Source organism: Peromyscus leucopus, chromosome 14 (assembly GCF_004664715.2).
Source record: "Peromyscus leucopus breed LL Stock chromosome 14, UCI_PerLeu_2.1, whole genome shotgun sequence".
Lineage (NCBI taxonomy): Eukaryota > Metazoa > Chordata > Mammalia > Rodentia > Cricetidae > Peromyscus > Peromyscus leucopus.
Window position 1 is genome coordinate 17,601,332 of NC_051075.1, and position 144,179 is coordinate 17,745,510.

Sequence of the window (144,179 nt, forward strand, 5' to 3'; positions counted from 1 at the left end):
AACCATTTAGTTACTTGGTAAATGTATTCTCTAGAGCCTCTTTAAGAAAAAGTGAGCACAAATATGTATTTCTGTGGCTCTCCTTCTTCCTCAGGATCGTTGGTGCAATGGTCCATGATGGTTGAGAGAGCAGAAGCTGGGAACAGGCTTCAGATGGCTGGAGATACTATGGAGATTGTCCTCCAGGAGATGGCTTCGGTGAATTAGCTCAGCTTCATTCCAGAGTATAGGGAATATATAGGATTGGGAAGCCGGGGGACAAACTTTAATTTGTATTAAGTGGCATGTTCCTATCATAAGGCTTCATTTGTAGCAGCAGGGTCTTATAGTAAAGCTTCTAGTATAAGTCTTACTTACAGTATGTACAGCAGGGTTAAGGCTTCTAGAAGAAAACTGTGCCAAGGGTCATGCTAAAGAGAAATCAGGCATTCAGACTTAGAAACAGCTTTCAGATAAGGTCAGTCCTCTGGGCCTGGAGACATTCTCCAGATAAGGGCAGATAGAAAGCAGGAAGTCTCACTGGGGAGGGAGTCCTCCATGTTGCCAAGCTTAGAGAAAACTTCCAGGCTATGGTAGACTGCACCCTTTGGCCAGTAGGACTTTATAATATATTTCTAGTCCTTTTTCTAATAGAAAAGTAACATTTTTTGCATGAATATACACAAAGAATTCCAAAACTATCTTTTTATTTCATCATACATGTTAGATGATATCTCATTCCCTGCATATGCAATTTTTTTCCACACTCTAAATTATTTTTCCACTTATAAACAGATAGATTCATGGGCAGATAGTAGAGTTATTTCCAGTTTCTTGCTATTATAAAAAATGTAGCAATGAATAATGTCACAGATAAATATTTTCAACCCTAATTGGTTATTTGTAAGAAAAAAAATCTTTCCTGTACTTTTAGAGTCTATCTTCCTTCATGTAACTTTTAGTTTAGAGATAATTCATCAAATAGTTTTGCTCTTGTAGTTTCAATTATTTTCCAAAAGCATTGTTTCCTTCTTTTGCTAGCTAACTGCATCTCCTTTGAATACTTATTATTCATTTGATAACTGAAGTTTTGTTGACAATTCTCCAATGTCAACCAGGAACCAGCTAGCATGAACTGTGCAAGGGACTCTGAATTTTAAAATCCAAGCTTTCTTTGTTACATGAGTTCACTAATTGAGGGATCTAGAACAGTGGTTCTCAACTTTCTTAATGCTGCGGCCCTTTAATATAGTTCCACATGACCCCCAACCATAAAATTATTTTTGTTACTACTTCATAACTGTAATTTTTCTACTGTTATGAATTATAATGTGAAGTCTGTGTTTTCCAATAGTCTTGGGTGACCCCTGTGAAAAGGTCATTTGACCCAAAAGGGGTGTCAACCCACAGATTGAGAATCACTTTTCTAGAATAAGCAACTTTTGGAACAATAAGAAACAGAAGTTGCATTTTATGTGATGTCTTATGAAGATCATGCATAATTCAAAGATGTTAAATAGAAAAATCCATAGTTTAACTATTTCAATAGACTGTTAAATGACTTCAGAGTCACAGGCCAAAACTGAAGTCAGCATACGTTCCAACAACTATACCCTTCTTCTACAAGGAGCTTCATCATTTTATCAACTTTCAAAAAAGGAAATTAGGATGCTATCTCTCATCTGAGACTCTGTTTTGACTTCTTTAGTAGATAGTCAAGCCAGTCATCTCTCTTGATCACTCTTCTGAAGCATTATTTTAGACAGCCACCACCAGCTTACTACAGCAACATTACAGATGTCTCTGTAATACCTGTGTCCTGTACTTGGCACAGCCAAATCAGTGTCCTACATAATTCCGTAATACTAGACATATCATGCCCTATCCCAGTTTCAAATATGAAATCCAAATGTTTTAAATGACAAAATGGTTACATATTTCCCATTCTCAATTGCAGAAAGAAAAGTAAATCTAATGTAAAGTGACTGGAGATAAGCAGTTCTTAATTTCAGGTTTAAAGATCTCCATCTTGTATTTGTGTGTGACTTCATGCACACACACACACAAACACACACACACACACACACATACACACACCACATACTCATGCACTCTCACATCGTCGGTGATATTTCTTTGCAAACAAGAAAGATACCAAACATATTTATTCCCAGGGAAATATTAGTAACACTGTTCGTAGGCATTTCTGGAGCATTTTTTCTTATTTTTACCAATTTGTAGAAAACATTAATTCATACACAAAAAGTCATTTCAAAACATAAACCCTCAAGCATCATGGAATTGAGTTGGATAGATATTTTAAAGGTTGAGGCTTGGCCCTTCAGAGAATGCTGCTTTTATATTTTGTACGTGCTGTGAGAGGCACTGGTTTCAGAGAAGCTGCTATAAAATTCACCGTGGCTGAAACATGCAAATCAGCACAGAATGTTTGCTGGAGGGTAAGTCATAGCAATGCCATTGAAATAGCCTGGGTATGCATATCTCATCAGTGACATCTTGAGCTCTGTTAATCAATTCCTATTTGAGATAAATGCATCTGCTTGTATCTTAAAAAGCTGGATTCACAGAACCGTGACTAAGATATTTCATAGATGCTCCCCTAGGACTTTAAAAGACAAAACGATAGGAAATTTACTAAAACCATACTGCTAACCTGAAGAACGGTAAAGCAAAACTCAGAGGCTTCTTGATTCTCCTGTGTAGTCTGCAAATTTTAGCAAGCAATATTCTAAATGTGTACACTAATTCCTGAAGATGTGATTCATTGCTGTGGTGTCTCTGTTAGAGCCATAAGTAGTGATAATCTCAGTCTTTGAAAAGTAATATATCTCAGAATTGCAACCCTGCTGAACAGTTCCTTCTAAATATTTTAGAAGCAGAGATTCTCTGCTAAAGAAAAAGCTGAACAAAAACTATCTAACAAACAATGGAGAATGTGAGTATTTTTTATTTAGAAGGAGCCACAATGGAATGTGGATCACAATTACACACAGAACTCCTAAGGGCTACTGATGACATCTTTACTTCAGATCCTTTCTCTCCTAAATCATCGATAATGGGAGGCCGCAGGCATTGTTGAGTAAACCCTGAAGCTCACTGCACATAGACTCTAAGGGGTATCATTTTTATGGTTCCGTTAACAAGAGAAATGAAACCCACACCATTATTTGACTTGCTTAAAAAGTACTTTTTCATGTTTTAAATTCTCCTGTCCCGCATATTTGCAATTATTTGGCCCTTAGCATTCTCCTTGAAACTGTCCTCCTCTTCCTATTTCTCCTCTTGTTCCGTTGACATTTTTTTTAACTCTATAGCTTCTAGCTATCCCTCAACCACAAAGATAGTTGAAGCAACATCCAAAAATACCAGCTCCCAGGAGCTGTTAGTTCTGTGCTTAGAGTATAAAAACGGGTCTCAAGCCTGGGTAATAACTGAATTCATGAATCTCAATTCCCAGATGACATTAATAGCAGCACAGAGCAGGAAGCAGAGTTATGTTAATTTCTGCAGGTAATGCGTGAAAGCAGATAGGGAATGCTTGAAAGGTCAACATCTGCTGTCATGCACGAGTGTCGCAAAATGTGATTGGCCAGTAAATGTCAACACCATGTTCTAAAATCTACATGCCACCCTTTCAATTTAATCTTAGCTTGCAGCCTAGCTAACAATCATGCAGCATGTTTCAAAAGCCCTTGAATTCTAAAATGGAATTGTATGATTGCATTCCCATGGCAATAAGACACCTGTAAATTACAAACGTGTCATTTAATCAGCATAAATGTAGGGAGTTTGTGCAGCCACTGTGAATTTTTTTCGTATCTATTTTCAAGGGAGGCTGAAGACCTCTTAATGATTATATACCATACTGCAGGTCGAACTGTTGCCATGGTATTATGTTCTTTTCTTTTACAGAGTGACTAGAATGCAGAGCAGATAATGAATCTAATTGATTGTCCCCTGCACCACACAGATATGCTTTATTTTTCTCCCTTTTGTTTTCCTCCTCCTTTCTTACCAGATTGGATTCAAAGGTATATATTAGTACAGTGACAAGAATGACTGTCATATAGAACAACCTCTACCTCATATATGAATACATATAAATGATCTGCTTTGAAAAATGTCTGTAACAAAAAGGATATGCATAAAAATCAGAGGGAAAAAGTCACATTCACCACACAGACTGTCAGATGTATCTACGAAGAGGGAAACAAAAGGTTATTCCTAAAAAAGCGGGGCTGGGGACAGTCTATAGAGTCATAGCATCCTAAGGTATGCAAAATACTATTTCATTAACTATGAACTAAATTAGTGAATCTCAGATATTCACAAATATTTGCATCCCATTTCTCAGTCTCATATTTGATAAGTAACTGGGTTCAACATCATTTTTAACTATTATGAACATGCCTTTGCCAACTGAAAAACAGTTGTAGTTCAAACCATACAGTTTAGGTGCTGGAAGGATGGCTCAACAGTTAATAGTGAAACTATTTTGCCGAGAACCAAAGTTCAGCTCCCAACACCTAGGTCAACTTGTAACTACAGCTCCAGGTGGGATTCCAGATCAGTGAAGGTACCTGTACTCATGGATACATAGCCACATACAGACATATAATTAAAAAAGATAAAATAAAAATTCCCATACAATTTAATATAAGTGACTTTTATTTTGATACTCTGCCTAAATTGACCAAAAATAGAATTTTAGCAGAAACGTTTTAGCTTTCATCATTATTTTAGCCAGACTCATAGTTATCTTTAGATTACTTTAGATGGGTTTTCCCTTATGGATCATTTACATTTGTTGGATTAAAGTATTGGCGACACAGCCCTGAAGAATTTGCTACTGAAGGATTTCTGAGATAAAAGTCTTTAAATGAATGTACGTAGTCATTTTTCTGAGTCACACAGCTGGAAAAGGAGCCTGGCTGGAGCCCACCTTACCTGACCCTTTCTTCCCTGTTCATTCTTTTACTCAATTTTTGAGTGATGTTTTTCATAACACAAATGACAGTAAATGCATAAACTTAAAAAAATTAGAGTCTGTCCTTTTCTCTAAAGAGGAATAGGTACAGAAAAATCCGTTTAGTTTCTACTTAGAATCTATTCTTTACATAAGAACAACAACAATGTGCTCACAGTTAATTTGTTAAATACACCTGTCTTCAAAACTTTGTATTTAAAATACACCTATCCTATTGCCCCCATAGGCAAGTGGACCTCACAGATTGCTATCATTTTATGTTTAGTTAAAGACAACCACGGCTTCACCTCACCTTCACACTCAGCTATCACACAAATTCTTTTACACCCAAACTATGAAAGCATATGAGTTTCAAATGATCCCCAATAAAACATAATGGCAAGAATGACCACTCTCCAAATGAAAAGCAAGTCCCAAGTTATGCTAGTTACCAGAGCCCTCTCATAACATATTCCAGCAATTCTACCTGGGGGGTATAAAGGGACATTGAAAGGAATCCATTAATGTTTTCTTTTAAGATGTTTGGCATATTACTGAACTCATGTTGTTTTTGGAGGTTTGAAGAAGTGTTATTTTAAGACAGGGAAAACTGCCAAACATTGAAATTGTCAAGTACAGCTTCCATATGTTACTGTCTCAGTGTTTACTACTCATTATATTAACACACTGTGAAACTTCATCTGTAATATTTTCAGCGTGGTACTTGTTACAGACAACTTTATAGACAATCTTTCCTGTATCATCTTACACGAAGAAACCCCCGAAATAGACAGCAGCAGCAACAAGAGTTGCTTCACACCCATGATGGCTTCTCTCAGGAATCTGTGTCTAGATTTCCCAGGAACCTCACACTCACCATATGCAGGATGAATTTAAGCATGCTTTGCCTTTTCTACTTTGTAATTTGTTTAATCATTTATTGATTTCTCCTAAGCCAAAACCTGAAACGATCTTTTCTTCCATCTTCTATATCACTCTTCAAATAAAACAGGAGCAAACGTGACATCAGAAATATACTCATAAACTTCACTCTCTCTTTGCTTTAGACAATGACAAATTCAGACACAAAATTGGTCACAGGTGTGACAATGAAGATGGCAGAAAATTGGCTCCTTAACAATGAGATGACATTTCAACGCTGCCATAGTCGCCTCATGTGCATGAAAGTAAAAAGGAGTTTCAGTTGAGAGCCAAAGCTGCTAAAACAATAAACTAAATGGCATAGACTAGAAGCGCATTACAAAATTCATGCAAGAGAATACAGAGCTGGATGTGATTGATGACCCTTGCCTAAATCCCAGTACTCAGTCAGCAGAGGCAAGAAGATCTCAAGTTCAAGCATGAAGAGCTCTGTCAAAAGAAAGAAAAGAGAGAATGAGGGGCTGATGTAAGCAAAATGCAAAGAGAAGAAAAGGAAAGAGAACTGGCATTCCTTTGAAGTCACTTTTGAATTTTTTAGAGTCTTTGTGGCATATGTCCTGACCATGTCATCCTCCTGGCTGTGTTTTCCTCCCACCTGCCTGCCTTTCTTCCCATAGCTCATGTATCTGAAACTCACCTGAAGTATGATTTTTTCCAAAGACTCTTAGGTCCTTCATTGTTCTCCTGTCCCAACTTCCTTTGTGGCTTCTGGGGCATTTGTCCCTACAAATGGCAAAACATCTCTGCCTCAGAAGAAAACAAGCTGTCATCTGCATCCATTAAAAAAAAAAACAAAACAGTATTTCAAATTGTTGGAGAAATAGCAGTAGTTAAAAAGTAGGCAGTAGAAAATTTAAAACAAATATTGTTTTTAGGAGTTCATGTGATACATGGAAATTACTTTTTCTGTTACATAGACTATTGACTACTGTATTGAAAAACTGTCAAAATAGCAGTGTACAGAAGCTAGGATTAGACAGTTGACAATAAGAGTAGTCTTTCTAGTCACAGGGTAGAGAAACTAATTCCACCTATTTTTATATAAGGGTATGGGCACTTAAAGTAATATCAGTTGAAAGAATCATAGCAAAGTGAGTTCTTTTTTTTTAAAGATTTATTTATTTATTATGTAGACAGGAGAGGGTGCCAGATCTCATTACATATGGTTGTGAGCCACCATGTGGGTGCTGGGAATTGAACTCAGGACCTCTGGAAGAGCAGTCAGTGCTCTTAACCTCTGAGCATCTCTCCAGCCCCGCAAAGTGAGTTCTTATTAAATCTTTAAATATAAAATTACCCCCCTAAAATATGCATTTAGGATAAAGACAGAGGCACCAAATGGGTTACTTATTTTAAATGATTAAAATTATGGTTAAAAATCACAATGTGACAGGGAGACTTTCTTATTTAAATATGTCATATGCACACTCTCATAGGCACCAAAACAACATATAGCACATACTCAACTATAAGAGAACTATGATCCCACACAATTAAGCATTCACTCCATGATTTGCTATATTTTTTAATATTAGGCCCTTGAGAAACAGTTTCTGGAATCTGGCCCCATTTCTTCTCCTGAAAAGAAGATAGACTGGGTCTCCTAAGCACAAGTGATAAGAAGGAGAAGATAAACCAGAGAAGTCATTCTCGCCTTTAGGGATTCACCTGGCAAATTGCTGCTTAAAGAGTCCTGTCAATAAGTTAACTTCTTTACTGTCAGAAGCAATTCTCTCCCGCAGGGAAGATGGACAAGATGACCTGATAGATCTTTTCTCATCTTAAGATCCAAAGTTTCTTGTAAAGAAGTGAGCTGGAGCACAGAAACGGTGTTTAAGGCTTGTTAAGCATTTTTAATGATTGTATCTTTATATTTCAGTGAACTGGAAAAAAAAAGCATTTCCTTTTTTATGCTTTCCTGTGTACTGATTTGTTTAAATGATGACAGTGATTAAAATGTAGTTTTGGACTTAATAATAAAAGGTAGCCACTTCCTCTGGTTATTTTTCCTTCCCATCGTCTGTGTTATTTCAAACAGAAGCTTCCTATCCTTCCATGCCCACATCTGTCAGTCATCGGATAGTTATGGCAGAACAGATAAAACTGTTTTGCAATCAAACATGTTGCAATCAAATTGAGTTTTGTGCATCTCCTCTTACTACTTGTGTTATCTTAGAGACAACACTGCCCTCTTTTTTGTGTTAGTATTATCTTAGTATTGGGGCGACTAATGGTACACACATAATGGTACACACATCATGGGGTTACAGTGAATTCACATACATATGCATATATATATATATATATATTAATATATATATATATATATAGAGAGAGAGAGAGAGAGAGAGAGAGAGAGAGAGAGAGAGAGAACTCTACCCATGCCAATTATTGTGTCTGCTACTGTTGCCGCAATGGTGGAAGCAGGTTTTGTGGTAGTGCTTTTAAAACGTTTTGTTTGTAAGAATACCAAGTTCTCTGACTATATACATTGAAAAAGAATGCTTATATCCACAGATAAATGCTGCTTCTAATCTTCATGAAAGAAGACTCTCTTTATAGCTAATGGAGACCATCACCAAAACAAACAAACAACAAACAAACAAAAAACTAGACTGAATGTAGAGATCAAGGAAACCTAGAAAGTCCACTCCTAGTGTGTATATCTACATCACAGCCTCTTTATCTATGGCTCTGGGAACATTCTGGAAGACAGAGTAGAACAATTGTAAGAGTCAGAATACTAGGAAGTCTTCTGTCAAACAACAGTCTTTCTTAGAAATGGCTGCATAAATAGTACCAGAACAATGACAATCTCAATAAACATACTGAGAAAGAAAAAGGGGAGAATTTTGCAAGATTCCACCTTAAAAATTACAGTCAATCAATGACTGCTGGGGAAGGAAGATTATTTTGTCCCAGGAAAAAGTCCCCTTACTGTTTGTCCTATAGAGTGGTAAGTCTTGAGACTATAAAAACACAAAGAACAATGACAGGCTCAGCAGAGAGAGTGTGTGTGTGTGTGTGTGTGTGTGTGTGTGTGTGTGTGTGTGAGTGTGTGAACAGTAAGACTAAAAGAAAAGGAGGCTGTCAAAGAGAATTGGGACTATGGGAGTGGTTTGAGGAATGGTAGCTGGGAGGGGTTAGAAGGAGGAAAGTAAGAGAGGAAAAGGATGTAATTCTATTTCAATTAAAAGCATATTAATAATTAAAAAGAAAAAGAACACTTTAAGAAGCTGCAAGTTACTGCATTTAGTATTCTGTTATCCTTGAAAAGTTAGAACAGTATTGATTGAAATAGGAAAGTTACCAAGTCATAAACATTTGGACGCTTAAAACAACGAAGTTATCTTGCATGTATGAAGGAAGTGCTTGCAGTGATTTTTTTCTTTTTGCTCCTTATTTATTTTTGTTATTATTATTATTTTAAGAGATATTCTATTCATTCTACATACCAACCACAGATTCCCCTCACCTCACTCCTCCCGTCCTCCAGCCTTTCCCCCCAACCCCACCCATTTCCACCTCCTCCAAGTCAAGGTCTCCCATGGGGAGTCAGCAGAACCTGCCACACTCAGCTGAGGCAGGTTCAATCTCAGATGGCTGAGAGACATTTGAGGAATTTCTCAAAATCCTTAGTCATCAGGAAAATGCAAATCAAAATGACTCTTAGATACCATCTTACACCTGTCGGATTGGCTAAGATCAATCCACTAAGGATGGCTTATGTTGGAGAGGATGTGAAGCAAGGGGAACACTCCTCCACTGTTGGTGGGAGTACAAATTTGTACACCCACTTGGAAATCAATATGGCAGTTTCTTAGAAAATTGGAAATCAATCTTCCTCAAGACCCAGCTATACCACTCTTGGGGATATACCCAAGGAACGCTCAATCTTACCACAAGGACACATGCTCAACTATGTTCATAGTAGTAATTTCTAAAAGGTCATAATTACAGGAGATTCTAGGATTTAGTTTTGTTCTATTGATATGTTATCTGAAATGAATTACAAACCCTTACATACTTCAAGTAACTTAGATTGTGTTGACCACCATCACTAAACTCTTACTTTCTTTTTGCAGTCCCCTCAGTGGCTCTAATGAGAATGTGACTTTCATGGCTCAGAGTTCACACATCTCCAATACACAAATTATTCATTCTTTTCTTAGGATCTGAAAGCTCATGATCTAGACTATGAATTGCTTATGTGTAGAAATAGCAGTTTCTTATTCTTGGAAATTCTCTCCTTCTAGCAAAATGCTACTAAACATTTGTTGAGTGAAGAAACAAATGCTGTACTTTAAAATTGATTTTCAAAACTGTTTCATCCCAAATCTTCAAATGACAACAATGAAATACTTTGTTGTACTTAAACTGGTAGCATATGACTTACCAAGACTTTTTTTTTTGACTTTCAAGTTTTCCAATTTCAGAGATTCAACATAAAACCATATTTTCAGCATGTGAAACAGTGTCAGTTTGTTGCCATATAATTTGGTGTTATAAAATCTGTTGTTTAAATGACTGAATCAGAGATTTGGGTACATAAGGACAAATTCCAAATGCTTACTAAGTGTGTTTTATCATGTGTAACATGTAGCAGATGCATAATCTATATTTCCATTGCATTGCCTGTACTTTTTTTTTTTTTTTTTTTGGTTTGGTTTTTCAAGACAGGTTTTTCTGTGTAGCTTTTGTGCCTTTCCTGGAACTCACTCTGTAGCCCAGACTGGCCTCGAACTCACAGAAATCAGCCTGCCTCTGGCTCCCATGTGATTAAAGGTGTGTGCCACCACCTCCCAGCTGCCTGTACTATTAATAACAAAGCGTTTTACTAGAGCCATTGTTTATTCTTTTGAATGCTAAGATTATAACAGATCCCTTTCAGTCTTTCCTTTTACTCTAAAGATTGAAAGCATGCTCTATCAGAGACAGATATGAGCATCCATTTCTGCATTCTGTCTTGGAGAATAACATAAACTTCCAAAAAGGAAGTTCTTGGTTGAGAACGTTGAGCTTCAATTTCTCTATAAAAAAATTTCTCACCAACTCTGATGTTGCAGAGAAGTGCTTGAGAAAAATATTGCTTTTGTCCTTGTCCCTGAGGAAATAAAGTGGCAGGGACAGTTACCCGATGTAATAACCTCTCCCATGCCTGTTGGGGACAGCTTGTGAGGACACTGCATGTCCTCCTTTTCCATCTTTTCACTGATTCTCTAAAAACTGTGTGCCCTATTGTTGTTTGTTGGAAGGTATGCTGTTACAATTTTAACATCAAATGCTTCTCTGTTATTCTTCCCATTGCTTCCCGTTGATTCAACTCAATATCCAATTCAACAGTGCAGAAGAAGCATCATATGTTCCCGAGGGTAGCCACATTTCTTCTCCAAACAGAAGTTTTCTCTCTAGGAAAGCACCTTGCTTTGATCCTGTTTTCAGAGAACTGGAGAAGTAATTGTTAGTATGACCTGCTTATTATTAATTCTCTTCAACTTTCCATCTTTCTGCCCATTCTTGCTACTTCTCTCATTTCTCTTCAGTGATAACCACAGCAGAAGTGGGACATCTGCTCACAAAAACATTTAGACTGCTAATGATTCTTTTTAACATCTGTTGTACTGCTACTGAACAGTTGTTGTTTCTTTAAGGAGGCTCAAGGGACAAGACCTATGTCACCTTAATAGTGGGTACTTTTTGAAAGTTGTAAGCCCTGTACCTCTGGGAGCCATCCAGAAGTGCCACTGTGTATATACATAAACTTAATGCTTCCAGTTCTGCAGTTTTTCTTTGTCTATTGTCTTTTTGACTAGAGGACTTTGTGTCTGGTTGTTATAATATTTGGGTTTTTTGTCTTTTCACCCCACTATTCATTACAACTGCACTTTTAAAAGAAAGGTTATTAAATACAAAATGTATCTCATATCTCCCATTGAGTTGAATGTGAACCTTTTATAAAAAATTTCAATAGACTTTGATACCAACAACTCAATCTGTATGATAATTCATAATAAATTGAATAGAGAATATAGACCAGAATCAAAGTTCTATTTTCTTTTCAGTCAATACACTGTACTTATTCATAAATAGTTTGCATAAAAAAGAATAAGAATGGTTTATTTTCAATATGTCTATCCAAATATCCCTGGAAATATGGGCCTGTTCCCATACTGCAAATACAAGAATGTTTCTCCCACATGCAGGCTAAGGGGCAGGGATTTACTGATGGGATAAAATGTGTTCACATATTAATAAAAATAATCCTCTGTTAATTCAGCAAAATGGTGATATATCTAAGAAAATAAATTTTTTTTAGAAAGCCATGAGTAACTTAACATCAGATATACTTTCAAAAAGAGGGAGGCTACAGTGCTGTGCTGGTTTATTTTCCATTCAATTTTAGATTTTAGCAAAAGGTAACATCTTCAGAGCTTTGCTCATTTGACTTTTATTTCTCAGCTGCACTTTTTTACGCACATCTACTATAGTTATATAGCAGGTGGTGACTTCTTTCTTATTCCAGATAGTTTTGCTATTCTCATTGTCTGTAATTGATAAAAAAAAAAAAGCCATATTGCAACCTCTGGTGGAGGAATCAATTATGACGCTGGTAAAAATAATAAGAAAAAAAAGATCAACCAGTGTAATACATATATCTATCAAATATCTTTTACTTTGTATAACAAATCAACATTCCATGATCAATACCAAAAATTGGAAAATAATTTTCTTCTAATACTTTGAGGAAAGTATTGTAACTTTAAAAATAAATGCCCTCATGAATATTCAAGTTACACACAAGAACAATAACAATGAAAGAAATTCAGCCCCTGTGTTCCTCATGTCTCACACTTTATTTAGAAAAGTGTAGGTTGGGAATAAGTACTCTGGTGTTTTTAGATGTTCTGCAAAGGAGTTTATTCAAAAACTTAAATCACTTGGCTTTGAAACTGACGAACTGACAGCTGCTGTAACTACATGCTTCTTCTAGGATATGTCAGGTGATTGCACATCAAGGCACAAAACTTAAGGCCTGGATCATATTGACTTGTCTTTCCTTACTACATATTTTGTGTGTGTGATATTTTATTTGTGCACCCCAGTAAAGCTTGCATGGAGATCAGAGGAAGCCACTATAGTAAACATAGAAGTCAGGCAATGGTAGCACATGCCTTTAATCATAGCATTCAAGAGGCAGAGATTCATGTGGATCTCTGTGAGGTTAAGGCCACACTGGAAACAGAACCAGGTGTGGTAGCACACACCTTTAATCTCAGTGCTAGTTAATTAACCATAGAGGTCTGGAGGTCTATACAGACATATAGACAGGAAGTAGTAGAGCTGAGCAGAAAGAGGAAAGTGATGTAACTGGGCAGAGAGAGGAAGTAAGAGGGCAGGGACAGAAAGGCTTATAGGCGTGAGTATACAGGAAGTAGCTTGTCCTATTCCTCTGACCTCTCAGTTTTCACCCAAATATCAGGCTCCAGGGCTTTTATTAATAAGACTATTTAGCAATTTGTCTTACATTTGTGAGTAATATAATATTACTCCTTCAATAAGTATTTGGACTTAAAAATATTGTAGTCAGTAACTGTTAGTTGGCATAAAAGAAATGCTATTTTTTTTTAAAGATTTTATTTAATTTATGTTTTATGTGTTTTGGTGCTTTGTGTGCATTCATGTCTGTATGAGGGTGTTTTATCCATTGGAACTGTAGTTAAAGACAGTTGTGAGCAGCCATGTGGTTGCTGGGAATTGAACCTAGGTCCTCTGAAAGAGCTTATCCTTTGAGCCAATTCTCAGGTCCTAAATGCTACTTCTTTAACAGCACTTATGCTCACATGAAAGGCAGAACTTGAAGAGAACACAAATGAAAATATGGTATTAAATATCCTTTATTGAAAATCTTTTGATTCCAAGAGTGTACAACAGACACTTAGAACATCATATTTTTAGTTGTATTAAGACTACCTTTGATAACTGAGTTGTCATTTAATTATATGCAATATTTCTGTTTTTAAACTTAAGTATATATCATTTAATTATATGTTTTTCAAGTCTAAATTTAAAAATGTAATTGTAACAAGCCATATAGCACATACTTAAAATCGTAGTATTCTATAAGCTAAGGTAGAGGACCAAGAGTAAAGGCTTGCTAGGTCTATGTAGCAATATCTTCTTCCTAAAACTTTCATTCATATACATATATATGAATGCAATGAATATTCATTTGTATGAAAGCAAATTTTAGGGAGAATATATACATGTGTGTGAATGAATATATGTTTATATTAATTCAATTATATACATATAATTTCTTCATATATATATTTATACTCATACTTTTTTTATCTCAAACGAGTGTACTTATTACTGTGTCATCTCTCCCCCATTAAGTTACACATAGTTCAGTCCAAGAATTGTGGTCAATATAGAATGATGTGTTTTAGATTAAGTGTAAGGGACTTTAAACAATCCAAAGGAGTCTAATACTACTTTAGGCTCTATCAGCGTAAGCATGAGGTACATATATGGTGCACAGACATATGTGCAAACCAAACACCCATACATATACAAATAAAATAATATAACTAATTCAATAGGAACAGCTCCCTTAAGGATCCTATTTCGATACTTGGTTATGTTTTACTTTTTCTCTGAGAACATCTTTATTTGCTCATGCCTGGAGTGGCCAGAAGAGGGCCTTTGGGAATTACAGATGGCGTGTGAGCCAACATGTGTCAGTGCTACAAATCAAGCCCCTGTCCTCTGGAAGAGCAGCAAGAAATCCTAAGTTTCAAGTTATCTCTCTAGACCCCTGTTCCATCATTTTTAAGGCTTTCTCCATTCCCCTTTCCTTTCCTTCCCTTTCTTTTCCATTTCAGAAATGTACTTACATCTTGCAGCTGACACATTCCATCACAATGTCATAGATAACTATCAGTGAATAAAAGTAACAGTGTATTTTATTGCAATGTATATTAGGTTCAATAAACATGCTAAGTTGGTACCAAAGTATATTGAACTTAGGCAGAAGCCATTAGTAGTATTGTTCTTAATCTTCCTTTTTAAGAAACAGCTGATACTTGATGCTGTTTTTTAGTTACAATACGATAATCCTTTCACTAAAATATTTAATTGATAATTCTTTTCTTTTCATTTCCTTTCAGTCAATTTTCCAGGTTACTTATTTAAGAGAAAACAGAACAAAACAAAATGATCCTGAATGACTGATGGAAAAGAGGATATCTACTGTGTTTATTATTTTTAGAGAGATATTGACATTTTTTTAATCTCACTAAGGGCACCAATGACAATAAATTACACCAAGGATTGCAATAATGGAAATGTCTAACTGGCTGAACCAATGAAACTGGTGCATTTACTTATGCAGAGTGAGCGAGGCTTTACAGGGGCATGGGTTACCTCAAATGCTGCATCACTATACAGTTCCACCCCATTATGGATGACAGCATCATGAGAGGTGCAGACTGGAGCCTGCTTTCTGTTAATATTCTTCCTTTACTGACTTATTTTAGTATCTGTCAAGGTCACTTGATGCTGGGAGAAAAAAGCAGGGGATAAGGGCTAAAATCCAAGGTAAAGTTTCGGGCACCTTCCCTTGTTCCTTCTTCAACAGTTACATCAATGTTATCAGAGACCTGGATAACTTTGTATTGTTCTTTTCATTTAGTTGCCATGGCTACTAGGCTAAGGTAGTCCAAGTGATGAGGGGATGATCGATAATACTGTGCCCAGAGAGAAAAAAACAAACTTCAGTATTACTAGATCATGGTATCACTATATTTAGTGAGTCAGAGAACATTAAATAATGATATATTCAAATGTGTTTTCATACTGCAGCATCCAAAATTATCTACCATATGCTTAGGCAATACCTAACTGGGTGAATGTAATTTTTTCATTTATTTTAAAACTTTAGAAGCCCTAACCCATTCAGGAAAACTTTTAAGAGTCAATAATATGACATTTGGTGGGCTTTAGACAGCAAAGTTCATGCTAGAGACTTGTGGATTTCATCTGGGTGTCTGCACATTCATCTGGCAAAGCATCAGTTCTATAGCCTCGGGCACTAGCTTGTCTTTCTTCCCATTGCTATCAGTGGGGGGAATTGAAAAACATTATAGACATGCTGTGGTCCTGGGTCTGCTTTATGTTCAGAACTCAGTGGAGTAAGAGATGTGTTTGGGGAAATCTTCCTGGAAACCTAACATCAGTAGCAATGACAAGGATGCCATCCATTAGCCCATTTTGTATTCATTTGCAGGAGGAAGGCAGGAATTGGAATTGGCAAGCCAATTCATGCCTTTTTCAACATTTACATCTTTGTATTTGAGGGAGATGTCAGCCCTTACCATTTTGCACCACTCAGAGTCCCTTGGGCACGCTGCTGTCATGCTGGTGAGTCTCAATGCCTTGCAGTGTCTAGTCTTGCTAGCCTTAGTGTCAGGTACCCTATCTCAGAGGACATGTACATGTTTGCATGTGTTCACAACCTCGACATAAACACATAATATTGCCAAGTTTGAATGCAATAAGCCCATACCAAACAAAGCCAAGATGAACCATCTTGTACACAAAGCAAAGAAAATTGAATTATGTACAGTGCGATTCTGCTTTATGCTTATTTTGAATAGGCAACATTTAAAACTCGTTTTAATCGTCCAACTCTTTAGAAAGGTCACAATCATTATATGTTTTTTCTTGGACTGTTTAATTCTTTGTTCCCATTTACAAGGCTGCCTTCATTAATGTGCAGAAATAAAATGACAGAAAAATTCATAGAGGGAGGCACCCTTCAAAATAGTAATGCATGCAAAGCCTCAATAAGATGCATAACCATCACAAAACCTATGGAGATTTTAACAGAATTTATTTGAAATTGTGGCTCAAAGTCTTAAAATGTAGTTTGAAAGGGACACTGACATTGACAAGAAATAAAGGAAAAGGAAAACAGAAATTGCTACACAACCATTTTCTTCATTTGTATTTATTGTAGTTGATCCTGACGTTTTGGTGAAAATTCAGGCAGCTTTCAGGGAATGCATATTAGCAAAGGGGATAAATAATAATTATTTCATTCAAATTTTAAGTTACCCCGTTTTATGTCTTTGTTCATGAAACAGGTTTGAAGGAAAGCAAAGGGTAGCTCTTAAGCCAGCCAAACGTTTTACTCCCACCTTGTGGCGGTGAGAATGCATGGCCAGTTTCTCAAATATAAGCCATCAGAACTCTGATGCAACATGACTTTTCTCTTAACCACTGATGAAAATGGGATAGACTGAGTCTTAGCTTTGTAATCTGTTAAATCTCAACAAGCAAAGCAGCCGAGGCTAACATGAGTGCTGCTACAGAATAAATAGGGTTCTTCTGTTTCTTTGAACTTAAACATAAAAATTAAGGAAAATCTGTAAGTATGTATATGACAACACGCTTTCACACGAAAATTCAAAGTGATTACAAGTGTTAAAAATATTCCTCCAAGGCTGAAGAGACGGCTCAGTGGTGAGAGGGGCATACTGCTCATTCAGAAGACCTGAGTTTGTTTCCTAACACTCATGTCAGCTTCCTCAGCAGTTTCAATATGTCCAATGCCCTCCTCTGCAGTCTCTGGGAATATGCACGCACATGCACAAACCCGCACACAGACACACAGGGGCATGCAAACAAAAATAAAAATCTTAAAAATTATTTAGCACGTCCAGTTTATCGCAAAGTATACCTTCTCACTGGTTTTGATTTAAAATTAAGAGTAGAGAGAAAATCATGTCTCAAAAGTGATGCTGCCAGGCAAGACTCTGCAGAAGTATCAAGAAAATTGAACTTGAGTACTTATGAAGGCTTTCTTTTTTCTTTTGGTGGCTAGAGAAACAGGTAGAAAAGGGATCTATGGTTAGAACGCCAGAAGAATCACTAAAGACCTTTGCAAAGCAACTAGCTTCTGGTTTTTCTTATCAGATTATAATGTTATCCACAGCACTGCAGACCCACCATGTAATCCCAGTATTAAGAGAGAGAAAGAAAAAAGAGTTCATAGCAATTTTTGGAGATATAACTCCAGAGTCATCAAAATGGCATGCATGACCAGTCCTAAGAACTTTAACTGCAGCTCACATACAGCCTTATGTATGCTTTTATTCTTTTTCTTTTTTCTTCTTTTTTGTTATAAAACCACGATTCTGCTTCATACTGCCTAGGCCTGAAATTCTTTTCTGTGTTCAAACCACAAGTTACCAAACTGGCTTGAGCTGATGTCCCTGAAACATAAAAGGAAGTCCTTAGATTTCTAATAGTTGATGGAATGGATTTCTCTCCCTATGACAGACTTTCATTTGCTCCCTTTAAAAATTATTATTATTATTATTATTATTATTATTATTATTATTATTATTATTATTACAAAGTGTCAAACAGAAGTCTTCTGTGTTGGATTCTCCTCACATATGTGAACTTAATTTCTCGTAATTGAATTTAACATCCATCTTTGTTTGAGAGGAACCACTCAGCTGCTCTTAGCTAGGATATGAGCATCTTCATTTTCAGACAAAGAGAATTTGTAACCAAGACCTCCTCTTGTATTAAAGTGGTGTGGCTTATTCAAAGTCACAGATTCCTAGCTCTTTGTGCATCATCATTGCTAGGCGATGTTTGGAGACACGTTCCCAGAGTTCTCCAAAGATGAAGTGGTTCAGTCTCAGATTAGTTTGAGTTTAGCAAGATCAACCTCAGGACTCAGTTGCTCATACAGGTAAGCATCGCGTGGAGTTTAGAAGCATGTGGTCAAATAACTTCTGTTGCTCATTGATGCAGAAAAGCATAAGGAGATGCCTAATTTGTAAAAAATAATTTCTAGTTGATTTTTAATCAGACATTCCCTTAAAAAATATCCCAAAAGAAAAAATCAGAAAACATTTGAAAATCTTTCTTAGATACATTTATACAAAATTTTCAATGCCTCTCAGTTCGAGTGGATCTCTAAAGGGGCTGTGGGTTTACTACACTTTTGTTCTCAAAGTGCCCAATTTCAAAATTTTATTTTTTTCATTTAGATAGCTACATTATTAATCTTTAAAAAGTAAATAAGATGAGTTTCCCACCACTCAAATATTATGTTCCCTATCTTGTTATTATTTAATTCAATTTTTATAAAGTACATTCTCATCAGTATGATTATTTTAATATTTTCTACAAAGAAAGTCTTTGACAAGAATATCAAGATAACTCTTTAAAGTAGAACCTGCGAGCTACCAAAATAGTATATATTAAGACTCTTAATTTTGATTTTGTTCAAAAGCTGAAACCCAAGTTCTTAAGTATACCTTGCTTTCCTTTCAAGTACTTCTCCTTCACGTAACTTTGCTTAAAATCTGTCTTTAAAATGTCTTTTAATAAAACAGAGCTCTACTTTACACTGGTCTGTCCTGACATTCTTTCCTGGGGCATGGCCAAGTATTTGGTTTAACCTGAGCTGAGTAAGGACCTAAATATTAAGGGGACTCTTCAGCATGTTGCAAGGAACAGCATGACATTGTGTCTCCCTCTCTGCAGCTACTGACAAACTCAACTTAGTCTTGCTTCAATTCTTCTTTATTTGCCATTGGCCCCACTCTATTAAAAACGTGCAACACCAACAAAGGAAAATATTTTTGTTTTAGTGTTTGTGATACGTGGTTCCCCTTACAATGGTGCACCAGGATAGCAAAGCCTCTATCCCAAGACAAAGGAAAGCCTGGTATGTCTGGACATTAAATTTTCTTGTATTTCAAAAGGAATAGAAATCAGAACATAGTAAAGTGAAGTATTTATTTACAGTTTGGTCAAGACAGAAAAAGGAGATGAAGAAAGAAGCCTATAGCCCCTTATCTCCACTCCCTAACCCACATTCCTGGGTTTATCTTACAATTTAGAGGAAGTCATGAGACAAAGACAAGAATATATACATACATTCAACTCTGACAGAATGGCTAATTCATTTCTGGAGATGGTTGCCTAGACCCCAGGTAGCCTCCAGTCTCCATTCTTTCATACAAAGAACAGACAACTTCTTATCCATGACTAGCAAAGAAAATGAGGTAGATACTCTGACTTTAACACTTCCCAAATACAACACATACACTCACACACAAAAAAAAAAGGAAAAAGAAAAAAATTGAAAGTGTAGTGTCTCTGGTGCCTTATGGATTGCTCATTAAGATCTCCACCACTCTTGGTCTGGAACATTTTCCTTCCTCACTTCTCTTTTCATTTCTTTCTTGTTAAGGGCCATGAGAGTATACAGCATGTAATAACTGGTGTTCATATGTCAACCCACCAGATGAATGACTCTTTGATGGAAAGCCCCACTTGGCAAAGCCATGAGGTTACTGACTATAAATGACCAGTAGCTCCTTGTCTGTGTTGCTCTCATGTGCCACTTTCATTTCTCCCCTAAGAATTGCATTCCTTCCTTAAGAACAGCTATGATATCTCCTCATTTACTATGCATTTACATATAATGTGTTCATGTAAACCCATGATTACAGTTCAATCTTATGGGCACACATAATTGTGGATGGTCAAGATGATGGTTTCTCATTTAACTTTCACTAAATTTGATGAATAGAAACATGCTAAAATATGCTTCATAATTAGGTCTATTGTTCCATATGGACTGCAGATACTTAGAGGTCTTATCCTACATCTTTAGCTACTTACAAGGCAAAAATGCCCCAACAAAGTGTCCTCGTGGAACTTTTACAGAACAGAATTGCAAGTGCCTGGCTTTGTTGGATAAAAACCCTTCAGAAGAACTATAGTGAACTAGAAGTTATAATGCAGGTGTCTGGCCTTGGTAGATCTTAGTCCTTCAAGAGATCAATAGTACCTATGTTGCCCTAGGCTTCCTCCACTGGCACTTCCCCACTCTGAGTCAAATAAGAGTTAACATGTATTTATTTGTACACCAGTTTTTAATGCAAGATTTAGGCTCAGTAGACTAACTATGTATAGGTCCTGAGATTCAGGTAATTAATAGAAAAGGCTGTTAACTGATTAACCATGTCTGGATGTTATTAATCACATAAAAATAGTACACATATTTTTTGCCTTTTCTTTAAATCTCTCATTGGTTTTATTTCTTCCCTTGTACCCTTGTAGCTGTCCCTTTTAGAGATGAGCAAGAACATTTACAATCTGCAGCTATTGTCAATCACCAATTAAGCTGACCAAGTCTTTGCCAAGTATGATTCTTACCAGAATGCTTGTCCCTGAGAGTTTACTTTGTAGTTTTTACTAACAAGTTGCTAATGAATGGATAGATAGATAGATAGATAGATAGATGATAGATAGATAGATAGATAGATAGATAGATAGATAGATAGATAGATAGATGTGTGTGTGTGTGTGTGTGTGTGTGTGCGCGCGCGTGCGCGCACTTGGGAATTTGTAATGGGTAACAGAATATAGGTGTAGTAGAACAAAGATGTAGAAGAAGAAGAATAAAGACTTAGAAGAAAATACAGATGCAAGAAACATAGAACACAATAATGAAGAGCACACAGAATGAAGAGCATCAGCCCATGTGTGTGTGTGTGTGAAGATATTATAGACATCTTTCACTTTTCCTTCGCTCCTGGGAAGTGTTTCTCAGAGTAAGCTGGGTAGGAGCTGAGGGCAGGTACCTCATCCCTACAATCTCTTTTATGTTCTTTATTTTATTGGTTTTGGGGTAACATAAAAAAATAACATTTTTGTGACATTTTCATAAATAAATTATTATAATTCACATTTTGATATCCTCAAACCCCTTCCCTCCCTTTGCAATTCACTTTATCCTCCCAAATAGTTTTCCCTTACGCCTTTGTGACACAGTTGCCGCTACCCTTTCTAATGCTCTCCTCACCCATTCTCCTTAGAAATATTCTTCACATGTCACTCTCTCCTTTCTAGTTTGATGTTCCCCACACATGCACAATAATCTAGAATCTATATTACAGGAAACTGGGTGATATTTATCTTTTTGAGTCTTATTTTGCATAGCAGTTTTGAATGCTATCCATTTTCTTTCAAATGTCATCCTTGTTTATAGCTGCAGAAAATTTCATTGTGGCTATATACCAATTTTCTTTATCTAGTCAGCCATTGATGGATATCATCCAAACAATAAATAGGCTAGTGAACTGAATAGATAGTTCTCAAAGGAAGAAATATACATCACCAATAATATTTGAAAAAAAAAAAAGTGATTCACATCCTGAGCCACCAGGGAATACAAGTTAAAACTGTTCTGAGATCACATCTTATTCCAGTCAGAAAGGTTATCACCAAGAAATCAATTCACAACAAATACTGGCAATGATGTGAGAAAAGGGACATATGCACTCCTGGTGGGAATGTAAACTGGTACTGTCACTATGAATGTAACTATGGAGATCATTAAAAAAGAATACAAATGCCACATCTATACCACTTATGGGTGTGTACTGAGGGGATTCTAAATCACAACTCCAAGTCCATGTACACTACTGCTCTATCAGCAAAAACCAAGAAACAGAACAACTCTGGCAGTGTGCTGTAGCCAGAGGTTTTACTCTGTACCGCCCCGTCCTATGGATTCTTGTAAATAATCATTCAGAGCTTAATGGTAATTACAAACTATTTGGCCTATTGCTCAGGCTTACTACTAACTAGCTCTTATAACTTAAATTAACCCATTTCTATTCATCTATGTGTTGCCACATGACAGTGGCTTTACTGGTCTGCTGGCATCTTGCTCCTTGGGCTGCTGTGGGGTGTCTGCTCCTCACTCCACCCTTCTCCCTGTATCTCTGTTTGGATGTCCTGCCTGGTTCCATCCTCCCTTGTCATAGGCCAAAGCAGCTTTATTTATTAACTAACAGGGGCAACACATATTCACAACATACAGAAGGACATCCCACATCCATGTGCTGTGTTGCCTTGACAGTGTATAGCATGGAAGCAGTTTTCACCTCTTCTTTACAGGTGAGTCTCAAGTTCTGGCCCCACATGTCTGTCACCGATGCTGCTGATGAATGGATGTATTAAAGGCAAAAAGAACCCTTTAGAATAGTCATTTTCTGCTTGAGCTTCACTATGAGATGATTGTTATACTGGCTTCAGGATGTCAATCAATTACTAAGTCAGTTTTAGCAGAGCTATGACTACAAAAGCTCAGATTCCTTACTGCTTCTAAAAGTTTTCTTACCTTTATATTTTTTTTTTACTCTAGTGTACTTTACAAGTTTTTCCACTTACAATAAGTTTATTTGAACTGGAAAATTAATACATGAATGGAGTACCATATTATGTAGCAACACACCATATATTATGTAATATCAACATCGTCTTGAACATATCTACCTCCTTGAACATCCATCGTGTCTTTATTATGAGGATGTTTTAAACACTCTCTTCAAATTTACTTGTCTTCAGAACTTGTCTATCAAATATCTTATTTTTGTTTTCTCATATGAATTTTATATATTCTAAAATGAGAATTTTACAGGTTGAAGCAACCCGAGACAAACTTTGCAGTAATTTGAAGATACCTAAAGTTAAGCAATCTTTAGCCAGAGTTATTAGACCGTGTGCCTTTCTGCAGTTGCCTATCTTGAAGGAATTGAACATCAACGTGTGAATTCTGTAAGATGGAGATGAAGCGGGAGCATAAAGACTATGGGAAGCTTCATGAAGATTAACAAATAACAGATGCCTGTTTGCAGCGAAGGAGTGGAAAGCCCTTCTTCATCTGGGCTTCTTGTAACAAACAAAACGTACGTGAGGAAAGCTGCAGCATAGAAATGCAAGAGGAGCCGGCGCTATGTACATGTTCTCTAAGGATCACATGTCTAGTGACCCAGTGGATTTTTAGGCTTTTCTTTCAGCTCACGAACCTACTCCTATTCTTTGGAGTGCTTTCTCCTTTTAACAAAGCATGTTTATTTGTTTGTAGCAATGAGTCCTTGGTCCACTTCTTTCTACAGGACCCTAGAGCCTGAATGATTAGGCGTGTGTAGCCAGACTCAGAGCTGTACCCATCATAGCAAGGAGCAAGAAGCTCCTGAAGCTGCAACTTCAGATTTGATGCCTTTATTTAGTCTGTTGTTACTAAGTTTTACAAAAGAACATCACAGAAAATAAACATGCGTGCACATGTGCAAACACAAACACACACACACACACACACACACACACACACACACACAGATACTGAGGTGGCAGGGGCCAGGGGTAGATAGAGACAGAGAGACAGACTGGAATATAATGGTATTTCTGTCTTTTAAACTAGAATACTGTGTAAACAATCTTTCAAATGTGTCATAGTCTTGGATTCTTCTACTAAACACATTTAAATTATACATGAAACCTTCACTTCACCTTTTGCTATAGCAGAATAACTATATTCAAAAAATAATTGAAATCAACATGGGATTTGCAGCTTTTTATTTTTCCCAACCCATTGCTGTTCAAAAATATCTGCTTGATTATTGTTATTTGTTTTTTTTTTTTTTTTTTAAATAATCGAAATCTAAGAAGTGACTTTTCTGACAAGGCAGGCTAATTTGGAAGTTTTATGAATACAAAAGCAAAACAAAACAAAATAATAACAACAACAACAAAACTTTTTCCATGTCCCAAACCACCTGACTGTAGCTAGAATTGAAAGTCAGTGAGTGAGTAGTTGATCACGAAGATAAGTGTGTTCGTTAGAATGGCACTAAACACGACTGCAGAATTGGTGTTGGTAGGACATGGAGGCATGCACTGGCCGAAATGAAGTGACATGATGCTCACGTCTGTTTTTAAGGAGCACCTTCAAAAGGCTTTGTTTGATACAGCTTTGGTCAAAAATCTATCCTCTATAATTAAAATCAAACAAAAGCATCAAAACATTCAAATATTAATGATAATGTGGTTTTTATGTAATTCTCTGGAGTACCAAATGACTGTGTCTTCGTGTGAAATTACTTAGTAGAACAGCATGACTATTTCAAATCCTGTAACATTTATAAAGCATTTTTTTTTAAAAAAAAATAGAGAATGTAAAAAATTCTGTACATCCTTCAGAATGTACTCTGAACAGCTCTAATATAGTAAAGAAATAAATAAAAATACTCATCAAGGTAATTTGATCAAGATGGCAATGAATTCTGCACTTCAAATATGTGGTTCCATGACCCACTGAGGACCAGAGTCTTCCATGTTATCTCAGACTAGACCAGGCCCTGTGGGAGATCTGAAAAGGCAATTGAAACCACAGTGGGAAACTTGTTATTGGATTTAAAAAGAAAAAAAAACAAAACAAAACAAAACTCACTTCTGGTGATGCAGCACCATCTGAGAAGGTCAGCCTTGCTGAGGAGTAGATACTTAATAACAAGGATCTCTTCATAAGAAACTCCACTTGGAGCAGTAATTGACTTCCTATCTGTTGGGTTCTTATTACTGTGTGTATTCATCAGCCCTTCACCCCACATCCTACATTGCTACTGAACCATGTCTGCTGAGTATCAAAGAACCTGAGATAACAAAGGGGGCTCTGTGGCTGATAGCTGCTTTTCTAGAACCATTGCCAATCTATAAACACGATGAAAAACCCTCCAAGAATGCTGATATCTGACCCTTGCAATACTTATCTGGTAATGTCACAGTGTAACTGCCAAGAATTATTTTTCCCTCACAGGCATCTTTATAAGTGCTTATAAACTCAAACCGCACAAATATTTCAACTTTCCGTAAAACTCTTCCTCAGAAATTGCAGTCTGTGTCTAATTTAAACCATTTCTCTCAAGTCTCTACAAAACATTGTGGTAAAGAATCTGATAAACCAATGTCTTTCAAATGAGATTAGAAAGTCTAACAGTGTTTATGGACTTACTTATACTCTCACCCTTTCTTTCTTATGGAGTTTCTCTTAGCTACATGTTCCACATAGCCTAGGAGAAGGGCAATGGAGTCTAAAGAAAGTTCCAGAAAAATGAAACATGCCATGAAGCAAAATGTCAGTCAAGGGTCATTCCCACAGATTAGTCATTAGACAGTAGCTACTAAATCTAGTTAATAAAATTTCCACACAGTGGTGCTTGGGCAATTTTGACAACTAACCAGGTTAAGATGGACAGGTGCAGTCTTTTGAAGACTGCACTGAGACTTTTGAAGATGACAGAGTTAAAAACTGGCTTGATTTAGCAATGCAATATTAAAATAAGCGAGTAGGGATTTTTTAGTTCCATTTCTAATGCCATGATAAAATACTATGACCAAAAGCATCTTGGAGAGGAAATTGTTTATTTTTCTTATACATCCAAGCAAGAGTGAGTTCATCACTGAGGAAACTCAGGGCAGGAACTCAAGGCAGAAACTAGGAGACAGGAACTGAAATAGAAATAATGGAGCAGTGTTGCTTACTATCTTGCTTCTGTAGTTTACTCAGCCTTCTTTCTTTCAGTGCCCAGAATCATTAGCTCAGGGATGGCACCATCCACAGTGTGCTGAGCCCTCCCACAAGTCAGCAATCAAGAAAATTCCCTACAGTTTGGCTAAGTGCCAAATTATGGAGGAGGCAATTTCTCTATTAGGATCTTCCCAGATAAGGGAAGCTTATGTCAAATTGGAATAAAAACTAATCACCACAAGGGGAAAACAAAACACAAATCAACAAACAAAACAAAAACTCTCTAACTCAGAATAGCATAAAAAAAAAACAAACAAACCGACAGACATCCTCAGATTTTTGCTATAAAACCTTATTATAATTTATAATATATCTTTAAAAAGTGTTTTGAGGTCTGCATACGTGTAGAAAGGTAAACATTGTCATTTCTCTTAACTGGAAGACTTTTCCATCCTGATGTTTAATCATGATTGTCAACTTAGAGGTATCAAACAAAAAATCATCTCTGAGAGAAGCTGCTGAGCATGCTGGGAGGGATTAATGGTTTATACCAGTTAGACTGAGGTGCAAAAGTCCATTTGTTGTGGTCAGCATCATTTCATAGGCTGAGACCTCAGACTGAATGTAAAGAAGAGAGTGAGCCAAGCATAAGCATTCATCTCTCTCTGCTTGCTGACTGTGGATATCATGTGATCAGCGGCTGCAAGCCCCTGATAACATAACTTGACTACCATTATTGATTGTAATATAAATATAAGCCAAGAACTTTTTTCTTTTGTTCAGTTTTTTGTAATGTATTTTTTTTGTGGCAACAAGTATATATTAGGTTGTGTAAAAGTAACTGTGGTTTTTGCATTGTTGAAGTTTATAGTTTGTTACGTACTTCAGTGAGTGTGGTTATTCTATTCATCACCTTAATGTTAGTTTCTTTATTTTTTTGTTCGTGACTTATCACTTACTGCTTATTTTATACTACAGGAAGGATATAGGATAAAAAAATAAACAAACTCAGAGAATTGTATTATTGAATTCAAAGTGAACCATAGAACACCAGAGACAATCCACACCATCAACAATACACTTGGGCCAGGAACTTGTAATAAGTACATAGTGTGCTAGCAGTTAATATATTTTTCAGAAAAGATAAACTCTTTGAAGGTAACAAGCATGGTGGGCAGCAGTTGGAAGTTAACAATGAACCACTGAGAGCAATCATAGAAGCTGATCATCGTACAGTTACACAAGAAGTTATCAAATATCTCTTCATGGAACATTCGGTGGCCATTGGGCATTTGAAGCAAATTAGAAACCATAAGATGTTTAGGAAGTAGGGGCCCCATGAACTGGCTGTATAGTCAAAAAAATTGTCATTTTGATTAAGTGCCCTCTCTTATTCTATGCAATGACAATGAACTATTTCTCAATAAGGTGATGACATGAGTTGAAAATGGGATTTTTATATGACAAGTGGCCAGGACCCCCTCAGTGTCTGGACAAAAAGAAACTCCAAAACACTTCCCAAAACCAAAATGTCATGGTCACTGTTTCCTGGACAATTGGGAGTCTTATCCTCTTCAGTTCTTTCTATGCCTCTGTGAAGCCATTAATGTAGAGGAATGTCCAGGAAACTGAAGCACATCCAAATCTGCAATAAGTGAAGCAATAATCCCAGCACTCGGGAGGCAGAGGCAGGTGGATCTCTGTGAGTTCGAGGCCAGCCTGGGCTACCAAGTGAGTTCCAGGAAAGGCGCAAAGCTACACAGAGAAACCCTGTCTCGAAAAACCAAAAAAAAAAAAAAAAAAAAAAAAAAAAAAAAAATAAGTGAAGCAAACCGAAGCCAAGAGTGAAGCCTAAAACTTTACCACACTTGCTGAGCACACATGCACAGTGCTTCAAAAGTTTAGTGAATGGAGCTACCAAGCTTTGCCCCAACCACCATATCATCTGATTTCTTACCAAACTAGTGTCATTTTTTAAAGCACCATCAAAATTTGTCTGTTCATTGTTTTGTTTTGTTTTATTGGGGGAGGCATTGAAAATGCTTCCATAATCAGCAGAGTGCAGAAAACACTTTTGTCATTTTGTTTAATCCAAGGAATAGATTTTCACAATTATAGGAGTGAACAAACTTCTTTCTCTTTAGCAAAAAATATGTTCATTGTATTGGCTCCTACTTTGACAAATAAAGATGAGTTTATATTATAATGTAATATTTATATTATAATGCTTTAAAATTCACTACAGCAACAACGTCTTTTATGCCAATACACTAATCTACTCTTAAAAACATAAATCTCTTTCAATGGCAATTTCTTAAACTACCTATTAGGTTCCATCAGATGAAAAAGGATATTGCTACCAATCAGGTACCCACTATGTGCACAGATTTCTCAGGACAATCTTTTATGCCTTTTGCAAATATTTACATTGTAATCATTTTTTCTACTTACCAATTAAAAACAATTTATGAATTGTACACATCCTGCACACACACACACACACACACACACACACACACACACACACACACACTTCCTTTTATCTTGAGCCTTGATAATAAAGGCATTTCTAACAATGACATGTATAACTGCACATTATTTGCTCAGCATATGCTTGACACTACCATCACTTTCAGAAAGGATTTTATTTGATTTCTCTTGAACAAATGATTTCTTATTTGATTTGTACTTTAAGATAAATATTTTATAAAAGACTGCTTTAAATTTTGAATTAGGAAAGCTAATTAACATTTGATTCAAAAATACTTTGTAACAGCAAAGCTCATACTTGTAAACTATGTCTTCTGTGACATTGTGGGTAACAAAGACTGCTGACGAAACAAGACAAGCCAGTTATTAACTAATATTGTAGGTGGATTAATTGATTTTGGTCAATGGATGTTTAATGATAATTTCTCTTCATCTGTGATGACTCTAGTTGTAGCAAGCGTATTGAGAATATGCTGATTATATGAAAACATTAAAGAATATTAATAATCAGTTCATTGACAAGGGCTATTATTTCGATGATATACACACAGATTATATAATTACTTCATCAGGACAATTGCAACTCTTCTTTAGTAGAACATTATCTTTCCCAAGCTAAAAATACCATACTATCACATTTATTTATCAGAGTATGTAGCCACATATAAACTGAGTTGGGAGGAAAACCACAGAGTTCACACTAACTTTGTAAATTCAAAAAAAAAAAAATTGAAAATATTGTTAATTTTACTTCATATATATATTTCCGATTCTTTATAAGAAACAACTGACATACTTTAGAAATTACTGCAAATTATGGTTTTATATTATAGCTTGCAGCTTTGCTCTGGAAAATATGCCTAAACTTTCTCATGTTCAACTTCCCAAGAGACTTTTCTTCTACAGATATGTTTTTTGCCTGGCCTCATATTCTCCCGGTTTCTTCAGCTATCTGATTTTCCCTATTTGTATGACTGGATGACTTACCTCCCTTTCTGTCACTGTGATAAAATACCCTGATAAAAGCAGCTTAGAGGTGGGAGGGTTTATTTTAGCTGTCAGTCTGTTTCATGGGGAGGAAGTGAAGGCAGCGGGAACTGGAAGCAGCTGTTGGCAATATGTATGCTATCAGGCAACAGAAGAGAACAGCAAATGTAGAACAAAAGAGCTTCCTTTCTGTTCTATACATTCTAGAATCCCTTGCCCCTAGTGAGGTCATACCCACAATTAAGGTGGGTCTTCCCACATCAATTAACTTAGTCACAACAGTTCTCCACAAACATGTCCAGAGGCCGTGAGTGTCTCAAGTGATTCTAGATTCAGTCAAGTTGATGATGAACACTAACCATCACCAAAGGTCTTTTTTGTTTTTCTTTGGTTTCTGAAAGTTTTGATTTCATCTATTTCCCCTCTCCAGCAAATCATCATGCATAGTTCTTTTCTTTCCCTCATTTCGTAGTTTCCATTGTGTTTAATCAAATTTCAGTTATATTATCACACATTTTGGCTTATTCGCTATCACTCAAACTTAACATGCAGTTTCCTTCCCAAAGAGATGTTTGAAAAAGAAGGCTTAAAACTGTCCCTCAGCATAAGATTTTCTTTGTTATAAATTCTGACAAAACTCTCTTATTTCATTGCTTTTTCAAGAGGTGATTACTTACTTGATTTTTGCTTTGACCCTTTTTTATGTAGCAATGATCTTATTATACATTTTAATTGCATTTGGAGCTATAAAATCTCAACTTCAAAATTATAGAAATCTTCTTTATTGTAATGTCTGTAAATGATTTTGTAGAAATGTACAAAAGAGGTGTTTTAGACTAAAAATAAATGTATAGTTGCTAAGTAGCCTGTCAATTGCATTATTTAATTGATCACAGAGATCCAATGTGCTCTTTCCTCATGATTGTACTTTCCACCAATGTTGCTTGGGGAACAAAGGTTTATGCAGACTTCTATTTCTTTGTATTTGTAACTCTATAAGAGGTGATTAACTCTTCATTGCCTCTATGAAATTGAGCATTTCCTGACTACTAACTATTTCCAAGAGATCCCCCAGTTCTCTAAGATATCTGCAAAACATCATTTCAAATCAATTAGATTGTGATCAGTCTTGAATTTTGGCCCAATTCTTAGAGATGTTTCAAGTAAACTTCAGGGAGGACTGTAGGCAAATTTCTAAATGGTCTTATTAAATAAAAAGCAAGAAGCCAAATGTAGGGGTGAAAACTGTAGAGTGATCAGGGAAACAGGGAAAACCACCAGCCAACCTTACCTCACCAACTCTGTAGCTTCCAAATGCGAGCTACTTCCTGTCTTACCCACACCTTTATTGCCTTGCTGTTCTGACCTCTCATTGACTCTTAGCCCAGCTACCTCACGTCCTTGTCACTGTCTGTCTGTACAGACCTCCAGGTCTCTAGAGTTGGTACTGTGCTTAAAGGCATGTGTCACCTTGCTTGGCTCTGTTCCCTAGTGTGGCCTTGAACATACAGAGCCCCTGCCTGATAAGTGATCAGATTACGGGCATGTGCTGCCTGACTTCTTGTTTACTTAAAATGGATGGCCTTTTCCTTTGAACTCCAGGCAAGCTTTATTAAAGCACAAATAAAATAACACCATAGAGAACAAACAGCCACATTGCCACATACCCAGTGTTGCTGCCATTGATGATGGTCCTGTGAGCACGTGGTGCCCATAGGTGCTGCCTCTGTGAGCAAGACCTCCTGAGAATGTCAGGAATCTCTTCCCAAAGTTCTGCCTTCCCTGGACCACTGAAACAAGCACAGCCTCAAAAATAGTCCTTATTGAACCATTGGTCCACTTTCAGATAAAGTCCATGATAATGCAAACTCTATGAGTATTGAGTTTGCTTTAAATTTTTCATTGATATATTGTGAGTACCAAGAACATAGACTAGCACGAAGTAGATGGTCAATAAACATTCTTTAAACTGATGAATCAGTATTATGTTTCTTGATCAATTAAAGTTTTGTATATTCTTATCACATTTAATTTTTGTTTCTATCTCAGCTACTATCAATGTTATACCACAATTACCTATTTTATCTATTTAAAATGTCAAAGGTATTCATAACTAATTTGGTAAGTCCGTCCTCATTTTCATGTTTACTTTTAACCTTTGTCACATTAAGCCTGTTATTTAACCTGACTTATTTTGTTTTTAACTCAATTTAATAAGTTTTATATTATAATTGGTTATTCCAAACAATTCTCATTACTTTTAAGAGAATTATTTCTTCTTCAAGTGCTTCTTCTATTTTTGTTTTGGTTTCCTTGACTCAATCTTTTACCATTTTGGTGAAGAGATTTCATCCTAATCAAGACATCTGTTGATACTACTTTTCTTTAAAAGGTTACCTTCACTTTCTTTACATTTATTATATGTTGTGAGTATGGACATACACATTGGTTTATTATTACTCTGAAATAATATACTAATTAGTTTATCCATAGAAATTTTTTTCTAGTTTCTCCAAATATATATTTTATATGTTCTCATATACAGTTTTCTCTCTAGAGTTTATATATATGATGTCTAAAGTATTTTTCTGCTATCTAGAATTTTTTAGTTCATTATAATCAATTGCTTACTGTTGTTAGAATTTTTCTTGATATGTTTTATGTAAATATTCAGTAGTGTAGACTTACAGATATGGAGGTAGGTTAAGTTTTCACCAAATGCTTCTCATCTTCTGTACCTCAATATCTCTGCCTAATTTTTGTGTAAATTGGTTAGAATATCTCATCAAGAACTTACTACAGGAAAATGGAGAAGTGAAAAACTACAGAAAGTATGATGGGTACTCACAATACAAGGAGGGAAGAAACAGAAAAACTAATTTATGGTAATCAAAATTAGCTGTTTCCACAGGTGCAAAGATTTCACTTAAAAACATTTTCTTTTACTTCTTTTGAAAAATTCTAAAATGAAGTATTAAGATCACTCTGCTGTTATGAATCAGATATGACAGTGAAATAATGTGAAAGAAAAATTAAACTAGTGAATAAGTAATTATGAAAAATAGGGTGATACTGAATAACAGGATTTCTAAATTGAGTTTCTGATATCCAAGCAGGAGGATGTTTGAAACAATTTTTGGGTTTTTGTATTGTTTCCTTTTCTTTCTTTGTTTTTGTTTTTCATCTTTGAATTCCTAGGGAGTTCTATGTGCAGATAGACAGGAAATAAAGAAAATCCATTTTTTTAATATTATTTGCACTTCTTGGCATAGGCAGCACAGAAAATAGTTGTATACTTATACAATTAAGCAAAATTGAACCACCACTATTTTAAGTCGGAAAGTATTTATTCTCTGGATAATCTTTTACATAACCACAAAGCAAGGAAAAGGAATAGAATAGTAACATTTATAGAGATACCCCAGAGATAAGACAAGGAGAAAGATAATGAAGAGGCATTCTTTGTGGAGGATAGTTTTGTATTGTAGAGATAAGATGATACCCTGAATTGTACATAAGCATTTGAATCATGTTTATACTCAGCAAGAACAATCTCTGTTGGTTCTGCAACTCCTTTTAATCTGAATCTTGTAGCGAGGTGCAGGTCAATATTGGGCACCCAGTTATTACCCATCAGCATCATTTCCTGCTCTGATTCCAAGAGACTTGGAAAGCTTTCCTTTTCATGCATATTAGGGAGAAATGTGAATATAGATGGCACCAGATCCTGTATCCTGACTTCCCTGTACTTATCACTTTGTATTGCTCACAAATGCTGGAGTCACACACTGTGACTAACAATTATTAAGTGTATCATTTTATGAGGATTTACACTGGACAAAGCCTCACAGAGAGCTCCAAGGGAAATAAAAGTGGATAAGACATGATTTCACTCTCAAAGTCAAATTTCAAGGAGCTATAGACATGTAAACTATTCATCTAGATGCCAGTACTTACAGGAGGATCATTAATTTTATGCTTCTAAGAAAAGAAAATTGTATTGCTATAGAGATCTTAAAATGTGACTTCATGAATCATGGAACCATCATTATGCAAGTTTTAAATCTGGCTTTTCAAAAGTTACCTTCTGGTTTTCATTCAATTAGTGTCTGCCCTTCATAATTTCGTTTACATTCTCTGACCAGATCAATCTTCCTTAGGTATGTGTATGATTATATTAGTGCTGTAAGTGATATGTTTTTAGACCCTCTTACATTTGAAGTCTTTCCTCCCTCCCTCTCTCCTTCCCTCCCTCCCTTCTTTCTTCCTTCCTTCCTTCCTTCCTTCCTCCCTTCCTTCCTTCCTTCCTTCCTTTCTTTCTTTCTTTCTTTCTTTCTTTCTTTCTTTCTTTCTTTCTTTCTTTCTTTCTGTGTGTGTTACCAGAGGCCAAAATAGATTATTGGGTTGGATTTCTTAGATATAGAATTATAGAATTACAGGTAGTTGCAAAGATTCCAGTGTAAGTGCTAGGAAAAGAATTCTGGTGCCCTGGAGTAGCCTGAGATGCTCCTAGGTGCTCATCAAGGTTCTGGCTTCCTCTTAGTGACATGGAATATTTCTTCCACTATGGTTTGGGAATATTTTATGATGATAGCAAGGTTCAGATAAAAATATTGAGGATCAGACATCAATAGCCATGTATGTATGTATGCCAAAAGTATCTGTATTCTTAATAATTTACCACTAAGACTCTTTCATTTCTTTCTTTTGAATCTTTGTTATGTTTTACTACAGCATCATCCTGAGGTGTATTTTGTCCCTTCACAGTAGTGAGGACTTACTTCTCTTCAGCTCCCATCACTGCCTTCTATGTTGATCATTGCAATATTATTGTTTATTTCCCAGAATCCTTTGGTGATGTGAGGGGAAGATTTATCCTTCACTCATATTTCCCACCTCACATACACAACAGTTAGGGTATTTGGGAGACATCTGATGGACAGGTAGTACTGTTTAGTTCATATTTATCATGTTCTATTTGTTCATTTGACACATACAAACTAGGCCAGACTAAAACAAATATCCTCATTGCCCAGCGCACTGCCTTTCATTTGTAAGGCAAAATGAACCGAAGAATAAATGAATGAAAATATTTCACTTCTTGCTGTGTTGTTGTTTTTTCAGGTCGCTGACTTTCTGACATGCCAGGCGTTCCATTTCCTAAGTGTTAAACGTGCCGGGTAACACAGCAATAGTTTCCTTACAGATTATGGCTATACAAAGCTAACCTCCTTTAGTCTAATCTTGCTTCTCATTAAAGCGTAATTTGATTTAATAGGGTTAAGTCTGGTTACCAGAAAACACAACTCCTTACTTCACCAGGTTAAGAATCACCCTCTAAGTTTCAGTCTTGTGAACTAATACAGATTTCATTGAGTTTAAAATTTACAAACCACCATAGAATTGACTCTTACAATTGAAGAGAAAATTTACAGCATATATTTTCTGAGCATGTCTCAGTTTTAAACAAGGTTTTGACAAGAGAATAAGAAATGTCAATTAGTCGAAATGGTTTTTTGTTTTTTGTTTTTAAAACAGAGGCAAAAGAAAATGTTTAAAGTCGGGCAGTGGTGGCGCACGCCTTTATCCCAGCACTTGGGAGGCAGAGGCAGGCGGATCTCTGTGAGTTTGAGGCCAGCCTGGGCTACCAAGTGAGTTCCAGGAAAGGCACAAAGCTACACAGAGAAACCCTGTCTCGAAAACCAAAAAAAAAAAAAAAAAGAAAGAAAATGTTTAGAAAAATTCAACTTTATTAACCATAAAAAATAACATTCCTTATACAAATTTAAGGCTTCTTATAACATTTTTAGTTCTTTGATGCATCCTAAATAACAAATAATATTTTCCTACTTACAGATGCTACTATGCTATTCCCTAGTACTTACATTATAAAATGTCATTTTCTTTTCAATGTGTTTCTCAGAAGTCTATATTTTTCAGCATTTGGTCTGTCATAAAATAATATGCTTGACAAACTTTTAAAAGTGATTTTGAAGAAATTTCACTATAATACCACAGGCTCCACTATTTTTACTCAAACTTAATCATTTGGCAATATTTAGTCTAAACCAGCTGTGCATGCGTGTGTGTGTGTGTGTGTGTGTGTGTGTGTGTGTGTGTGTGTGTGTGTGTTTCTCCCTGTATATATATATATTAGAATAATCAGAAAAGGAGATTTATTCAATGTTGTCAAGTTTGGATGAAAGAGGCCCAGCGTTTTCCCAAGTTCATCCTTTGTTTCTGTTTCTGACTATAAGGTTCAGGTTTAAATAGACAGCCAAGAATATGCATAACAAAGCATTCCCAGGCAGGTGAATTCCTGCTCATCAACTTGGCTTAAGCTTCTCTTGCAGAGGGTCTGATGAGTTGGCACCTCTTTCCCAGCAACCAAACCCCCGGCTGGCTGGCCACAGTGCCTCTGCCTTTTTCCTCTCCCACACCCCAAATGTGAGAGTATTCTGGAAGAAATCCCAATGTGTTGAGCTCCAGGGTTTTAATAGCATTATAGTCAAAGGGAGAGGCACAAGTGTCTCTCTAGAGTATATTCATCTCTGTAAGGGGAGTTAAATCATTTCTCTCTTTAACTGGACCATGGAGGACAAGGGAATCTTAGAGTCCAGCTTGTTAAGACTGTAGGGCATGGGCTTTAATGCTAATGAATTGAATCATAAAATTCCTGTTAATCACAGGGTACTCAAAAATCAGGAATTATTATATTACAATGTTTGTATGTGGGTCTTAGTCCACCAATGAAACAAAAGATGAACAGATAATTAATTTTGCATTAGTACACAGAGCACATTACCTATGAATTAGAGTGTGGAAGAGACAAAATGCCCGGGAGAGCCTATTTGTCCCTCCCCTGCCCCTGCCACTCCTGCCCTGCTCTTGTAAATCAAAAATCATATTCCTAAATAAAATCAGACTCCATTATAAAATGTCTGTAAAATTTACAAACATTAAAAAAAACTAAATAGTGAAAGAATAATTTTCTTTAAATATACATTTAGAAATGCCTCTCTCTTCTACCCTCCAAATAGGGAAATATGAAGCAAACTCATGCCCCAAACCCAGTGGTGACTGATGAACAATACTCTTCAGAACAACCAAAGTCTCAGTAATTCTTCGCTAAGACAAGACAGTTTAGTAGATTCTCCTTCTACCCAATTATAATTCTGAAGGATCAATGGGTAAGGAGTGAAAATACACAATTGTGTTTAAAATAAGTGTGCCTTTCTGGTAGCAAGCTTAAAAACTTCTAAAGAATTTAATAAATTACTTGTCTTACAAAACAGACCCATCAACAATAATAAGTAGCCAAATATTTCAGGGCTGACAACTTTCCACCTTCCTCGAACTTGATGAAGGAATAATACCTTTTTTGCACTAAGATTTGAGGCTAAGTGAACCAGCAAAAGACAATTAAGTCAGAATAGCCCTTGCTCTCTCAGCTCCTTAGCAGAGCAAGTGCAGCAGGAGGGCTGTCTTCTTTGGGAAGCACACAAACAAATCCACTTTAGTGTCAACAAAGTCAGTAATGATAGATTCCATCACTAAACTATAACTGAGCAGTAATGACTGGGAAGAGTGGAAGTGGTTCATAGCATCAGAGCGCATTCTTTTTCTGTCCTAGGTGAAGTCAAGGGTAACTGAGGGAACTGGCCTTTCCCCTCGGTTATTAACTGCAAATCACTCTTGTCATGTTAGAAAGCTGATTGTTTTTTCAAGTGTTAACGGCCATTTTGTTTGGATCACATAACCTGACCCCATCCCAGGCAATGTAAATTCCATTTCCAATTAGCAAGGAGGCTCCCATAGAGAAGTGACTTGCCCGCCTGCTACATCTTTCTTAAAGCATCAGTTTAACCAGAAATATATTTTCTTTCTGTAACCTGGGCTGATGTTGTTTTGTAATCAATTTATTTCATTGCTTCTCAAACCACTTTTTACATTCAGGAATTTACAGGTGTATGTGTCTTCACATACAGAGGTCAGAGGATGGGTGACTGAACATTGTGGGGTTGGGGGATGAATCTAAGTAAGGTTGTTAGATGGGACAGCTCAAGGCCTTGCTTATTTAGGCAGCTCCATGGCCCTAATTTCTTTCTCTCTCTCTCTCTCTCTCTCTCTCTCTCTCTCTCTCTCTCTCTCTCTCTCTCTCTGCCCTCAAAACAGTTCTAATAGAAATGGCATGAACCTTACTTTGTATTTCTATGATCTGTGATTGTCATTTCTATAAGTTTTCCAAGCACCATAAGCTTTAATGGATATATATTCACTGAAGGACTAACCCCTTTTTTCTTCTCCCAGGAATCAGAAACAGCCTGACTGCAAGGACCTACTATGGACTACTTATCAACTACGTGGTGTGGAAACGTCCTCTCTTCTCTGAAGCCTGTAAGAGAGGTCTTGGCCTCTGTTTAGCAGGAATGGATTCTTTCCAGGCCCCCCATCCTACCAGGCTCCCTTTCCATGGCTTTTAGTTTGCCCATTAATTTTCTTACCCCAAACGATAATCAGCTCAACGTCCCTTTTGAATGTGTAATTTGCCACCCTACCAGGTTTTTTTAAACCAAAAACTGAACATCAAAGAAGAAAAATTTGAGAATTTAAGAAAAAAATATATATCTGCAGTGCATAGGAAAATACCTCAAATAACAGGAAGGAAACAGCAAGGTGGGATAGGTTAGTTCAGTCAATGAAAAGAACACTTTATGTGTTAGACACATGTGGAGATTAACTCACACACTGACAGAATATTTGATAAAAGGTTTCCATTTCAAATATTTTTCGTAATAATAGGTGAGTATAAGCATGATTTCCTTCAACACCTTTTAATAGTGTGTGTGTGTGTGTGTGTGTGTGTGTGTGTGTGTGTTGTGTGTGTGTGTGTGTGTGTGTGTGTGTGTGTGTGTGTGTGTGCGCGCACACACACACTTGAGCACATGCGAGTGTCAGTACATTACGTGGTTCTTATCTGGAGGTGAGGAGAAAACCTCAGGTATCTGCCATCACTGTCTTCCTTGATTGTGGCAGGGTGATTTTTTTTTTTTTTTTTTGTCTCTGCCTGTGCTAAGCTAGATGACCCAAGACTTCTAAGTAGCCTCCAGTTCCCTCTTCCTTTGCTTAGGAGTGCAGAGTCTTCAAAAGCTAACTACCAGGTCTGGCTTTAGGCAGGCAGGTTCTAGGAGTCCTCAGGCATGCAAGGTGAATGATTTTACTCAGTGAGCTACTTCTTGTTCTCATATACATCAGTTTTATAAAGTGGTTTTCTAAGAATTATCTTCTTGTTGTTAATAGCATTAAATTTTTCTTTGCTCAGATGTGAGAGTCTATGATGTTGTGTGGCATAACTTTCTCAAAATTTTCTTCCTCTGCTGTTATTTATCAAGTTTATAACAAAGCATAATTTTATGTGAACTTAGGTTTTTGGTCTAGGACCTCGTTTAAAGTAATATTTTTGCTCCCCTGTTTTACATGTTTGCTTAAAGACCTGTCTTTAAGGTTTTACTCTTATCTAAATGCCTAATATCTTTCAATAAGAAAATCCAAACCACTTACTGTAATATAAAGGCATAAAGTTATAGCTGTTACTATTATCTACCATATGTTTAGATTTTATTGATATTTTTTAGTTTTGTTTAAGGTTTAGTGAAGTTCTAATTTTTCTATTCCCACTAGCATTTTCAAGTCATTTACTGTATAATTATGTCACTTATATTCTCATAAATAAGGTATATATTTTCCATCACTATATGAGTAAAATATATTATTTCTTCATAACTCACAGAGATAATTGAATGTATTAATTCAATTAGTTCTAGGGCTGACCAAGAGCAAGGAAAACAGTTACCTTCAATGGGATCTATGACTTGTTGCTCATTCTTATCTCTAAATCCTCTGCACACAAGTGAAAAGTCAGGATGTTTGGATCTGTAGTCCTGCTCCTGTCCTTTCAGATCTTCCTTTCCTGATAGATTCTTGGTACCAAGAGAAAGCACCAAGCTACTATCAGAATCTGCAAAAACCACAGCCCAACTTTCACTCTCTGAAAGTGAATATAAGTCAAGCATCTGCATGGAGGTCAGTAGAAGAGGCCATAAATGTTGTAAATTCAGTTTTCTTGGTTAAATCTGTATGCACATATATAGATATAATATATATGTTTGCACCTGTATGTCCAAATATATGATACATAAATATTTGTGTTGCAAATATTTGGTTTATATCTTTGTCTTATTATACATTATACTAACTTATTTGACCATATATTTACTTATGTACATGTATAAAATAATAATTTATAAAGTATGATAAGCACGTATACAGAGATATTTTACTAAAATGGCTTTAAGTTATTAAGAAATTCAAAATTACTCATTTTGCACAAAGTGACATATTAAAATGTCTATGTTATTGATGTTTAAGTTGCTGTTGCTCTACAGAAATGCCTGGCTGCACAATCCCTATAACCCTATTTCATCATCATTAGCCTACATGTCCATCTTTATTAGAAGAATGACATTGTGCATTGAGTTATGACTAAATAAGTAAATGTTTTCTTTTTAAATTCACTCGGGGTCTGCTACACAAAATAAAAGGTTCATTACTGGAATGGCCATTCTTAAAACACTTACTGGAAGTTTAGAACATAGGCTAAATATTTGATCTCTCATCTGAATCAGGAAACGAGTGAATTTTTAATTAAAATTGTCATTAAAGAAGGTAGCATATATGGTTGTTTTCGAAATATAAGATTTGATGTTCATGTCATATACAGTTGAAATCGATACTCTATATGTGTCAATGTTTGGTAGTTACTTGTTTTAGTAATATAAATTAAAATGGCATTTATTTTAAGGTCTCTGTTTTTTTAATACATATTTATTTGTTCATTCTTTTTGTCTGTATGTGTGTGTATCTGTATGGCACAGGTCACTTGACACCTTTCAGAAACCAGTTATCCCATTTGTTATATGTATTTAGGGATGAAAATCACATCACCAGGCTTGGAAGATAAGCCTGGACCTGGACCCATACAGCTATTGTTTTAATACATATATGTTTTTAAACTATAGAAATAGGAGAGGCAAACTAATTTATAATTACACTTGTTTGCATCTATTTACATAAAAATAGAAGTACAGGCATGATAGAATCTTCACTATCTCTTTTCATTTGTTCATTTGGAGTTAATGTTTGAAAAGGAATGCTTAGAATTTTTATGAACAAGCTAAACATGGCAATGGTTATAGAGTAGGAGAGAACATTTTTTGCTTGAAAGCACATTGCATCCTATAGTTGTTAAAACTGAAAAGAATAGACATTATTATAAAATTGCTTCTAGAATTGAGTTACATGTTTAAAATCACATTTTAATTATATAATTCTGCTATTTCTTTCCCCTAAACTTTAGTGAGAAGGTGTAGGTTAAAAAACTCACCCTTCCAATTTCTGAAGCACTGGACATTCTGCTTTACATGGCAGACACATACTTGTCAAAGACCTAAGTCGGTTTGAAAATTCAGCTGCAACTCCACAGAGAGAAGACATTCGATTTCAACAGTAACTATATGTATGGACTTTCCCAGAAAGAACACGGGAAAAATCAATAAAGAATTCTCCAAAAAAGCAGGGCAAAGTGAATACATACAGTTATAGAGGCAAGAATATTCATGAATTTTTAGGGAATAAGAAGACATTTAGTGTGACCTTAGCATATTGTCTGGGTACACAGTGTACTCTAAAATGAAGCATAGCTAAACAGGTGAAATATAATAAAGAAAAAACCCAAATGTTATTGTTTGGCAAATTTCCTCATGTGTTTAGTGCATGTAAATATGTAATTAAATAGAATGTATTATAAAAGATGTCTCATTATCTGTGAAACTAAGAATCAGGAATGGCCAAATACAGGGAAGTATATGACTTGGGAAGATGCTAAGGGGGAGAACTGGAGAAACTGAAGCTGCCAGGTAATGACAAAGATTTCACTCTGTAAAATCTCAAAGCAGTAGCTTCTATCTTAAGAGCAAGAAATGATTGAGACCCACGTATAATTATATTATTTAAGGTGTGTTACTTTTGTTTATGTTGCATTTGTTTAGCTCTGTGAAGCTGTGTTACTGTGCCTGTCTAAAACACTTGAAGGTCTAATAAAGAATTGAATGGCCAACAGCAAGGCAGAAGAAAGGAGAAGCATGGCTGGCAGGCCGAGAGGATACACAGAAAGAAAAATCTGGCAGGAGGAAAAGAAAGAACCAGAGAAGGAGGAGGACTCCAAGGGCCAGTCACTCAACTACACAGCAAGCCACGGAGTGAGAAATGAAGAAAGTTATACAGGAATAGAAAAGGAAATGCCTAGAGGCCTAAGATAGATGGAATAATTTAAAGTTAAGGAAAGCTGTCAAGAAACAAGCCAAGCTAAGGCCAGGCATTCATAATTAAGAATAAGCCTCTGTGCATGATTTATTTGGGAACTGGGTTGTAGGATCCCCCCAAAGAGTCAAAGAATGAAAACAAACAACACATGTAAAGCACAATTGAACGCTTATGTTTGCTTGCAATTGGAAATTGTGTTGCAGTTCCTCAGTCAGATAAATTAACTCAAAACTAGTTCAGTGGCCAAAAGACATGTTCACACAGACACATTTACAAATCCACACATGTAATGAAATATGTAAATGAGATTTATTAGAGTGGCTTATCGGTTGTGCTTTGTGGAGTCCAATAATGGATGTTTGCTGATGAAAAGGCCAAGAATCCATTGTTGTTTGGTCCACAAAGACTGGAAGTCTCGGCAGTCCCAATCTGGTGCTGGAGTCACAGATAATTTCTAGAGAGCTGCTGATCTTCTATCTGCTCTGGAATCCTGAAAAAGTAGGTTTTAATACCAAGGAAGAAATGCTTCAGCAACAGAATAGACAGACTTGCCAGGAAGAGTGAAGGCAAGCAGGCAAAAAGCAGAAGCTTTCTTCTTACATTTTTATTTTACTTTATTCTTCCTGGTTTTTTTTTTTGTTGTTGTTGTTGTTGTTGTTTTCAAGACAGGGTTTCTCTGTGTAGATTTGGAGCCTATCCTAGAACTCACTCTGTAGACCAGGCTGGCCACGAACTCACAGAGATCCACCTTCACCTGCCTCCTGAGTCCTGGGATGAAAGGAATGTACCACCACACCTGACCCTCTTCTTCCTTTTTATTTGGGCTGCCATTAGAAGTAGTGTCCAAGACTTAGAGGATGTCTTCCTACCTCAAGTGATTTAATCAAGAAAATCCCTACAGGTGTGCCCCATTGCATCATCATTTAGTTGATTCCAGTCGTCAAATTGACAACTGAGATTAGCTATTGTAAACATCCATTGAACACTTTCTACCTAAAGGTGAGCTCACAGTAAAAATAAATAAATAAAAAAAAAATCACAGATTATTTTCACACAAAGTAGCATACTAGAGATGATAAAGAAACATTACAGGAAAAGAAGGGGCTAATATTATACCAAGGACAGACCATACAACAATTTGAAAGATTGAAATAACTAGAGTTAGATGAACTAGAAGTGTGAAGACACTGGGAACAAAAAGAACAGAATAAAGTAGGGAAAAACCAAACATCGAACCATTCAATTAAAATAATTACTAAACTTTTCATAATACTCTAATCAACATGCCCTTTCCAAGAGAAGAGATAATTTCCCTGAATATTGCAGCTAAAAAAATACAAAGGTATAACAAAGAGACATGATAGGTAATTTCTGTGAGATTCAGTATATGCTAATTTGAAGACTGTTTATAATTGACCTCATTCCATTCATTCTTCAGAGAAATTGAGATATTTCTTTGAGGAAAAATGCTGTGTCCCTGGGAAATCTGTACCTACGAGTATGGACAGCACAGAATAGCATTTTCAGTACAGGCCCCACTGAGAAGAGGAAATCTGAAAAGAAAAGACTGTTTTCATTAAGGGATACAGGAACATAAATAGCTAATAAATAAAATGTCTCACAGTGAAAGCCTGCATGATTCCTCTGACAAAGAGCAGTATAGTATAATGAGAAGAGACAAAAACAAATAAAAAACAGACGGCAGCATCAGATATCACTTCTGTGAAAAACAGATTAATGGTTACAAAGAAACTCAATGATGTATGGAAGCATTTGTGGAACTTGAAGGGCAAAGAAAAGAGGACCAGTGCATGGTTTATGCTAAAGGAGACTTCTAGGCAGTGTTTTAGGAGTATAGCTTTGAGTGAGGCCAATCCAAAGCCTGTAGACCTCTGAGTAGCTTACTCTACTCATTCCAACACAGAAACAGGTAGCAGGAACCACCTAGAAGCATTATATTAAAAAAAAAAAAAACAAACTGTGAATATGTAGAACTAGGAAAAAATGAGATCTTAGATTGAAGCAATGCATTTACACACATGAATGCACCCCTCAGTGCTAGGTTTATTATAGAGAAATAGAAGAAAGCCTCTGAAAATGAGAACAATTAAAAAGTAATCAAAAGATACCTATAAAATTGTAAAAATGATAATTGGATTGACATATTTGCTGATTCGCAAAATAGGATTCAGAAGGCAATTATATAACATCTTAAAAGTTAAAAGGTCCTTCCTGACTCTGGTAATAGAAGAGTATACCAGACTAAATTCTCCTTCAATAATTATTATAAACTCTGGAAAAACAAACAAACAAATCCTAAAACAGTGCTTCTTGAAGGTGGCAGGGAGTCTGAACACCAGCAGAAACTGGAAGAGACTCAATGTGTGCGAGAAGAAGCCAACATTCAATCTTTTCTGGGACAGCATTCTGTCTGAGTAGTTGAATGTGTGTATCTAAGGCCACATGAGTTGGCAAGCCAAACAAAAAACTGCAGCCTCCAGCTTGAGGCAACGAAGGAAAGAAGGAGAAATGACAGGGGCTTACCATTGTTTTATTAACTAGCTCAACTTCTTGACGAATACTTGAAAACTGAATTTGTGAGATCCTCAAGCGTCAAAGAGAGAAGGAACTGAATATCTGAAAGTCTGCAAAACTAATCACAGACTCAAGCTCCAATTTCCCTGTGAAGAAAGCAATGATTCTATACCGCTACAGAGAGTTTGATTTGGTTTGTTTCTTAGAATCAAATAATTTGTTCCCAGATCATGTCAACTAGAAATAACCCCCTGGTGAGGAAGAAATCTAATTTTGGAATTACAAAAGCATGTACCATTTCAGCTCAGTGTACATTAGCAGACATATAATGTCACAGCCCTCTACCATATGATTGCAAGGCCTGCCTTAAGTTGATCTAGCTGATGTACTGTATGCTTTATCAAGCATCAATATAGGAACTATTGTTTCCTATCTTTTTTTGGTTTTTTGAGACAGAGTTTCTCTGTTTAGCTTTGTGCCTTTCCTGGAACTCACTCTGTAGTCCAGGCCGGACTTGAACTCATAGAGATCTGCCTGCCTCTGCCTCCTGAGTGCTGGGATTAAAGGAATGCACCACCACCGCCTGGCTGTTTCCTATCTTCTATGGATCTGTCCGGTTGTGGGCTATCCACCAGAGAAGACTACTGAGATACAGGTTTAAATCAATAGAAAGTCTTCATTAGCCACGTGGAAACTACAACGAGTATTCCGGATCCTAGTGCAACCCATTAGCTTTAAGCATAATCACCGTATTGTGGGTTGACATAATTCAGTTAGTCAGAAGACTTAGAACAGAAGCCAAAAACAAGCACATTTAGAAACTTTCCCAGAACTATGGACTTTGATGGACTAGGTCATTATTTATTATTATTATTATTATTATTATTATTATTATTTTGGCAGTTAATACTGTCTATGTGCCGTGTTTTATGGCCAGAATAGTACTTTCATCATGGAGTCAGTTGTACTAAGGTCTGCGGAACTGCTAAGTTTTGGGGGCCTGATACATGTCCCTCTAATTTCCCTTTATATTTATACACAAACTTCTGAAACAAGAAAAGAAATAAATTCCCTATTAACCTCCTGGTGAAATCCTCCTATTGCTTATGGAAATGTTTGTAAGTATATAGTTCAATAAGTTACAGGTTAGCTTTCTTTTCTTTGGTTTTTGCTGTATAACATTTGCATTTATAAATGCATGCTAACATGATTCAGTGAGAATAACTAAGAAAAATTGAATTTATTACAACATGCATGTTCATTAGACCCTTCACTGATCATCAGAAAAATTAGAATAGTGTAGTATCTGTCATCACTTACCATTATTGTGGGTTTTTTTTAGTTAAGTTTCTATTACTGTGAAAAACTACCATGACAGAAAGAAATGGGGGGAGGGTGTTATTCTGCTTCCACTATAATGTAATAGTCCATCAATAACATAAGTCAGGTCAGGAACCCAAGGCAGGAACCTACAGACAGAAACTGAAGCGAAGACCACTATACCTACTGGCTCCTCTACAAGATTTGCTAAGTCTGATTTTTTTATGCTACAAGACAACTTTCCCAGGTAAGACAGTGCCCATAGTAGACTGAACTCTCAAAAATCTATCATTAATCAAGAAAATTCTCCATACCTACAAGCAACCAGATAGAATCATTTTCTCAGTTAAGGTTCATTCCTCCCAGATGACTCTAGCTTATGGCTAGTTTTAAAATTAATGACATGCCAGGCTATGGTAGTACAGGCCTTTAATGCCAGCAGTCAGGAGGCAGAGGTAGGTGGATCTCTGTGAGTTCAAGGCCAGTGTGGTCTACAGAGCTGCATCCACAGCAGCCAAGGCTAGATTTAAAAAAAAAAAAAAAAAAAAAAAAAAAAAAAAAAAAAAAAAAGCCCTATCACAAAAAATCAAAAACTAAAATAAATAAAAAATAAATGATAAAAACAAAACAAAACAAATAAAAAAACCGTAAACAACTAACAGCATTTGTAATCATCACTCCATTACTAATAATGTTAATCAGGATTTAGCCAACAACCTTTGAGGTTGAATGACCATTGTCACCGTATATAGATAAATGACAAGCACAGAATGGTAAGGTGACTGACAAAGCTGTCAGGTGTCATGCAGATTCAAAAGCCTTCTCTTGAGATCTTTGCCTTTACTTCATTACTGTTCTATGCTCTTTTCAGAATCTCGGGAAACACCTCATCCAAACCATGCTTTTATATCATTCACCTGATATATTTAATGCAAATGATTATTTTTTGATTAAGAAATTTTATTATTCATTTTACATACCAATCACAGATCTCCCTCTTCTTTCCTCCCACCCCTCCAGCTTCTCCCCCACCTTCATTTCCTCCTATAAGAAGGTGGTGGCAAATGATTATTTTCTCATCATTTATTGATACCACTGTGGTGACTATATCTCTACACTTCCAGTCAATTTAACACAATAACAATGTTTATTTAAGTGACCAGTTTAGGAAGTCCAAGTTTGAAGGAATGGCTGAAAATTGGGATGGACTTTTGCTTTTGGGGCCCTAAAATGATACAGGTTTTCATTTAGCTTTACTGTGTACATTATTTTTGTTTGTTGGTTTTGAGACAGAGTCTCATATATCCTAGGCTAATCTCCAAATTGTTTCATAGCTTAGAGTGATCTTGAACTTAGAGTCTCTTGACTCTATTCCCTGAGAGCAAATAATTCTGACTGATATGAGCCATTGTACCTCTTTTATACTGTGCTACGGATCAAATCTAGAACCCTGTGAATAGTAGGCAAGCACTCTCACAACCAAGTCACACCAATGTTTCTGCAGTGCTGTGAACAATTATTCCTGCATTTATGCAATTCAGTCCTTAAAGAAATGTAGCATGGGTATTATCTGTGTTATATATGTTCATAAAAGACACCTTAAATGAAAGGACCATTGAATAATGAGAAAATAAGTACTTAAATTTCAAATGACTATGAATGTACTAATTTAACATATCTAAATATGAATGGTATAGCTGCTTATATCCAGCTAGCTACTCAGCTTGCTATTTAATTTCATAATATTTTTGTTATGAAATAATAATTATTACATAATTTTATTACAGAATGATTGATATTCTCTGTGGTGTGTGTGTATGTCTGTGTGTGTGTGTGTGTCTGTGTCTGTGTGTGTGTGTGTGTGTGTCTGTGTGTGTGTGTCTGTGTGTGTGTGTGTGTTGAAACAACGATATCACTGTGTACTACATCCTGGCCTCAAGTTTCTAATCCTGCTGCTTCATCTTAATCAATATTGTGATTATGGACACAATTAGTTGTTTTTTTTTTCTTTGAACCTTGACTTATACAAGTAGAAAAATAATAACCCTTTGTTTTATGATATGACTTAATAAAAGGGTGTCTCAGTGGGTAAGATAGTGTTACCATTTCTAATAACCTGAATTAACCCCTGGTACTAATGTAGTGGAAGCAGAGAGTCAATTCCCACAAGTACTATGACACACAGGCAACACATACAAAAAAAATGTAATTAACAGACTTCAAACTATTTTCAAACACAGTGATAACTATGTTTGGATAATTACTTAATCTGATGAAAAGTCACTCAAAAGCAAGAAAGGTAATGTGCCTAAAAATGTTGACATGCAAGATTTTTACAGCCCAAACAATCCAGATATGGACCCTTCTAGCCTGACAATTGTTACAACAATGAAAATACTTAGATTGGAGCGAGGGAAGCCTTGAGTAAATGTATAAAGAGCTGATGAAGTCCAGAGTTAATGTGTACTGTTGACATGGGCAGAGCCATGTCAAGGACCAATGCTTTCAGACCCATGGGAAAATGGCAACACTTTCCCATACAGGTCAGACTCGGAATGGGTACTCTTTCCTCAGGTACTATCAGGATTTAAGAAGGATTGACTAGTGTGTGCAACAATTAGCAACTGCAGTTTTGTTATAACATGCTGCTGAGGTTCCAGGTTGCAGTGGCAGTCAGTGTAGCGACATCAGAGTCCCTACAACCCACATAAGCGTAGCTCTTCTGTGTATGTGTATCTGTGTGTTTGCTTTCTTCATTCCCTTGTCACTTACAGTCAGGTTTCCAGGACTGAGCCATGCTGGGCTCACAATGTTGAGCTTATTTTGTGTGTTAGGACATACTTTAAACTCAGCATATAATCTACTTAAGATTCGTGAGCTGCAGACAGATTTCTTACATTGTAGACCTTGTCATTTTGCTTCTTTCCAAGGTGGTGACATTTGCACAGTTCTTGAACTTAATGTCACTGTTTGCTTCATTCACTAGGAATTTTTTTAGTAAAATGGTACATATTTTTTCTTAGTAAAATGTTCTAGTGCCGTGACTGCACCTTTGTTTGCCCACAGACAGTCCACAAGAACTTTAATTTTGATTTACAAACAGCAGTGGTATATATTTTATATAAATACAAATATTTTAATGTGTGATGAATAAGAAGTAGTTGAAATAATAGACTAAAAGATCCTGAAATTTTGTAGCTACTATCACATACAATATAAAAATTTTATTGCTCTGGCTAGAACTTCAAGTACTATATTGAATAAGTATGGGGAGAGTGGACAGCCTTGCCTTGTTCTTGATTTTAGTGGAATTGCTTTGAGCTTCTCTCCATTTAATTTGATGTTAGCTGTTTGGCTTGCTGTAAATTGTCTTTATTATGTAGATGTTTCTAATTTAATAATGGGAAGATGGTGATTGTTAGGTTTTTGTGAGGGACAGGAAAGGAGATAAAAGAGATTTGTAAATACAGACATCCTTTCCAAACAAAGGGTCCTAAGGAACACTGGCCATGTAGTGTGGAGTCTGACAGAGAATTTCAGTTACACCAGAAGAAGTGGGTATTTAGTCTTAAATGTTCTGATGGAAGGGAGTCTTTCCCTGTGAGGAGGCAAGCTTACTGAACTCCTCTACATGGCAGGAGTCACAGAAACGCTGAACATGGGAATGGGACATGGGTAATATGTGCCTGCTGTCTAGCTGCCTTGGACTCTAGGCAAGAATGTGGGTAGGTGTGTCCCCAACTAACAGCAACTCTATCTGCTGAGGCCAGGTAACCTTGGTTACCTGGAATTTCAGGATTTTCTAACAATGCTAAATAGTGTATTTCTATTTTATGAAGTGTTCATGAATAATTACATGGTGTCAAAACAAAACTTGAATCAGAGTAATAAAGGCTGTTGCTGTAGTTGAAGAAACAAAGATTAAGGCCAAAAAGTCCATTTAAAATAAAAACTAAGGATTTTTTTTTAAGGTGAGTTAAGCTAGCTGGAAAGTATTAGAGGATTTTAGAGGTATGGTTCACAAAAGTGATGTGCTAACTGCTATTGTGTTAGTTTTCATCAAGAGAATTGAACAAACATTTGTTTCAGGCCATCCTATGGTACCAATAAGAGAAAAAAGTCAATAATGTCACAAAAGTCCAACTTTGTGACCCAATGAGTCATGGGATTATTTGAAGAAGAACATGAGGAGAAGAGCAGAGGTCTTAAGGAGGGAGTTAAAGGGTGAAAAGAGGAGTACTAAAATAGCTGTGACATGAAGTTGGACGGGGCTACCAGAGAGAGGGTTGGAAGTGGCAGGCAGATACAAGAAGAAGAGAGGCTCTGATCACATTGATTGTACAATACTCTAGATCATAGTATCAAGCCATCTGGGCTAAGAGATGTCCTATTATTCTCAAAAGTACAGATCAAATTGATACAAAATTTCAATATCACACATTGGTAAGTCTTAATACATGCTTTGTCAGTCAGAACAAATTATTCTTCAGTGAGAGCTAGTCCAAAATATCTTGTGGTTCAAAAAAGCCAACCAACCAACCAAATAAACAAACAAACAAACAAAAAATGAAACAAAAAAAATGTTAGCTCAACAAGGATGATACCAATGTACCGACAAACTGAACAGATGAAAGTCCACGGGGCCTCAACCTGACACAAAGTAGTATAGACAATGGAGGAAAGATGGGAGGGGTAGAATGGTCTTCCCCGGGGAAGAGCACATCAAATAATCAAATGGTCAGCCCTGAAAACATACATACAAGTAACATACAAGCTTAATAAGTTATATTTAAGACTATATATGTATATACAAACACATGTATGTATAAAATAACAATTAGTGAAAAAAGAGGCCATGAATTTGAAGGAGATTGGGAAGGGCTATATGGTAAGGTTTGGGGCGTGAAAAGGGAAGGCAAAAATTTTATAATCAAATTATCATCTCAAAAATAAAGAAAAGGAAAAAATAAATATGCTGAAAGTGCAACTCTGTTGAAAAGTATTTGCCCAGTATGAATGAAGCATTAGGTTTAATCTTTACTACTGAGGAGGGAGACATTTAAAAATAACTTATTTCCATTACATGTCTGTTAAGTACTGGCTAAGATCTTAATCCTTATAATAATAATCCATGGATCCTCTTAATGGTTTAATAGGAGAAAAGAAATAATAGAACATTCTGTATTAGATCTTTAAGAATCTTCCTGAATCAAATTCCATTCATATTGAAAGAAGCCAACCTCAATTTTCTACATAGATGAGGTTCTCATGCAGTCTTTGACAAGCAATGAACACAATATTTGGAAAAGAGTATCAATGACTATCATATTAGAAAAATTGGTCATTAAATATTTCAACATGCTACAAAATAGACAAATAGAAACATAATAGCTTGGCCTATCTTTTAACAAGATGTGCTGTGATTTTGTCAAGCAAGGCATTTTAAGAAGATAAAATGTATGCATTTTCTCTAAGTAAATATCAAATACCTTGTCCTCTTACCCTTGCTTCAAAAGGAACCTCAAAAAGGAACAGTTTCAAAGGGAATAATAGAAAAGCTTGTCTCTGACACAAACTGGGTTGTAAACATAATTATGAATTACAGCTATTTTATCAATGCACTGCTAGGATTTGGGTGTCCTTTATTATAAGAGCAAAATCAGGGCAACAGAGACTATTAAATCTATCTATGGCAAAGATCAATACAAATCTAAAAATGTTTATTTAATTTGGGGTTCTCTGTCAGTAGACTTTTGCTTCTGTGACTCTGCTATGACCACTGTCTAGAGCTCTGTGTTCATCTGCTGATCTTCTTGAGTTAGGCTACAGAAAGAGCATGGAGAGAAGGGAATCCATGTTCACGTATAATGCTATTTCTGTAACATTACTCTTTAAGAAAGTCTATATTAAAAAATTAACTTTCTTTATAAATTTTCTCTCAAGCTTATTTTTTTCCCACAAAGGATCAAGCTGGACACAAAGATAGAAATAAGAAAATATATTTTAATGGTTGCAAAGAGAGCTGTGAACTCATCCAGCAGTTCTGCAACTACATCTCCAAGAGACTAGATATCTAGAAATTGCAGGTCAGATTCTGAGTTCATGCCTGCTCACTGCTGAATTTGAAGGTACTGCTTACTAATTAAAATAGTGAGTGGAACTTTCATTTGGCTTATGGTGACAGAGAAGCAACAGAGGGCTATATTCTCCACTAGGAAGAACAAACTTACAAGACTTACAGGAGTCACTGTAAAGGAAGAAATCTCAAAAACACAATCTTTGTTTTTCTATGGAATCTTAGAAAAAAACACAGCCTAGGAGAAAAGAGACAAGCCCTTTTAGGGAAAAGGGAGGAGTTAATCAATCCTGGCTGGAGAGAGGCAGTTCCAAAACGTTAGCTGCTTCTATAATGTTGTATCCTGTAAGTTTCTTGATTATTTTTGGAGACATCAGCATGGACTAACACTAGGTTTCACCAATTCTTTAAGAAAAAATATTTACTTCTATTTTATGTGTATGAGTGTTTGTGTGAATATATGTATGTGCTCTATTTTCATGCCTAGTGCCTGCAGATAGTAGAATAGAATATTACATTGGATAACTGGGGTACTTGTTGCAAATTGACTTTAAAACCACTATGTTATAAAAAGTATCAAAGTTTAATAAGATTATGGACATTAGTAAAACACAGCCACTGTCAGAAATGATGACAGTAGACGAACAGAACTTATGTAACATGCCTGTGTTTTAAGATACAAAAGATTATTTTTCCAAGTTGAGGAAATATTATTCAGTGACTAAAGAATCATTATGAACTTTATATATGCTGAATGAGAAAGAAATCACATGTGAAAGAAATATGGGTAGCTCACAACAACAAAATTAGAACAATAAAGAAACCACACACAAATCACATTCAGTCTTGTATATGGTTTTACAAAGGTGTTATTTCAGTAAAGTGATACGACAGGTTTTTTTCTCCATTAACTGTGTAGGGTTAGTTCCATAAATAAAACACAGAGCATTTGCCCTATTAAAGATACCAACAGAGCAAGAAAGTAAGCACAAAAGGGGAAAAGTTATTTGCAACATAATAAAGAAGAGACCAGTGCTGGCAAACATAAATGTTTTTTGTGTCTCAATAAGAAAGACATCTTATTAGAAAAGATGCAAAGTATGGAAGAGACTTTCATTAAAAGAGGGAAGATATCCAAGCCATTAATTAACAGGTGAAAGGTTATCAATTTTAAATGTGATACCATTATTTTAGTGTGAAAGACTCATCAACATGTCTACATTTTAAAGGAAGTGATATCAATGATTTGCAAATGTGTCTTAACAACTTCACTGTTACATTTCATAAAAGGCCAGCTGGTGCAAATACATTCAGAATGTTTTTGGAATCATCTACTAAATATGAGCGTATAGACCTACAACCCTGAATATATATTTTGGATTATGTACCCAAAAAAGAATATGCATTTGTATGCAAAAGTAGATGTTTTAAAAGCCTGCAATGGATTGAGGACAACCCGATGTAGCAGGAATCTTAACAGGTCTTATTAATAAAATCAAACCTGAGGCCAGTTATTGGGGTGAACTCTGGAAGATTAGAGAAGCAGAACAAGCCACAGCCACCTCACCTTGGCAATTCCTCAGCTGATTCCGTTTCCTCGAACTGGAAGCTCTGACTCCTCATCAAATGGATCTCAGCTGAACTGCTGCTCAAAGGCGTAAAAGCTTAACCAGCCAAATGCTTCTAGTTTTGGTCTTCACACCTTATATATCTTTCCTTTCTACCATCACTCCCTGGATTAAAGGCTCATTTTCTGGATTTAAGGCGTGAGTCACCATGCTTGGCTGTATCCTTGAACAGATGGATTTCTGCCTCTGGAGTGCTAGGATTAAAGGCATGTGCTACCACTGCCTATCCTGTATGTTTAATTATTGCGGCTGTCCTGTCTCTGACCCTAGGTAAGTTTATTAGGGTGCACAATATTTTGGGGACCACAATACCAACACATTTCCCTTTTTTTGTCTAAAATTTAAAAAAGCTTATAACTAATACAAGAAAAATTATATCCAATAAGTATATACAGTCAAGAATATTTAATGATGTCTAGTCCATTAACATTTGACAGATTCAGGTAAAAAACTCATATATATATATATATATATATATATACATATATATATATATATATTAACAATGTCCAGTCCAGTAACATTTGATAAAGTCAGACAAAAAATTTTCATTACTTATCTTATTTAAAATAAGTAGTTGCTTTTTAAAAGTATTTTTTCTTTTCATAATAGATTTAGTAATCCACCTTTTGCCATTTTTATATCTTCCCCTTTTTCTTTTTAGTGTAGATTCAGTGATCTATCCATTTATCCTATTATTCCTTTATCTTTTTTTTTCAGAGTAGAGTCAATGATCTACCTCATATCTATATTCTCTTCTTTCTTTTTCCTTTTTTTAAACAAAACCTCTGAATCTAATCTCCATGTTCAGCTTTTTCCTTGACCATTAACAATAACAACTTGTAACCAACCATTGTAAACAATGATAATATCCAAAACACATTATATAACCAAAAACATTCCATCACACCTCTGGGGAATGTGGATGTCATTTTATTAAAATTACTTCCTCTTTCTAGTGTGAAGCACCTTTAGGGGATTCTGAAAAGAAAATTTTTGGGTTAATTGTCAAGTCCTATATCATTTGTCCAGTTGCCACATAATGAGAAACTGCAGGCTTGTTTCAAGTCCTTGTTCAAGTAGCCTGTCAGGCTGGATCATCTCAGCTAGCCATCTCAAAATTGTCCTAGGAAGTTTGTAGTCCAAAGCCAATCTTTCTGTGGTGTTAATCAGTTTAATGGCTTTACCATAGTCCATGTGGAATCATCGTTGTGGAATCCTGTCATCTTTTTGAAGATTTCAAAGTCACTGTTAGGCGTGGTCATGGTTCCCTGCAGACATTTTTTTTGTGCCTCCTCTGTGGTTTGGAGCAATCACAGTCTGATAGATATCTGTCTCTCAGAACCATGAATGTTTTCCCTAGAAGAGAAAACCCCAGATAAGTTTATTAGGGTGCACAATATTTTGGGGAACACAATACCACCACAACCCACATTTCCAATGCATATAGAGAAGATTAACAAATTTTGTTATAGACAATGAAATACCATTGAATAATATAAACTAGCAAGCTATAGTCATGCATTAAAGAAATATCAGAGGGACAGTATGAGTCTGTCTCACATTAAGGAATAAAGACAAACTTTCTCTTGAATTAGTTTTGTTCAAAACTAGGTCTTGATCACAAAGAAAGAGATCACTACTTAGTTTAGGTGTTCCAACAAAACACAATGTTTCTTCCTTGATCAAGATGGCGGTACTTGGAAAGCAAGCACACCAGGGCAGAAGTGCACGACTGTCTTCGTCTCATGTAGGTGGTAACTGTAACTTCCCCATTGTCTAAGGTTTGACTTCGTTGTCCTTCATGATTGGCTAGTTTTAAATAACCACAGAAGAAATAAATGAAAGCCAAGGGATCTGACAATTAATTCACTTAGGTTTCAAGAAACACCAGGGTCTTTGTGTTAACAAAGGTTTCACTGGGTTTGGGAGGGAGGTAAACCATTTCCAAGGGATTAAAACATTCGCTTACAAGTCTTGCAAGCCGTGGAAAATAAACAGATTTATGTTCCTTGTCCTAAACACAAGGTTTACAGTGTTTGATACAAAAAGATTAATATTCAATGCTTCTTACAGATGGACCAAGAGTGATTCATATATTCAAATTCTCTACTTTTCCTGTTTTCTGTCTGTAGTCTGTGGTTACTGGCTTGTCTCTAAACTATCTGTTGAGTGTTTGTGATCTGTCCCTACTGTTATGTCCTGTTGCTCTGATATGTTCTTGTGTTCCTCTGGCTCTGGCCCTGTGCTATGCCTGTGTCTGTGTGCATCTGTGACTGACCCTAACAAAGGTCTCTACTTTACATTTATTAAGCAGTATGAAAAAACACGATTATAGTAATGAAGGATACTATTTATAGAGATCATTAACAGAATTTAACAAAGAAGAAGTTACTTACTTACCCCAAACTGATGCAGAATGACAGTCAAATCCTCACAGATGGTATCAACCAATAGCAACATTTCGCTTGTAACATTGATGGTAGACATTTGCTTTGTTTAAGGTTACTTTCAACATCCTTTATGCATTTGATCAATGATTACCACAACAGCCACACATGCAAACATAGGTTATACCTGTAAAAGTTAATAATCTGGGATATCTAAGGTATACTAACCTTGGTTACATTGGTCGGTTAAACTTTAAAAGGCTGAGGACACTGGAGGTTAGCAGTCTAGTACAGAGTCTTAAATGATCTAAAGGCATATTAATAATTTGGCTTCAATATCCAGCAAAAGTCCATCATCTTTGAAGGCAAGAGATTTAAAAAAGGTATCACCTCAATACACAAATATAAATTACATGGTTGAAGAGCAAATATTTTAGTTGAAAAACATAAACTGATAATTTAGTTGCATTTAATATCTTAACTCAAAAGAAAAGTTTAGAAAATTTTACGATGAGAAACTGTGATTCATAGGGAGATGACTCCATGGTTAGAGCATGTGCTGCTCTTACAAAACACCAAAATTTGGTTTCTAAAACACAAATTATGTTACCTCCAACCATCTAATATCTCAAGTTTTGCAGAACCTAATAAACTTTTCTGGTCTCTACTAATATCTGTACTTATATGCACATAGTTACACATACTCTGAACATGCATATGCATATAATTTAAATAAAAATAAATCTTAAAGAGTTATTGTATGTGGTATATAGACATTGTAGGCTATTAGTAAGCCATAAATAAGTCAAAATCCTGTCATTTGTAGCAAAATACATAGAAATGAATATATAAATGGACAAGAATATATGTTGAAGGACATAGGTTGTTTATTTTCTCAGATGTGAGAGATAAATAGTGATACAAACTAAAAGTGAAATACTGATTATAATGTATTGTATGACACTGTTCTTGGCATGAGTGAATAAATGTCTACCCACCTCATTTAGGGAACTGACAACATAACAAAGTTGATGATACCACCAAAGACCAACATGGTGTAACAATGAGGTTTATAAATATACAGGACTTGCTTACAGTGGCAGAAATAACTCAAAGAGAGCTCTATCACAAAACCCTACTACCTTCAGCATTGCTGACAGCTCACAAAGCTGAGATGTAGGGCACACTGCATAACTATCTAGTAACTCAACTGGTTTGAATGCTGTCTCTTTCAGGTAGCTAAGAAGCATCTCTTCTAGGTGACAATGTTGATGTGAGGCTCTTTCTAGGCTTGTCATATCTGAGTTTGACTTGTCTGAGATGATTCTCAGCAATCCTTGCTGACTATAAAAACTTGAGAAAGAAGAGGCTTAAGTGAATCTGCTCGGTTTCATGGACTTCCTGAAGTTTTTAAGGTGTTTGCTTCCTGAGGTTAAGGAGTTTCCTACAGGAGAATGTTTTATCTCATTTTAGAACATTATGTGCCTCGAGAAAGTTTCCTACCAAGGTAAAAACATTTTATCTGAGAGGAAATTGCTATACTGCACAAAGAATTGGGACTAATATTTAAAAAACAATAGTGTAGAAAAAGTATGGCAAAATAAGAGCAGTGAACAGTATAGATCTTGTACATTGTTTTTCTGCTGTACCCTATGAACATACAATTAGTGTAGAAGGTGATTTTAAATATTTCTATTGACATGTGATATCAAAAGAATTAATGACTGTAAAAACACTTGGAAATTATTACATTTTTTTTGTATTGTTAAAACTGTGAGCTTAAATTCCAAACTCATATCTTCATAAACACTGCATTACTGAGCTATTGGAATGCAAAGAGATAGCTCTTGTTTATATAATGCTGTAGTCCACTTGAGCTGTTCATCAAGGTAATGGTTTTCATGTATAAAACTAACCAAACTGTGCAGAGCTCCATGGCCAGCCAGGCTGAGCTCCAGATGTCCAATTTGATGAGAGAGAGGAAGGATTCTATGAGCAAGGGACATCAGATCATGATGGCAGAAAGTACAGAGACATCCAGCCAAACTAGTGGAAATGCATGAATTGTAGTTGTTTATCTTGAACTGTTTAGGGGCCCCCAGGCAGGCAGTGGCTCAGGACCTGTCCCTTTTACATGAGCCAGCTGCTTGGAGCCAGTGCCTATGTTGGGACACTTGGCACAGCAGCCTTGGTGCAGGGAAGAGGGGCTTGGACCTGCCTCAACTGAATGTACCAGGCTCTGTGGACTCCCCAAGGGAGACCATACCTTGAAGGAAGTGGGAATGGGAGGTGGGTTGGGGAAGATGGGATGAGGAGGTTGGGGTGAGCATGGGAGGAGGGAGGAGAGGAGAATCTGTGGTTGGTATGTAAAATGAATAGATAATAATAATAATAATAATAATAATAATAATAATAATAATAAACTAACCAAACCTTCTGCTTGATCAAGATATTTAAAACCCTTGATGTTAGATAATGAGATAAATTATCATAGTCCAGCAGTTTTGCTAATGAACTTTATTGTTTATAAAAGTAATATTGAGTGTACAACATATTTCTGGAAGTATATGTCATTTTTAGCTTTATTTTTTTATTAGTTGTACAAAATAGTGGGCTTTGTTTGATGTGACTTTCTTTTACTTTTATTTTTAAATTTTTAGAGTTTTTTGAGATTATAATTACATTATTTCCCCTTTACTTTCTTCCTTCCAAATTCTTCATAAATATGCTTTCTTAAAACCGCTAATGTAGCCATGCATTTATAGCCTCTCTGTAGGACTGAAAAATTTTGTATAATGCATGGATACCATTAGTCCATGTTAGTGGTAAATGTGGTAATGTTTATATTCTATTTTGCCTTAACTAGGTAAAAATAATGTGCATGTCTAATTTGTCTATGAAAGAAAAAAGTGCATACTGATATTAAAATAATTTCTACTACTGTGCATCACTCATTGCTTCCAATCATTAATATTGTGCATTTCCACATACTATTAGTGATATGTGAATGCAACTCATGCAGTTTCCAACTCAAATTTGTAAGTATTTCTTCTGGTCAGTGCTCTTTAATTACATTTTGTTTTCTTTGTTTTTAGAAACTTTAGATATTTATCCTTGTATTAATCATTGAAATCCTACTTTAATTACATAAATTAATGAAGAATTGAGAAATTTAGTTACTGACAGTTAATCCAGTTATTACTGAATTTTAAGCTTAAAATATTGTGGGTTTTGGTGCTATAATTCCATTGAGAGACAATGGTAGAAGACACAGAACCTAATAATAATCACGGATTTCAGAGAGAGTATGAAAAGACAGTGTATCTCTGGTTTCTTGTGTTAAAAGGTGGAAAAACATCAGATTCTCAGGTGAAAGTCCCTCGCGCTTATGAGGACCATTTAGATTTTAAGAATTTTCCCCAAGATACAGAATGCCAGTGTTTCTGCTTTGCTGAATGAATGTTGCTTGTTTCATTCCTGCTAGTTCAAACAAAGATGCATCAGTTAAGTTGATAACAAACTAAATGTAGTCTCTGTTCTTTTCCAAAGAATACTGGTTAAAGTTGTATCTAATTACTTCACAAATGTTTAATTTCATTTTACCAATTGTAGCTCAAATCAAGCCAGGCAAACACTTTAGAAGAAATAAAGAGCTATTTAGTATAAAAAAAGGGGCATAGATTTAATAGGTAGTCTGTGTTTTCTTCAAAAATGGATCTAAAGAAGTGTGCTACTATGCATCATCTAAGAAATAGATGCCTTTCTTAACCCATTTCTTGTTTAAATATGAAATCAAATAGTTCTGTATTTGTTTGGGGGGAAGTGGGTCCCTTATTGGGTGGTTTCTTTTTTCTCCATTCACATTTGTTTTCATACAACAGTGTTTTAAATATAGATTATAAAAATAGATTTTAAAGTACCAAAACTGTAACTCTACAGGGTATCCTTTTGATGTTAATATTATGGAATGAAATTGTATGAAATGCGTCTAGTTTGGTTATTGACACATAAAACATGTATGAAAATAGACTGTGGTGTAGATGAATATGTACAATCAAAACACATTTTATGAAAATCAAAAACTAAAAGGACTTAACATGAAGCTAATCAGAAGAATAGAAGACAGAGAAAATTATGAGAAAGCCATAGTCTCTAGTGCTGTTATTTAAACAGTATCTGTTTATAGGATAGTGATAAACAAGTAAGTTCACTTGGGACAATCAATGGCTTGTTTTCTTGGGTTTAAGAATTTCTATTTATTTATGATATGCATAAATAGAAGTATTTCTTAAGTTGACTGATTTGTTCCTCTTTTTGTTCATGCAGCATGTCTAACAATAAGAGAAACAAGCCTGTGCTGTGTGGCCTGGTTTAGTTGTGGTCATCTAGCCCTCCTTCTGTGTGGTAATCTAATTGTACTGAAATGTGATTTTGATTGTATGTTAATAAATAAAGTTGCCAGGGTCAGAGCTATTAGAGCCATAGACAGAGTGTGGCGATGGTGGCACACGCCTTTAATCCCATAGATCTCTGTGTGTTCAGGGATACAGTCAGCATTGGAGACATATCCTTTAAGACCTAGGGGGCTGTACATTCAGACAGTGACAAGGCAGTCACGTGTTTGGGTTTACAACCAATGAGAAGGCAGAACAAAATACTTTAAATAGACGAACAGACAGGAAATAGGTCTCTTTCGGGAAGCTGGGACACTGCAGGTGGAAGGGTGAGATTTTAGCTCTGAGCTCTGACCTCTCGGCTTTCTCTTTTAAAGAAAAAAAAATTGTCACTGTCTGAATGTACAGCCCCCTAGGTCTTAAAGGCATATGTCTCCAATGCTGGCTGTATCCCTGAACACACAGAGATCTATGGGATTAAAGGCGTGTGCCACCACCGCCACACTCTGTCTATGGCTCTAATAGCTCTGACCCCCGGGCAACTTTATTTTTAACATACAATCAAAATCACATTTCAGTACAATTAGATTACCACCACATCCTTCTTTCATAGTAAGCTATTAATCTCAGTAATTTTGCTTACTGCTCTCTTTCTAATTACAAAAAATTGTGAAATGACCTAGTGTTGTGTTTCCATTAAGTCTGAATTGGTTTATATATGTGTAGGGTGCATTCGTGTGTTAGTGTGTGTGTGTGTATTTGTACATGTATATGCTTTTGCACACACTGGTTTCTGCTTTGATTTTCATAGTTTCGGTACATAACTATAATTTATTTATTTTCTCAAATTCTCTATAAATCTACACTTAACTTGCCTGTTCTCTCAACTTTTGGAAGATTCTACATGGCTTTAATAACCTAACAGGAATACTTATTTTTTAAAAAATATTTTTAATATCTGTAACAAATTTTAACTTCTTCTAAATAATTTTTTTTCATTTATTGACTAAAAGTCTTTTTCACTGACATTAATTTGGTTTCAATTAAATTGTATTAACAAGCCATTTTAATAAAGAAACAAAAAATCCTTATAAAATTAAGTCTTGGAACTCACCTGAATAAATGTTACAACCAAACTGTCATCTTCATTTAAATGGTTTATAATTCATAATATCAACTATGAACTAAGAGGAAGCTTTTGAACTTAAGTAATGAAGACTCAGTGAGGGCACTGATAGATATAAGGAATAGTATTAAGCCAGCACTGTGTAACATCTGGGTAATCCTATCACTTAGTTTTTGGAGGCAAAGAATCTGAAATTGGAGCCAGCCTGGCTGCATGAGATTTCATTTCAACAAATAAAGTGGAACAAATTAGTAACAAACAATATCACATGGAAACTTCAATTTGTCTTACCTATTGAGTATAAAATTTGATAAAATGCAGCCACAATAAATAGGTGCAATATTTTTAGTAAGAAAGTTCTATTACTTTTATTTTTTTTTTTTATGACTAAAAATATAACAGTGTGGTGATGCTGCACAAAAGAGGTAGTCACACTCGGGTGTTGTATAACAAGAATGGGTCTGATTTATTCAGAAGTGTGTTGTCTATCCTGTTCTAATCTAACAGTAGACTAAGCAGAAAGAAGTATAATTTAAAAGAGAAGAGACAAGGGAAGATCATGATGGGGAAACCCACAGAGACATATGACCCAAACTTGTGGGAGCTCATGGACACTAGACCGACAGCTGGGGAACCTGCATGGGACTGAACTAGAACCTTGCATGTGGGTGACAGTTTTATAGTCTGGTCTTTTGTGGGACTCTTGGCAGTAGGACCATGATCAATCCTGGTGCATTGAGCTGACTTTCTGAAACCATTCCATAGGTGGAATGCCTTGCTCAGCCTTATTTGGGGAGGGGGTGAACTTGGTGCTGCCTCACCTGAGCTTGCCAGGCCTTATTGACTCCCCATGGGAGGCCTCATCCTTTCTGAGGAGTGGATGTTGGTGAGTTGGGTGATTTGGGGGAGTTGGGGAGTTGGAGGAGGAATGGAAGAAGGGGAGGGAGGGGAAACTGTGGTTGGCATGTAAAATAAATAAAACACTAAAATGAAGCACCCCCGGGAGAGAGAGGAGAGAGAGAGAGAGAGAGAGAGAGAGAGAGAGAGAAGAGAGAGAAGGCTAATCTGAGAATCCAGATCTAAGAAGAAGATTATTGAAAAGGCCATCCTCTTTATATGGCAAATAAAACCACAAACACTCAACAGAAAAGAATGAGGAGCTGTTGTTTTTTCTGGCCATACTAACAAAGCTGCAATAGATATTATATCAAGTGATACTCAAATGTTTTTTCCCAATGTATTTTCTGGTGGATGGAGGTCTTGTTTTCCAGGCCCTGCTACTTTCAAGGAATGGTCATAGACTTAATCAGCACATCTCTCATACATATACATTGTTTTGTGTCAGGCACAGGATAGTGTCAGACAGAAATAATAAGGAACACAGAAAACCCAAATCGTTCAATCAGGTGAGCTTGTAGATGTGAAACTATACTGCAATTCTGAAGCAGTAAGATTGACAACAATGTTTTCCTTAGAAGTGTAGTTATTTTGGTAGAGGTTGAGTCCACAGTAGATAAATAGAATGGGTATTGTGGTGATATTCTAATTGTACTGAAATGTGATTTTGATTGTATGTTAATAAATAAAGTTGCTCGGGGTCAGAGCTATTAGAGCCATAGACAGAGTGTGGCGGTGGTGGCACACACCTTTAACCCCATAGATCTCTGTGTGTTCAGGGATACAGCCAGCATTGGAGACATATGCCTGTAAGACCTAGGGGCTGTACATACAGACAGTGACTAGGCAGTCACGTGTTTGGGTTTACAACCAATGAGAAGGCAGAATGACTATGAAACAACTTACACACAGGGAAATAGCTCTTTCGGAAGCTGGAACCATGGCAGGGAGGAAGGTGAGATTTTAGCTCTGAGCTCTGACCTCTTGGCTTTCTCTTTTACATTGGTTCTGTGTTTCTATTTAATAAGACAGTTGGTTACATCTACATCTGGCGCCCAACATGACAAGAATCCATTAAAAACCACTTGGCTTGGCGGCAGGTCCGCTTTCCCGCAAGGGCGGCAGGCCAGGCAGTTGGCTTCCTAGCCCCGGCCGAGGTCTGCTTGGCCTCAGGCCAGATTAACTGTGAGCTGCTTACTTAAAGCCTGCTTGCTTAAAGCTGATGCTATAAACAACTCACACCTGCCCTGCTGAACAGGGCCCCACCTGTAAAGCCAACACACATGGTCGGAGCTTAAGGAAGCTAGAGCCAAGCCTTGACTCAGCTCAAGAGGGAACATGTGGCTGGATTTTAGCTTTAGCTGGCTACGCTTTCTTGTGCTTTCTCTCTCTCTCTTTCTCTCTCTGGATTACCTCTCGGACACTAGGTGGCTGTTTTTGAAAATCCCCTCGGATTCTCTACTGTTCTACGCAGATTTGTAAGTCATAACATATCAGATATTTTAAAGGAAACTATTTAAAAGATAATTTTTTTTCCACATTAAAAAAATGGGTTTTATGTGTACATTGGAAGAAAATTGAGTTTTGTTCGAAATTTTGGCAGTCTGACAATGGAACAAATATATGAGAAGATTAGTATTGTTGGAATTATGCAGTGTATCACTATGCTTATACCTCCTTTTGCAGTTTAAAAACATAGTCAATTTAAGTGACAGGATGACAGCTTTAGAAAAAACTTGTTTAAAACTGTAAAAATTCAGACAGAAGAAATTAACAGTGAAGTTGTTTCAAATTTGGATCATAAGGTTACAGAAAGAAAGCCTGTTTTCACACAGTTACCCTTAATGTATCTGTAACCGTACAGCAGATGCCTGATCAAATGGCTACACAAAATATTTGGGCTCCAATTGAAATGTTGGATTAAAAAGGTTTAAGGAAGCGCGGCGGTGGTAAGCATATGCCTTTAATCCCAGCACTCGGGAGGCAGAGCCAGGCGGATCTCTGTGAGTTTGGGGCCAGCCTGGGCTACCAAGTGAGTTCCAGGAAAGGCGCAAAGCTACACAGAGAAACCCTGTCTCGAAAAACCAAAAAAAAAAAAAAAAAAAAAAAAAAAAAAAAAAAAAAAAAAAAAAGGTTTAAGGAAGCAATAGTATCTTATGGCATGCATTCCCCATATGTAAAGCAAATGTTAAACTCTTGGTCAACATATAATAGGATTGTACCACAGGACTGGAGGAACCTTGCACAAGGTGTTCTGGAACCCAGTCAGAGACTTCAATTTCTAACGTGGTTTAAGGATGAGGTTAAAATCATATAAAACAATGGAGGGATAAAGGAATACAAGTTTGCCAGGATCAGCTTATTGGAGAAGGCCAATATGCTTCAGTACAAACACAATGTTTATATGATGTCCAAATCCTAATTTTATGTCGAACAGCAGCTTTGAATGCATGGGACAGAGTTGAGGGACCAGGAAAAAAATCTGAGTCATTTACAAAGGTTATGCAAGGCCCAAAAGAATCTTTTACAGATTTTCTACAAAGACTGGCTTCAGCAGTAAAGAGAATGGTCTCTGATTCAGAAGCTAGTAAGGCAATAATTGAATCTTTGGCCTTTGAGAATGCGAATGCAGCATGCAAAAGAATAATCAGGCCGTTAAGGGCAAGATCTGCACCTTTGGAAGATTGGATTAGAGACACAGTTAATGTTGAGGCTGATGAGCATGATGATATGTGGGTAGGAGAAGCAATTTCAAAGGTTTGAGGAATGTTAGATGTTTTGGATGTGGAAAGCAAGGACTTTTGAAAAGGGACTGTAAACAGGTCATTCCTAGAAACAATGTTTCCTCAAGGAACAATGGCAACAGAATGCCCCTTCCTTCTGGACTATGCAGAAGGTCTGGTAAGGGAAAACACTGGACCAACGAATGTAGATCAACAAAGGACAGACAGGGTAATCCTTTGCCTCAGTTTTCGGGAAACTCCCAGAGGGGCCTCATGCAGGCCCCCATTGCAAATCCAGTTCAAACCTTTCCTGCAGCCATAGAGGAAATCCCTGCTCTGAGTGATTAAATAACCAAATGCCTATTGGAATAAATCATGCTGGTCAGGATGATGAAATAGAGAGATTAGAAAATTCAGGAGAAAACATAAAGAAAAATTTTTGGCAAACTTCTATTAATGAACAAAGACCAAAATTAACGATAAAAATAAATGGTGTTTTGTTGTCTGGTCTGGTAGACACAGGTGTGGACGTTACCATAATTGCACCAGAATTTTGGCATCCAACTTGGCCTCTTCAGGAGGTAAACGTTCAACTGTTAGGAATTGGGACATTATTTCAGGTGAAACAGAGTGCAAGATGGCATGAATGTATAGGTCCAGGGGACAGAGAGGAAAATTAAAACCATATGTGGCTAACATAATTAGGAACCTGTGGTGTTGAGACTTGTTGCAACATGGAATACTCAGATTAACATCCCTCCAATCTCAGAAACAAATCATAAACTAGCACATGTTACTGAGAAGATATTGTTCTAATGAGTGGTCACCAGCCATCCATATTATACAAGAACAGGGCACAACAACTGATTATCTTCCAAAGACACCAACAGCTCTACCTTTAAAATGGTTAACACACAAGTCTGTATGGGTCCAGCAATGGCCTTTAACAACAGAGAAACTCCAAGCTTTAGAAGAGCTGGTAGAAGAACAGTTAAATGCTCAGCATGTTGAATAATCAACCAGCCTTTGGAATTCTCCTGTATTTGTTATTAAAAAGAAATCTGGTAAATGGAGAATGGTAACAGACCTTAGAGCAATTAACAAAGTAATTCAGCCAATGGGCTCTCTATAATCTGGGATGCCTTTGCCTACTCTGTTACAAAAAGAATGGCCTCTCATAGTTATTGAATTAAAAGACTGTTTCTTTTCAATACCCTTACAAGAAAAAGACAGAGAAAGATTTGCTTTTACAGTGCCTACTTATAATAATTCTCAACCGGTTAAAAGATTTCGATGGAGGGTCCTCCACAGGGAATGTTGAATAGCCCAACTCTGTGCCAATATTTTGTACAACAGCCATTGGAAGTGATACATAAAAAATCCTAAATCTATAATTTATCATTATATGGATGATATTTACTAGCTGACTCAAATGCAGATACTTTTGAAAGAATGTTTGAAGAAGTAAAGAAAATTTTGCCTTGCTGGGGATTACAAATTGCTCTCATCTACGAACTATTGTTGGGGTAAAAAATGATGAACTGACTAATTTGTTCAAAACCTTAGAAGGTGACAAGGACTTAAATAGTCCAAGAGAATTATCACCTGAAGCTGAGAAAGAATTGGCCTTGGTAGAAAAGAAAGTGCATGAAGGACACGTGGATCGTATTGATCCAAAGCTGGATTGAATTTTGGTTATTTACCTTCTAGGCATTCTCCTACTGGAATATTAATGCAGAGGGAAGATATTATATTGGAATGGATATTTTTACCAAATAAACCAAATAAAAAATTAAAAACTTATGTGGAAAAAATCTCTGACTTGATTTACAAAGGAAAATTGAGACTTCGTCAATTAGCAGGCATAGACCCAGCAGAAATTGTCGTACCATTAACTAAGGAGGACATTGAAAAATTATGGACAGAAAGTGAACCTTGGCAAAGAGCTTGCAGTAATTTTTTGGGAGAAATTAACAGCAAATATCCCAAAAGCAATAGAGTTGATCTTATAAAGAGAGCTGATTGGATCTTGCCTCGAATTGTACGGCAAAAACCCATATCTGGAGTTCGTACATTTTATACAGATGCCAACAAAGAAGGAAAGGCAGGTTACAAATCAGAAAATTTAAGTAAAGTGGTTCAAAGTCCTTATAATTCAGTTCAAAAATCAGAATTGTATGCTATTCTGTTGGTATTAATGGATTTTTCAGAACCTCTCAACATAGTTAACTGACTCTCAGTATGCTGAAAGAGTGGTGTTACATATTGAGACTGCAGAATTTATCCCTGATGCTTCAGAATTAACTTCACTATTTATTCAATTACAAGATACAATCAGGAAAAGGAGTCATCCTTTATATATAACTCACATTCGATTCCATACTGGTCTGCCAGGCCCTCTAGCACAAGGCAATGATGATATTGATAAATTATTGATAGGAAATGTGCTGGAGGCCTCAGAATTTCATAAAAAACATCATGTCAATAGTAAAGGTTTAAAAAAGGATTTTTCCATAACCTGGCAACAAGCCAAAGAAATAGTAAAGAAATGTCCTACTTGTTCCTTCTACAGATCAAACGCCATTACCAGCAGGATGTAACCCAAAGGGTACTTGGAGGAATGAAATCTGGCAGATGGACATGTTTCACTTTGCAGAATTTGGAAAAATTGAAATATGTACACCATACCATTGATACTTATTCAGGATTTCAAAGGGCAACTGCTTTGAGTTCTGAAAAAGCTGATTCTGTAATCACTCATTTGCTAAGATAGTTATGGCCATCATGGGTATACCTGCACAAAATCAAAACTGACAATGCTCCATCATATGTCTCTGTTAAAATGAAACAGTTTTTTGCTTATTACAATATAAAGCATATTACAGGCATACCACATAATCCTACAGGTCAAGCAGTTATAGAAAGATCAAACAGAACTCTAAAGGATATGCTAAATAAACAGAAATGGGTAACAAAAACCCCCAGAAATAGACTGCATAATGCTCTTCTAACTTTGAATTTTCTGAATGCCAATGAGAAAGGAACAACAGCTGCAGAGAGACATTGGATAATAGAAAAAAACTACAGAATTAAATCAGCCTATATACTTTAAGGATGTGCTGACCTCAGAATGGAAACCAGGGTATGTATTACATTGGGGGGAGGTTTTGCTTTTGTTTCTACAGGAGAAGATAAGCTGTGGGTACCATCAAAATTGATAAAGGTTCGATTTGAACAAGAGAGACCTCTTAATTAGAGGAGGTGATAGTTCATCAACCAGCATGAACATCCAATTTAAACTAACTTGTATCAATAACACATGCCTTTTCATTTAATCAGATAATGACTTGCCAAAAAGGAACATCCCCAAAATTAGTCTTGGGGAAAGGTTTTTGTTTTTGTCTTTTAGGAGAATGAAGGTTAAGGAATCTGAAGAACACTGGACAAATGAGACAACTGAAGAAAAGGGACAAATCATCTATCCCAAGAAACAGAAGTGAAACGGTGTATGGGTATATATTAATCTAAAAAATTTTATGTCTTCCTAAATGTTTGTTTCTGCTTTTCTCTAAAGATTTTAACACTATTGGTCTTCTAATAGTCCCAGTTCAATTAAAATTTAAAGCTGACTTTGGAGTTGGAGAATGGCTCTCTCCTTCTTTAAACTCAAGCATGTTGTTAAAAGGAAAATGCAAACTCCCTGTATCATGTCAGAATAAAAGAGCCATCTTCTGCTATGGTACAGGACAAAAGCCAAATTAATTAAGGACTATTCTATTACTAATCTCAACTCTTTGATTCTATTCTGATTCTTTAAACTTTTCTTAAAGTATGAATTTTTATATCAAAATTTACAAGATTAACATATATAATATAATATATACATTTTAAACTTTGTTAAGATATGAATGGTCATATAGAGTACTAACTAATTCTAGAAAAAAAGGCTTCATTAGCTGCATATATATGTCTTTGTGTTCGAGTCTCTTATCAGTTTTCTGCAGGAAATCACGGCCAGGCCTAACATCAACTGAAGTCTCCAGAAAGAAGATGGGGCCCCACAACAACAACAATTCCACGTGGACAATAATAATATCATTAAGCTGACAAACATCATCCACAGATCAGCTTTGAACTACAAGGTGCTCAGAGCAATTTTGAGATGACTAGCTGAGATGATCCAGTCTCAAAGACTACTTGAATAAGGACTTGAGATAAACCCTGAACTTTGGCATTATACACAGACTGGATAATGAAGGATATAGTTACCTTTCCTAGAATTTGACAATTAACCTAAAATTTTTCTTTCAGGATAAAGAAAACTTTCGCCCATACCCAGCAGGAAGCAATTTTAAGAATATGACGCCCACATTCCCAAAGAGGTGGTGTGGGCGGGTGGTTTTTTGGTCTTTTTAATGGGTTTTGGTCTGGATAATTTTCAGTGTTTAGGGGTTGGTTACAAGTTGTTGTCAAGGGTTAGGAAAAAGGCTAAGCAAAGGAGATTAGATTTAAGGTTCTTGTTTAAAAAAGAAAAGAAGAAAGAAAAGAAGAAAAGACAATTACTAGTTTTAAATACTTTACATTGGATTGGATTGTTTTATATTGTATACAAATTTGAAACTGATATTGTTAGAAAATGCTATATGTATATTTCTAATTGTATTTATACCATTCATTTAACAATGTAATGCAATTTTCTGATCCTTGAATGTTATTATTACCAACTATTAGGATATAAAGAAATGAAAGTTAGTAGTTAGACATTACAATAGAACTTGTAGTCATATTAGATATGTTTTAAAAAATTGAGCAGAGATGTTTTAGACAGGTCATCTTCAAACCCTTCAGAGATCTACAGAATATGGCATTTAAAATGTTTTAATAACTTAGAAAATTTTTCTTTTTGAGACATGTCGCTCCTGCAGTACCAATCTACTTCAGAGAAAATATGGCATTGAAGAAACTGCATATGGAGTCAACTTTCATTGTGGCAAAAGTTAGCACTGGACAACAAAGTATCCTCGAATCAACAGAACAAAATGGACAGACAGAACACGAAACAAAGGGACTACTGATTCTTGCCAAAACAAGTGTGGTTATGGCTTTATCAAAAGGCATCTTCTGAGGCCAGGACAATATGGCACCATCCCTGAAGTGGCTTTGCAATCCAGAAAAGGTACAGTGCCCTTTTCTTCGAAGGCAGCTTAACAGGCAGAGGGCCGATGGCTTCTGTTGTGCAATGGAACAGCAGCTGAAAGCTCACACCTCTCGATAGTAGACTGGCATTTAATAGAGGGATGTGGAGAAGAAGGGATGCTGAGATGAAGCCATATATACACAGCCAAGAAGAATGGACAGCTGAATTCAAAAAACTGTCAACAATTTCCAGAATTTAAAAATCCTGAATCATGACAGACACTAAGTGGAATTCAGGTGTTTCTGGTACAGTGGACTGCTCTCACCCAATGTGAGTTGAACTGTTGACCTTGTGTACATCCTACTTCACAAATGAGTCTGTCAGATACACTAAGCCTATAGGCTGAAGATGATGCCCCAACACTGCGGAGAAACCTCAGGTGACTGCCCAGGCAGCTGGCTGTTTCTGTCAACTCACAAATTTTTTGGAAGTTGCTTGCATGCACTTCCTGTTTTTATTTTTGTTAGCTAATATTATTTCCCTTCTTGGGTCTCTGAGGGAGTTGAAGATTAGTTAGTTATGGTTGAATAGTTAGTTATAGTTGAAAATTAATTAGGATAGAAAGTGCATTAGATACATCTTGGATTTACCAAAATAGGATAGATAATGGAATTATTTTCTCTGATTTGTCAAATACCTGTTTAGGTATTTATTACTTGTATATATTGTATATAGTTATTGTACTTTGTATATAGTTTTTCTTTTGTTAGTTATAACCTTTTGCTTTTTTTCTTTTTATTAAAATAGAAAAGGGGAAATGTGGTGGTATTCTAATTGTACTGAAATGTGATTTTGATTGTATGTTAATAAATAAAGTTACCCGCGGGTCAGAGCTATTAGAGCCATAGCAAGAGTGTGGCGGTGGTGGCACATGCCTTTAATCCCAATAGATCTCTGTGTGTTCAGGGATACAGCCAGCATTGGAGAACATATGCTTTAAGACCTGGGGGGCTGTACATATCAGACAGTGACGAGCAGTCACAGTGTTTGGGTTTACAACCAATGAGAAGCAGAACAAATACTATAAAAAGACATACAGACAGGATAATAGCTCTCTTTTCGGGAAGACTGGGACACCGCAGGAGGAAGGGTGAGATTTTAGCTCTGAGCTCTGACCTCTGGCTTTCTCTTTTACATTGTTCTGTTTCTTATTTAATAAGACGGTTGGTTACATCTACAGGGTATAATGTTATAAATGATCTCAAAGCACATTGTAAAACTGGTTACAGGTTTGGTGGAAGTTTGATTTGTAAAGGAGATCTTTAACAACAGTTCTTGGAAAAACCATTCTCACGTGTAAAAATAGTACACATCAAGCATGGAAACATAGGTCTGTATCCGGAGTACTCAGCAGGAAGAGGCAGTGGGAAAAGATTCTGGTACTCATGTCAAATAAAGAGACTTTTTGTCAAAAATCTTGAAAGGTGGATAGAGAGAAGAAGAAAGAAGGTAATAGAAAGGGGTTTGGAGGTATAGATCACAGGGAAATATGTGTTTAAAATATTATTAAATGGATTGGCAACTAACAGGAAGATTCTACTTGAAGATTACTAAAATGAAGAGTAAGAGAACACAATAGATTTATTAAATGCAAATTAGTTCTATTTAATAGAATAAGAATGTAAGATAAAACTACAGCAGTAAAACATTACAACTACATGTTGTAAAACATTCAAACATATAAAATAATGCAGTCAATATTCAGATTTTATAGCAATCTATTAAGAATTTCAGTTGCTTCTATTACATGTAGGTTTGACCTAATAATTGAAAAATAAAGCCAGGCAGTGGTGGCGCACGCCTTTAATCCCAGCACTCGGGAGGCAGAGCCAGGCGGATCACTGTGAGTTCGAGGTCAACCTGAGCTACCAAGTGAGCTCCAGGAAAGGCGCAAAGCTATGCAGAGAAACCCTGTCTCGAAAAACCAAAAAAAAAAAAAAAAAAGAAAGAAAAAGAAAAGAATAATAAACCTGAAAAGTGCCAGTAACTCTGAATTGAAAGAAGTATTCACTTAATAAATATTAGCCAATATATAAGAATGCAAAAATTTTAAAGATGTGTAATCTTTCAGTCTGAAGTGATTTGTCATGCTGACACATATAATCATTATGTGTGAGTATACACTATATTTGGACTCAGTTTAACTTGGTAAGAATCAAACCAGGACAGCAAAATCGATGAACCACAAACTTCAGTTGTACTTACAAAAACAAGAACTCTATTCTGTTTAGTTACACATGCAATCCAGAACTATCCCAAACAAATGTGTCTTGTGACAAGACAGATTAGGACAATAACATGAAGTTTTTATGAACATGTACTTGTAAATGCATAACACACTTTCAAAAAATCATATGTAACTAGCTTATTTGATAATAACAACAGTTAAAATTGACAGCCATTAACAGTCTTTGCATAGTAGAGAAAATATATCATTGTACTCTTTCAAGAAGTACTTAATTAAAGAGTGTCACTGAAGAAAGCAAATTTACATGTCTCATATTATTAAATAAGAATTGAGAATATTATTGATATTAATTGAGAATCATGTAACATTATTTCAGGAAAAGGAGCCATGCTTTAAAGGAATGGAAAATAAAATTTAAAAAAAAACTAACATTCATATGGAATTACAAAAGACCCTGGATAACCAAAGCAATACTGAGCAAAAGTAACACTTCTAGAGTGATTATCGTATCAGATATCAAGCTATATTGTGGAGTTATGGTAATAAAAATAGAAAGGTATTGGTACAAAAGCAGACATGTAGTTAAATGAAAAAAACAGAAGACATAAACCTGAGTACACATGATTGCAGCTGTCTCATATATGACAAAGATGTCAAAAATACACCCTGAAGAAAAGGCATCTTCAACCAATGGTGCTAGGAAGACTGGATGTCCACAGAGACAAGTGAAGTTAGACCTGTATCTACCAATCCTGTATAAAATCAACTTCAAATGAACCGAAGACCTCAATGTGAAGGCTGAATGGTGAAACTTTTAAAAGACAGCAGACACATTTGTTTGACAAGGTAGAGGTGTAGGAAAGGACTTTCTGGACAGGACTCCATTCATTCAGGAATTAAATCCAACAATTGACAACTGGGACTTCATCGAACTGAAAAAAAAAAAGTCTTCCTTACAGCAAAAAGAACAATGAGGTGAGTGAAGAATCCCATAGAGATCATTCTTCTAAACTTAGTTTTACTTAAGATGATGATGGAGATTTTGAGCAGGAGGGTGAGTGCATAGTGATCTTGTTGAAGACTAAAATCGTATTCCCAGGATCAAGCTCATTCTGCTCACATGTCTAATCTCAGATCACAGGGATCTAATGCTGTCTTTGGACGTACTCAGGCTTTGGAGGATGTGCTTATCTTAATATTGTTATAATTAAAAGTTCCTTCAACATTCTAAAAGATTTTTTTTGGGGAAAATCACATGTATATATGAGGGACTGCATTTCCTTTCACAATAAAAATATTACTGACAAAATGCTAGAAAGCCTGAAGTTATGTATTTTGTGTCTTAGTTTTCTTCAATTAAAATTAGGGCCTCAGGAATATTATGCGAGCATTTTACCTAACACTGCACTGTATGTTCAGCCCAGAGAAGTTCTTTTTTATTATGAATGTTGTTTCCAAAAATCATAAGGTTTGGTTTATACAAAATTTAAAAGGATGAAAATAAATCAGAAGAGAGCATCCTATTTCATTTTTAGATTGCATGCAGTCATTAAAATTATGCTTAAAATGATAATGGAAGTAGATCCATTTTAATTTAACTTAATTATGTTTAGTCTCATCCTACTATTTGACACTGAGGAACTCAATAGAAGTTGCACATACATTACAATAGGTGATCCTAATAGCGTTTCCATTATTTCACCTTTACTCACCTTATTTGAGTACTGAGAAAAGACAGGTAAGGCATCTGAAATAACCTTTTTTTTAAAAAGCTAATATGACTAACCTAATTACTACATTTACTTGATTTTTATTGCTAGAAGGACAGCATGCTGAAAAAAAAATCACATTCATTACAGTTTTAGCTATCTTCACTTTTTCCCTAGAGGACATTCAAAATGAAAATTATGAATAACATTTATCACTGGGTGAATAATAATTATTTTTAAAATTATATATTCCTCTATATTTGAGAAATAAAATTGTTTTTATTATTATAAAAGCAGAAAATATATTACTTTTGTTATAGTTAAAGGGGACCATATAGTAAATGTACTCCAAAATAAATGTGTAAGGTGCTTTGAGCTGCCAAAAGATTTTGTAAGCCTCTGTGATAAATTTTCACTATGCTACAGAATCTAGGAATTATCTATTCAGTCATGTTGTGAAATTCTCCACCAGACTGCTTCCTGTAAGAAGTGGGTTATACTTATACCACAGCACCGACATTACAGTATGGGCAAGATGTAATATGGAAAAGTTATTGGTTACTCTGTGGTACAACCACCAGAGTAGATAACTTCTCCAGTATGGCAAATCATACAATTTTATTATGTTTAATACCATTTCCTAACAATCTTTAAATTTTAAATTCTTCACAATGTCCTCATTTTAAATAACTCGAAGACCCTCAACATTTTGATCATCCACCTGGAAACATTTCCATACACTTGTCAATGTCCCTTTAAGATGTAATGCCTAGAACTGAAAATGAAACTTCAGATAATGCATGGTTAATGCACAAATGGAGGGCTTTCTTCTTCATTCTGAGCAGTATATTGCTATTAATAAAACACAGCAACACATTAGCTCTCCTTTGATGGCAATGTCACACTGTTGGCTCTCCTGAGATCATGGTTATCTAAAACTTCAATCTAGTTTACATATAAAAGTAGTTAAATCAAATGAAGAGAAGACATTCTAAACTAAAGGAGAAATGTAAGAAAAAATAGGTGAATTTCTTAGAAGCAGATCAGAACACCAACTGTGTGTAATTCTGGTGATGGTATAAAAGTAAGCTCAAGAGTTGCACTACTTTCCCCTGACATCCCAGGAAGAAGGTATATGCAGATTGCCAGATAACATAGCAACAGAAAAAAGACCCTGCTCTTTCCAAGAGTATCCATATCATATACTACGACAAGTACTTTTATGCTTATTTTAGTTTAAAACCACCTCAGATTTCTGGGACCTCTCTAGCACTCCACCTCCTCCCATCCCCATGGGGTCTTCATTTATCATAGCATCTCTTTCCTTGTTCTCCCACTCTGTTCCTGATCCAGCTCAGATCTCCCACTCCCCTAAGCTCCCTTTCCCCTGACCCTTGCCCTCCATTTCCTCCCACCCCCAGTTTGCTCATGTAGATCTTATTCATTTCTCTGTTACTGGGCTATCCTGTGTCTTTCTTAGGGTCCTCTTTACTAGGTAGCCTCCCTGGAGCTGTGAGCTGCAGTCTGGTTATCTTTTGCTTTACATTTAGTATCTTCCTATGAGTGAATACATACTATGTTTGTCTTTCTGAGCCTGAGTTACCTCACTCAGGATGATATTTTCTATTTCTATCCATTTGACTGCAAACCTCATGATGTCATTGTTTTTCTCTGCTGAGTAGTACTCCATTGTGTATATGTACCACATTTTCTTTATCCATTATTCAGTTAAAGGGCATCTAGGTTGTTTTCCAGGTTCTGGCAAATATGCTCCACTATAGACTAGTGGCAATGGTCAAAAAAGTGCCTGAGCTGACCTACTCTCATGATTGGATGGCTGAACACACTAATTGTCATGCTAGAACTCTCATCCAGTGACTGGTGGAAGCAAATGCAGAGATCCACGGCCAAACCCTAAGGTGGAGCTCAGGGAGTCCAATTGGTGAGAGAGAGGAGGGATTATATGAGCAAGAGATATTGACACCATGATTGGAAAAAGCACAGGGACAAATAGACAAACTAGCGTAATCACATAAGTTGTGAACCAATGGCTGAGGAGCCCCCATGGAACTGGACCAGGCCCTCTGGATAAGTGAGACAGTTGATTAGCTTGAACTGTTAGGGAGGCCCCCAGACAGTGGGACCGGGACCTGTCCTTGGTGCATGAGCTGGCTTTTGGGAACCTAGAGCCTATGCTGGGATACTTTGCTCAGCCTTGGTGCAGGGAGGAGGGGACTGAACCTGCCTCAACTGAATCTACCAGGCAGGGCTGACTCCCAGGGGAGACCTTGCCTTGGAGGAGGTGAGAGTCAGGGGTGCACTAGGAGGTGGCTGGGGGGGTGGGAGGAGGGAGGACAGAGGAATCCGTGGCTGATATGTAAAATTAAATTAATTATAAAATAAAAATATTTATAATGAAAAAAAACTCTTCAGATTTATATAAAGTTTTTAGAGAACTCATTTATATAACTCATATCCCATTTATAAGTTCTGTTTTTATTGCTTGTTTACTTTATTATACTGAGTAACATAAGGCCAACTGTGTGCCAGTGTGTTATATATTTTGAGCTTACCCCAAGAACCTATTACTACCTCTTTCTCAATCCATCCCTGAATGTCATTGATATCTTTTGTCACCTAGACAGTTTGGATTTGCCTTTCATAGTATCCATACATTTTTTGTATCTATTCAAATCTTGGCCTCCTAGATGTGACAAAATATAATATTTAATTGCTGAGACTGGCTTCAGTAGCTCAAGAATATTATGTTCTGCTGTATACATTTTTTTCTGTAAAAGACATTTATTCCTTATTCTTTATGGATGAAAAGAAATCTTCACCTACATACAAAGCATATTTTAAATCATTACTCTTTGAATGGATACCTGGATTAGTTCCATAGCTTACTAACTTTGAAATAGTGTTAATAACTTTCAATTGAAATGTTCTATAACTTAGTATTAATATATTCAGAATACTTCAGATAGACTATTCTGAATTTGTTTCTCACCTCAGGATTCATGCTCAAAATGCATGTTAATTGACTATATAATAAAACTATTCCATGTATTATTACTCTTGGTATTTAAAAAAATGTTATAGGTTAAGTTCGAAATGAAAAATATATGTTTTTGTTTTCTATAGTTTGTTAATGATATACATAGTGGTTAGCTACAAATGTCTATGATTAACTCATACAAATAACACTTAGGACAAGATTTTTTGTTTACCAAACAGTAGTAATTATTATTGCTATTTCCATTCACATTATATATTCATTTATGTTAAAGGTGGTCAGTTCATAAAGTTACTCACATGTATGTTGCATATATCACAGTATCAAACTAGAAATTAGAATGCCTTTTGTTTTCAAGTACAACATTTACAAAATTGTTCCTAAATTAGAAATACCAGATGAAATAGCAAAAATTGTTCAGTTTTTATACTCTAATCAATGTGCCACAAAATATGAATTTATTAATAAAGCATTTCTTGCAACTGAAAATTAAATATTTAAAATATTATTGAACATAACAAAAATAATGGATTAAGACAACTTTTTAGATAAAATTTTATGATCATAAAAGCAAATTTTAGCTTAGAATTATAAAAAGAAATCAGAAGAAAGTCAATTAAATATTTAGTTGGGAAATATTAGGAAGAATAGCATTAAATATTCAAAGTTTTAATACAATTAAGGGGATATTTTAAACCAGAAAGTACAGTGTATATAAGTAACAAAATAGCAATAACATAAAAGGTAAAGTCAGTTCTGTACTTTGCATTTAAAATTTAAAAATATCACAAATATAATCATGAGAGAAACAAGAATCAATTCCAAAGATGTCAAAATATAAATTGGACATAACCATAGGCATGAGGAATAAAGCACTGTAAGTAGCAAACAGATAATTACCATAATTAATTTTGATTGCCTTCATTGAATTATATGTTGTTTTCTCATTTTCCTTTTTTGAGACTGGATCTTGCTATGTGGTCCAAGCTGGTTGGGAATGAATGATCCTATGTCATGGATTACAGGTATGAGTCACCTAACTAAAGTATCTCAGGGTTTAACACATAATTTATCTTTTAAATCTATCCTTTTCTTATACAGATACATCAACAAATAAGTGAAAAATTGCTCATGTTTGTGAGTTAAAAGGGGATAGTGACATATTCATCCTTATTGGGAAATACTTGAAGGTAATGATTGTGTACATCAATTTTTACACATTCATTTTTCCCCATTTAGTTCCACTTAGTTAGATACATGAACATAACTTAGCAGATCTATATAATAGTGCTGTTTCCATTGCACACACACGGTTTTAGGGCTACATATGTAGACTGCTGTAACTCAACTGAGCATAAAGTGTACTTTTGCTGAACCTGGCCTTAGTTTTTAAGGCATTAGAGATGCAAAGTAAAGAACTGGCCAAACCGGAAAAGCTTGGGGATGTTGACTGCTTCAGTTCACCTGCGGCGAATCCACTGAGTGGGGTGCAGTGTTTGCTGAGAAACGCTCTGCCAAGTATATAGCATTTAATGGCTTTGGCAAGAAGAATGATTTTCATCAGCTGTAACAAACAAGTTCTTCATCTCTAACCCTACCATCTGTCCTCCTGGTTCCCACCCAGAACTCTGTATATGGCTCAACTGAACAGGTTTCAGACTGCCTAAGGTCACTACACAATCAACCTCAGCAGATGGCATTGCAGAGAACATCTAAACTGTAACAGTGGCCAAGTGCAGAGGCTGATCCTCTTTGCTGAAGAAGAATGCCCTGTGCGCACACCATCCTGATGTTCCGATTCTACTGATGCTGCATATGGCTATAAAGCTTCATTCTTTATATTGATAGCTTGATTAAATAGGTCTTTGAGTTGATCTGAGTCAATTTGCTATGCTAAACCACATTTTCTAGTATTCATTATTTTTTAGGTTATTACATTAAAAATAACACTGAAATAAAAATCTGCTAAAACTGAAATGAATATTGTAAATGTATTCAAAAGAATTCAGTCATGTATGTTACATGCTTTAGTCTTTTGTTAAGAAATCTTGTGTACTTAAAAAATTACATTGTTGGCTATATAAACAAGTCACAGTTTTAGTTGTTTAATACTACTGAGTGATAAACACAGCAACATTTACAGTTTGCTTTAGTCTTCTTAGTAGCATCTTCAGCTACCTTGTACTTTCTTCCAGATTGCACCAAGTCACTTTAAGTCCAGGAATGAAGGGAATTATTTGTGTTGTCAAAATTCTTTAATAAGGAGTATCTGTGTTTCTCTTATATTTCAACAATTCTTGTAATAACATACATTATGTATTTGTAGACAGACTATTATAATGCAAAAAAATGTAGTTTTGAGTTTTTCTCCAAGAAATATACCTATGCTCTTACCTTACCATGATTTTAATAATTTACTTATCTAAGTTTAAAACCTAAACTGTGAGTTAGAAAAAATATTTTCTAAAGAAAACTAGCCCAAGAGAAATGTTTGAAATACAGAAGGATTAAAACATTCCATATAGAAATGATCAGAACCTATTTTCTATAGTAAAATACTCCACTGACAAGTCCCATGTATTATTTTGAAAATGGAAGAAGTACTGAGAGCAACTTGAGATCAGAATAAAAATGAAAACAGTGGAAAAGAGAAAGAAAAAATAAGTTTATCCCCATAATCTGTTGTATAATTCCAAGTGGTCATGTGTAAAAATATATAAATACAAGAAATATTAAATAAATTCAGGGGGCTGTCTTTATATATTCAAATATTTATACTTGTGTATGTAGTAATAATAATTATAGAAAATGACTCCATGAATTTGAGAAGGTATAAAGAGGGGCATGGGCATGGTTAGAGATAAGAAAAGGAAAGGGAGAAAAGATGTAATTATATTTTAATTAAAATAAAAATATTAAGAAAAAATAATAATTGCCAATCCAAGAGCATCAGAACTTGAAGAACACGAATTTTAAAAACATATAAAGGAGCTAAATTTGTGTAAAAAATAGTTTAATCATTTATCTTTTAGGAATTTAGGGACGAGATTTTCAAACTAAATAAGGCTGACAGGTATCCTTTATGTCCATACTATAACACTATGGCATTCCAGGATGTCAAGGGCCACAAAAGTCTATGAAAACATAACAATAAAATTAGAACAATAGTATAGAAAGCTTGAATGTAGTCATCAGTTTCTGCCTATTTTAGAAAAAAATAAAAAAATATAACTTAGAAATCTGAACATATTCAATTAATCAAGGTCAGTCTAAAAGCAATTTCCAGTAAATAGTATAAAATATTGACTTCCTAACGTTGTCAGAAAAATGTAAGATAGAGAATAAAAAAGAGAAAGATGCATCAACTCAACCACATCAGTACTGAGGAGGGATCAAGAAGGTCTTTGATGCAAAATTAAAAAGCCCTGCAGAGTTCCCAACATGTTTATATATAAATCAATGTTTGTGGAGTTACTGCTCAATAAATAAATGGCACATAGAAAACTAAGAATCAAGAGCTGTTCATGGACTGCAGAGATGATGAAAAGAAGGCACAGTTCATTATGATAACCACTGTATGTTTGTTTAATCAAATATCCTGCTAATTTAAGAAATATGTTTATGTAGTGGTAGCCATTCCAGCTTGGATCTGGAAGTTCCAACCCCATTGAGACTTCTGGCAACTGTCACGCCTACGAGGCGGGGCGAGGGGAGGTGCCTGGGGACCTGAGAGCTGGATGGGCCAGCACTCTCTCTGTGCGCTCTCTCGGTGCCGGGACACTGAAAGGTGAAGGTGGACTGTGCAGAGCTCCGGAGAACACTGCTGGACTGCGTTACACCTTCCCCAGACCTGCGACCTACCTTTCACTTAATTTGTGAGTTACGCCATTAAATAAATATCCTTTTAACTAAAAGAAAAAAAGAAAAAAAAAAAGAAGGCTGGTGAGATGGCTCGGCGGTTGAGAGCACTGGCTGCTCTTCCAGAGGTCCTGAGTTCAATTCCCAGCAACCACATGGTGGCTCACAACCATCTGTAATGAGATCTGAGTCTCAATGGGGGTTGGAACTTCAAGATCCAAGCTGGAATGGCTACCCACTACATGTTTACAATATTTTTCATTTGGCAGGAGATTAACTAGGAACTTGAAATTTGCATGAAACTGAATATAATATATTTAGTGAGGTGAATCAGCCTCAGAAAGACAAATATTCCATGTTTCCATTTGTGGTTCCTAGCTTTAGATATTTAGATGTTGATTTTATAACTTGGAGTCACCAAAGAAACCAGGAAGACAAATGGGACCATCACCATCAGAGGTGTCTAGAGAAAAGAATGGAAGGATAGAGATGAATAATGGGGAAAATGGGAAACGATGAGGCTCTTTAACTGGGGAGGTTTGAGGGAGGACAATACAGCAGGAAAGAGAGGAATGAACAACTGTCATGTTATTTTATATTAACCAAATATTATAACACAGGACTCAGAGAAATACATCTGGATCTGACACAAACGTCTCCTCCTTAAGGACTGACTGTAATAGTACTGAAAGGTGTTATGCAAGCTGCCAGGGGAGGAAAGCAATCAGTAATCCTCTTCAGATATCGTGCCTATGGACCATAGCAACGACCAACACAGCCATATATCCCTATGGGTAAAATAGTGGCATTTACACCTGTAATTTGGTAAAATTACTAGATACATAAACAAGAAAGTAAATTATAAAGTGTAAAATATAGCATTTACAGGAGACAAGGGATTAATGAGAAGAAAAGTACTGGAACTAATTCCAAGGATAGGTAAGCACTAACTGCCACACACCAAGGAAGTACTTTAATCAGGTCTGATCTCCCCATTGGTGCTAAAATGGAGAATGGACTGGGGCATCTGCAGGAAATGTAGAGACTGGAGAACTGTGTTATGGTAAATTATTTTACAAAGGGACGAAGGTATGGTTAAAGACATTAAGAAATATTCTTCTTCTCTGGATTACATCTGCTGTTTTCATAGGAAATAATGACCATAAAATTTATGAAAATATATAAGTAAACAAGTTAATATATGTGAAATCAAATATGAGAAAGCTAATCTGCTTGTGCTGTAAGAGGAAAAGCCTCAATCTCTCCTGTTTCCCTCTGGGATGCTGCTCATTCTCCTCACTCATCAAGGCACCTTTAATGCTAAAAATTGTTGGCAGAAACTGTGGGTGTAACCTCTTATAAAAGCCAGATTTTTCCAGAGTTATCCAACAGAACTCAGTCAAGTTTCAAACTACGTAATTTCTGATTCTTTGTAAAATATTATCTCTTATTTTTCTCTTGGTCTTTCAACTAAATTTTGATTTCTATTTTATTAATTGGTTTCTTCACTTTCCCTCTCTCAAAAAACTGTATATTGCATATACCAAACAACTCTATTTTCTTAAATGTTACTTCTAAAATAATATTTCTCATGCCATTATTTTCTTTTTTTCTGACATTTTCAGATGAAGCAATCAAATTGTAATAAATTTTCATGCAATTTTATATTGTGGGAAATAATGTAATCTTTCTTAAACATATTAAATAATTTATTGTAAGTTTCATGTACTATTTTTACAGAAAATTGAACCATTTTCCACACTTAAGTATAATTATTCAAGTTTTTATGCCATATTTATTGAAATAAACTGAACAAAACATATAGGTAGTTTACATTTTATTTAAATAAATGTGGTTTCTTTTATACTTTCATCATTTTAATCATATCTGTTAAATTTTTATTTTCATATTTAACTTGCTGACTGCTAATATATGGTTTTAAATACACTTGTTGATATTGTCTACTTTATTGGTTGTTTTTAAGAATAAGTGTGTAAACTTCTTCAATGATTAATGTTTCCTAATTTCTATTCAATAACGCAAAAAAAGTTTCTCGACTGGGCGGTGGTGGCGCACGCCTATAATCCCAGCACTTGGAGGCAGAGCCAGGCAGATCTCTGTGAGTTCGAGGCCAGCCTGGGCTACCAAGTGAGTTCCAGGAAACGTGCAAAGCTACACAGAGAAACCCTGTCTTGAAAAACCAAAAAAAAAAAGTTTCTCTAAAATAAAAATTTACAAAGTAAAATATGATAAATTAGATCCCAAAGTAGAGTAATTCTGAAAATTATAAGGAATCAGTGTCCAAAAAATAAACAGGAATGCTTTGATGCCACATATAATTCATACTTATATACTCTGAGAGAATGAAAGACACAGAGTAAAACCAAGAAAGAAAAACAAATCAAGACTACTTGTTTTTGCAAAGTAAAAAAAAAAAAAAAAAAAAAAAAAAACCTTCCTACATACTTTACAGGACAATATATTTAAATATGTTTCATTATATGCAACCCAAACAGTCACATAAGTAGCCGAATTAAAACAAAGTAAACCTGTGTGATTATATTATAATTTGTTTCCTTGTTTTTCTAGATTAAAGCATAATTTTATGTATGACAATAAGGAAAAGCAAGGAATATTTGGGAAAATGGTCAGCCTGAAAGGTGAGTTATAACCAAAAGGGTAATGTGACATGCGTTTGGCCAAAACACGTCGTGGCCGAAAGACAACGTTAGAATGAAGCTTATCATTTTGTACAATTAATGTCCAGTAATAAAAGCAGAGACATTTATAACTCTAATTGAGATGAAAACTTGATTTTTCTTTAGTTTCTAAGATATTAATATACTTTCCCCTTCCAAATTTATTATCTTTTTAACTTCAAGAGATTTTAAGGCATACATGTCTTTTTCAAATATATATTTTGTGGTGGACACACAGCATAATTGACTTTCTTAATCCAGTGTAGCTTTGTGCCTGCCCTGGAACTCACTCTGTAGTCCAGGCTGGCCTCAAACTCACAGACACATCCATCTGGCTCTGCCTCTCGAGTGCTGGGATTAAAGGCGTGTGCCACCGCCACCAGGCCTTAATCCAGTTTTTTATGGGGAAAGAAAATTCAAATTTTATTGTAGTTAAAACCCTACAATGGATGTTTGAATAATAAAAGTCAGATTTCACTTGGCGCTGAAAGCAGTGTTCTTGTGGTGCAGCCACTATTTGTCATTGGCCCTGCAGGGATTTCCGGTGCTACTAGATCTTACCACCAAGGAACTCAGGGCTCACCCACAATTGCTCTATGTATGTGAGCTCTTGTTCTTGGAAAGTAGTTTTGGGGTTTGGTTCCATGACTGCTTATTTTACCTAATTTTTTTATTTATGTATTTCAGTTATATATTTCAAAATTTAAAAGGCCTGTAAAAATATACTGAGATGTTTCTCTTTTTTTATTTATAGTGAAAAATAGAAAAATGAATGATGTCAGATTTTGGAAGGAAAGTTTCATGTACAAATTGCTTCCTTATAATTACAAAATTCACTTCTGCCAATGTGAACCTGTACCTGGTAAAGGATATATGCATGTTTCATAAAACTACAATAGCAAAGTGTTTCCATATGTTTTAAACATGCATATGTCATGGCTGAGATTTGAATGTCTACACAAACATCAATTTATTTACAAATTTAACATAATATTTTATTTATTATTTGGGAATTTCATACATTATACTCTGATCCCACTTACATCCCATTCCTCCCAAGTCTACCCTCCTACCCTTGTTCCCCAGAAGAAGAAAAATAAAAAGTATACCAAGTCCTATTTGTGCTGTCCATATACTAATTTCTAATTTTATAATTGATGCAGGTCACATATTTATTTAGTATTTTTTATATGTAAGACATCAGTGATTCAGAGGCATGTAAGTAATATCTAACTTTCATAGAGATTCTTACTTGCCAGGCACCAGACTAGTATTTCTCTCTTAATATCCTCATAATTGCCTGCATAGTGAAGAGTTGCTGTCATTTGCTCATTAATAGGGGAAATATTGAGACCGGGAATACTATTGTTAAGGTAATAGGTCTAAATTTCTTTTTGTTTCATAAAACAGGCACTAATTGGCTTTCACATCCAAGTTACACTCTATCATTGAAGGAAGTAAGGGCAGGAGCCCAAGCAGGCACCTGGAGGCAGGAACTATGTGGGACTGTACTTGTGTGCAGTTGAGTGCACTGTGAATACACACAGAAAATAAAAGAGGGTATCAAGTGTGTTCCCTTCTATCAGTCTCCATCTTGTTCCTTTGAAACAAGGTCTTTCATTGAACTTGGATCTTTCTGTTTGGTTTGTACAGCTAGGTTAGGAGCTAATAAACTTAAGCAATCCTCTGCTTCCACCTGACTTAGTGCGTGAACTACAGGTACGTGCATACTACCACACATGGCTTTTAAAAAAATGTATTTTATTTTTTGACATGATTTCCCCTTTTCTCCCTCCAAACATTTCCATATGGTCCTCCATATTCTTTCAAACTCATGGCCACTATTTTTCAGTATTTGTTGTTACATACATGTATGTATACATATAAAACACGCATAAATTCCTAAGTACATAAGTAAACCCTACCCAATCTGTATAATGATACTCATTGTATGTTTTCAGAACTGATCATTTGATCTTTAAAAATAAATAATTTTTGAGAGTTTTGAATTTCATACAAATTATTTGATAATTTTCACTCCCCCAGCCCAGCAATTTCTCCAAGACCTACCTCACTTCCCCAAGCACCAAACGTTGTGTTCTTTTTTGGCTTATAGAACCCTTTAATGACAGTTCTTGGATGTGTGGTCTTCCACAGAACTGTGGTTAACTTCTCAGGACTAGGACTTATACTCTTCTGTGATTTCTCATTCTGTAACTTCACACATTTTTTTCTTTAGGAAAAAGTTCTCATATTTTTAGTGAGTTCCAGAGCACTTTGTTCTAGATCAGAGACTCTGCTGGTTAATTGGAGTCACCTGGGAAGAGGGAGCTTCATTTGAGGACTTGCCTCCACCAAACTGCTCTGTGGGCATGATGATGGGACATTTTCTTTCTTTTTTTTCATTTAATTCTTTTTCTTTTTTATAAATTTATTTATTAAATTTAATTTTACATATCAGCCACGGATTCCCTTGTTCTCCCCCCCTCGCCCTTCTCCCAACCCCAACCCCCCATTCCCATCTCTCCAGGGCAAGACTCCCCTGAGGATTGAGTTCAACCGGTAGATTCAGTCCAGGCAGGTCCAGTCCCCTCCTCCAAGGCTGAGTCAAGTGTCCCTGTATAAGCCCCAGGTTCCAAACAGCCAGTTCATGCACTGAGGATAGGACCTGGTCCCACTGTCTGGATGCCTCCCAAGCAGATCAAGCTAATCAACTGTCTTATTTATCCATCAGAATAACACCCGATTTCTCAATGGAGACTTTGAAAGCCAGAAGGACCTGGACAGATGTAATGAAGACACTAAGAGACCATGGATGCCAGCCTAGACTAATATACCCAGCAAAACTTTCAATCATCATTTTCTTGATTAGTGATTGATGTGGGAGGGCCTACTCTGCTATGGGTAGAACCATCTCTGAGCAGATAGGGCTTAGTGAGTATAAGAAAGGGAGCTGAGCCAGCCAGGGTAAGGAAGCCATTAAGTAGTGTCCCTCCATAGTCTCTGCCTCAGTTCCTGCCTCCAAGTTCCTGCTTTGAGTTTCTGCTTTGGCTTGATGGACAGTAAGCTGTAAGATGAAATAACCTCCCCGGGAAAAGGATAAGTTTTTTTTTTTTTAACAAATATGAAAATGTGATCTTTATAAGTATAGTCGATCATTTTAACGACATCTACATGTTTAATATTCACTTATACATTGCTATTTTCCAATATAGTTAAAATTTTATTCATTTTAAGTATAAAAGTGATCTTCATAATGCAATTAACTCAATATTTCTTATGTATTTTATAGTTTTAATTTGGAAGTAATATTTCCATCAATATCTTTAATACCTGTTATTAGGTATGTGCTGTATTGCTTTGACAAAATATCCTGAAACAGAACTTCATTAGGAAAAGTTTATTTGGACTCCCAGTTGGGTCCAGACCTGCATGGCAGGAAAGTCATGGTGGTGGGAACCTAAGGAAGCTTTTCACATTGTACAATCAGCAAGCAGAGCGAGATAAAAGTTAGTGTTCAATTTGCTGTCTCCTTTTTCGTCAGTCCAGGACGTCAGCCCATGAAATGGTAGGCTTGACAGGGGATGTGGGTCTTATTAACTCAATTAACCTCATAAATGTAACTCCTGCCAAGGATTTATAGAGAGGCTTTTCTCTTAGGGTAATTGAGAGCCTGAATACCAACCATCACAACTGAAATTGGAGTACTACAGTTTACATTTAATCTTTTAGCAATTTATATTATTTGAAATGTATGCACCACCTCTAATTTTTCTAAAAGCATGTTAATTTTTTCAAACCTCAATAAAGAAAGCATTAATATTCAATTAATTGTCACTATCTTGCTACCGGTATGACACATGCTTTCCTGGTATAATTTTTTATTATATTTATTTAGCTAATACATGTCTACCAAATGGAATTGGTATAAGTATCCCACCACCATTGACTGACTGGCTCAAACATGAACATTCTTAGCCCATCAGTAACTTCTGATATGAAGAAAGACTGTGGAAGTCAGTCATACTGTCAGGCACAAAATACCTTAGGAATGCATAGACGAAGGATGATAACTATCCTTCTCTGTGCTTCAATTCAGCCTTCCCTCTACTCTGCCAGTGAAACTCATTCCAATCATGCTATATTCTCTATCTTTACAATCAAATGTAATTCTCATCCCGAAATTATCTTTTCCCCATTAGAGCTTTGGGAGAAGAATATCAAATGAACACATCTACCAGTTGCTCCTGAGGCAAAGGGCGAGGCTGCAGGTGTGCAAAAGTTAGAAAACAACTGAAGCTGTCACTGTAGGCACAGTTGTTGAGACTCTGCTTCAAGGCTGCTGGACAGTGGATTTTAGAGATTGTATGAGGACTGAGGAAGCTCTGAGCTTCTTACTTCCGTCTATAAGTGGTATCTTTGGTCATATGCCCTGACTTACTTCTGTACCAGTCCAGTAGTTTTGGAGAAGTAAATAGCTACTGTTGTTGTTCAGATATCTGGAGCAATTTTCTTTCTTGTTAAATTATATTAGATATTCACTTAGTTAATTTTTTGAGACTTTGTATTTGACTATTATACTTATATAACCTCTTCCCTCCTCCCTCCTCTCCTCTCCTCTCTCCATCTCCTCCTGTATCTTGTACACTCCTTTCAAATTCATGACCTCATATACTTTGATCATTTTGTTACATACATGTCAGCATATAAATTTATAAATACAAGTTTCTGATTCCCTTGAGTGTTGCACACACACACACACACACACACACACACACACACACACACACACACACACACACACACACACAAACACACACACACACACATATGCATGTGCATGCATGTTTGTATCTGTGTGTGGGGGGGGGGTGCTTAGGGCTCTTTGCTTAGGATTGAAAAACCTATCAGGAAGTTGAAATATCTGCAATACATTCCCTAAAATTAAGGATCAGGGGACATTGCAGAAAAGGTTGTAGAAAGCTTGTAAGAACTGGAGGAAGATCTTCAGACACAAAATGGCAATAAACAGCTACTACAAGAAAAGGAATCAATGTTTGATAAGGACAATCCCTAACTTTGTTTCTATACACTGTCCATGATTTATATAACTTTTAGTTTGAGCTGTCTTATGCACTAAAGATGTGGATAATAAAACAACATCTTTTAAAACACAAGTAAATGTAAGTATCAGAATTTTCTAAAGACATAAAATCAATGGGAAGTAGGTATATTTATTGATTGGTTTGAATAATCATTCCATAAGTCAGTAGATAAGTAGGTAGGTACATAGACAGAGAGACAGGGGTTGGGGGAGAGATGAAAGGCTGGATAAACTTGTCGCAAGGTATTTGCTAGCTAGCTGAATTGTAAAGGCTGGAAATTCATATAATATGTCATCATGAAGCTGAAAAATGAGTTAAACTCTTCAGACCTCTAAACCAAGAAAGCTTATACTATAACTGTAGTTTCAAGTATGAAAGTATAATAAACTGAGGACTTGCTGCAAATGCAAGTCCCAGGATACAAAGCCAAAAATTCTGCAGTTCTGATAATCAACGGCAGGAGGGGAAATGTGGTCCATCTGTCAGAGAGAAAGAAAATTCTCTGTGTTCTTGTGCTGTCTAGTATTATGGCTTTCGTTGTTGTTGTTGTTTGTTTCTTTTATATGATTCTCATCTGGAAAGAGTTTCAGATGTGTGGATGGTGCTCTTCATCTAGTCCACTGACTCACATGTCAGTTGCCTATTGATCCACCCTCACAGACATATCCAGAAACAATGCTTTCTCAGCCAGAATGAGTTTCAACACTTAAAATCAATCATTTATATAGGTAGGACCCATAAAACAGAGAAAGTATTGACACATGGAATATCTCAGAACTGAGAAAGTTAACTGACAATATGATCACCTTGTAAAACATAAAACCTTTCTTGCTGCTATTATAATAATTGTAGACACTAAGAGAAAATTAGGTTTTAGAAGTAAGAAATATGACTGATGTAACTAACGAACAAAGAACAAATCAGAGAAGGATACAGGTTATAAAAATGGAGATTCCTTAAATGTTAAGTAATTCCCAAGTATGTTTCATTATTTGCCAGAAATTCTCAAAGACAGACTGTAAGATTAGGATACCTGATTTTCCTTATGTTTTTATTATTCAAGTATAAAGAGTATAACATTTAAACTTGAATTTCCTTCTGATATAATCATAAATTTTACATGAAAATCAGAATTGGCATTATTTGGATGATGGGTATCTGTTATATGGGAGGTTACAATATATTGTCTATTATTCTTCTTAAATAAAATAGTTGAGGAATAATTTTAAGTTCCTAAAGAAAGTATTCACAAAATTGTCAGTCGATATTTTAAAGATGCTTATTATCTTATTTAAGCAATGGTTGTTGATTATGGTAATTGATCATTTCAATAATTTCTTATATAGATAATTGGTAAGTGTAATTTAAGCACACTTCTATTTTAAATATTCTTAATTAGTAAAACAAATTTAAATAAATTACCATATTATTGAAGGTCACGCATAAGTATGGTTCACCAACATTTTACAGAATTATAGCAAACTATTCTCTTAAATTTATTTTTGAAATTATCTCATCAAAATTTAAATTACATATTTTAGGGATAAAATTATAGTGAAACTTGCCTGTCTGTGATAAAAGCAATTATATAATAGTTGGCTTACAAATTTTGCTTACTCTCTTATTTTTCTAAAGCAGAGTTGCCTTACACAGAAAATTACTATTCATTCTGAGAATTTAACAATAGGAACAGTAGCAGAGAATAAGAAATATTTAGTGTCTAAGAAATAATTACTATATATGAAGATATGACTATAATTATGTAACAATGCCAAAGTTCCATATATATGTATATACATATATATAAATATAAATATAAATATATATATATATATATATATATATGGAATTCTACTATTTGGATTAAAAAGTAGTGCAATTTGACATTAAAAAAAGCTATTTTAAAACTTATCTGTTATATAATTTCTGTATACAATATAAGAGATATATCCTAGTTTTAAGATTAATAATAGCCACATGAGCTGCTCAAACATTCCACAAGAACTTCTCTATGTTACTTAGCAAATGATCCAAGATGGCTTAAAGATTTCTACTTTATACAGGGATGACATGGTCTCTGTGGAAAGAATTCCTGAGAAGCCAGAGCACTCTGGAGAAAGAAAACATTCAGATAAATGCAACTTCAATAATTTAATGATAACTTTGACAAGAATAGTATAACTGGCTGGATGATTCAAGGATTAAGAGTAATAGCTTGATCCTCTAATTATGAATATGGTGCTCCGAGTAGTATTCTCTTGAACACCTGATCTGAATGAAGATTGTGTCTGCCCTTGCACGCACATGGCTCCCACCATTGCACCTGTAAAAGTTCTGTCCAAACACACTGTTATATCAGAACAGAGTGTCCCAGTCTCATCTGTGTGAAGTTATGATATCACCTCTTTGATAAGCTGCTCAGTGACCACCAATGACATGTCAAACTTGATGTGGCCTGAATTTAATACCTTTATTATTGGGATGAAAATTATAGAAATTTTAAGAAACTTTAGAGACTTAATTCACACTCATCAGTGTTACAGGAAATAAGATGGCTGTTATCTTTAAGTTTACTAAAAATCAAACATTTGTATTATGAGACAGTTTCTTTTTGTAGTATGAAATTGGGCTTTATTTTGGAAAAAGAATGAAGATATTTTCATTCATAAATACCATATTTATATATTATAAGGATCAGTTTTCTCTGGAAGTTGTACCTTAAAGTCTTCAGTTTAATCAATATGATTCTCACAAAGCATGTGATGGGAAAATTCTCTTTTAGCAAACAAGCATTTTGGACTTGTAACTACCAAGAACAGAGGTTACTAGTTAAAAAAAAAAAAAAAAAAAACTGTTGCTCAGCAGAGTCTTATAGCATACAGATAAAACATCCATTATTTCTGTACCTTAAGATGTTAAAGACTTCCATAGATTATGCTTTCTTTTTTACTTCAAGTATTACTTTATTCTAAATATTCTGGCCATCTTAAAATTATATAATAGACAAACTCTAAATACAACTTCTAAATGTTTTGCAAAAAAAACCCAAACTAAGTAAAAAATGTTGTTGAAAATGCAATTTAGAGTTTGGTTAATGTATAATGATATTTAATGAAAAAATAAGGAATGAAAATAGCTAGCTTGGTCGCCCCAAAGGAAATCAATGGTACTGATAACTAAATAATTAGAATTGGGACTTGGTGAACATCTTTATTAACCTTATATTAATTTACAGAGTGAGGATAGAAAATAAAAAAAAAAAAAATACTTGATTCCCAGCCGTTACTTTGAACTATGATCAAATGAATGAAAATCCTAATAAAGGAGAAGCTCATTTAACACATAACCCAATCAAACTTTACAGTTCCTTTGAATCAAACGTCTAAAGTATGTTTAATTTGTCTTGGAGAATAGTGGCTCTCACAAGCGTTCTTCTGCAAGTTGAATTCACTTATATTTAGTAGATATGATAGAGGGAGGCAAGCCAAGCACACATTTATGTAAATGCATGTGTACACATTTAAATGAAAATAGATATCAGTCGTCATAAAACACATTTGGTGAACAAAGAAAAACTCACAATATCTCTTTTCATGGTTTTTAGAAATATGAATAATAATATGGTATATGTGCTTTTAAAAATATTTGTTTGTTTTCATGTGTATGGGTGTTTCGCCTGCCCTGTAAGACTGTACCATGTATGGACAGTGCACTTGGAAGCCAGATAAAATTCCAGATGCTCTGTAACTGCAGTGACAATCAGTTATTAAATGCCATGCGAGTGTTGAGAAGGGAACCAACATCCTCTGGAAGAGCAGCTTTTGCTGTTAAAGGCTAAGTCATCTCTCCAGCCCATGAGCATGTGTCTTAAATAATGCAAAAGACGTTGTGCAGCTACAGACTTACAATAATAATCGAATAGTTCATATGGAAAGATAAGTTAAAATTCCTAGTGAATTTAAAGTTAAATGTCTATGTACCCCATGAAAATAAGTGCCTTCCTAAAATATTTGTGGCTTGTTTCATCACCAGTCATAAACAGAAATATAAACAATTAAATATACACTCCACATAACTATCTAAATAATTAATCCTTGTATCTGTATGAAATAGATTTAGATATTTTCCCTAAATGTGTAGCATCACAGAATGGCTGTCATGAAAACTGGTTTCCTTGTATCTTTATAAAGTGATTGCTCTATAAGAAATTCATTGTCAAAATGTGGTGGTCACCAGAAATAAGAACTTTATAATGCCAGCTATTTACTGGTATACTTCTTGCCAAATTTAAACATCTAAGAAAATAAGAATGTAAAGACCATCAATATAATGTTTCCTAAACACTATTATAGACTGGCTTGTTTTTTGGTTTGTGTCACTTGTGGAAATAACTTTATAATGCCAGCTACTAAGTATTTTAAACTTCTAATGTGAACTCCACATTTTCACATTTTCTAGCTTGCTCGTGATCTGTGGTTGGTAAGATTTTAGAGAATATTTACAGTGTTACAAGTGGTGTATTGGTATTGTCATAGATATTTTAAACTTTTGAAAATAATTTTCTAGCTTGAAATCCGTTGATCATTTCCAAACATAAGCATATAAAATAGGCAATATTACTCTCCACACTTAAAAAATTATAGTTTGAAATGGTCAAATGTCATTCTCAGAGTACCTTTTCTTGAGCTAAAACCTGTGTTCCTCATGACTGTGTGCAACAGCTAAGACAGGTGCCTTGCAGTGTGTGACACTATTTTAGGGATGAGAAATCAAGATCCCAGTATATTTCCAAACTTGTCCAAGTCACACAAGTAAGAGGAGAACTAAAATTAGATTCTATATCAAGTACTCTCATAGAGCCTGGATATTTTAATTATGCTGCAGTGCTTATTTGATGGTTTATTTTGAAAGCTCAATTTTATCATCAAGATAGCTTCACCCAGAAAATTAAATTTCAGAGAAAATTGTTCAGAGATGTACTAGAACAAACAAACTACACATCTGGCTTTATCTCAACATGAAAAAGGGAAAAAAGCACTTGTTATATACAAATTAAATGTGTGTGCATATTTTTCCAAGTTGATTTAATGCTAATAATTAAGGAAATATCAATTCGTTCATATTAATCCAATCAAAAGTACAGGAAAAAGGATTAAATTAAGTAGCTTCACATTCATTATTGTTTTAGGTTGTCTCTGATATTGGAAGGGTTCTAGATGTGTTTGGTGTTCTGTCTTTCCCATCTAAAGAAGACAAAATGTAAACTAGGTAGTACTCTGGAGCATTCAATCTCTCTTTACCTTAATTTATTATACATTTTATATTTCAATCATATCCTTCCTGTGCAGTAAGAAGATTAATTTCATAGAAGATTGAGTCACATATTAAAACTACCTCTTTCAAAAAGTTTTGCCATAAACCAGAATTATTAACCCATAGTGACTTGGGCAAAGAAAATAAGAACATTTTTTAAAAGATATTCCATTTTAGTTTGTAAAAGCTATATGGCAAAACCTCAGGGAGAACACATATTTAATTAATTATCAGAACAGCTTAATTATGTTATCTCATTAATGAGTCTAAAAGGTTAGAAGGTACTTCTAGTTATTACTATCGTAAGACACTTCAGATAAGAATATTTGTGAAAATGTAAGACTGTGGAAACTAGAAATTTACAGTAGTATAAATACACTTCAAATCTTTGGGTTATCATATTACATCTCAATCATGCACAATAAAGTAAGAATTGAGATCTATGGGCAATGCTACATTATTCCATGTGCTGTCAGTAGTTTTGTGTATTTTATGTATGCAGTTTTTACATGGGCCTTAGAAAATCATTCCCACTATCACAATTTCTCTGACTTGTGACAGAAAGTAAGACTTCCTGAAATAATGACTCACTTTATTATCTATCCATGTTTAGAATGACCTTAATTAGTTAAAATTATATAATTTTGTTTAAAAGAAAGTTTAAGACATTCAAATGGAGGCAACATTTCTAATGCAAAAATAAAATTTATAAAAATATATGCTAAACAAGACAAAATTTAGATTGGTGGTAAATTTTGAGGAGCTAACTATTCAAAGCCCATCAATATTCACGTTAATGTATAATTTTTGACACCTTAATTTAAAAAATATAGTGAATTAATTTCACAATAGTAAATGAGTAGATTAAGCTCCACAATATATTGTTTATTGTTTTTTCTAACACTATGCACATTCTCAGTTACTGGAAAGAGTGACAGTATAGTTTTCCCTGCACTGGTCTTCCAGTCTGTGCTTTCTCTAACAGCATGAAGCTATTTCTCATAGCTGAGGCTCTGAAAAAAGTCACCTTCTTGAGCAGCGCCACAAAGGGCAAGTTTGGCATGTTTATTTGAACCCTTCCATCCTTCTCAGGTGTCTCAGTGTATCAAAAACTTTGGCTTACACACTCTTCTCTGTACATTTGCTTTTCTATTGTGGTACTGATGTTGTTCATTCTCTTTATTCCTTCATTGCTGTGACTAGCAATTGCTTTCTAGTGTTACAAATCTGAATATCTCCCCAGCCCTCACCATGTGTTTTCCTCATCATAGACTTTCTTATCATTAACTTACCTGAATTTAAGCTCTCTTGGTGTGCTGTTTCAAGAACATGACTCATATATGTACACACCCAAAATATACCAGAAGACAGTTCATGGAACATGCTCTCCTTGTGCATAAATGTAAAGAAACAAGAAAATACCTTCCCTCTTAGAAATCACATTCTTGCTGAGTAGTTATTGAACATGCATTCTGAGAGCTAATGATAGAGAACATGAAGTAAATAAGATGGTAAATGGTGACAGGGGACATTAGAGTTTAGGGGTTGTATTTTTTTGAGCTTCCCAAGTATGATGTCAATGAAAATACAGTATTATAAAAAAAGAGAGAAGCTGCTTATATATGAGACAAGAGTCTTATATACATGACTAAATTTATTAATTTTTTACAGTAAGTTCATTTGTAGCAAATTATTTTCAGTCTTTGTTTGATCATGTTCATTGTTTTTATTTTTAATGGACAGTTTTGTATCTCTAGAATTATTTTATGAGATGCATACTTTACAAAAGAAAATTAGCTGTTAAACCCATGGTTTCCAAGGATGTGCTGAATTATTTCACTCCCAGATCTGTTTGCTTCAACTGATTTCAGATGAGTGTTCTGGTTGTTCTCTGTACATCTTCTATGAATATTTTGGTGAATATTTGTGCTTCCCTTTTGTATCAGGAACTTTTGTATTGTTGTAATGAAAACCACATCTAGGTAAACATTTTCAAAAGAGCTGTTTAGGCTTATGGCTAAAGAGGATTAGAGTCCATGACTAAAGAGTAAAGAGCAAAGGCAGAGCAGCAGAAACAGTTGTAAGTTCACATCTCAAAACCTCGAGCAGACATGAAAGCACTCCTTTGATGTATTGGATGGGACTGTCTAAGAGAGTCCCAAATTATACAGACTATTGCTGTTGCCATTGGTAGAGGTAAGTCCCTATTGCTGAAGACACCATGTTCTTCAGGCACAGGGCCTGGATATCCCTGAGATGGAACTAAATGTCTTCTCCCCGAGGACTAGCTGCAATACACCAGTCAAGCTTCTAATAGAGGGAGGTAATCAATTATCCTACCTGGCTATTACACATATGAACCACATCAGTGACCATCGGCACAGTAGTGGCCTACACAGCAACCAGCTTCTCTCTAACTGGGCTTAAGACCCACTCAGCAGGAGTGCTACCATATGTGGCACTGGAAACCTAGATAACTACTTAGTGCCAATAGTATCATGATTATTAGAGACGAATCTACAATCACTCAATTATTAAACCCACATAATCCCTAACAGCAATCTATAAACATTTATCCTTAAACCCACACATAAGTGTAGAATTCATGCCCCATTAAGGAAAATTATTTCTGTGACAGATGGAGACCATTAAAGAGAATCACAACCAATCAATTTGCAAAGTTATGGAATCCAGTCCCAAATAATACAACCTTAAAAACAGTTCTGTACCTAAGGAAAGATTGTAAGAGTTGGGGGATTGGGGTTGTGAGATTGTGTATCTTAGTAATATTAGAAGCTATACCTGTAAAGTCTCTCCAAAATTATCACCCAAACAGTAGCTGAACAAGGATGTCCCCAAGTAAACATTCCAAACTAGATGAGAGAAAGCTGACAAGGCTTTAATTCTACACAAAAATCTACAGACAATGGAGTAAAATGGGTCAATAGACATAGTCCTCCACAAAGAAGGGAACATCAGTTGATGCTCCAGGGCCAAACAGCCCTGAAAATATATATACGGTTAACATTATGTGGACAGAGTTAACATTATATGGACTCAACAGGTTGTATCTAGGAGTGTGTGTGTGTGTGTGTGTGTGTGTGTGTGTGTGTGTGTGTGTACAAACTATATATGCATGCAATAGCAATTGATGGATAAAGGTACTGTGAATTTGAAGGAGAGTCAGGAATGTTATGTTCAAGGGTTTGGAGGTCAAAAAGGAAGGGGAAAAATCCTGTAATTAAACTACAATCTAAAAAAGCAAAAACAAACACACAAACAAAACAAGCAGGAGGCAAAGAGCTCACAGGGGTTGTGAGAGATGTCTGAAGCCTTCAAGCCAAGCCCAATGATACTCTTCTGTCAACTAGGACACACTTTCTAATCCTTCCCAAACAGTTCTACCAACGGAGGATCAAGGATGCAGGCACAGGAGCCTATAGAGACCATTCTCATTCAAACTACCACATCCTCCATTTGCCTTTTTTTGGGGGTCTCTGTGCTTACTCTCCACAGATCTTTGAGTGGATATCTATGCTTATCCTTCATTGAATTTAGTGTCCTTTTTGCATCTGTGCCTTTTTTTTCATTAAATTTGGAACTCTTTAGTCATTGCTGGTGGAGATGCAAATCAGATTAACAGCTGTGGAAGCCAGTAAAGTGGTTCTTTAAACTTTTAAGAGATACATGTAACCCATCCATTTCAAAAATTTAGGCCCTATCCAAAAGACAAGAAAACATGGTTGTAAAGAAAGATGTGTAGCATCTACCAGATTCATAGTAGCAACAGTTAGTATGGTGAAATAGTAGATGTAACCAAATACACACATACAAGGTGGGGGGCGCTAAAAAATCAGCATGACCCCAAACAAAAGCAAATGAGATATATTAAGCTTTTCCCCTTTTCAGGGCACACTTACAAAATGACTACTGGGCCGGGCAGTGTGGCTCACGCCTTTAATCCCAGCACTCGGGAAGCAGAGGCAGGCGGATCTCTGTGAGTTCGAGGCCAGCCTGGACTACCAAGTGAGTTCCAGGAAAGGCGCAAAGCTACACAGAGAAACCCTGTCTCGAAAAACCAAAAAGAAAAAAAAAAAAAACGACTACTGGCTAGATTCATCTGAATCAACTGACCAGTTTGGAAGCTCTAAGAATATTGATGGTATAACATGTTACTCAAAAAATTTGAGGAAATTTTGTTGGTTTTTTTTTTTTTTTCAGAAAAAAGTAGTAATTTTTACTGAAATTAGAAATAATATGCTCTGCTAAAATTGGTAGAAGAAAGTGATGATATGTTTTGTTAGGAAACTTGGAAGTAGGCAAGCTCTAAATCTTTATAGAGAGCATGAGATGGCCTGGCTTGTCAGTGTGAATCTCTTATCCTGGTGATGTCTCTGAATGTACCATTTTCTATTCTTTGCCATTTTTGTTTTTTTGCCAGCAAGAATCATGGGCACAGATACCCACCTCCTATTGCCCCCACAAAAAAATGAACCAAAGAAAATAAAAACAGTAGAAGGAATTTTGAAAGATTAGTTATTCCTTCTCCATATATTTGCCCAACTGTGTTTTCTACTCTTTTTTTTCTCATATCCGGTTCTCTGGAAACTCAATTAAACCATGTTTTTAACTATCTATTTAGAAGACTTTCAGAATTTATCTAAACTTAAATAAAAAGATTATCATTTTCTTAGTCTATTAATACTCAGGCTTATAACTGATTTTACCCAAATGCCTTACTCTCCATCTTTAAAACTAATAAAGTCACCAAATAACATGACTGAGAGCAGTGTACATGAAAGGCATTCTAGAAAATATCTGTGATATGAATGTGGAAGGAATTCCAAGTCCAAAGAGAAAGCAAGAAGCAGTGATTTTACAAACCCATGCAACCCAAATGTGGTGGCACATGCACATCTCTCATTCCAGCACTGGGGAGGCTGAAGAAGGTGGGACTCTATGAATTTGAAGCCAGCCTTGTTTATATAGGGAATATTAGTTTCCATTCCAGTACACTCCGGGGATAACAGTTATATCACTAGAGACTAGGCTGAATGCATACTGATTAAGCAGATCCAAACATAAAAGTACTGCTTCCCAGTAGAAGACAAGAATTTTAGTAATAGTCTGGCATTTATTTTAAATGTATACATATGGGTGCATACATACACAGAAACACACACACACACACACACACACACACACACACACACACACACTTTCCACGTCACTAGATCCAAAATGTTTAAAATGCTCATATTACAAAATGACGCATAAATTAACACATCTTAACTCTAAAACTGTTTCATTACTTAAGAAATTTCGCAGAGTTGAAATTTCTTTACATTCATTACAAATTATATTTCAACAATTACTCTATCTCTTTAATATGCCCTAACTGAATCCATTCACACACACACACAAAATCATGGCTACTAGAAGAAAATAAGAATTCTAAATGTACTTAAGATAAGTATAACTCTGTATTTCTCTCTCTCTCTCTCTCTCTCTCTCTCTCTCTCTCTCTCTCTCTCTCTCTCACACACACACACACACACACACACACACACACACACGAGATAGGGTATGGCAATGAAGCCCAACGTGGTCTCCAACTCCTGATTATATTTTCTCACCTTCCACAGACTAGGAGAACGGACTGAATCACATATCCTGGCTTTCATTTTCATATTTTAAAGTTACCAATCAAAAGAGTAATCTAGTTTTAAAATAAAAAGTATCAAAAAATGAAGTAATTTTTCTTCATATCAGGACCCAATGCATTTCTTTCTCATCACTGATTTGTTAACTAGATAACTAGCATTTTATCATGTTAAAAGTAATTGAATTTCACTAGTGTACACTTTGAAGTATGGAGAAGAATATGAATGTCATTCATCTCATAACAGAATTGGTTTATACACCTGAGAATATTATTTACTTTGAAATTAAATGTAAGGATGAAACTCACAGAAACAGTAAACAAAATAAATTAAATATGGTCATTTCAAACTCCATGGCAGTTAAAAGCTTCTTGAATAGGTTTAGGTAAATCTTTAAAGTAAATAATATTAAGTTTTTAAAATGAATATTTGTTTTGCACTGATGTAGCAATCTTTCTCTTTTTACATACTTGTTTATATTTCTAATATAACATTTATAAAATAGACCACAATTCTGATATGGTACATTTTTATGTACTTTCTGGTACTGATTACAAAGAACCCCGATATACCACTATCCTGAGCCAAGCTGGTGCTTCTGTGGACTGTGTGTGAGTTAGTGTTCCATCTAACAGAATATACACAGTCCTCACATAAAACATTGTAGTAATATAAGCAAATTATATCCTATATTACCAATGTTTTCTGAAATAGAATCAACCTTATTTGTGATTATTTCAACAATCTTATGATTAAAAAGCCAATTTATAGTGTATCAATTCTTTCTCCTTTATACTTGGCATATCTTTGGTAAACAAAACATAACTCTTATTCATTAGTAATTAAGACATTTCTATTTTAGCATAGCTTTGGAAAAAACTTCTGCATCCTGGAAGCAATAAAATTGCTCTATTACTGTTTCTAATTCTGATTTGTGAAATATTTATAAACAGTATGTTTTCATAATTGTTTAAGAGTTCATCAATACTGTGAAAAGTTTTGTATTTCAGGCACCTAATAATCACCTAGTGGTGCCTATGGTCCCAATGGTCTCTCAGAATGCAGTTTACTGAGTTATCACAGTAAGAATTCACTTCAGAGCCTTGATGAAAAACTCTAAATTTTCTTCCAAGTTTAATTGATAATAAGATAGTATTGATTCATCTTCTAATGTGTTTGTTATATCCACTTTAAATGAATTTTAAACTGTTTATAATGCATTAAACATAAAAGAATTATATACGATTGTAACATTAAAATATGATTTTTGCTTCTGAGTCATTATTCTATAGATTGAAAAGTAAGCTCCTGTTTCTTTCTTTTATTAGTAGATGCTTAGGATGGAGTTATTTTAAAATAAAAGCAAATAGTATTAAAAAATTTAAGCCATGACTTTGAGGATTTCCCAATGTGTTGTATTATCTACTTGTTCTACTGTTTTTGGAATAATCTAAGCAAATTAAATCAGGTATCTCAAAGCTTCTCCTGCTGTAGTGTTTGACTTCCAGTCTGGCACTGTGACACTGGACTCTCCACTGATTTCTGAATTGCTTTATCATGTAATTTGTGAGGAAAGGAGGGATAGAATCACAATCAGAGGCAGCTGGTTGAGACAGGTGTTGCAGAAAATTATAATCCTATTTTGATTAATCCTGTTTTTTACAGCCGCCCTCCAGTTATGCATGACAGGTATCCAAATAATCAGATACACAGCCTTTATTGCAATATTCTGAGTTATCGTCAGGAGAAGCATCAGGAATCATTGAAGCATTGATGCCAAAGTAATGTGTGATTCCTGAACAGGCTTCTGTTATTCCATCATTTCTGCTATTTTCTTGGGGAAAACGTAGGAGTGTATATGCTCATATGTGTGTGATTCTAAGAGAGAGAGAGAGAGAGAGAGAGAGAGAGCTCTGCATTTTTCTCTTTGTAACAGTGGTTTGCGATGGCTCATAAATTCAAAATTTCCCACTCAAAATCGTTTTACAATGCAGCTCTGTTTTAACACAGCCAGGACAATGGCTTCACACAACCCCTGGAGTAGATGTACATTTGTAGCAAGGCACCACAACGTTAAGGAGCATTGTGCATTACTAGAGCCCTGTAGTATGCTCTCATTGTGTGTCAATATGGCAGAAACTATGTCTTTTCTTCCTTGTTAACATGCACCAACCTATGAGTATGACTCTGCTGGTATGTTTGGAACAAACAATAATTCATAACTGATTTTTCAGGCACAGCTTACCTGTCTCATTTTGAATATCAATTCCAGTCATGCAAATGAACATTTGAGAGAAAATCAGAAGCATCTGATGAAGCACAACTGTGTATTTATTAGACTTTAAAAGTGCTGTAGCAATTTACACACTGTTGCCTCTTTTCCTTTTTCTGATTGTACATTTTCTCAGCTTAAATCCTGGTGGTCATTACCTCTCTCTTCAAAGATTATCAAAAGTTCATATTTCTACAGTGTTTGTTATATGCATTGCTGTTTTGACTGCATATATGCCTGTGTGATGGTGTTAGATCCTAGATTTATAGATAGCTGTGAGCTGCCATGTGGGTGCTGGAAATTGAACCCAGGTCCTCTGAAAGAGCACTGAGTGTTCTTAACTGCTGAACCATATTACGACAGTTTTAAAAGTATATGTTTCACATGAGAAGAGCTTATGTGTGAGTGTTTTGTTGTATTTTTGTTGGAGTCTTCTACTATGGCCATAATGTAGTTTATCCCTCCTCTTGATGTATTAGTGTTTTCCTAATGTTTAACAATGCCCTGGTGTTGATATGTATATATTTCCAATTTTTATATCTTCTCAAATCAATATATTCAACATTAATAATGGCTTTGTATCTTATGTAGTTCTGTACTTGAAATTTTATTTTCCCATTATTCTATAGCCCTTTGTTCATTTCTGCTTTTCCTGTCTTCCTTTGTAGTAAAGAGATTTTTTCCTACTTTTGACTTTTTTTAAATAGACGTTGGTGGTTATTATTTTATTTGGGTTATCCATTGATCATATTACTGATGATATTAGTTGATTTTTCACATAACTCTTTTAGAAATCTTTTGTTGGTGAAGGTATTGCTTGTACCCATCATCCTTGAATGATTTCAAATGTGAAGGACATTTTGATTTTCATTAGTCTTCTCAAGATTATTTTTGTAAGTCAACTAGTATAAGTCTATTTTACACATATATTGTTTCATGAGTTCTCTCTCATCTACTATCATTATAATCATGTTTTCATTGGGGTTTAATCTGTCAAAATCTGGTTTAACAGATCACAAACTGTGTGTGTGTGTGTGTTGTGTGTGTGTGTGTGTGTGTGTGTGTGTGTGTGTGTGTTGGATTGGTGACTATGCACACTATCATAAAATTTCATGTAACCTCATAAGTGTTCATACTCAATTCTCACTTTAAGTATGCTATGATAATGACTAATGTTATCATATAATCATAATATGTACCAAGATTCTGAAAATCATAGTCAATTCTCTCCAGTAGAGAAAACGATTGCTCACATTCCTTAAAGTCTTGTCTATTATCTTCAGAAATGTAAATCTGAAGATACAGAGTGGGGAAAAAATTATACAGAAGCCAGCACATTTTGTTTTACTCTAGTAATATACTACAACTATAAAACACATATGCCCACCATTTTTCACCATAGCCAGTAAGCTTTCATTGCCGGTGACCAGGTGGCAGATATGTGCACATTCCAAACTTCTACTTTTGAAGATCTCTACAAAGGGCCCCTTGGCATTAGTCAACAGCAGAACATGCCAGTTTTAATGTGAACATTTGTTCTCAACATCTGTCAATTTTCTCACTGTTCATGTCCTGTGTCCCGGCTTCTTCTGTTTCCAAATGTTTGCTCTCTGTGTTTTCTTCCTCACTTGCATCTACTCTATATTCTAGAGGATATTTATTTTATAGAAAAACCTTAATTTACCTACTACCAACACAATCAATGCTGATTTAAACATTCAAAACATGCATTTATAGTTTGAACACACAGGATTTCTGAATGAGTTTTATTAACTGCAAACAGAGGATAAAAGTGCTACATGTATAAAAATCTACAAAGTATGTTAACTTTTTCCAGTAACTCAATTTTCACAATGTTTCATTTCAGTACCTAATTACCTAGATAAACTTCTATTATAATATAGAATAGTGACATGGATAGGCATCATGTATTACTACTGGCCATAGGGCACACAAATTTCAGTGTGTGTTTTTCACAGATAATCTGCATTTGCATCATGGAAGGCTGTCTAGTACCACCAAATACTTTTTTTGTACCAAGTAAGGTAAATAATCATTAACTTCTTTTCCTTTATTCTCCTAATGAAGTCAATTTATTGAAAAGTAGGTAGGATTTTTTAAGAGAAAATAATTAAAATGAATTAACATTGACATAGGATAGGGCTATAATACAGTGTCAAATTATATTGAATGAGTTCACAAAATAAATTAATAGTGTTCCAAAATATCATATTGTTTAATTCTTTAAATACTTTGCAATTTTGATTCAACATTGTATTCTATTGTGAATGATTTCTGATTTTATAGTAGTAATGCTTGTTCCTTGGCTTTTCCTAATTTTTCTAATAATATCTTCTTTGATATTTTCATGATTTGGGATTGCAAGTTTAATGACACCCTCACAAAATTATACCTAAATCTTAATGCCTACTCATACAAAGTATGAATTTATTGAAAACAGGTAGGATTAATTAAGAACAAATTAATTAGGATGAGGTAACATTGAAGTAGGACAGGTCTTTAATACAGTAGCCAGGGGCCACATAAGTTGATGACATAAAAGAAGATTGACAGGAGCAGTAACTTATGATCATAAAATACAAAGTCAAGTTATACATATATAATACAATGAATTCTGAAGGTAGTTGGGAAACCATCCCCAATGAGAAACATGTAAGAAAAATTCCCCAACTGGTTTCAGAGAATGCAGATTCTTACCAATGACTTTTTTTGTGGAATATTAGTTTAAGATGTGTTACATATGTTTATGCTGTAGAATATTTGTTTGATGATGCAAAGATGTGTTGCATTCTTTCATGTTGCATTTGTTTAACTCTGTAAAGCTGGTTACTGTCTAAAATACCTGATTGGTCTAATAAAGATATGACATCCAATAGCAAGTCAGGAGAAAGGAAAGGAAGGGCTGGAATGCAGTGAGAATAAATAGGAAGGGAAATCTAGGACAGAGGAGTGAGAAAAGAGAAAGAGAGGAGGATGCTAGGGGTCAGCTACACACCATACAGCCTGCCACACAGGAAGAAGGAAAGATAGATAGATAGGTAGATAGGTAGGTAGGTAGATAGATAGATAGATAGATAGATAGATAGATAGATAGATAGATAAATGATAGATGATAGATAGACAGACAGACAGGCAGACAGACAGACAGACAGACAGACAGACAGACAGACAGATAGATAGATAGATAGATAGATAGATAGATAGATAGAAAAAAGAATGGTAAATGCCAAGAGGAAAACCATAAAGAATAATGGGATATCAAGGTCTCCCATGGGGAGTCAGTAGAGCCCAGCACACTGAGCCTAGGCAGGTCCAAGCCCCTTCCCACTGCACCACGGCTTTGCAAGGTGCCACACCAAAGGCACTGGGTTCCAGAAGCCTACCCATGCACCAGGGACAGATCCCGATCCCCCTGCCTAGGTGCCCCCCCAAACAGTTCGAGCCAAACAACTGTATCCAGAGGGGGATGTGGGGATGCGGGGTGGCTTGGGAAAGAGGGCTGGGGGTGGGTGGGAGGAGGGAGGAGGTGGGATCTGTGGATAGTAAGTGGAGTAAGTAGAAAATTTCTTAAGAAAACTGAAAGAAAAAAGGAGTAATGGGATAATTTAAGTTAGAAAAGCTGGCTAGAAACAAACCAAGCTAAAGCTGAGCATTCATAAGAAAGAATAAGTCTCTCCGTATTTATTTGGATGCTGTGTCACAGGGCCCCAAAGATACAAAAAAAAAAAACAAAAACCACTACATAGATTTTATAGATTTTAGTACCAATACATTAAATTTCTGTGTATTTATGTTTGTTACTACATCTTTCACTTAGAAATGAGGATATCCTAGCCTCCACTTTTCCACATTCACCTTTCTCTCCCTCCCTCCTTCCCTCCCTCCCTCTCTCTCTCTGTCTCCCTCCCTCCCTCCACCTCTCCCTCCCTCTGTCTGTCTCCCTCCCTCCATCCATCTCTCCCTCTCTCTCTCTCTCTCTCTTCTCTCTCTCTCTCTCTCTCACACACACACACACACACACACACACACACACACACACACAGACACGCTTACTCACATGCACATACATACAAACACACACTCAAATAATAAGAATCAACAAAAGTTTATGGAAGTAGGTAAAAGGTGAATATGTAAGGAAAAGTTGGATTCTCTGCTGAATGTGTGTTGTTGACATGAGCATGGTCATGTCTGGGACCCCAATGCCTCAGACCCATGGGACTGGCAAAGTCTTCCCCTAGTTGATGTGCACATGTTGACAGTGTGAACAAAAATGTCCCTGTCACTTCTTCCTAGTTGTTTACAGCATGAAACTGTTCCCCTATAGAGAACTGGTACAGTGATTAGCTCAACTGGCCCCTCATTTAGCTGTATATAATAACCCTCCTCCTATTTCAACTATATATCATAAACCCACTTTCTCAATTCAGTTGTATAAAATTAACCAGCTGAGTTCCAGGCTGCTGCGGGTGTGTCTCCATCAGACTGTGCATCGCGTTACTCACCTGACTCTAGATTTTCTCTACATATACCTATATATCCATCCTTTCTTTGGTCGCTTGTTGCCCCGGTGAGAACAGTCCCTAAAGCCTTGAAGAGTTTACCAAAAGCTTAAAAATGTAGAGAAAGAAAATATAAAAGAAATTAAAGAAAATACTTATAGCTTATATATGTTTAAGCTCTAGTTTATAGAAAACATAAAACAACTTGAAACTCAACAATTAAAAGACAACTCAATTTTGAAATGGATAAAAGACATGGATAGGTATTTTTCTATTGAGAATAAACAAATTTCTAGTTAGCACATGAAAATTTTATTTCATTACTCATCAGTGACATGCAATTCAGAAGCAGAGTAAAATACTACTTCATACCCACTGGCTTTACCACACATATTTTGAAGGATATGGAGCAATCCCAGCCCTCATGAGTGTTGGTGGGAATGCAAAATAATGAAAGCTTCTGGAGGAAGTCGTTTCACAAATTGTCTCAAACATCAATATTCTTCCCTGTCTTATTCATTTTATTTAAGTTTTCTGTGACTAAATGTTCCAAGTTCCAAAATCCAAAGTTCCAAGTAGGAAATTTCAGAAGTAAACAATTCATAAATTTCAAAATGTGTGCTATTCTGAACAGCATGGTTAAAAATCTCCTTCCAACCACTCTGTGCTACCAATACCAGGAACCATCTCTGTTTATGAATCTCTACTGTGAGCACACAGCTTGTGTTTCAGTAACAGAGTTGTCGTCTTGGCCTTCACATTTACTGTTGGTGGCCTTGCAATACTGTGTTTCATACTCTTATTTTACTTAATTCATAATAGTCTCAAAATGTGATCCAATCAATTTGTATATACCAAAATAACCTTCAAGATGTACCCTGTGAAAAAAAGCATTGAAATTTTTCAACTTAAGCACAAAGCATAAATGCATCTATGTTGCTCAACCATAAGAAAGATCCATTTCTCCATTTGAAAATGTGAACAAGGAAAATTAAATCTGTGCTGGGTTTCTTCTGGAGAAACAGAGGTTACAACCACAGTGCAGAACAATTACTATGGGAAAACTATCACATATGTCTGTGCAACAATAGAAGAAATAAAAGTTTCTAAACCAAAGAACCTTAGAGTTCAGTTCTATCTGTGATATTAAGCATCCACTGGAGATTTTGGAATGTCCTTCATTGATAAGGCTGGATCTAATAAATTAGGGTTGCCAAACAGTCTAGCAACCAGACTTCTAATTTTATAAACAAACAGAATTAAACATATGTGTCACAGAAGTTTGTGCAGAAATGTTAACAGCAACATTGTCATCTATAATAACCTAAAAGTGCGAAAAAACCCACATGTCTTTTAAATGAAAAATGGATGAGTCAAACATGTTTCCTTCATATATCAGAAAATTGTTCAGTCCCAGAAAGTTACTAACATTGCAAACATAAACCTTAAAATTATTGCTAAATGAAAGAAGCCATGCTAAAATAGCACAGCATTCAATTCCATTTCTTCATATACAGAAGAAGGATAGCTATAGATAGAGAAACTAAATGAGTGACCACCAGGAAATGGAAGCAGGGGAAAACGGATTGACAACAGACACACATTTTCTTTGTGAGGTGGTGTAAATGAGCTCTAATTGGGTAGCGATGATCTAATTAACATTTTAGGTACAACAAAAATTATTTGGTTTATATACTGTAACATGCACATTTACAATGGAGAACTTTATATTATGTGAGGTTTATTGAAAAAAAAAAAATTACCAGTCTTTGCAGCTGTCATGATTCTCTACAGCTGCTTGCTGACAGGCATGTCAATCCCACTCCCACTGTGTTCTCCAGTAGATAATGAACTCTTGGCCCACATTTCCTTTGAGCTGCTTATACACACTGTTCCAAAGGCAGCAGAAAGTGTTTGTGTTCTAAGTACAGTAGCTGGAAGTTTTCCTGTTCCCTGCCTGGTCCACAGCCACTCAGATCCAAGTAAACACACAGAGGCTAAAATTATTTTTAAACTATGGCCATGGCAGGCTTCTTGCTATCTAGGTCTTATATCTTTTGTTTGTTCGTTTGTTTTGTTTTGTTTTTCGAGACAGGGTTTCTCTGTGTAGCTCTGTGCCTTTCCTGGATCTCACTCTGTAGACCAGGCTGGCCTTGAACTCACAAAGATCCACCTGGCTCTACCTCCCAAGTGCTGGGATTAAAGGCGTGCACCACCACTGCCAGGCTTAGTTCTTGTATCTTAAATTAACCAATTTCTATAAGTCTATACTTTGCCACATGACTTGTGGCTTACTTTACATCTTGCTTCTCATGGCAGCGGCTCCTCTGCTCTTTTTTTCTTCCTGTCTATCTGTTTGGATTTTCTGCCTGACTCTAAGCTGCCTTGCCATAGGCCAAATGGCTTTATTTATCAGCCAATCAGAGCAACATATATCCACAGCATACAGAAAGACATTCCCATCAGAGCACTGGATAGAAAAGATTTAGTCATAAAGGTTCCTCACCTCACAGAAAAATTTCAGAATTCATGTGCCAGTGTGGTGACCTCACATGCCATAACAGTACTATGAACAAGTCGATCTACTAAGAGGAGTCAGAAACATGAGAACTCCACCCTGAGGTACACAGGGTGTGGGATCATATCCATTGAAAGTGCTGGATCAAACAAATGGTTCCTAAATTTGTATCTGAACTGCCAAGACGGGGTAGTTTCAGGGTAAACATGTGGCCTGTGAAAGGTGAAAGAAGGCATGGTCATTGAGGAAGCCATGATTCCAGGAACAGCAAGAAGAGCAATAAGTTAACCACTACAGACTATGAACAGAATTTCAGAATTCAATGCCAGACCTTAGACTTGTGTGCATCTGAACTGGCAGACCCTTCTTTCCCCATCACAGAAGACTGTCCCACTACACCACCTGCTAAAAGAACCCTGTGTGCTCTCAATGCAGTTCTTTGACTTCCATATTTTCTTTATCCTCCTTCAAGATGAATTAGATTACAAAGTTTCTGATTATGAATAAAAACTAAAGGTAAAAATCCCAAACCAGTTAAAATGATAAAATAAATATCCCTATCTCTTAGTAACAGAAAAAAATAAACAATCCCTATCTCTTAGTAACAGAAAAAAATAAACAAATAAAGCTCATTTTTATCTATTGTACCATTTTATCTTTTTAATATGTAGTGTTACTTTAATCTGGCATAATAAGAAAGCATAGCACACCAGATTATGGCACAAATATTATTCCTTCCATGGCTCATTAAGGATCTGGTATTTATCATTATATTTACCAATATCAATGCATTGATTTTGGGAAGAATTAGCCTAGTTTCCTTACTTAATTTTTAAGTAATTGGTTCAATTTTTAATTCTCTTTTTAAAAGTCCTTCTAATTATCAATGTTTACATCTTTAATTAAAAAGCTATGTGTGTGAGTGTGGTGTGCAAGCATGGGTATCTCATGTATGTGGGTTTATTAGTGTTTATGAATTTCTGTGCACATGTCTCTATGAAGGCTCAAAGTGGATATAAGGAGTCACTCCACTTTATTTTGTGAAGCAAGTTGTCTCAATCAAACTAACATCTCTCTGATCCTCTAATATAGTTAGCCACTTTACCTTGGCATTCTAGTTTGCTTGTTACTACAAAGATTAAAACATTCAGAACAGAAACCAACTTCATGGGGAAATGGCTCATCTAACTTACACTTCAATGTAACAGTCCATCACTAAGGGAATCCAGGACAGGAACTGAAGCAAGAGACCATGGAAGAACAATTGCTGGCTTGCTTTTCGTTACTTGCTCAAGCTTACTCTACATCACAGAAACTCATGCCCAGGGTTTGTACTATGCCCAATGGTCTGGGCCCTGACACAGCAATTTTTAACCAAGAAAATGTCACATAGATTTGCCTACAGGCCAATCTAATGGAGGCATTTTTTTTCAACTGAGGTTCCCTCTTCCCAAAAGACCCCTAGCTTTTGTCAAGTTTCTAAAAACAAACAAAAAAAGAAACAAACCCAAAATGACAAAAACACTACTGCTAGAAGTAGATGTCTTTTTAACTCTTTTGTATATGATCTAAATTATACACCTCACTAAAAACTTTACCAAATGGAGATCTGCTGCATTAATTCTAAAGCTTTAACAGTGTATGACTTCATCATTTTAACGCATGGATGTGTAACCTACACACCAACTACATATGCATGTTTTATTTAAATAAGATTTCAATTACACCTTTTTAAAAATGCAAGCTTAAGTTATAGTGTTCATGATTTTGGTTGTGTAGGTGAGATGAGGCAATTGTTACATAATTTTCTTATATGGGTTAAAATGACAAATGGCTTTTAAAGTTTAAAATATTCTCCCCTCAACCACACAAATTTGTCTTGTTTATATTTTCTGTTACATAAATCACATCTTGAGGAATATGAACATTTTCCCAAGGATTCTAAATAACGTACTTCCTACACATCAAAATTTCAAATATGCATGCTCAGTTTTCACTCCTTCTGTCTTGTGTATTTGTCATATCTTAATATTCAAGCCTCTCTGCTTTTCTTGTTTATCATTTTTACAGTTTTGTTTGATTTGTTTCTAACTATAGCTGCATTATTTGTTGTATGATTTTTCTTCATTTACATTTTGTAATTATTATTCTTGAAAAATTACAGAAAGAATGTCAAATGTATTTGTCAAGTTATATATCAAATCCTTATGCTGAATTCACCATAAGAATTAATCTTTTTCTCATAATATTGACTTTATGTATTTACGTATTTGGCAAAACAGCAAATCTCTTCCTTTATCTGTTTTCCATAACAAACTATAATAGTATTGTTATTATTATAACATGATGCTATTAAGTGTATTATAAATTTTGTATATAATTGTTTCATGGAATTTTTTTATTTTTGTAACCATTTCCTATTACTAAATGTATTTTCATTATTAATTTTACAAACTTTAGTTCTTTATGTTTTTTCATATAAAATATGGCATATCTGTGTGATGATCTTATATAATCACTTTTATAGTAAAATTTCAGTTAATTCCCATTAAGGAAATGTGACATTACAATAAAATAACTGTATATCACTCACATGATAAGGCATAATTTTATTATCTTTCCTTTTAGAAAGAGTACGCTCATTCAGAAAGTGACTTCAGCAGAGATCCAATATGGCACCATCTGCTGGGTCTCCAGGAAATAAACCTAGGGAAGGCTGAGAAGCAGCAATGAGCAGAGGTTGTGGCCGTGGTAAAACTCTAGCTCCAATAGGAAAATAAAACCAGATACCTTAAAAAACAGAACAGAAAACTGCCCTAAGGTCTGGGGTATCTGAAGAGCTCCCCATGAAAGTGAGAAGGATGAAAAGTTAAATCTCTGAAGATAATGAGGAAGACCGTAGAAGATAAAAAAAAAAAAAAAACTTTCAATCTCATAGATTGGTAGAATTCATATTGTGAAAGCAATCATGTTGCAAAAAGCAGTTAACAGATTCAAAGCAATTGCAACTCAAATCAAGATTCTCATGACATTCTCAGAAGTATGGTGGGGGAAAAACATCCTAAATTTTAGTTGGAAGCACAGAAGACTCTGAATATCCAACATAATCACAAGGAAAGAAACAATGAGAGAAAGATTAACAAACCAGATTTCAAGCTGTATTATAGAGATACAGTGATCAACACAGCCTAGTACTGACACAGAGACTCGCAGATCAATGGAACAAAATAGAAGACCCAAACTTGAGTGCAAAAAATTAGAGCTTTCTAATATCCAAAAATACATAGTTGAGGGAAAAGAGCATGTTCAACAAGTAGTGCTGTGAAAACTGAATATCCATACATAGAAGAATGAAATCAGATTCATACTATCAGCCTGCAGAAAAAATCAACTCCATACGATGAACAACTCTAATATCAAACCTAAAATGCTGGAACTCCTAGAAGACAAATTGAGCAGTGCTCTACAAAATACATGTGTGAGGAAACACTTTTTGAACAAGACTCCATTTGGTGAAGAATTAAGGCAAACAACTGACGAATGGAATCTCATAAATTATTTACAACAAAGTGAAAAAAAAAAAAGAATGAACAGGAAACCCATGGACTGTGAGAAAAACATTAGCAGCTATGTATTTGACAAAAGAATAATATCCAGACTGTAAAAGGAATTCTGAAAAAAAAAAAAACAAGAGAAGAACAAATTTGAAAAATGGTGTATGGATTTGGTCAGAGTTCTCAAATAAAAATAACTAAGAACTATCTCAAAAATGGTGAACACCCTTTGGAATCAGATAAATATAAATGAAACCTTCTCTGTTGGTGAGATTGCAGATTATTGTTGCCCCAGTGTGGAGAATTCTCAAAAAGGTAAACGTAGAACTAACATGATTTAGTTGTAGTGGTTTGAATGAGAATGGTCCCCAGAGGCTCATGCCTTTGAATGTTTCACTCTCAGCTGGTGGAACTGTTTTGGAAGAATTAGGAGGTATGACTTTGTTGGTGGAGGTGTGTCACTGCAGGTGGACTTTAAAGTTTCCAAAGCCCATGTCATTCTCCCTACCATTCCCAATTAATGTTCAATCTATCTATGTAGATGAATCTCTAAACAGTCTTATTAAATAAGAAACACAGAGCCAAATATGGGGTGAAAGCCATAGAGATCAGAGAAATAGTGAGACGTCGCTGTAGCTTCTCAAGAGAATCAGCATTTTCCTGTCTAAACTGTGCCTTTATTGTCTTCTCGTTGGCTCTTAGCCCAGCCACCTCACTTCCTCATCACTGCCTGTCTATACAGACCTCCAGGTCTCTATGGTTGGTATTGGGATTAAAGGTGTGTGTCACCACACTTGGCTGTGTCATTGAACACACAGAGGCCCTATCTGCCATGTGATTGGATTAAGGACGTGTGCTACCACCACCTGACTTTTGTTTATGCCTGGGTATGTCCTCTGATCTCCAGGCAAATGTACTTATTTACATACAAATAAAATATCACCACATTTCAGCACAAATAAAAAATCACCACATATCGATCATCTATCTATCTATCTATCTATCTATCTATCTATCTACTAGCTATCTACCTAGCTAGCTATCATCTATCATCTACCTAGATCTCTGTGTGTACCTCTCTCTCTCTCTCTCTTTCTCTTTCTCTCTCTATCATCTACCTAGATCTCTGTGTGTACCTCTCTCTCTTTCTCTTTCTCTCTCTCTCTCTCTCTCTCTCTCTCTCTCTCTCTCTCTCTCTCTCTCTCTCTCTCTCTCTCTCTGTTGCCTGCTTGTATAGCAGATGTATTCTCTGAGCTATTGATTCAGGGCCATACCATCTTCCTGTGGCCATGCTTCCAACCATGATGGTCATAGATTCACCCTCTGAAACTATAAGTCCGATACATTATTTCCATAAGTTGCCTTGTTCATGGTGTTTCTTCACAGAATAGAAAAGTAACTAAGGTATCACCTATACTATTAATTTGGATATACTCAGTGGATTTGCTATTGTATTCTACAGATACTACCTCATCCATGATGAGTCACTCTATTCACAATAGCTGGAAAATGGAAACAACCTAAATATCTATCAACTAATGGAAGGATAAAGAACTTGTGCTACATTTACACAATGAATTCTTTTCATATATAAAGAAAAATGAAATATGATGTAAATAGGTAGAGCTAGAAAATATTATACTGAGTGAGCTAACATCCAGGAAGACAAACCCTATATGTTCTTTCTTATTTGTGAATCCTAGTTCTGAATCTGTGGATATGAATATTCTATCTGAAGAAAAGAAGACAGGAAGGTTCAAAGGGAACATGTCAGGAGGAAAAAGAAGGAGGGTTAAAGGAAGGGACAGTAAGGGACAGTTGCTTCAACGGAGTAAGGAAATGTAGGAGAAGGGATTTTAATTGGGAAGTGGGAACTGGGTTAATACAGGAGAGTGAGCAAGAATGGATTGCATTAAGAATTCTTGAAAATGACAAGGGAAACATTATTTTATGATTTGTTCATACATATATGGAGTTATGCTGTATATATTGATGGTGTTTCCTCTCAAAAGCACTATGCTATCCAATAAAAATTCCAGGTCCAGGCATGGAAAAAACCTCCCCTTTATTTATTGGTCAAGGGAATACAAGAGTCTCTCAAAATAATATAGTCTGTTGCTATTGCCCTCAATTTCCTTCCAGAACTCAAAAGAATGAGACATTTTTATTTAAGGCATCACACACTTTGGCCACAGGCATTCAAGGAATCAAGTGGTAACTGCTCTGTAAGATTTCTTCTTTTGCATTGGCTCTTACAGTATCTGAAGTTACTACTGAAGCTTCCAAGGAAGAAGAGTAACAGGCAGTTCAACCCAATTGTAAGGCATATAAACCACAACAATAACTTGCCTGGCAAATATCAACAGTGATACAATAATGACAGTTTTATCATGGGGAAAACCGAAAGCTGTAAAATTGTTCTTAATGCCTCCTCAGTTAAGAAGTTATTTGATGCCTTATATTGTAAATCTAGCTAACTAGACATGGTTTGAGTTCTCACAGATCCCTGGAACCAACTTTTGTCAGTTACTTTTCTATTGCTATGATAAAACACTATGACCAAGGCAACTTATAAAAGGAAGTGTTTATCTTGGAGCTTATTGTTTTAGAGAGTTAGGACCTGGTTTTGAAAGGTGGTTTGGAAGGGAGTGGCACTATGAGAAGGGGTGGCTTTGGTGGGGAAGGTGTGGCCTTGTTGGAGGAAGTGTGTCACTATGTTGTGGGTTTTGAGGTCTCAAATATGCTCAAGCCACATCCAGTGGCTCCTGCTCCCTCCTGTTGCCTCCTTCCAACTAATAGGAAGGAAGGTGTTGATTCTAAACTCTAGCACCCTGTCTGCCTGTATGCTGCCATTTCCTACCATGGACTAAATGGACTAAACCTCTAAAACTGTATGATACCCCATTAAATATTTTCCTTTATAAGAGCTGCCATGGTCATGGTGTCTCTTAATAGCCATAGCAACCCTAAAAGGCCTATGACCATTATGGAAAGAAGCATGACAGCAGTCAGGCAATCGTGGAAGCAGAAGCACTGAGAGATTACATCTTGATTTACCATCTCCCATGCACCAACTCTTTAAATCAGTTTTTCAGATTTAAATTACATTGCATGTATTTTTTTTTAAACCCAAGAGTCTATTTGGTGTTGCCATTATGTGCATGGGTGTAAATACAGTCATTGGAACATGGGAAACCTATCAAAGGACAGACTCAAAGTAGACTTACTCTCCCTCTACCAACAGCAATTAGTTTCCAGTAGCCTCTCAACTAGTGGTGAAACGTTGTGAGCCAGTTCTCCATCTATAATGGAATTTTGGCTGTTTTGATGTTTTCTGAGTCTTATAAATGCAGTCAGAGCAGCAATGTGCAATGACCTGTCATATCAAGTTATAGAGCAGTCTTCCCCAGCATTAAGTTCTTTCAATCTTCCTGCTAGTTCTTCCTCAATGGTTACGCAAGTTTTAAGGGAAGAGATTAATGCTGCCTGGGACCCAGCCTCTAGACAGCACAGGGCTCAAAGGGAAAACCACAGCTTTGGCACATAACACACTTTTCTGTCTGAAATGGTGGGGAAAAAAAGCACTCACATGCTCTCTTGATGGTTTCCTTCCTTATTTGGAGGCATGGATGGGTCCATCCTCTTCTGATGGACTGGCTGGACTGAACTGACTGGGGGTGGGGTGGGGGGAGATAGCCATACAAAGGTGTATTTATAGATTATTACATAAAGTATTTCCTCATACTAAGGTCCCTAACTTTTATTTGCATGTCTTACTGAAGGGGAGCACCACATGTCTCCATGACTTTAGTCCTTCATTATCCATTGAGTACAATACACAATAATACAAAAGCCCCAGGTATGCCTGAGGTGTCTTAGACAAAAGTCATTGAATAGCTGCAAGGCCCCCTCAGCAAAACAATCATTGTTTTCCACAGGGATTCTTAAAGGTCAAGGTACCTCTAAAAAACAGCTGTTCATTCTAATGTTCTATCTCATACAGTGATTGTGCTACATTTCTATAGAGTACAAGCAACATGTTTTTCATCTCCCTTATAATAAATAAAGTCATCCCAATATCCCATACACAATTATGTCTAAAAAATCTATTGCAGATTAACAGAACATGAGCAGACAGTATCTTTTCACAGCCAACTCTTTTGCTGGCAGGCTGCATACTGCTGTTACAAAGAAAGACTCAATCACTTCACTGTTATTCTTGAAAGTTAATCTTATAAGGAATCCCAAACCGAAACTTTGTACATAAAAAGCAGCCAGTTGGCTGTACTTTAGACCTTTAAGGTATACACCTGTTTATCAATAGTTTCTTATATCAAGAGATTGAGGGCAGGAATGGGTACAAGGAGATAGTCAAAACCTTAGATCATCAATCCATTTTAACATTTGGGCTGTTTTGTATTTTTTAACTCACTCAGATATGTATCTTTGTGGACATTAGATTGTTTTCTGTGTGTGTGTGTGTGTTTTTTTTTATCTTAAAGCTACTGTCACAGCTTCTGGTCTAACCTGAAGTTATTACAAAGTTTTGTTTCAGCTAATGATGCACACCAAAACTCATGACTACATTTTTTTTTTTTTTTTTTAGCATTAGTGTCCTTCAGCATTAAGATTAAAGGGATTTAAGCCAGCCTAGCTCCTAGGACTCACTGTTTTGCTAATTGTTAACTTGAGCTTAATTTTGCTTAAAATCTAATCATCTCCTTAAGTGAAACTCATAGACTCTAGCTGTTCACTGTTTCTCCAATCATTAGCTGGAGCTACAATCTAGGCAGCTCCTTAAGTGAAACTCATAGACTCTAGCCATGTGACCTTGCCTTTTATTTACTTTTATTCATTGAAACTCTGTATAATCTGACATTACAGTTATCAATTAGACAGTACAGTTTAAGAAGAAATCATCTTCATAGTAATCCGCACATAAAAATGTCCAGTAGAATAGTGTAGCTAGAGTTTTCCTGCCTGGCCCACAGTCAGGACAAATCTTTGTCACTCTCCAGTCTCACAGCTGCTCAGACCCAGCCAAGTAAACACAGAGACTTACATTGCTTACAAACTGTATGGCTGTGGCAGGCTTCTTGCTAACTGTTCTTATAACTTAAATTAATCCATTTCCATAAATCTATACCTTGCCATGTGGCTCATAGCTTACTGGCATCTTCACATTCTGCTTGTCCTGGTGGTGGCTGGCAGTGTCTCTGACTCAGCCTTCCACTTCCCAGAATTCTTAACCTCTTTGTCCAGCCTATTCTACCTTCTGCCTGACTACTGGCCAATCAGTGTTTTATTTATTAACCAATCAGAGCAACACATTTGCCACACAGAACATCCCACAGGAGAATAGGATGTATTCATGAGATAAACACATTACCTTACAGGAAGTGGAGAATCTCCCCACACCCAATTCAACCATACCAGATATCAGAGAAAGATAGCAATGTCAAACATGTGAAGATATAGCAGAAACAAAGACATTCAAGGTCTGTGGTCTCAGGGGGCCTTGCCTAACTGAGAATTATCCACTAGGGGAATGCCTCCTGGTAGGCTGATACCCTGAACCTCAATCACCACCTGCTGTTCCTCTGACATGGCTATAAGCAAGGGATTTTAATATAGATACTCCATTTAATGCTAAGTACTCCATGGTCTCTTATTTTCTGTTCTCTGATCAGTTGTGAGTCTGGATTAATCATTGTCTACTGCAAAGAGATGTCTGATGATGGTTGAGAGCTACACTAATGTATGTCTATAAAGGCAGGCTTTTACATTGCAGTTTAATAGTAGAATGATTTAGCTGAATAATGATAGTAATGTCTCCAATATGGCCCATGGATTATTCAACCTATGATCTACCCATCCATGGCTTCTTGGCCTAGATAGCAGTAACAGGCATGGGTTCTATTTTATGGTGACATCTTTAAATACAATCAGACAGTCATTTATTACACCTAAAAATTGGTGACATTATTGCACTGATGTATATATTGCCAAGTTGATCATTGCTGCATTTTGTAGGGATCTCAGCTGGATAAGATATAATAAGTAAATATTAGACACTCATATCTTTTGAACATTTGTTAGCCATAAGCAAATGAAATTGTGTCAAATATACACATCTTATCCAGATATAAAGAAAAAAAGGAAAAAAAGGGAGGATTCCAACTGGGTAGGGTAGAAGAAAGTAAATAGAGGGAGGAGAGACAAGTAAGATAAAAGCTGTTAGATAAAGCCTTAAAGAGACTTATTTTTTGTATTTACCTAAAATTATACATAATACACAAAGTGTGTATATATAAATATATACATATATCATAAATTAAGTTAAGCCACTTGAGCTGAAAATGCTCCCTATAATCTATAACAAAAACCTCAGTACCAGGCATAAAAAAAAATGCTTCCAATGGTTGGTCAGGGTAGCCCACGTTTTTCCAAAGTGGTACATACTATTGTTGTTGCTCTTGGTAGATTCTTAGAGGTTGAAAGTAAGCCCTACTGTTGAAGATAATGCATGCTTAGAAAAAAGGGCTCAGATCATCCAGGCTGTATCTAACCTGCAGTCTAGCTTCTGTAGTGGCAGAAAACACTCCTATTAGCTGCAACACCTGTGAACTATAACAATGACCATCAAGGCAAGAAAACTGTAAAGAAGCAAAAAGTGACATGCACGCACATATTGGTGGTAACCAACAGCTTTCTAATTGGACTTAAGGTCCACCCATCAGCAGACAAGTCATACCTGCTATCAGAAAGCTACCAAACTTCCCTGAGATGAAGTCATGATCTTAGAAGAGAATCTTCTATCGCCATCTCTTTTGACCTTAATAATTTCTAACTGCATTCTAAATCTTATCATTATGCATATAGATAAATGTAGCTATCACCCTCATCAAAAAACTTCTTTATACATCAAATGGAGACCATTACGGAGCACCACAATTTGACACAAGGTAGAGATCAATAGACTGTGGGGATCTCAGCTTAGATGGATACATCTACATCATAGCCCCTGCATCTACTGCTCAGGAAACATGACTGAAGAGGAGGTCAAAAGATTATAATAGACAGAGTATCAAGATGTCTACTTTGAAAAAGTCTTTTATAGAAATGCCTATACAGCTGGGTGGTGGTTAGCACATGCCTTTAATCCCAGGACTTGGGAGGCAGAGACAGGCAGATCTCTGTGAGTTTGAGGCCAGCCTGGGCTACAGAGTGAGTTCCAGGAAAGGTGCAAAGCTACACAGAGAAACACTGTGTCCAAACAAACAAACAAAAGACCTGAACACCGATAATATCAATAGACATGCTAATGCAGAAGAGGGAAAATCTTAATGGGTTCCACACCTAGAAATACATGCAACTAATCAATGTTAAGAAAGGAAAAATTAATCTCTCTCAAGGACAAGCTCTAATCAATTAGCAATTTGTTACAATACAAAGTCTCTCTCTCTCTCTCTCTCTCTCTCTCTCTCTCTCTCTCTATATATATATATATATATATATATATATATATACATATATATGTATGTATGTATATATGTATATCAGTAACAGAGACAATGAGGCTATTGATTTATTTGATCATGGGAGGAGCATGGAAGATGTTGAAGGGAGAGGTCTTTAGACCTAAACTCATATTGGTTGTGGTTTTCTGAAATTTTTCAGTTTTTAACTAGATACAAAGGATAACTCTAGAGAGATGAAGAAAATCTTACTAAAACATCAAGATAAATTACCAAAATTTGTTTTAAAAAAAGTGAAGAAGGTATCAACAGGCAACAATAAAAAATAATTTGCAAATTTCAATATCCTTAATTGTACCAAAAATTATGAAAAATGAACTAATACCTAGAGATATGTCTTAATGACATTGAAGAATGCATTCTAGTAGGTCCTGGATTTGATCCCTAGCACCAGGTAAAATGGTAGAAATAAATACATGGCGTTATTGACTGCCTTTCAGCTTAACAAAAGCTAAAATAGCTAGGTTACTCTGTGACAATATCAGTAATATATATTCTCACTCAGATTGTTAAGATGATACTTGGCAAGTCACCTTATGTATTTTTAATTTTATAAATATATTTAGGTATGGATCCAAATGTTTAGTATATATGTCACAACATTGTAACAATAACTAAAAACCTTTACAGTCTTTATGAAAACAGACAAGTAATTAAAGAAACCAGTTGGGAACAAGAATAGCAACAGAGGCTCCATTGTCTCATCTGACAAACAAGACTGCCTATGTCTTAAATAAGGACAACCTTCACTACAAACTATCAAACAGAAAATCTTTGTTAGCCTACAATGATTTCCAAGCCTGTATCGTTTACTAAAAATAGAAGTGGTGAAAGATATCAAATAATATAGTTCTATGACAACAAAAATGGTTTTCTGTATAGGTACATAAATAAATATTGAAGAATAACTATTTGTTTGTGACCATATCCATTCACACATCTGCATTCATATGTGTGTAAATGCATACTAATATTGTCTACAATGACTAGCATGTAGTAGAAAGATTTAACCAGAATAAGAAAATAGGATTGGGTGGAAATTAAAGGAGTCATTTCCTTCAGCAACTTGGTGTATATTCATACATAAATCTCTATTTTATCCTTAAAACACGATTTAAGATGTTTTTAGTCAGGGACAATATCTATGCAGACTACCTCAGAAACTGGCTACTATGTAAAAGTATGCGCACAGATTCTGTGGGATGTTCTGTATGTCCTGTGGGAGCCCATTCTTGGGTTCCTCGTGGTTTTACCCAGCAGGTCCGCATAGAGGACTATTAGGACCACGGGCCTGAGTACAGGTATCTGAGATGGTCTGCACTTGACTGTGCTGTGGGATGTCTGTATGTCAAGTTGCTCTGATTGGTCAATAAATAAAACACTGATTGGCCCATGGCTAAGCGGGACTAACAAAGAGGAGAAATAAAAGAACAGGAAGGCAGAAGGAGTCACTGCCAGCCGCCACCAGGACAAGCAGCATGAAAAGATGCCGGTAAGCCATGAGCCACATGGCAAGGTATAGATTTATGGAATTGGATTAATTTAAACTATAAGAACAGTTAACAAGAAGCCTGCCATGGCCATACAGTTTGTAAGCAATATAAGTCTCTGTGTTTATTTGGTTGGGTCTGAGTGGCTGTGGGACTGGCAGGTGACAAAGATTTGTCCTGACTGTGGGCAAGGCAGGAAAACTCTAGCTACACACAAACTCTGTTATTCACATTTTGATGAATGAAGTCACAAAATTTGGCTACAAGGAAGAGATTTATATATATTCCTGCCTTTTCTTAGGTGGTCTGAAAATGTATTTCTTTTTTTTTTTAATTTTTTAAATTCATTTTATATACCAACCACAGGTTCCCCCCTCATCCCTCCTTCTGCTCCTTTCAGCCCCACCTCCCCCCTCACCCCTGACCCATCCCTCATTCCTTCCTCCAACAAGGTAAGTTTTCCCATTGGGGAACAGCTAAGCCTGGGACATTCAGTTGAGGCAGGACCAAGCCCCCATTTAATCTGGCTTAATTTACCTCAACACATTTTGCACTTCCTTTAGATTTTGGTCTAAGGTAAACTATTACTCTCAGGGTTGGGAACACCGATTTCCCTTCTCTTCCTGTGGGAAGCTGGGGAAGCTTGTATAAGGAGAGACAAGCCAGATGCCACAGTAAAAAAGAAGCTGAACAAAATATTAACAAATGATATTTGAATTTTCTCAAGAAATATTCCTTGATAATTCATCCTTGGAGCCCACTTTAACATTATACATGTATAAAATATTAAAGAGCGTATAAATTATTATACAGCGACAACCAGCGTGAAGCCTGTTTAAGTGAAACCAGTGAAAGTGGTGTTGATAGTACAGATAGGACTAAGGATAAGTATGACAATGAGTCTGATACTCCGGGACCAGTGCCTCGTCTGTGAGTCAGGAATGTGTCAAATCACTAGGTGAATGAGCTTGTTCCACAAAGAAAGCCACCATAAAATAAATACTTGTGGGCCAAGTTAAGCTTCTTTATCAGGAAGAACTTGACAGACCCTCATACAGCATTTTATTTATTATTGTAAATTAACTGTCTCTTCCTATCTCCAAAAGAAAAAGAACTTGGACAATATGTAACCTTCTTGTGCATTCTGTAGATGATACATTGAAGAAAAATATCAAATATGGAAACGTGTCCCTACCCCTTAAATTTTATTCAGAATTGTATTTGTCCTATATAAATTTTAATCCCATTCATAGACCCTACAGGACTAACTTGAAAACCAGCCTCCAGATGTGCTGTGAATGAAATCCCCTCTCAGATCAACATAATGACCAGAAAAGCTCCATTATTTTCTTTGTTCCTATATTCTAGGCTATGATTAGCTTTTCTCTTTCTGGCAAATGTTGAACCAAGTCCCCTAGCTACAGGCTTGTTTCCATGAAGAGCTACAACTCATCATAAACTGGGAAACCTCTAGTTTGCATCAGATATTAGTAGCATCCAGTGGATACAACTGTGTGCATTTAAGACAGAACAAGGAAATGCTTAATGTGAAGTGGTTTCATTATAACAAGCTGCTGAATTATTTACACCAATAAAAATTTATCTTCTAGAGTCTCCTGAAAAGAAATTACCCTCTTGGTATGCACAATTGTTGTCTGCAGTGAAATAAGGATGCTCAGTACTGTCAGCTTACAGGCACCACAGGAACAGCCAAATGATTCTCTGTACTCTCATTGTCTTTTTGTGTTTAGTAAAGGGAATTTGAGGAAATTAATGCTTAGTCAAACTGAAAGTAATGACCACTGTGTGGTATTCTATGTCTGAAAGGTTTTGCATATTACTTGGTTTTAAGTAGTAGTTACAATCCTAAAGTCTCTTATACATAGCCATTGAAATGATCATAACAATGAACGAAGATCCTAATTATGAGAAATATTTGCCATACCTGTATATGTCATGGCACAATGGACAAGAATTAAGGTTGACAATTAAGTAATGTTGTTTTCTGTTTTAAGGAGGTGATGAAGGGGCTGAAGATGTGGTACAGCAAGTAAGAGCATGGATAGCTTTTTAAAAGGACCCGAGTTTGGTTCCCAGCATCCATATTGGGCAGTTTATAACTACCCTTAACTCCTTCTCTGGTTCCTTTAGATACTTGCATGCACATGCACATGCACATACCCCTCCACACCCACATACATACATGTAATTAAAATTTGAAAAATCATATGATAAAGAAGATTCTGGGTCCTTATTTGATCACAAATGTGTGAATATTCACCCCCATATACACCAAAACTTATCCATAGAGATATTAGCTAGGAAACAGGATTTAAGATAAAGGTTTCACACAGTCCAGGTTTACAAATGTGAGATCAGTTAAAAATAATATGTTAGGTGAGGTTATTAAGTTATTGATACACAAAGAAGCTCTAATGTACTGAAGAAAATAAGCAACAGGCATGTTCATAGGTAATACCATACTGATTTTGGTCTTAGAAACAGAAACATTTTCATTACCAGAAAAGAAAGGAAGGGACAGAAAATGGTGATGAGCTCAAAGTATGATTATCACTGCATTTTCCTTCTATAGTATGCACTGGTCAATTTGTATGACTGAAGAAATTGGTAACATTATGATTTATGAGTAGTTGACAGCAAATACAAAAATATTCCTCATGATAAGTTTTTTGCTTGGTTAATATCTAATGTGTGTTATCAACTAAAGGTATGCTACTTAATATGATTAATTTCTCTTACATCTTAAACATGTAGAGAACTAATACAATATTACTAAAAAAGAAAAGAGCAAAAAATTGAAAAGGAAGAAATAAAACTGTTCTTAGTTGCATGTTAAAGAAATGTGCTTGTTGTCTTGAAAGTTGATTTTTTAAAACAAGAAGAAAGTCAGACATTCACAAGCAATTGTAATAGTGTGATATTACTTCCTGAATTGAAAATATGAAATGAGAGTCAGAAGTAGCTGTTAACATTCTGACTCGCCCACTGGGGCCACCCTGCGTCCTGATGTAGAAGTCCCTTCTTAAGGAAAAACTCAGTCCCTTTCTCTCTCTCTCCCTCCATTCCCACGAGGTGTGCACCCCTCAATTTCTCACTCTCTTTCCCTCTCTCTTTCTCTCTTCTTTCCTATCTTCTCTCCATCGATCTATTATAATAAACCATTTCCATGCAGATGTAGCATCTGGGTTGTGAATGTCCACCACCCACCTCCACAATGCCATGCCTTCATGGAGTAGGTCTCCCACCATCCTGCCACTGCATCTGCCCAGCATGCCAGCATGCTTCCCTGCATGAGTGGGATACCCTGGCCTGGCCTGCTGGGCGTGCCCACACGTGCATAATTCATAATAGTAGCATCAGTCTAAACATTAATTTTGAGCTCATGTCAAATAAAGCACTCTCCCATGTCACTAATAATTCTGCAATTTTAATAATACCTTAAATCCTCTTTTTAATACTTTGAAAAATAGTGAAAAAAAGCAATGATGATAAGAAGAAATCAGAAAGTATTTGTGTAACACAATCATACTGCAGACCAGCTGTTACATTGTCTTGCTATGATGCAGGGATGGGTTAACTTTCTTGTGTCTCCTTCCACTGTGTATCTCAGGCTATGAAGCATTTAACTGTGTTCACTTTCCAAATAATGAGATGTGAGGAAGCAAGAAGGGTGTTATCAGATGATTTCCATTAATCTATTAACAATCTGAAATAAAATGCTCTTACAAATTCTAACCCAATATTAGAGTGTGATCGCACGACACCAGTTGCAATAGCTCACCATCATCTATTTTGCCTAAAAACAGATTTTTAAAATAGACATTACTCATCATTCATCATTACTGATAAGACATATTCCACTGAGAGAGATAAAACACTAAGTGAAATAAGATTTAGTTTTGTACTTAATATCACACTTAAAGAAAGAACAAAATTTCATTCATTCATTCAACAAAATATATTCAGTGTTTATATATTGACACAGATAAAAGGTTTGACAACTCAGCTTTCAATGAAACTCTTCAAGTAGAAAGAATATTACTTCATGAATATAAGAACATAATGTTATAATATGTATGTTTTTACAATGTACTTACTGCTGAGGGCAGAGAAAGGACAGATGTGGGAATACTAGCTGCAGAGATCTGAAAGTTACTTTTTTCACCTTCCAAGTGATTATTTATTTCTCTGGCATTTATAACAAAAAGTTCTGTTGCTCTCCATACGCTTGATATGGTGCTAGGTTTGCAAAAATATCCCCTAAATTTTAAATCATTGGCATCTTTTACATCTGTATGACCACTTAATGTCACAGGTGCCGTATTTCAGATGTAAATGCAATGAGGCTCAAGGCCAAGCCTTGGTGTGGCTCCAGCCTGAGAATCTATCTCACTATATTATGAGATAGAAAACTACATATTGTAGCACAAATCCTATTTGGTCTTAATAACAAAAACTTGGAGCCAGAATTTTGGTGTAAATGCTGAAAGATCAGAAAAACAAAAGAACAAGCCACAACCACCATCTTTTACCTTGCCAACTCGTCAGCCTGAAAGAGTTCGAGATTCTGTCTTTATGAATCCTCTGACTGAATACAAGAAGTTCTTGTCTCTTACCACCTTGTATTCCTCTCTCTACCCAGTCATATCCCTTTCTGTCTTCACCTTCCTAGTGCTGGGATTAAAGGTGTGAGCCAAGCTTCAAATGGAACCCTAAAGTAATTGTTCTGTAAGAGATATAATAAAAGAAAGGATGCACTCCAAACCCTAGTCAAGATTCCCGTCTCACTTTTCTATTTTACTGGTTTTCTAGTATTATATCAGAAACCACTATATTTTGTTGGTTTCACTAGTTAGGGAATTTACATTCAATGAAGTACAATAATACACTTTATTTTGAGTTGTATTTTATTACAATCATTTAGCAGTTTCAATAAAATGATGTAATAGTGTTCTGCTATGACAAACAAAACCAATTATGCTCCAGAAACATTGGTAAAATGTCTCAAAATTACATAAGCTGTCTCAAAAGGAAGGAGGGTTTCAGGAATCTTCAAAGTTACTGTTACAATGTAGAAAGTTGTCCTGGAACTTGATATGTAAACCATATACAATGAATCTATAAGTCTTTCAGCTTCTGGCTCTAGTGATGGAATTACATGTGTATGCTGCCCTGCCTTGTGAAATAGTAGCAGTATTTTTTTTTCAGCATTTTTTATTTAGTTTGAAATTTTTTTCTTTCCTTTTACATACCAACCCCTGTCCCCCCTCCCTCCCCTTCTCCCGCTCCCCTCCACCTTTCCCCATCCCACCTCCATTCCCTCCTCATAGTGGGTAAGACCTCCCTTGGGCAGTCAACACAGGCTGGCATACCAAGTTGTAGCCAGACCTAGCTCCTCCAGCTGCATCAAGGTTGAGTAAGGCATTGCACCACAGAGAATGGGCTCTAAAATGTCAGTTCCTGTACCCGGCATAAGTCCTGGGGATTGTCAGGGGACCTACAAACACATCAAGCCACACAAGTGTCACCCACATTCAGAGGGGCCTACTGCAGTCCCATGCAGGCTCCCCAGCTCTCAGTCCAGAGTCCATGCGATCCCACTTGCAGTAGCAGTATTTTTAAGATATTATTATCTTCAAAAATGAGCATGCCCAAGATACCCAGGCAGAGGGCATATGTTCGTATCAGTCTTTGTCACTTCATCCAAACATGCTGCATACTGGCACCTTTATTTGGAACATTCCTCAAGATAGACTACCAAACAGAATCAGTGTTTCAACATAGCCTCATGGAGAGGAAAAAGTTCAAGGGTGTATCCAAGCATTTAGTTACAAAAATTAGAGGTCTCTGACAGATGTGGAAATACTAGCTGCAGAGATCTAAAAGTAACTTATTTCAGCTTACTGAGCAATTATTTATTTCTCTGGTATTTATAGCAAAAAGTTCTGTTGCTCCCCAGCCTTGAAGTCATGAAGATGGAGATTGACTTTGAATAAAAAGGAAGAATTTGGCACATACTCTGTGCCTATGCACAAATAAGTTATTCTACAGTGATACCTACAGCAGTCTTTTCTAAAGAAATATGTGAGAACAGTGAGTTGTGCTTTAGAAAGATTTATATACTAATTGATCTAAGAATTTGAACTCTTGCAGAAATTTTAGGGCTTAAAAAGACTGAATGTTCCAGATGGTAGAGACACAAGCCTTTAATCTCAGCATTGGGGAGGCAAGAGTATGAGGCTCTCTGTGAGTTCGAGGTTAGCCTGATCTACAAAGTGAGTTCCAGGACAGCTAGGGTTGTTACACAGAAAAACCCAGTATCAAAAAGCAGCAAGAACAAAAACAAAAACAAAAATAAGAAAAGGCTGAATGTTATCATTAAAATGAAATCAGGTTATTTTTGTCTGTCTAGAAGCTTATTTTTTAATAGGACTTGTTAGAAATATTTCGCAAAGCTCATCTGTCATTGAATGCATCTTGAAGGCAGCTTTTTTTTTTTTTAGCTATTTTGAAGAATAGTTCAGTGGGCAAGGTAGCACCTCATTGAGAGTTGATTTATGTTTTTTGAAAAAATGTTTTGCATCATATAGTAGTTCTATTTTAAATTTCTTTTTTAGACCTTTGCAATTTTTAAATTAAAATATAATTAATGTTACTTTCCTCGTCTTTCCACTCTCTGATCCCTCCTGTATAACCCACTCCCTTGCTCCCTCTAAAGATCATTTCCTCTACTTCACACATGTTTTCATGTGCATGTGTACACACACACACACACACACACACACACACACACACACACACACACCCCTAAAATTACAAATAAAACCTGTTCAGTCCTTTTACTGCTATTTATATGTGTATGACTTCAGGGCTGAAAATTGGTACTGGAATAAATAATCACAGTATTAATAATTTACCTAAATTACATATAATATACTTAAATATATGTGCATACATACTATATATGTATGTTTAGTGAAATGGAAATAGTAAATTCTCCTCTCATATCCATAATGTCTCTAACTCCAGTGGTTAGCTAGTTTTTCAGTACCAGGCATGATTTGCCTTTTGTTTTCCAGGTATTAAATCCAATTAAGGGTTGTGTTAAACTGACAAAGTATTAGTTCCAATATTGTATCCTTAGGGTTATCATTCGTGCTGGTTGTTGCTATGGTTCATAGTCACTGCAGATGGGCAGGAAAATAAGTTACTTCCTTCCCTTGGGAGCTTTCATAGTACCTTCTTCCAAAACACATAAAGCCTAGTCCTAAGGAAGGAGGTTTTCAGATCATATCCAGCTCAAATCTTCCATGTTTTATGTCTGAGTTGTGTGGTTCTTCAGAAATAGGGATTTACTTTCAACATCTTCGGTGAAACAGCAATAGTATTTTCGTTTTAGGATCTCTTGTATTCCCCTAACCAATCACTCAAAAAGGGGTTTCTCATGTGTGGTATCGTGGCTCTTGTTAGATATTCTATGGCTACAGAAGTATTGTCAGGCCAAGTGGGATGACTTCGTTTAAACTATGTATGTACACATGCTATGTCTACACATGTATGTATATATAGTATGTGTGCACATATATTTAAGTATGTTATATGTAATTTAGGTAAATAACTAATACTGTGATTCTTTATTTCTCTTTCAGACCACCTTTGTGTTATTTCTTGAGGTCTGTCTATAATATTTTCTGTGAAATTCTCTACATTTAAATTTTATTTAAAAGGTAGATTAATATGCTTTTAATATCCATTTTAGGCTTTTATACTTTTGAATCTGTCATTTATGATATGAAATTCTGTTATGTGAATTTTAATATGATTCCTATCACCAATATAAAGGAATGAACACTTTATATACTTGAATAGTTTATGGATACTATTTTCCTCCAAATGCCCCTACTTTAAAACATTGTTTTTCTTGACCATGCTTATTGGAACTTACAATACAATTTGCTTTGCAGATTTCTTCATTCATTGCATGAAGGTTGAGATTTTTATACTCCTAGAATATCACTTTCATACATATTCTTTTGCTCTAGCAATGTAATAATCACAGATACTGTGTTGCTAGACACATGAAAAAGGAAATAACAAAAATATTAACAATCATAAGTACTTATAAATATTTGCAAAACAATCTTAATAATAGTGAATTTGTGTGGGTAGAAATGACATAGGACAGACTGAAGTAATATGAGATTTCATAGGTTATAGTTTAATTCCTTATAAATGTAAAACTGCTTTTACAACTCTGTTTTCCTATAAATCAAGTTATTGGAAAGAAATCTCAGTGTATTTCACAACTATATTGTAATACCTTTTACATATGAGAGTTTTTGTTTTTATTAACATAAGCATTGCTTCATGAAATATTCTCAGTGAAATTAAAAAATGTCACACATTTTCCTCTAGGTTACATCATATATCCACTCACATTTTACTAAGCCCTTTTGTGCCATTTCATAATTACTTTCATGCTTATCTTTTATTTGTCTATGTTTGCATTTCTTTCTCAAATGTCAGAGGTCCTTCATGCAACATTGAATATATGTTTAATAAATTTAGGACAATATCATTGCGGCATCTAATGTGCCTTGACCTTGACCTGGTGGTGATGAAGGAATAATGAAAAAGGACAGACACTAAAGAAGTGACCAAGAAATTGATGTAGAAAAGCTGGAGTTGGGTCATCTTTGTGTTCACTCTGATGGAGACACATCAACTATGGAAACAACCCCAAACCTCAGTATATTTATGTGCATCCTTGGGGGAGGAATCTTCTGGTCTCAGTAAAAGGTCTTTGTAGAGAGCAGCCTCAGGCTGTAAACATCTTGGAGCAGAAAGTTCCAATTGCAAGTCTTTGTATATGCTGTTGACATTTACACTCAGACCAGAGGAAGACTTTGTCCATTCCAACACTGGCCCATATGGGGAAGGTTTTGCCAACTTCCAATGGGTCTTAGACAATTGTCCTTGATGTGTCCACATCAAAAATATACATTCAGTCAGGACTTCTCCACTCCTTATTCATTCAATCAAGGTTTCCTCGGTTGCCCACATATCCTATTTGTTTTGTTGTTCCTTTTATTATTTACAACAGTATTGAAACTATTTTCAGAAGTTTTCATACTGTTTTACAAATGAGTAAATCATCCCTCATGTTAGCAATACCAAGAGATAACACTGCAAGTCAATCAAGAAATGAGTTTGCCTGGCTTTAGTGTTATGAGGACACTGACTAAAAATGAGAAAACACAGGTATAACTTGTGTTTTCTCAAGATGAAGATCTATTCTCAGCCCATACACTTGATTTTTTTAGTAATATCATCAAAGCCTTTAATAAATACCTTATAATTTTGATTCCAATGTGATCATTTACTGCATGCTTTAAAATATTGTATTTTGAAGGTAAAACGAGACAGAAAAAAAGAGAGACAAAGAGTCCAAAATGAACAAAAGAAACTTGAATAGCCTGAATTAAAATACAACATTAATAAGGTATTCATTTAGTTTAAGGTTTGATTATACAGAATTCCAAATAATTTAAGACCTTTGTAAATAATGAAATAATTTTGAAAAGAAAGAGACAGAGAGGCACACAGAGAGAGAATTGCAGTATTCCAGCCCCATATCTAGGTTCCCACAATTCTGAGCATGCAACAGAAGAATACATTCTACAGTAATATAAATATCTTCAATAGTTCATAATAAACTAGTTTTTGGCATTTAAGTCAATTAGAAATAATATTTGTTGATTACGTATGTGCAGTTCATTCATTTAAGTGACTAACAGTCATGTTGATTAAATCAGTTATGCATTTTGAATATTAAACATATTAGATAATATTTCTGAAGTTTACCTCTGTAAATTGCAGAATCTAATTTTATTCAAAAGCACATTCCAATTAAAATGAAGTATTAAAACAATGTTTCAAAGTCCACTCTGAATTGCTTTTTATAGGTAGTTTACTGGTAATGTCTTTAGATCTCAACTCTACAGTGAAATCATAAAATGCATTAGGAAAAAAAATCCAGGAGGGAAATAAAAATGCAATGCAGGTGGTAAAATGTAATAATCTTGGCCCAGTAAAGAATTAAATTTGTGAGATTGCATACTCTTTCTTTCCCTTCTTAAATTGTTCCAAATAAGCTATGTTGAGATTGACAGCTAAAAATAATAAAAGTTCAATTATTTTGATGAGTGCTGCATACTATATTTGGTGTCTGGAGTCAAACCCAGAAACGAAATATTGATATATTCTCCACACTCTCTAATATCCCAAAATTCAGGTGACTCATATTGGTATGACTCTGAGATGAGATAATGAAGGAGAATTGTGGTATTATGAAATTTCATAAAGCACAAATTCAATGATGTGATAAGATTTTAGCTAAAGTAAAGGCCTCATGGCATATTATTTTGTTGTGAATAAAAGTCCAAACTTTAGATTCTTCTGACTTCTGATTCATTCAGCCCAGAATGTCAATAATAATACTACTCTTCTCTACTTCTTCACAGAGCTGTAGAACAGTTACATGAAATATTGTCTGTGAAAGTGACTTTCAAAACACTAGTCTACAGTAATATCAACCTTCAATAGCAATATACATTTAAATGAAAAAAAAACCCTAAAATCTTTATGACAGACAATAGAAAAAATAGGAGAAATTGAACTTTCTGTAGTTTAGTCAATAAATGTATCAACTTTGGCCATTTTTCAAAATAATGTATCTTTCCCATGTGCTTATATAGCAAATATTTATACTATAGAAATTAATTTGAGTTTTATTCTCATGGATAGTTGAATTGTGTTTCAATAGTTAATCTATTTGATATCTGATGTCTCATTTGACCTGATACTTTCAGTGAATACCTACACCAGTGAAATCATTCCTGAGTGACTCTTCCAGTCTGGGTTGGCTGTTACAGTAGTGTACTGTAACTAATCCTTCATACACTTTGTTTTAAGTAGAATTATTATGAATTTTATAAAACTTTGTGCTCTTATTATGTGAAAGTTCTAACAGTGACAATTTAAGAAGGTTTAACTTTGTTTAGATATGATAAAATTGTCTGCCTTAGGAAAGAGTAATAATAAAAACTCCATAAAGTCTCTAAAATTTGAATTTTTGATAGACAATGTAATATTTTGCATATATTTTTATTGAAAATGTATTCATCCTATACCTGAAATTTCTTTTTTTTTTATTTATTTTACATTACTATTCAGTTCTACATAATAGCCACAGATTCCCTTGTCCTCTCCATTCCTTCCCCCCAATATACCCCCATTCCCACCTCCTCCAGATCAAGGTCTCCCCTGAGGACTGGGATCGACCTGATAGACTCAGTCCAGTCAGGTCTAGTCCCCTCTTCCCAGATTGGGCCAAGCATCCCTGCATAAGTCCCAGGTTTCAAACAGCTAACTCATGCAATGAGCCCAGGACCTGGTACTACTGCCTAGATGCTTCCCAAACAGATCAAGCCAATCAACTGTCTCACCTATTCAGAGGGCCTAATCCAGTTGGGGGCCCCTCAGCCTTTGGTTCATAGTTCATGTGTTTCCATTCATTTGGTTATTTGTCCCTGTGCTTTATCCAACCTTGGTTTCAACAATTCTTGCTCATATAAACCCTCCACTTTCTCACTAATTAGACTCCCAGCGTTCCACCAGGGGCCTAGCCGTAGATGTCTGCATCCAGATTCCTCAGTCCTTGGATGGGGTTTATGGCACAACTATTAGGGTGTTTGGCCATCCCATCACCAGAGTAGGTCAGTCCCGGCTGTCTCTTGGACTTAAGTTTTGTGCATGGTGACAGATATGGATCTATTTGTAGCCTTCTACACGTTGATATCCAGTTATGCCAGCACCATTTGTTGAAGATGCTTTCTTTTTTCCATTGTACACTTTTGGCTTCTTTGTCAAAAATTGTATGTTCATAGGTATGTGGGTTAATGTCAGGGTCTTCAATTCAATTCCATTGGTCCACATGTCAGTTTTTATGCCAATACCAAGCTGTTTTTATTACTATAGCTCTACAGTAGAGCTTGAAGTCAGGGATTGTGATGCCTCCAGAGGTTGTTTTATTGTACAGGATTCTTTTGGCTATCCTGGTTTTTTTATTTTTCCATATGAAGTTGAGTATTATTCTTTCCAGGTCTGTGAAGAATTGTGTTGGTATTTTGATCGGGATTGCATTGAATCTGTAGATTGCTTTTGGTAAGATTGCCATTTTTACTATGTTAACCCTGCCTATCCAAAAGCATGGGAGATCTTTCCATTTTCTGACATCTTCAATTTCTTTTTTCAGGGACTTAAATTTCTTGTCATATAGGTCCTTCACTTGCTTGGTTAGTGTTAAACCCAAGGTATTTTATATCATTTGTGGCTATTGTAAAGGGTGATGTATCTCTAATTGCCTTCTCAGCTTCTTTGTCCAAGACTTTTATCATGAAGGGGTGTTGGATTTTGTCAAATGCCTTTTCTGCATCTAGTGAGATGATCATGTGGTTTTTTTTCTTTGAGTTTGTTTATACGGTGTATTACATTGATGGAATTTCATATGTTGAACCACCTTTACATCCCAGGGATGAAGCCTACTTGATCATGGTGGGTAATTGTTCTGATTTGTTCTTGGTGTCTGTTTGCCAGTATTTTATTGAGTATTTTGCATCAATGTTCATGAGGGAGATCGGTCTGTAGTTCTCTTTCTTTGTTGCATCCTTCTTTGGTTTAGGAATCAGGGTAATTGTAGCCTCATAGAAGGAGTTTGGTAATGTTCCTTCTGTTTCTATTATGTGGAACAATTTAGAGAGTATTGGTATTAACTCTTCTTTATAGGTCACTTGGCCTTTTTCCTTTGCTGCTCTTAATATTCTTTCTTTATTCTGTACATTTAGTTGTTTAATTATTATGTGTCAAGGGGACTTTTTTGGGGGGTCTAGTCTGTTTGGTGTTCTATAGGCTTCTTGTATCTTTATAGGCATTTCCTTCTTTAAGTTGGGAAAGTTTTCTTCTATAATTTTGTTGAATATATTTTCTGTGCCTTTGAGTTGGTATTCTTCACCTTCTTCTATCCCTATAATTCGTAGGTTTGGTCTTTTCATGGTGTCCCAGATTTCTTGGACATTTTGGTTCATGACTTTGTTGGCTTTAGTGTTTCCTTCGACTGATGAAACTATTTCTTCTACTGTATCTTCAATGCCAGAAATCCTCTCTTCCACCTCTTGCATTCTGTTGGTTATACTTGCATCCGAAGTTCCTGATCTTTTACTCAGGTTTTCTATTTCCAGCATTCCCTCTGTTTGTGTCTTCTTTATTTTTTCAATTTCCCTTTTCAGTTCTTGGACTGTTTCCTTTGTTTGTTTCATTGCTTTTTCATGATTTTCTTTCAGTAGTTTATTGTTTTCTTCTAGTATTTTATTGTTTTCTTCCAGTAATTTATTGTTTTCTTCCAGGACTTTATTGTTTTCTTCCAGGACTTTATTGTTTTCTTCCAGGACTTTATTGTTTTCTTCTAATTTGTTTTCCCTTTCCTCTAGTTGTTTACAGCGTTCTTCCAAGTTTCTTGTCTTTTCCTCTACACAAGCCTCTACCTTCTTCATGATGTTACTCATAAGGCTACTTTCTTCTGCTTCTTCCAGTTTTTGATGTTCAGATCTAGATGTTGGAGGCTGCCTAGGTTCTGGTGATGCTGTATTGCTCTTCATTTTGTTGTATGTACTGCCTTGACGTCTGCCCATCTCCTTGTGGTTCCTTCTTGGTCTTATCAGTGTACTTGGTTCAGAAAGAGCTGACAGATTCAGGAAGTCTCTCTCTCTTGTCCAGATGGGAGTTCTCTTGTTCAAATGGGAACTCCGGGGCAGGATGGAAGCTCTTATCTGGACCGGAAGTCTCTGGTCCAGAAGGGAAGTCGGGAGCAGGATGGGAGCTGGGGCAGGTCTCTAAGTCTCAGGCGGTGGCTGAGGTCTCCAGCAGATGGGAATGGGGGCAGGGCGCGGAGATTGCAGGGGCTGTCAGGTGGGGCTTGGAAAAGGGAATCCCTCCTGGTGGGACTAAAAGGGGACCTGCCCCATGGCCAGAACCTGGGGTCAAGATGGGCAGGTCTTCCTGGAGTGGCTGGTACCCAGGGATGGACTCCAGGTTGGGCCCGGATACTCACCTCTGTACCTGAAATTTCTAATTCAGTTTAGTGATCTATTTAACCTGGCAGTGGTAGGTGAGATAAAAAAAATATGTTGGGTATTTTCAAGACAATTGAATTCAGGTAACTAAATAAAAAATCTTTTAAATTCAATTTTAAGTTAGAAATAGTATAGGTCAGACCTAACCCAAATAAAAATAATTTAAAATTTAATAATTGCAAACAAGTCTAATCTCAGCATCAGAATGATAAGGCAGGAGGATCAGTATAAATTTGAAGCTACTCTGTATTACATAGTGACTTGTGGGCCAGCCTGAGCTACAAAATGAGAACCTGTCTCAAAAAAAAAAAAAAAAAAAGAAAAAGAAAAGAATAGAAAAAAAGAAAAGAAAAGAATTACAGGCCAAAAAAACATGTGATTTCAAATATACTGGTTGTGACATATTTAATTGTCAACTTGAGACAATCTAGAATCACTTTCTGGAAGAGCTTCTATGAGATATTATCTAGATTGGCCAGTGAGCATGTGTTTATGGCATTATCTTTACTATGTCAATTGCACCGCTTTTTAGATGGCTGTGTTCAATGGGAGGAAATCCTGGAATACTTCATAGGAATGAGGTAAGTAGCACATTAGCATGCATGAATTAATTTCTTACTCTATGCTCTTGATGGGGTGATCCCAATCCATTACAGTCACTTCTGCACTATTCTGAATGTTATCTTGCCTTGATATTTCCTCAACCAAACAAATCAGTCTATTAACTTTAAACTTAACCCTACTCAAGTTCTCAGTCCCCAGGTAGAATGCAGCCTGACTCTTGGTCAAAATATCACATGAATGGCCCCTAGTCAAGTTCCTGATACACTCCTTACTCACTTATAAAAAAACCATGAGGCAGTCTCTCAATGTCCACATTTTAATTTGCATTCTTATCTTCCATGTCCTCAGGAGAATGGCCCACTAACCTTTGCTTCTAGGTATTTCTGGTGATATTTTTGGAATCTTGAATGTTAGTATCATGTTACTTGCAAATAAGGATAGCTTAACTTCTTCTTTTCCTATTTGTATCATTTTGATTTTCTTTTTTCCCTTATTGCCTCAAATACTATTTGAATGCAATATTTAAAAGGATTGGGGATACTGAACAACCTTGTCTCATTCCAGACATCAGTGGGATTGGTTCAAGCTGTCTTCCATTTAGGATGATGTTGCTGTGGGTTTCTCAAACATATATACCTTTTATTATCTTGAGATAGGGTCTCTATAGCCTTACATTCACTAGGACTTTTATCATGAAGGCATATTGAATTCTGTCAAAGATTTATCTGCACCTATTAAGATGATCATGTGATTTTCATCTTTAAGTCAATTAATGTGGTTTATTAAATTCATTGACATCCATGTCATATCACCCCTGAATTTCAGGTATAAATCCAATTTGGTCATCATGTATAACTCTTATGATGTATGTCTTTTTTTTTCTGTTTGAAAGTAGTTTATGGACTGTCTTTGAGAGTATGTTCATCAGCATTGCTGGCCTGTAGGATTTATTTTGGGAAGATTAGGGGTACAAGGATCAAACTTCAATATGATTAATAAAATTTATAGCAAGCCATAGCTAACAACTAAAATGAAGAGAAATCCTAAACAGTTCCAAAATCAGGAAAAAGACAAGGTTGTCCACTCTTGCATACATATTCAATAAAGTGCTTGATATCTTAGCTAGAACAATAAGACAACTGAAGGAAAACAAGAAGATACAAATTAGAAAGGAAGAAATCAAAATTTCTTTATTTGTAGATGATATTATAACACATAAATGACCTGAAAAACCCCACTGTGAAGCTCCTACAGCTGATAAACACTTTCAGCAAAATGACTGGATACAAAAGTAACTCAGAAAAGTCAGTAGTCCTCAAATCAACAAAGCAGACTGAGAAATAAATCAGGGGAAAAACACCTATCACAAGAGACACAGATAACATATTGGGGTGTTGATAACATAGCAAATGAAAGATTTGTATCATAAGACTTCAAGTCATAAAAGGAAGAAATTGAAGATGTCAGAAAATGGAAAGATCTTGCATTCTCATGGGTCAGTAGGAATAACATAGTAAAAATGTCCATCCTACCAAAATCAATCTACAAAATACTTACAATCACCATCAAAATTCAAACACAATTCTTCTTTATAGGAGTTGAAAGACAATTTTTAGATTCATATGGAAACACACAAAAGCAAGGTAGATAAAACAGTCTTGAACAATAAAAGAAACTCTAAAGGCACTACTATCCCTTATTTTAAGTTGTACTACAAATATATGATAATAAAACTAGAATTACATTGGCACAAAAAGAGACATGTTCATCAGTGGAACTGAATTGAAGACCCAAGCATAAATAGATCTACACACCTCTGGGCACCTGATTTTGATACAGACTAGAAATATACACTGGAAAAGAGAAAGCATCTTCATCAAATTGTGCCATCAAACTGGATGACATTGTGTAAAAGAAACCAGTTTCTTACTAATCACACTGCACAAAACTAAAGTCCAAGTGGATCAAAGACCACAACATAAAAACGGATAAATTGAACCTGATAGAATAGCAAGTGGGGAATAGCCTTGAATTTGTTGGCATAGTGCAAGACTTTCTGTATAGAACACCGTTAGCATAGGCACTAAGATCATCAGTTAATAAATGTCACCTCATGAAACAGAAGCTTCTTATGACAAAGGATGCTGTCATTTGGACAAAGCATCAGCCTACATAATGGGAAAAGATTTTTACCAACTACACATTTGATAGAGGACTAATATACAAAATATATAAAGAACTCAAGAAACTAGATATCAAGAAAATAAGTAATGCAATTAAAAGGGGGGCAGATCTGAACAGAGAATTCTCAATAGAGGAAACTCAAATGTCTGAGAAACCCTTGAAGTTTTCAACATTCCTAGCCATCATAGAAATATAACTACTACCAAAACTACTTTAAGATTTAGTCTTACAGCTTTCAAAATGACTAATATCAAATAAATAAGTGATAGCTCCTGATGGAGAAGATGTGGAGTAACAGCAACTCTCATCAATTGCTTGGGAGTGTTAATTTATACAGTCACTGTGTAAATCAGTGTGACTGTTACTTAGGAAGATTTGAATAAATCTACCTCGAGATCCACCTCAGCATTGCTATGGCTGAATAATGTGGTAGATATATTTCTAGATTTTTGATGAACCTACACACTGAATCAATATACCTCAAGATCCATCTATTCCACAAAGACACTTGCTCAACCATGTTCATTGCTGCTCTATTTATACTAGCCAGAAATTAGAAACAACATAAAATGCAGAAAAATGGATAAAGAAAATATGGTATATTTATACAATAGAGTACTACTCAGATGTTTAAAAAAAATAACATCTTGAAATGTGTAGCCAAATGGATGGAAGTAGAATAAAATCGTCCTTAGTGAAGTCTCCAGACTCAGAAATATAAATATGATATATATTCACTTATATGTGGATATTAGCCATCAAATAAATGATTATCATCCTACAATCTATAGACCTAGAAATGGTAGATGTGGTGATTTGTATAAGAATGCCCCCATAGGCTCATGGATTTGAATGCTTGGTCACCAGGGAATGGCAATATTAGGAGGTGTGGCCTTGTTGAAGTATATGTGGCCTTGTTGGAGGAAGTATCACTGTAGATGGGCTTTGAAGTTTCAAATGCTCAAGCCAGACTCAGTGTCTCTCTTTGTTCCTAATGCCTATGGATCCAGATGTAGAATTCTTAGCTCCTCTCCAGCACCATGTCTGACTCCATGCTACCATACTTCCCACCATGCTGATAATGAATTAAACCTCTGAAAGTATAAGCAAGCCCTAATTAAATGCTTTGCTTTATATGAATTGTCTCTTCACAGCAATAGAACAATGACTAAGACAGTGTAAAATTAGGGACTAGAGATAACAGATAACTCTTTTTTTTTTGCAAATTGAAATAGAATAGATATTTATTTATAGATGGATGTGGGGGGAATCAAGTGGGAAGGGAGACTGGAGAGGTGTTAGAGAGAGGAAATATGAGGAAAGACTGACAATCACAATTAGGGGTATTTGAGGGGTAGTATGGAAACCTAATACAGTAGAAACTTCCTAGAATACAATAGTATTTCCAACTCCTTTCAGCTTTGTTGACTGAAACATACTTCTTTGCCTTGGGTTGGTTCCACTCCCCGTTATCAGCTTTCCTCTACAGATGTCACATGACTCTGGCAACTCCAACATCTCAGGGTCTCTGACACAATCCAGGCTTCACCTTTCATACAATTGCCTCTGTAGGCCTCTATGCAGGGACATCCCTGACAAATACATTGTCTCAAAGGCTTTCCTTAACCTTGAAAGTAGATTCTATAAACTCTTTCTTCTACCCTTGTCTTTAAAGCCAGAACCAGGTAGCCAAATCAGCCAAGTTCTGCTGCTTGTTGGGCTTAAACATTGGCCCTCATGCAATTACATCTTCATCAGCTTTCTGGTTTTGGAGGTTCCCTTCACTGCCCGTGTTTGGCTGTCCTAGAACTCAATCTGTAGACCTGGATGACCTTGAACTGTCTTCAGGCCCAGCTAACCAGAACCAGAGATTCTTCACAGAAGAAGCTTGGTGGAGTTATAGAACTATCTGCCTCTGCCTCCGAAGTGCTGGGATTAAAAGTGTGCACAAAAACACCTGGCCCTAAGCTCTTTTTTTTAATACCTTTTTGCAAGTTGGAAGCTTAGGTGTGTAGTATCTTGCCTTGAGGTCATCACTCCATTTATTCCATTGAACATCAGGCTTTTCTTTAATCTGTTTATCTCCTCGAACAAAGAATGTAATTCCATTCTACCTCCTGGTACCCTTCTCCCTGAAATATTTTGTATTTTTTCCTTGATCAGCTTGTTCATTTTCAATATAGATCTTCATAAGAATGAACACTAGTAACCATGCAACATAGTCAATGTTAGGTTGCTTTGAAATATTCTTTGCTAAAGTTGTTAATCTATAATTCTTCAGTTTAGTCTTAGGCATATTTCTAGGACTCAGGCAGAAAGCAGCCACATTCTTCACCAAAATATCCTAAGAATAGTCTCTAAGACACATACTCTCTTCTGAAACCTCTTGAGCTGAGCCTCACAGTTTAAGTAACCCTCAGCACTACTGTCTTCCATGTTTCTACAAGTGAGGCCCATTAAAACCCACTTAAAGAATTCAACTGTTTTTATAATCCAAAGTCCCAAAGTCCATATTCTTCCAAACAAAAACATAGTCAAACCTATTATAGCAATCCCTAAGTCCCTGGTAAAAACTTCTGTCATTGTTACTGTTTTATTTGTGTGAAGAGACACCATGACCCTGGAAACACTTAGAAAGGAAAACATTTTCTTGGGGCTGGTTGCAGTGCAGAGGTTCAGTCCATTATTGTCATGTCAGGAAGCATCATGGTGTTGGAGAAGGAGCTGAGATTTCTACATCTTGATACATAGGCAGCAGGAAGAGATCTGTGAGCCACTAGGCAGGTTTGAACTTCCCACCCCCAGTAATCCAGTTCCACCAACAAAGCCATACTTACTCCAGCAAGGCCGCACCTACTTCAGCAAGGCCACACCTCCTAACACTACCACTCACTCTAAGCCTATGGAAGCCATTTTTATTCACACTACAACATACACATTGGATTTTTTGTTTGTTTGTTTGTTTGTTTGTTTTTTGTTTTCCAAGACAGGTTTCTCTGTGTAGCTTTGCACCTTTCCTGGAACTCACTTTGTAGACCAGGATGGCCTCGAACTCAAAGAGATCCACCTGCCTCTGCCTCCCGAGTGCTGGGATTAAAGGCATGCGCCACCACCACCTGGCACATATTGAATTTTTATTGTGCATTTTTTTCAATTTAGAATAGTATTTTCTGAAGAAGACAATCACAAATGTTGAATACAAAAATTAATTTGCATCTTGTGAGAGAAATATTCAATAAGAGTGGATAATGTTCCACTTTCCATCATTCTCTAGACTTCCTTGCCCCTCTGATATGTATATATTATTTGTTCCTTGATCTCTGTAAAAAAAATTATATGCTTTCCAACATTTAAACATATGATAAAATGATGAAGAAGGTGTTTGGGGCTTGAATGGAATCAACATGCTTTGGATTGGGAATGAGAAAGGACAGTAGCAGAGGAGGATAAACAGGAAGACAATTTATGCAAATTTCATAATGAGACTCCTTTCTTTGTGTGTTTTTTTAAAAAGGAGAATTAAAATTTTAAAATGAGTTTGGCAGGTCAGGTAAATCACTTGAATACTTACAATGTTAGATAAAATGCTTGTGGGTTTTTTGTTTTGTTTTGTTTTTAATGGTAATATTCTTTTCTGACTAAATTCTGAGATTCAAATTTACTGTTATGACAGGTTATACTTTGAGCCACCAAAATAAAAAGGACTTCATAATAGATAAAATCAACACATATAAAGAAATAATTATCCATGCAGTCTTACTGCTTGAGGAATTTTAATGGACTAACTACTTCCCTTATCAAATTTCAGTGAAATGAAAGTCTATGAAATTATTTTTTAGTCAATCAAAAAATGAGCAACTAATTCTATTTTCCATAATCTACTTATATAAGTTTTATCCTTTGCAGTTGAAATGCTCAACCAAACCATCTGTCAGGATAAGTAGGATAAGGTTTTAATTACTTACAGAAATGCAATTATACCATTAATGTTCAGCTAAAATTGATCCCATTCAATTTAATTAGCAATGCAGCTGTGAGTGGAAAGAGACAGGTCCTCTCTGTTAGCCAAAACAAGAAATTATAATGACTTTGTATTAGTTGTCTGGATAGCACTCTAGCAGAGTTATGAATCTGTTCTACTACTCTTTGAATGTGTGTGTGTTTACACACATACATATATGTATAAATATATACACATATATATATATACCTTTGCATATAATCATGCATGTATATGTATATTTACATGTAGAAACTTGTATATAACATATTTTCTACATATCCATATGTGTGTCTGCATGAAGATACATGGATTTTTGTATATCAATTTGTTTCTGCATCTTTGCACATATATGTATGTGTGTGTGTGTGTGTGTGTGTGTGTGTGTACATGTATTTTCCATATATTCATGTAATACACATGAGGTAATTATGCCTCTGGAAAATAAGCTTTTTCTAAACTTCTGCAATTGGTTTTAAATATTCAAAGCAATTTCAGTGGAAGACACTTTAGGTGGAGCACATTTGGGAAGTGCTTGGTAGGAGTCCTGGAGACATGCTGAGAAGAGGCATTTTAAAGTAACTTCTGGGTCCTGGCCATCTTGGGCCTGAGGCCAGCATTGGGAAGTGATGCTATGCACCCTGTGTTGGAAAACTCAGCAGCATTCTGAGTATTGCCATCATAAAGTTTTCTTTTTTTGTAATGTTTTTGTATAATGAAGAAACTCAAATGTATCTACTAATTTTTTTATCTTGCTAACACTTGTACTTTCCAAAAGTAAATATTTTAATGTTAATGCTATGAACATAAGGACGAGATTCACATTGTCAGATGTGTGAGGTTTTCCTATCACATACCTCACAGTTGCTGTAGCAACATTTGTTTAAGCAGAACCATAAAGAGAGAAACCTGGCACATTTGGAGAATCGACCACGATTGCTCTGATTTCAGAATATGAATGCATATAAAGAGCCAGCATAATGAGGTTCTAAGAAATTGGCCTCTGAGTCAACTGAGAGACATTGATCTTTTGTAAAACAGGGAACAGTCTATTACTTCATAAGGTTGTGGAAAGAATTAAATAAATGTCTGAAGTGAAGATCACAATGGCTACCACAATATAATTTCTGTGTATCAGTTCTTACTTCACAAAAGATAAAGTACACAACCAGAATTTCAGTAAATAGTACCTTTCTAGAAATTATGCTAATAATCAGAATTACATAACACCACATGCATCAAAGTTCCACTCTGAGTACCTAACTCCTATGATAGTGCTTTGAAAATTGTATGTTTATTTTTCACCATTA